General features: G+C 38.4%; 3 protein-coding genes across 7 annotated transcripts; 2 read left to right on the top strand and 1 right to left on the bottom strand.

Moving 5' to 3' along the window:
• Positions 1–5,086: 5,086 nt before the first annotated feature.
• On the top strand, positions 5,087–58,896 carry NWD2 (NACHT and WD repeat domain containing 2). Its single transcript, XM_061993233.1, has 7 exons — positions 5,087–5,237; positions 26,529–26,617; positions 31,403–31,519; positions 51,027–51,230; positions 52,786–52,930; positions 53,223–53,812; positions 54,860–58,896. The coding sequence occupies exons 1-7, from the start codon at positions 5,087–5,089 to the stop codon at positions 58,793–58,795; spliced, it is 5,232 nt and encodes a 1,743-aa protein (XP_061849217.1). The 3' UTR covers positions 58,796–58,896.
• Positions 58,897–66,051: 7,155 nt separating this feature from the next.
• Positions 66,052–108,838, top strand: C3H4orf19 (chromosome 3 C4orf19 homolog). 4 transcript variants are annotated; one of them, XM_061994077.1, is made up of 7 exons: positions 66,052–66,344; positions 84,462–84,511; positions 86,942–87,033; positions 100,319–100,429; positions 104,453–104,532; positions 104,662–104,709; positions 105,713–108,838. In XM_061994077.1, exons 5-7 carry the CDS (start codon positions 104,525–104,527, stop codon positions 106,662–106,664), a joined length of 1,008 nt encoding a protein of 335 aa, XP_061850061.1. In that variant the 5' UTR covers positions 66,052–66,344; positions 84,462–84,511; positions 86,942–87,033; positions 100,319–100,429; positions 104,453–104,524; the 3' UTR covers positions 106,665–108,838. The 4 variants fall into 4 exon arrangements, with proteins under 4 accessions (XP_061850061.1, XP_061850063.1, XP_061850062.1 ...); XM_061994076.1 differs by lacking the exon at positions 104,453–104,532 and having other exon boundaries at positions 66,053–66,344; XM_061994079.1 differs by lacking the exons at positions 100,319–100,429; positions 104,453–104,532.
• Positions 108,839–118,293: 9,455 nt separating this feature from the next.
• Positions 118,294–141,752, bottom strand: RELL1 (RELT like 1). 2 transcript variants are annotated; one of them, XM_061993770.1, is made up of 7 exons: positions 141,585–141,752; positions 131,041–131,283; positions 129,245–129,316; positions 127,944–128,001; positions 125,195–125,434; positions 124,385–124,572; positions 118,294–120,797 (listed from the first exon to the last, which is right to left on the bottom strand). In XM_061993770.1, the coding sequence occupies exons 1-6, from the start codon at positions 141,670–141,672 to the stop codon at positions 124,392–124,394; spliced, it is 882 nt and encodes a 293-aa protein (XP_061849754.1). In that variant the 5' UTR covers positions 141,673–141,752; the 3' UTR covers positions 118,294–120,797; positions 124,385–124,391. The 2 variants fall into 2 exon arrangements, with proteins under 2 accessions (XP_061849754.1, XP_061849755.1); XM_061993771.1 differs by lacking the exon at positions 141,585–141,752 and adding an exon at positions 141,072–141,560.
• Between the last annotated feature and the right edge of the window lie 2,427 nt (positions 141,753–144,179).

The following is a 144,179-nucleotide window of genomic DNA, read 5'->3' as shown; positions in this document are numbered from 1 at the left end:
ACCTATCAACAGCATGGAAAAGACTCATCCCAAAAGCCTAGGCGTGTATGAGTATAAGCAGTGAGAGGGGTGGGGGAAGGAAGGAAGGGAATGAGGGAAGGAGGGAGGGAGGGAGGAAGGAAGGAATGAACGAACGAACGAACAAAATGAAACATACATTTTTAGCATTCAAAACTGGGTGGAAATGGAAGTCTACATCGAGTGTAGTTAACTGAGCCCTGCAACAGCTGTAAAAGGTCCTTATAGGAATCTAGTATCCACGTAAGATTTGCTAAGACATCTCTTATTTCTTGCAATCAGTTTCTTGATACAAATAAAAGTCAGTAAGTCTCAGCAGCCTGTCATTCCTAATTTGTATGCACAATAATAACAAGGGGTTTTTTTAGTGAAGTATGAATTCTGTGAGCTCTCTAGTCTCTGCATATCTGCCCCTGCTCTCCTGCCAATCCAGCCATCACAGTGGAAGTAATAGAGCTCTGTCAAGAAAAAGGAGCAGACAGAGCACAAAGTTTCTACCCCTAGTTTAGGCAGCAGCAAGCTGAAGCAGAGACAAGAACAAACAGACAGGGTGTTCAAACAACAGGACCATGGTCATTGCTCCTGTTGTAAGGAACTTGCTTAGTGGGATAGAATAATGCCTGGAGAATGCACCAAGTCTTTGTTAACAGGCAAAACCAGGTACAGAGCCACAGGGTCTCCTTCTTGCTTAAAATGGGATTTTATTGCCTCCTTTTATCTGTCGCTCTAGGCAACTGCCTGCTTTGCCTGCTCCTAAAACTGGGCCAGCTTGCTAGGGAGCTGCAAAAAAACATTCAGCTTTAAGTTAGTATTCAATTAGATGTAGCTCCACACATGAGTCTTTTAGCTTCTATGTGAAAGGGGAGATGCTGGTCAATTTGCTGACCCTTAAACTTTGATTTTTGTCCTGATCTTAAAACTTTGTCTTCCCGACTCCTGCAAATAGCTACCATTTTGGAAAGAAGACAATAGGAAAGCTGAACATGGAGCCCCTGGCTCTAAACATCTGATGGGTATTTTAAGTACCTAGGTAACACATCAGTGTCTGTATTTTAGTGCAGGGCAAAACACTGTACTTGAAAGACATTAGAAAAAAACAACCAACTCAGCTAATATGACCATGTCGCATACTTGGGTCAGGATTTCTGAAAATGCTAACTACAAACATGCCTTTAACAAGCACTTTTGCACACTCCACAATATATATTAAACTACTGAAGCACACATGAACAAGAACATAAATTCAGCTTGCAGAAAGAAGAAACTTGTCTCTATCGCGTCTCAGAAAGTTGTTTGTAATCCACAAACATGTATCCATGCTGCGTTTAAGCCACACGACTTGGTGCAATTTTTATTTTTCTCCATGGATTTGGATCAGGACTATTGAGCTACTCTGGTGGTTTATTCCTGGCTGGGTGCCAGATGCCCACCAAGTTGTTCTATCACTTCCTTCCTAAACTGGACATGGGAGAGAGAAATATAATAAGTGGTTCGCATGTCGAGATAAGGACGGAGAGATCGCTCAGCAATTAGCATCATGGGCAAAACAGACTCGACTTGGGGAGAAATGAATGGTTTGACATATTAATTAACAACCAAAACAGAGTAGGGAAAATGGGAAATAAAACCAAATTTTAAAACACTTCTAAAACAGCACATTGTCCTAAAGGAAAAAAAATTATGAAATCTGATATTCAACATGAAACAGGAAATTTTTTATATACATCCTATAATGAACACATCCTCTGTATGATTTGTGTTTTGGATTCACATAGCTCTCTGATGTTCTTTTTCTTCTTCTTGAATTAACAAAATAATTATTTTTAATTTAAGAAAAGCTACCAACTAATCTCCACATTGAGTTAACTCAGAGTGCTTTCATATTGATAAAGACTCAAGTAAAGCAATAAATCAGTTTCTCTGTAATCATTTTTTTAACCTCTCCATTTCAGACTCATTGTACTTCATTCCCAGCATTTTATATTCACAGGAGCTGAATCAAAGGATGCTGAGCCTCAAACGCAGATGGATTGAAGCTGGACAGCTGAAGAGATTACCACTCTGAGGCATCTGTCTAGTTCAGCTTTTGCAGAGGTGGCAAGCTACCGTGACAAGAGGCTGAGTCATGCATAAAGGCAATCTAGTTGAGAGATCAAAGTAGTGATATAGATCTGCACACGTTCTGAACAGCATCGTGTGAGCCTGCAAGCTGCATGGGTTACCTGCTTCAGAGGCAAGGCTACTACTGCCACAAGAGCCATAAGAGAGCCAGGCAACAAATGGGCAGAGTTGGAAAGGACAGACCTGGTCCCATGTCATTCAGCCTGGGTTCATGAGACAGTATATTCAGTTAAAAGCTGGTGCTGTTGTCAACACTATCAAAGACAGAATTCTGAACCCGTTCAAATTATGTAAACTCAAGTTTTCAACTTAATAACGATGACTGCCAAAAGTAGTCTTAAAAAGTATAGCATTATGGCTGGCATGGTAAAGGGGTAGATCAATGAGCCTCATCTCCCATTTCTCTTTGAGAAATTTATTGATGACAACACTAAGGCAGCAGTAATGTGAATTGAGAGTCTCTACATCCTTACCAGGAGCTGCCTTCACAAGCAAAATCCTATTTAAGAACTGCCTAGTACTTGATGCTGGAGAAGCAAAGGAAATAGCCCAGATGAGAGTCAGTCCCAGCAAAGTACGTAAGACATAATCCAGCCTACACTATAAATCATTTCCTTCATGCATTCATTAACTGTCTGCAGCCTCAAGGAGCTGCTTTTTAGTTCTGTATTAGAGAAATTACCTGTTTCTGACAAAAGCCAGAAAAAGGCGTGTCTAAGCACATTGGCTATACAAAGGGTAAGTGAAGTGCAGATAAGGCCAATAGTTTTGTAAGCAGTGACACATATGAAGCCTCATTTCCTACAGAATTGCATCCCATGACTGTCAGATTTTTTAACCGAATTATACCAAAGCTTCAGGCTTGTCTGAAACAGAGCATCAGAGAATCCACAGAGAAGAGAAATATGTGTATCTACCATGAGAGGCTTCAAGTGAGATTCCTTATTGGATACCCCTGGATTCTACAGGAATAAGCCTTTTGATTGAAAGAGGGATTTTCCAGTCCCTGGGCATTCAGTTCCCAACAAAGTGGCACAACTTCACTGTCCAGTGCTGACGTTTCAGTCTGAATGGTTGAAGTGTATGTGGTGTATCTTTCCTCTTTGCGGACAAGTGCACTGTGCCCTGCCCAGCTATGTTCCCAGAACTACAGGAATGTTATCTCTTTGAGAATTAGTATCTTAAAATTTTCCTCCCCCTTTCATTTGGTTGAAACTGGCCACCAATTTATGGCGTGCAGAACTAATGAAGCAACAGCAAGCAAATAGCAACAACATTACTCCCTTATAACCACGGGCTACAATTTTGCACACGTCTTATTTCTTTAAGAAATCAGGATTTTTTTAAATAAATAAATAAATCTGTTAAGGAATACTGAAGTAACCCATTTGGCGGTTACCTTCGTCTCCGAAACCGAGCTAGGCTGTTTGCTTTTGCCTACTTTCGTGGTGTTACCTCCTTGGGAGCCAGCCCAGCCACCCCTCCTGTCGACACCGCGCGCCGCAGCTCGTCCGGCAGCAAGCGGGGACCAAAAGAACCAGGGCGGGGAAGGCGGGGTAGAAGACCTCAGCTCATTAATACTGTGTATAAATACACAATGAGGTCCTTTTATATACGTTGTACACAGTCTAGTATATATTCAATGTGTGAAAATACACAAATCAGCTTTTTATCAGATACAGCAGATGAGAGAGCCTACAGAGATACTCCGCAATAAAAACTTCTATCTCCAGCATCCAGTAGCCGCCCCCAAACCCTTGTCGAAGCACACATCTCCCTCCCAAGGAGGTATTCCCACCGTCAATAGACCCGTCAGGCTCACGGAGGCCCCGTGCCCACCCCTCCCCTGCCCCCCAGCCCCTCCTCTCCGCTCCGCCGCCGGCTCCCCGCCTGCCCGCCCCTCCCTGGGAGGTTTCTAAACTCGCCGCCCGCTGGGGACGGGGCCGCCGCACGGCGCCCGCGCCGGACCGGACCAGACCGAACCGCACCGCACCGCACCGGACCCCACTGCACTGCTGCCATCGGGGCCCCGGCGCCGCCTCGCCCGCCCCGGCGCACCGCGGAGCCGCGGCCCGACCCCGCCACCCTCCTGAATATTTCATCGGCCCTGCCCGACGGGATGCCCCGCCACTGACTGCTGCAAAGGGACCGCATCCCGCCGGCTGCTGCTCTCGCTGCTTCCTTCCTGTTTCATTCTTTAAAACGTGGCTTTTCATTTATTCCGATAAATAAATAACTGATTAAAAAAAAACAAAAACGGAAGGAAGAAAGAAAAAGGCAGCAAGAGCATCTCCCTTTTGTATCTGAGCAGGTGGGACTCCTGTGCGGGCGATTACAGAACAGAACACAAGATGCGCTCTGAACTCTGCAGACCCCAAAGGATGCGCCAGCAGCGGCTTTCCTATAAAAATCCGGCCCAGAGGCTGTGAGACGCTCGGAGCAGGGGAACGCGCCGTCAGCCTCGTCGCAGACCTCTCCCCGCTCCGGACGCCGCAAGCCCTCGGGGACGAGGGGGAAACGCGAGAGCCTCGCCAGCCCGACGCGCAGCGGCAGTCCCGGCGCCCGGGCTCCCGCTTGCTCTCCGCCGCAGCCGGGGCCGCGGCCGGGCGGCGCTGCGAGAGGAGGGTGCGGGCAGCCGCCGTCCCGGCGCGCCCGGCATCGCTCCGCTCCGCTGCAAACTTTCTTCCCGCTCCGAGACTGCTGCTGCAGAGCGGCGCGGGGGGCGGCCGCTGCCTCGCCTCTTCGCTGCTCCTGCGCTCCGGCCCCAGCGCCAGCCGCAGCCGCGCCGCCGCCCGGGAGGCAGGTGGCGGCCCCGGGCAGCCGGAGGATCCGCATGGCCGCTGCCGGCGAGCCGGTGGCGAGCGCCGCTGCCGCCGCGGCGGCCCTGGGGCTGCCCTGAGCCGGGGCCCGGCGGCCGCCTGGGAGGATCGCCCTGCATCGCGGCGGGATGTGGCCGGCCGGGGCGGGTGGCAGGCTGCCCTGCCCGCGGGACGCGGCGCTGCGGCGGGCCGCCTTCTCCGGAAACCTCTCGGCGCTGCCGTCCCAGCTGGTGCCGAGCGGCAGGAGCGTCCGTGTCTTCATCAGCGCCAACCCCGAAGGTAACGGCGGCCGCCCCGCAGCTCCCCCTGCCGCCGGCGCCGCTCCCCGGCCCTCCCGCTGACCGCCGCTCCCGGGCGGTGCCGGGCACCCTCGCCCCGGGGCCCGCGGCACGGTCGAGACTGGCTTCTTGTTGCTCCCCCCTCAGCCAGCCCCGAGGGCCAGCACCGCTGCGGGGAGCGGGGCCCGGGGCCGCTCCGCCCCGCCGCCGATCGCCGTGTGGGGCGGTGGGGCGGGGCGGGCAGTATGGGATGCGGGGCGAGGCGGCCGGGATGATGGGATGGGATGGGATGGGATGGGATGGGATGGGATGGGATGGGATGGGATGGGATGGGATGGGATGGGATGGGATGGGGGGGAGAGGCGAGGCGAGGCATGCGGCAGCGCTTTGAGCGGCTAGGAGCCGCGAGCTAGGAGCGGGATTTAGAGGTGCCAATGTCCTCCACTCCTGAAGTTTTATGCCAGAAAATGACACGCCTGAAAGGCACCGGGGCTGTATATGTGCAGGTGTGTGTATGTGTGCATCTCTCTTTTTTGCGATATCGGAGCAGCGGGTCACACGGAGCTCAGGACGTGGAAACGGGCAGCCTTCTACCGAAGGGGAAGCTTTTCCGGGGGGATGTTTTGTGGAGCTCCCCTGGAGAGGCTGCTTCAGTTTCCGATTGCTTTCGTAGCACAGTGAAAGCAGGTCTCCTCTGGCTGAGGCTACAGCAAATGTGATGCTTTGATCTCGGTCATACTCTGCTTCTACGGAAGCATCCACAGAAACCGGCAGTGTTAGCTTGATAAACTCGGGATCTCATACTCGGTATCAGAACTAATTAGGCATCCTGCAGCTTCTTAAAGCCTATTTTTAAAATTACCCTTTGATACGAGAAATTTGCATACATTCAGGAGGTGGCATTCCCACTCCTAAGATTTAAGTTGGTGAAGCCTATTGCCACTTCAAGTACGGAAATAATAAATTAGGCGTTCACACCTGTGACATTTCTTGTCTGTGAAAATGAGCCCACTGTATTCACAATTCTTTTTCACACCATCACCCACCATCTTCCCCCTCACTCCCCCAAACACTTCTAATTCAACAATACTGGCACCTTTTATGTCAACATCAGAGATCTGAAAATCATGCCTGAAATGACAAAATTGTTTGAATTTTGAAGTGAAAATTGTCTTGGCACCAATACTTACGTGTACGAGTATGAGAAATAGCACTCACAAGCAAAAGTGGGCAGAGCACTGCCTTGAAGAATTCCCACACCTCCAGGTCTTCTGAGCTGCTCTCAGCACAAGGAAACTCAGCTCTCACATCCACACGTCTGTTTGTTTAAAAATTATGCCATTCCTTAAGGAAGACATGAAAATGCTGACAGCTTATTGTTGCCATCTAAACAAAGAGATATAAATAATGATAATGGAGGGAGGGGAGTTCATTTGGCTCTGAAAGAAAATTGGTGTGAATTTTTAGAAGATATATTATTCATTAGAAATGGATTTCTGCCAGTGTCGCCTTAACTGTGGAGCTACCGATGCCTCCGTATTTGACGTGAATGGCATTTGTCATCAGCAGAGCTGCATATGTTAGCTACATATTTGCTAAAAATAAACCCCAACCACTAAACTAGTTCCAAAAGTTGGGGTTTGATGCCATATATATCCACTTGCAGGATTTTACCCTTGCGTTGTTATTTCACAATTTCAGCTTTAAAAAGGAAACAAACCACTGAGAGGAAGAAAATAATTCAGACAGTTTAGGATTATTTCTCTTAGCTTCTTCATAGGCTCACTTATTCACAAAGATTAACACGTCTCCTACACAAAATTTTGTCTGCAGCATTGCATCTGCTTTCAGAAATGAGAGTTTGGGACAGAAATCTCAGCGTAGTTACAGATTTTGTGTATGAGCATTTGGAGACCCTAAACAATGAGAAGCAAGCACGACTTTATCAGTGATATCTGTGACACAGAAATATTGCTAACTGCATGTCACCTTAAAAAAAGAATAAAAGTAGTCCACAACAGGATTTAGATACCATCTAGTAAAGTACTGTTTGCTCTTTGAAAAATGCCTAGAAGCATTCACAAAGCAGGAGTTCTGGAAAAAAGGTTAAACTTTTCCAACTTAGTAAACTACTTAGCATATTTAAGCCCCAAGCCTTGATGTGTGTTTGCATGTCCACAGACTGCCTTATTAATTTTCAGCGTACCAGTATAGTTTATACTTGTTCTCCTTAGTGCAGAGCATTTCTGAAAGAGGTGGTAAGGCCCCAGACTCACAGAGGTAGGAGTGAAAACCCTGGCTTGGCTCTGTATCTAGCAAAATCCTGGTACCACAGAAACTCAGGGATTAATCTTGCTGGCAGTCAGAAAAAAACTTTATGTAGAACTTAAAGGATGCAAACTTTAAAGTAGTTTTCTTGAGTTATATTAATTTAATAAGTGTATAGTGGAGAACTCTGGTGAATCAGGGTTTGTTCTCTTCTTTACAAACATGGAGTGTGACTGAATTCTTTTATGGTTTTATTATCCAACTGGGAAAATGATTACTTGCAGAATTCCACAAACAGAAATCCCTAAAAAGAACAAGTGACAGTGAACATGGGTAATAACAACAAAATTGTTTCCTTTTAAAGCTTCTTTTTTTCCAGAAGAAATTTTGAGTGAAACTGTATTTTCCCCTGGTAGTTAACAGTATTGTCTTGGTCAAATTGTTGATATCAATTAATCAATCTTCATTTCACTGAAGATGATTGGATCTTTAAAAACGTTGAAGTTGCTATATTATTTGAATATAAAAAAGTCTTTTTTCTCATTTCATCAGATATAAGAAATCATCTATTTTAATATGTATTTGATTAAGAGAGTTTGAAGATCTTGCTTTAAATGATGTATTGCTTTTCTCAAGATACTGTTATCGCTTCAAGGTGATAAGGAAAGTAAGTTATCTGCGTGATTGTAATAACTGCTTTTACTGTTACATGTTGAAATTTGTGGACTGTAACAGCAATTGATTGACAAATTTCTCTGCTACTCAATAGTGCCTGTGTAGGTGCCTACCATTAACATCCTGTTTATATTAAACACAACAGGGATAAACTTCCATATGGTTCTGTTCTGTAGAGCCATGACATCAGCCCCATATAGATTCAGAACATTCCAGGGACTCCTGTCACTAAAGTTGCAAAGTTTACCATTTCTAGAAATTATGTGGTGATACGAGGTAGCATTGCAAGCCCTGGTTGAAACTGATGCCTTAACTGGAGTAAGGAATTTGTCTTGAAAATTAATCACATGAATTGGAACATACAGTCAAAACTGTGATAATTATTAGTTCTCGTGTCTCTCCTGGCAGTGGGAAAGTTAGCCCTTTGCTGGTTTGACTTAAGGTCTTGTTATTGCTTCCATTATCTAAGATGCAGATAATTTTTTTATACTGAGCTCTGTAAGTTTTGTCTGTGAAGGTGCCTTTCATGTTTGTAATTTAGCAGAGGAAAATTAATGCACTGACGAGGGATATGTATAAAGCCAAATCCTACACACAGGTGGTTCCATTGAAGAGAGGATGACGATACCTTTATATAGCATCTGAGAGCATCCTGACATAGGTGGTTTTAGCCCGTCTTAGCTCAAAGTGTAAATAGGGTTGCATTTAGCACTTCACATGGCAAAGATTTCAGCTGCGTGCTGCTCCCTTTGCTCTGTGCAACACCTCTGCATACTTCCTAACTTCCAACACAGGGTTGCTTCTTCTGTATCTTGACAGTTAGTATTTTTTAGCCATTCAGAACGTTTCTTTTCTGCAAACAGAAACAGTTGTGATGAGGTCATGAACAAGCTTTGTTTTAACAGCCTGGTTTAAGCTTCTCACAGCTTCTGTGCCTCTGGTACCCATTTTTAAAACTGTAAAACCAACTACACATGGAAAACTTAACTAATACCAATTTTGTCACGATGAATAATCTCAAGTATGAAGTCCTATATATACATGTAGGAATGTAAAATGAAGATTTTATTCTGATAGAAGATACTACTGATATTATCACCACTTTCATGCCTCCCCTGTACAAGCATGGTATAGAACCAACCTGTGCAGCAGTAACTTCACCAGCTTCTCCATAGATTGCCTGAGGGAGATTTCCTTATCTTACACTGGTGAATGAATTTGAATTTTCTTGAGTTATTACACAGTTCTTCAACTTACTTTATTTCCATTACCAGGCATCACCCAGAACTTTGTGCTAATTTGGAAAAACACTCAATTCAAAGTGTGCAAATGTTGGATGTACAATTTACATATTTTTTCATGATACATGAAGTAAAAAATCTCGCCTGCAGTTAGTTTTACTGGCTAGAAATGGATTATTTATATAAATAGTAATTGCAGAAACGAGTCTTAGCCATGGTTTTGTTCAGACCTAATGTTGTAGGCTGCTTTGCAGGAATTACATGTATTTTTCTGCATGTTGATATACATGAGAAAGAAAAAAACTGTTATGTGCATTTGTAAATGAGTGCTACTTGAATATGAAGGTAGATAACTCATAACAGATTAAGAATAATGATTCCTTTAATTACAAAGCTATTGCCATATGTGTTAAAAGATATAACTTTGCATTCTTAGCATGTTCCAGGTGTGTGGTATTATTTTTACCTGAAATTTTCATTCCTTTAAGAAAAATATTCTTGAGGAAGACTTAATGTGAGAAAAAAATCAACAGCCAAAATAACGATTATTTATTATGATGATGGTCTTTTTGACCATCCTCAAAATGATGTCCCTACCATATGGTGTCCCTACTTGGATACATTGCCTGAAGATCTTTTTATAAAAGACAATTTTATATAATCTGGGTGGAATTTATTCCTTAGCTAAAGGAAAACACAGATGTTCAAGTGTATGAAATTGCAAGGGAGGTGTTGCGGAGATGTGGAGACAAATAAGTCCAGGACTTTTTTTGTGCTAAATGTTAGTTCTGGTTACCTAACTTTGTACCTATATATGGTTTTACGTGACGCACATCACTGTGATGTTCAAGAGCTACAAAGCAAGCTACACTTGGGGAAGAAAAAAGAAATGCGATAGTTTTAGAGAGAAAGTTGAGTATCTCAGAGCTTGGGAAAGCTACATGGTTCAAGTACCTTAGGTTTGGTATGGGCCTCGAGATTTGAAAAATAAGTCTTATTTCAAAAGCCCTGAGTTCAGGCATACTTACAGTTCATTAGGTTGGAAGGAAGCCTGCCATTTTCAGCATTTGTGCCTCTCGTTTTCCTATTTTGCCACAGACCATTTCTGTCCATGGTGCTGTTGAGCAGAAAGCAAGATCTGACTCCTTGAGACTATATGACCAAGTCTTGATCATGCTCAGAATTTTTTGCAAGGCGGGGCTAATAGATCTCAAGCAGAACCAAACAAGATGATTTTTTGCTGAGCAGATCCTCAAGCCTTTTTTCCTATTAGATCAAACTATCGTTTTGGGCTAGAATGAAGACTGAATTGTATTGAACTTTATTCTGCCAGACAGATAAACTTCAGAAACTGTTGATAAACTGTGTGAAAAGAACTGTTCATGTTCCACTGTTCTTTTTTGTGGGTTTTTTGCTCATGCAGCCTAGGGACTGGGCTAGCAATTTGCTCTGAATATGCAAGTGGAAACATTGAGAACTTTTGGTTATTTTTCAACAAAACTTTTCATTTAAGTACCCAAAAGATAGGACATGCATTTGAGGAACAAGGCTAAGATCAAGAGGTGTGGGTTGTTATGGGGTTCTTTTTAGTAAAACAGCAAGCTATTGCATTTGTTGTTTCTGTTCTTTCTTCTTGATATTTAGAATTACCTGAAACCCAGTCACCTTCCCACTAAGCAGCGTCTGGAATTGCCAGCCCCAAAAGTTTTAATTAGCTATCTACTTAAAACACAGCACTTAAAATTTTTAACCATGTGATCATTCTTTTTTTATTTAAAACAATCTTAAAATTGCATTTTTCTGAACCTTTTAAATAGGGATCTATAGTGTGTATACACACACCTGCCCATGCATAGATAAATTACATACAATAGTATAAACTGTATAAAATGGCATAAATGGATGTATAAAGCTCAAGTCACACTGTCATATACTATTTTCAAACTTGCTGTTATGACATGACCCCTTGTGAGAACTGAGTATTTATGTCCAAAGGGCATCACAAGGCTGTGATTCCAGCATTACTGAAAAACAACCTAGGATTTGTTAAATGTAAAAGCTTTATGGAGTTTAGATTTTTATCCACAAGTAAACTTGTAAACATTCAGGGTTGTATGCAGCTTCACCTTAGGTCTGTGACTGGTTTTCTTAGCATTGAGGAAATAATATTGAAACACGGCAGAATTGACAATTTCTTTTCTTCCTAACTTTGCAAATAGCTTTATTTCTTCAGATGTATTTGCATGCTAGACTCATTCCATATACTGTAGTTATGTATCTATATGTATGTGTGCATATCTATATATGCATGTTTTTATTAAACTAGAAATACAGAGCGGTCAAGATGTGCTCAGGACACTGGAGCATGCCTTGTTCACGTGCAAAGTGACTGTCCTTTCAATGACAAAGAGGAGCTCACAGACCTATACACTTGACACAGTATCTAAGTACAGTGAGGGATAATGAAAAGCTTGTGCAAATCCCATGTGATATTAATTCATCAACTGATATGTTGGATGATGGACAGCAGCAGCATTGAATCAGGTCCTTCTTGGGAATTGTTCCCCCAGCAAGGTGTGAGGCCTAGCTTGAAACAGAAGCAGCACAGCACAGGCAGCATTACAGTGCCTTCCCCATTGACCCAGGGCTGCTGCTTTCCTGCCTGATGAAGGGCAGTGGGATGACCTCTCAGCTGAGCAACAAGCTGCTGTGCTGCACACTAATGAGGATTTCCCAAGGCTCCGTTTCAAGGAGACCAGGTGTATTCTGGGTGGGATTTGTATAATCACCTAAGAACAGTGTAGTACAAAGGGTACGTAACTTGGCATCCGCTCTCTAAGCTTACGCAGTGGAACAGCTCCTTTCAAGAACATTCACATGTGTCCACAGATGTGTAAGCACAGAAGAGAAAATCCCACATTAGACTTTTTTGTTTGGAGAGTTTAAAAATATTTACTATGGAAAGAAAAGTTTAGATCAAGGAATTACTGAACTTCATATTCAAGGTACGAGGGCAGTGCCTGAGCGGCATTTTTTTTCATCTGCTGAAAGAATATTTTGTGAAAAGATACTCTTTCAGGCTGCAATAATAATATATTAGTAATATTTAGCTACCAGTAATTTAAGGTTTTAATATATTCACGGTGGTAAATACAACATAGTCATAGATTAGTTTTGTCTGTGGAATACAGAGAAATCTGGCAGGTTTTAATATAGGCAGTGCTGTTCAAGACAACTGCTTTATCCCCTTACTGGAATTTTAATTAAAGAAGGATATTAATAGCTAGAAATAGAGAACCCAATTTGATCACGGTTGTGCCAGTGCAACTCTAAAATAACTCCACTGGCCTGATGTTACTTTTATTAATTTAGGTTTTGTATCAGAGAAAGGCTTTTACTCACAAAATCTTTAGTCAAAAAGGGAATAGGGCTGAATCACAGGTAGCTGAAAACAAGCAGTGTAAGTAGGTAAAGAAGAGAGAGCCCTGAGTCAGTGCAGAGTGTATTGTGCGTGCTGCTATGTGGGGCAAGGAGACAACATTCCACATACAGCTCTTGTAAGCCACCTCTTCACCACTGTAATTACATGCCTGCCTGTATCTTTGACCTGACCTTAAGCATCCTCCATAAGGATCTGCTATTGTCCATTGTTGGAGACATGACACTGTGCTGGACAGACCTTATGCTTGACCAGCTATAGTCATTCTGGTATAGAATCTGAATTTTGAGAAAAAAAAAAAGGTCACCTTTACAGACTAGATTTATCAGGCTGTTCGAGATACACTTAGTGCCAGCAACTGGATAGACTAGGAAATGGCAGGACATCCACACTTGGACTTAACCCAGAATCATGCTGTCGCTAAGTATCAGTCATTGGGACTGATCAAATAGCTAAACAGATCAGTTTGTCAGAGCCTGACAAATACTCTTGTACAACTCGCTCCTAGTTTTGCTTGGGGTGGCACAGCTGCAGTCTTCAGTCTACTGACATGCCTCTATGGTATGATTAAACACTCACAAATATTTATTAATAGAGTATTTCACACTACTAGAAATTGAATGCCTTCCCAGTTTCACCTTTGCTTTGTAAATCTCCAGCTTTGTCCTTCAGTTACCTAAATCAAGTATTGAGACATGTAGTTATTATAGTGTATGTATGATGTATAGCAATAATATTTGTAACATTATTATTTAGAGTCTCTAATTAGTAACTTTCTACAAAGTGTTAAGATGAAATGAAGGTTAATCACTAAGAGCCCTATCTGGACAGCTTAAGTATCAGAGAGCTCCTCAACTGCAGTGATTGCTATTGGCAGGCATTTCTGAAGCCCAGACCCTTTGAAGTGTTCATATTATTAAAGAGGGTTTGCATTTCTTACAAGCTACAGCACTTTATAAAGGTATAAAACAGTCATTCAGAAGCTCGTGGAAGTTCAAAGTTAAAAATCATTGGCAAAATAAATGCCTTGTACAAGCCCTCCAACCTCTCCTTTTAGCATAGTGGTTTCAATATATATTATGTTTGTTAGTATTGTTTGTGTTGTACAAAATTGATGCCCAACTATGCAGTGTGGGAAGAAGTGACTGGCACTGTAGATTATATTTAACCGAAGCCCTGATGCTGCTTGAGCTTACACTCACTGTTTATTCACAAGTGATCTCACTGACTGGGTTTTATTAGATTAAGAATACTTTTAAATACTGAGAACCATCAAATAACTATGTGGATTTAATACTTTTAGAGAGAGGAGTTATCCATATTTGTAGAGTTAAGCACATCAGCTTTTATAGGTGAGATAAATGAGAAGAAAATGCAATGAGTCAGACCAAAGGAGTCCAGTCCTTCCCCTCTGACCCAGGGAGTTTCAGATGGATGACAAAAGAATACACAATTGGGACAAATTATAAAGATTGGCTCTTTGTGTTTAACAGTCTGTGAGGTCCTTTGCTCCCAGGAGTTTGTCTAGTTGCTTTTACTATTAGTCAATAATCTTGATACTTGTAACCACCTTTCAAAGACTTGAGAGAGGTTACTGCCCAAGAAATGCCTAATCCTGCTAACAGTGAGAATTTTGTAAGAACAAGGCCATGCATATTCAGCCAAAAATCAAAAAGTGGAAGTATCTGTGGAATAGGAGCACCTACCTAAAAGAGCAACTTTCTCCAAAACCATCATTGTAATGATATGTTTTTGTCTATCTGTATATAGAAATAAAGTTTAATTGTGAAGACCTAAGTACCTGAATGACCTTATTTCTGTGGAGTTGTTAAAATGGAGCTATACTAAGAAAAAAATAAGGAAATTACAGTTTCCAGTATTCTAAGGAGCCTAAGGTATGGTGTCTAATCTAAAGGAGTCCAGTTAAGGGTTATTCTATTACCAAGAATTTTCCACACCTACCTAGAGGATCTTGCTTTACTGTCATAATCAAACATAACACAAATAATGTATGACTGCTCTAGAAGTGATTGTCTTAAAATGAAATACAATGTTTTTATTTTTTCACGCCTGCTGTTGTTTAATAAAGGAAATTCTGGAAAAGGAGATGAAAGGAAATATATTTCCTCACTGGATAATAGTCTTGGTGGCTAGATTCATAGTTTGTACTGTTCAGTCAAGACAAAGTTATTTGTTCTGAAGACAATGCCAAGTTTTCTCATTCATTTTCACAGTATAGCTCAGATACTGATCCTGGTTTTAGGAGTGGTTACTAGAAAATGATAAGAAAATTATAAAACCATAATGTAATTTGATAATGGTCTTATTTATATATGTACTGAATTACATTTAATTGTGATGAAGAATTACGCAATGCTCTTGAAGCATGTTATTGAAGCATTCATGTTTTATATGATTCCTCATTTGGTGTATTAAGACACTAGTGAAGTTTGTATGATGATTTAGTTTGAAATGCAAGTTATTTACAACATGGGATTATAAAGAATTAAGCAATCTGTGGTGGGCAAAAGGAGTTCCACAAAGTTAAATGGCATGCCATTTAAACCAAGTATATGTGGCTCTGAAGGAGGTCCAAGGGAGCTGAGACAGTTGTCTCATAAGTTAGTTAGTTATTGTTTTGCAAATCAAAGACCAGGAGGCTGGAAGGGACCTCTTGAGGCCTTTGGATCTGTCCTCCTGCCTGATGGAAGATTAAACATACCTGTGCCATTCCTGGCAGGAGACTGTCTAGCTCTTCATGAGCTGTCTCCAAAGCAGTAAAGAAAATACCTAGGAAAAGAGACTGTGGCATACTGCTGCACTGTCTTCCATTGCATTACCAGTAGTGCAACATACTCAGACACCAGATAAGCTCATTAATCAGTAAAAATGACCAAAGGTTAAAAATCCCCTGAAAATTTCCTTGCTTACAATGAGTTTGAGTAACTTTCACTCATGTCATTATTTGTGAATTTATCAAATCCATTTTCTGCCTTTTCGTTCTTTTACCACGTCAGGAAGCAGATCTATGTATTCACACAAAAATAGATCATATAAAGCAATAAACTCCCACAAAGACTATTTTAGCATGGATATATGTCCTGCAGTGGTCTGCTTGTGTCAGGTGAAGCTTTCCTTCAAATGAGCCATTTGTGAAGTGTCTAGTAGTTCATTTGACAGCTCTTCCTTTGGTGGTTCATTTATGAACAGGAGACTCATTTACAGATTTCCTGTATTTACGTGGTGATTTATTCTCATGTAGGTTTTTCATTATATTGGAGATTAATATAATTCAGACAGATTTGCTTAATCAGTCATTGAGTTAAAAATGTTTTTCAAACGAGAATGGAAGATATAGAGGACACAGGTCATCATTTATTACCCCTTTCTTTAGAAAATAGAGCTAAAAATGCAAATGATCTCCTTACACTCCACCTGTTTTAATTATGAATGTTCTATTTTATACTTTCTATAATCAACCATGTGTAATACTATACAATTGTATTGAGCAGTTTCATTGCTGATATATTGTTCCAGTGTTAATACCACAGTCAGCTCTTCATAGTCATTATGTAAATTCAAAATTGTTTCAAATGAAAGAAATGAGATCCTCCATTGTGGATTCAGTTGTATTTAACTGTGTGTAGGTGAGGAAGGTAAAAGATGATTTGTACAGTTCTTGTCTATTCCGTGGCCAAGGGACAAATAACTTCACAGGCACCAAGAAAGACTGATAGCGTCTGGCAGCACAAGAAATAAAAAAGAAGTCAAGTCCATCCTTTCAGCCAACTCCTATGCTGCTGTTGAAAACCTAGTGTTATAATCTTTATCATCCTTTAAAAGTAATTGAGACTCATTGGGTATGATTATTGTGCAAATAAGAGCAAAGAGTTGTGAGAAGATGGCTAAAGTCATTTTAAAGTACTGATTTAGAAGATAGTAGTTCGGTCACTGATTGATTAAATTGGTATATCTGTTCTGAAAGTTCTTCAAATATTATTTTCTGCATCACTCTTGTGAAAGATATTTGTGAGAAATGGAACTTAATTGTTTCAACAGCACATGCTTCTCAAATGGAGCAAGTGACTAGAACGGGTATTGTCCTTTTTCAATTGCCAACCCCTCAAGATTGTTAAACTGCAAATGTACTATTACCTAATATATAATCAAGCAAATTTGGTTAGCAAGCAGAAGAAATTAATAAAATCTGGAAGAAGAAAGCAACATCTAGTAAAAAACCAGGCATCAGAAAAATATTTTACTGATAAAAACAAATACTTTATAGAATTTATTAAAAATGACCTTTTCAACTGGATTATGTAATCTTCTCTAAAAATAACGCTTAGATGAATCATTCGAATTGGAAAGGGTAAGGGAGAACGGAGGTAAGGTAAGTCATTTTCTTTTACATGTCAATCATTGTTTTCCTCTCAGACGTTACATAATCCATCAAAATGAGCCAGTTTTGTGAATTATTTGGTCATGTTCAATGACTTTTTGCTCAGACCCCAGCTGGAATTCTCAGTTTTAAAAACCATTGTACCACAGTATTGCCTGTAAGAGGTGGTTATGGGTAGGTAGAAGTTGTCTGTTTTTCTATGAAATAGTCCTGTTAAGAAATCAGTTGAGATTCACTTATTTAGGCATGGCGTGGTTAAGTTTCTGGCATCCTTCCCTTACGTAGTCCTGTTGTTCTGGGCTTAATGCCCTCTTGCAGCTGTTCTCCTTTGCTAGGATTGCCATTTAGTTTCTTCATCTTTGATAACTCTTTCTACAGCAGCCAAGAACTATTCTGGCTGTGCAGTAGTGTTATTTAATAATCCTCTCCATTTAGCATCAAGAAAAAAAAAGCCTGTTGCAAAGAAAACTCCTACTTTACTGATGCAGGCTTACTGCACTGATAGCAAGCAGCACCTCTCATGTCTTCTGTGGGTGTCTCTGCACACCCACAAGTGGCAAGTTTGAGACTTTTTCATCTTCTGGCATAAAAGTCTTCACATCTTCCACTTGAAGCCCATAATAGTAAGCTACATTTATCAGTCATGCTTTTCCAGCTGGCCTGACTGACTTTAGCAGTTTTGTAGTGACCTGAACTGTGGTCACGTTCTGCCAAACTTAAGGACAAAGTACAAGCTAAATTAGATTATTTCTTTTTTTTTTTTTTTTCTTACTTGTGAATTTAAACAGAAAGTTTACAGAAAGGAAGGGCAACTTCACCAGGGAGCCAGCAGTGCTTGCAGGGCTGTTCCAGAGCTCTGTTGTGCTGCCAGAAGTAAAGTCACATAAGAGTGTTTATTGGAATTTCCTCCGAACGAGGTGTATTTAATGTATGTAATGGGCCTAAACTGGCCTGTACAGTGAAATATGTCTATGCTTTTATGAGCCTTGCTTTCTCATGGTTTTTTATGGCTTGCCTCTGCTTTATGCCATCTCCAAGACTAAAATGTAATCATTCGTTTGCTCACAGCCCTTGAATCCACAGTTCAGTTAGGAAGCAAAATGTCTGTGGCATTCCATTGCTTTATTGATTGTCACTGCCTCATTACCTTGAGTGTTTTAGTAATGTACCCTGATTGTTTTCTCTTTGGTTCAGTGATATCAGAAAAAAAAAATAGTAAGGCTACTTCAGTACATACAACTTAATTGTTAAAAACATTTTCCAGTGCTCTACGGCTTTTTTCTTGCTTTCTAGGTAATTCCTGAAGTTTTTGAAGTGTTAGTTGACATCTCTAGATGAATTAGTAGGATTTTTGCATGTTGTTACTACAGTGGCTCTTTTTATGTCTTTTGTTAGGCATTTTCGCACAGCTTACCCAGTAGTCCTCTTTAGATTCCACAAGAAGTTTTTCTTTCACGTTACTTTTGACTATAGTTGCAAATTTGTGTCTTTGCAGGCTTCGCTGTTTGCCAGTGCTTAGTTGTAATAAGCTTTTGTGTTCTGCAGAGATAACTTTGAAACTTAATTTCAGTGTCTCTAAATGTGCTGTCTCTTCAGTTTCTCCTGTCACATCATTTAATTATATGACAATTATTGTTTGCAAGGTACCACATTTTCAAGAGCTTTTCCTAGTTTGCTTTATTCAATGAAAGAGTTAGATGTAGTTGAATTCTTCTACTTGTGCAGTTTGTGAAATGAAAAAATCTACCCCTGTTGAGATCCTGCCTTCAACCTGTGATGCTGCTAAAGCTCCCACTGTGCATTGGCACCTGCACGCAGATGCATTTGTATTTGCAGTGTTTGCCACTAAACATAGTCAAAAGATTTGAGGATGCCTGGACACCCAAGCTGCAGTCTAGGTACTATTTGTAGGATTGGGAAAGAATTCCAGGTCAATCTAACTTCTTTTTTCTTCAAGTACTTGCAAATGTAAGGATGCTGTGTTCCTAAAGGGTAACGTGAGCTTAGTTAATGGAATGCATCATGATATAAAATTGTGCTTTAGAGTCCTCACCCGTTCCATACCCACTAGATGTTATTAACAACTATGTAGTGTTTGTTTATGTCTTTATTTATAGATTAAAGGATTTAGTCCAAACTCTGGAAGTTAGTTAGGCATCCAAAGTTATTGGGTTTTGATACCTGCCACAAACCCTGACATTACCAGATCTTTCCATTAACCTCACTCAACCTTTGGATCAGGCTCCAGATTTGTTTCATTTAAGCATCCTGGACACATAATAAAACTCAAACCCCTCAGAAACCAACACTTATTTTTAACTAGGAACACAATTACATCTAAATAACAAAAATTGAATCTTGATATGGTATAGGAACCATATTTCCTTTCTGTCATGTCAGTTCGATACTGATAGGTCCTCTAAACTCTCTACTTTAGCATGAGTCTTGACCCCTTTGATTTTACTAGTTGCCTCATTTTCTTTATGTAGGTAAGTCGACAACTGGGTGTTACTCTGAAGCCAATAGGTGGCACTGGTTAATCATATGAACAGTCAAGATGCAGAGTTTTTATGTCACTGCCACACGTGGCCCCAAATTAAACATTATAATTTTTTTTAATAAATACATATTCGGTATGTGTTGTTTTAAATTTGTCATCTTACAGAACTGACAGTGGGGAACATTTCAGAGAAACAGATTTTAAAACTATCCCTGCTTTTAAACAGGGTGTTGTTTGATTTTAGGCTAAAAAAGACAAGCTAATTGCTGCAGCTAGAAGTTTTAGGGTTATAATTATGCCCTGCATTTTGCATCCTGCCTCAGATAGTTAGGTCTTTTGTATTGAAAATGTGTTTGTTTAAATGTTCTGGTGTAGACCACAAATTTATAGTCACATCCTGTCATTTCTTCACAGTCGAGGAGAGGGAGGTGCCACCAGTGTTGTTATACAGCAGCCTTCTGAGCTGAAGGACCACAACCTAAATCCTCCCTAGTTCAGCAGTCGTGCACGCTTTCGGCACATCTCATGAGAGCTCCCACCATCAGACTGTGTGAGGACACGCAGCTGTGCACATCACAATAACATTGCAGTATTAACTAGTCAGAATTTATTTGGAGGGTTACAGCCATTACAGGATATAGTTTCACTGAGGAATGGCTTTCAGTCTATCCAGTTTTTTATTTGCCCTCTTAGAGTGCCACAAGAAACCTGAAAGTTGTCAGTGTTGCTTGGAAAGAAGTGACCTAGACCAATTTGTTCCAATTCCCAATCTACCTAAAAAGAGTCTTGGGAAGGTTTGGATGCTTATTCTAAGGGTGCTTATTCTAATGCTTTCTACTCACAGAAACCCCGAGGGAAGAAAATGACAACACAGTCTATGGAGTTAATTTTCTAGGAAGGCAAGGGTACCAGGTAGCTCAAGTCATTTTCCCAAGGTTCACACTCATTGCTTGCAAAGTGCTGTGAGATTCTCAGATGAAAGGCTCTATAGAAATGCAAATGACTGATTATTATGGTATTATTTCCAGAGACAAAATTTCCATAATATTTAGGGACATTTGTTACCTACTAGTATTCAAAGCTTTTGGTAGCAGTGGTAATACACAATGCTGTTGTGTGTTATTAGTAAAAAAGGTAGCTTAAAAGGAGTAATTCCATTAAATAGTTGTGTGTGACAAGAGCATACTAGCAGTAAGAGGCTTGGCAGCCACTTCCCTACTTGGTATTTGCTGGCAAGTAATTTTTAACCTTATTTGCATCATATCCTTAGATAATTCAAGTGCAGAAATTCTCACTGCAGTTAATAGACAATGTTTATGAAATATGCACATTTTTTACTATTGCAATGCATTAAAAATAATTCCTATAGTAACCATCTGTCCTACCCTCCATCAAATTGAAGCATTAAGAATGGTAAGTAAGATAGGCAAGTATCTGAGTGACTGTGCGTTCAAGACTAGCTTAGAAATTCCCTCTCCAGGACTTACATAATTGCACAAGAGACTCCAGCCTTACATGTTAATAAACATACCTGTGTGCATTTGTGCAGGAGACTAAGCTAGCAGAGAAGTAGGCTGTGAAAGAGGTGAGGTCAAGATGCCCAACAAGCTTCTGTCTTGACCCACTAGAAACCATGGGAACACCGAGAACAAGAGGTCGATACAGAAATTATTTCATCTGTGCATACAAGGAGCTGCTCTTTCCTGCGTGGTGGGCAGGAAATAAAAACTGACAGCTCCATGACCTCATATGACATTTATTTCTGTAGTGCCTTGAACAGCTGCATGGGCAGCTTTTTACTCTTTCTGCCCTGATTCTTCCAGGTTCAGCTGCCTGCCTCAACCTGTTATGTCAGTCTACAATTTTGCTGCTGTCTCGGGTGAGCTGAGAATGCAGCGTTCCTCTCTTGGTCAAATAGTGGCAGTACAAACACCCTCCTTGGTTGGGATTTTCCCGTGCTGAGGGCCTTACCTTGCATCATGCATGGGTAAGGTACTCATGAGTTACATATCTGTGAACAGACTGTCAACTTGAGTGCTGTTCCTTTGAGGGTGGTCGAGTAGGGCCCACTATCCGCACATTGGCACACTCTGTGTGACACAATAGCAGTATCGGGCTGGGCAACTTCCTTATTCAACTGCACCAAGCCTTGGTTGAATTAGAGTCATGGTATGGCTGCAACCCACATGCATGACACAGCTATTCCCATCCCTGTGGCTGAACTCAGGCCAGTACAACCACTAGCAGGAAGAGAAACTGTTTGGTGAAAGGGCACAATAACTGGTGCCTGAAAATGGGCACTTTGCATCAGTTAACTTCTGCGTTAACTCTTTCTGTTCACTTGCATATACATTCTAAAATGCTCTTCAGTTAGGCTGTTTTCCATAACTTATTTTATCTCAGAAATTAATGTTTGGCAACTGTTTATAAATACACATCATCTGTTTACTAACATAAGAATGGAAGATACACTTTCTCTATTAAAAACAAAATAAGTGACTTTAATAGCAGAACAGCTTGTGTTTGAAGGTCAGACTTTGGCATGGAAATAGTTCATGCTGAGAAGCAGCACCTTTGAGTGCTCTAATGAAAACTGGCAGTGATTTGACTGAGCTACAAGCTGTCAGAAATCACACCTCACACAAAGAGTGATTGCCTGTCATTTGGCAGAAAGGCCAAAAAGGAGTATCTGGCAAATTTAGTGCAGCCCTCAGCATTACACTAGGGATACACAGGGAGAGGGAAGGCTGCAATGGCATCCTCAGTAAGTTCAAAGTGTAGGGATGAGCACAACGACAGGGTTAGGGGCTGGCTTAGGAGGCAGCCATCTGTAAGAGTTAGCACCTGTATGGACCATGTGCATTCAGCAAGTCACTGTCTTGCTCAAGACTGACAGATTTTGGTTTCCTTTAAATACTGGAGAGAAGTTTCAGGTTGGGGGTTTTTAAAGTCTTGTTTATGTTATTGCAGATGTACTTTCATTCCCATGGTTTATTGTGGAATATCACTTAGATTTCAGAGCATCAGAATTAACATTAGGAGGTTTATAAAGCTCATCTCACAGCTACTGTCTCATTTTGGCCGCTAAAAGAATGTCATTTAGCTAAGCCGTTCATCTGTAGCTGCAGCCTGGAAGGTGGAATTTGCCTGTGTGACATTTTTGTTGTTTGGATCTGCCAGCTTCACAGATTTGCTGTCACTGTAAATCAGGTTAGATTTTTATTTAATGAAACCAGCCTATCTGCTATCCATACTAATTACTGTTGTTCATCCTAACTGTTTGCACTTCTGTTTCCTTTAAGTTTCACTACTTGTTACAAATGTATCGTTAATATAAGCACCACACTAAAATTCCAATTACATAAGTGCATTCCATTAGATTTGGAGGTAGGAATGAAAATACAGGATAGGTATGCTGAGTATCTTACTCAGAACACAGTTCTAGTTGAAGGAATGTTTTATCTCTTTCATTTGTAAGGTATTAGAAGTGTAACACACTGGCAGTGTGTAGCTTCATTTTCTGAACAAGACTCTACAAGTTACACTGCAGGGAACAGTTCCATGTTCTGTAACTAGAGTCAGTGGGGTTCTGCAGTGCAAATCCTATGGGCATAAAAGGAAAGCAGCAAAATATGTTTTTATCTGTTGTATACCTTAGACAAAATATTTCACATTTATCATTCAGTCATGTTTCCCTGTAACTTTTACCCTTTTTCAATTTTGTTTTTCTTCTTGCAATTTAGCCTGTTTTAGTTCCCTACTACAACTGTTCTGTCCAATATCACTTTATCATATAAGCAACTGCAAACAGTAACTGTGAAATGTTGCTTCCTTAATAACAAAGCTGTAGTCATTATTAACTGCCATTTATAAAGGCAAGAGTCATTTTGTTTTGGCTCAGTAATAGAAGTACTTCAAATTAATCAAATTACACAGGTAGCTTTTATCACAAAGTACGGCAACACTGTGCAGTACAGTGACTCCAAGCTAAGAGTCCAACTGAGAAGAGTTGCTTTGGAGCCAAAATAATACTGCTGTGTCGGCACAATGCAGCCCTCTGACTAATTAACCTTGTTAGCTGTGTACTACATTCTGCAGGAAAGGTTAGACTTGGAGACTAAAGTATGACCAAAAATTAATGACTGGATCCTAAGGAGACAGCAACTCATCCATCCCTCTATTCATTATGTACTAACTCAGGCAGCTCTGGGCTGAGAGCATTGATTCGTGCAGTCCCATTCTAAGTATTTGTAGGATGCATCTGTATTCATCCAGATCTGGAGTACGCTTTTGGGGAGAATCTCTTGGTTATCTCTATCTGATATACTTTGACTCCTACCATATACCAGTTTTCATGTGTCTGAACTGAGTTCCCTTTGCATAAAAAGCAGGAAGATAACTCAAGGTTCTCATGTAATGGACTCCAAATGTTTGAGGAGCTTGAGCCCAATCCAATGTAAAATCCTCTGAAATACATATGCCATGGACACTGGGTCCTTGGCACCAGCTGCTTTACTGTACAGTTTTGCTCCCAGTAGCTCACACAGTAGCAAAAGTGTTCCCAGGCACTGTGTGAGGGGCCTGGATGACTATGCCAAATCTGCAGTTTTAAGGGACAGGATTACTGCTGGTTGCAAGGGGGACGTGGGACACCATGTAGGCTAACCTCCTTCTTGAAGCACTGGCAACAGTAACCTGGTCAACTGTGAACTTGTTTAGTCAAGTCTTGAAATGCTCCAAGGACAGAGAAGCTTCTTCTGGTGTCCATTCTGAACTTCGTCATCTGATAATATCACAAAGAGCATGGCTCCATCATCTCTGTAAGTGTCTTAGAAGTATTTATAGGCTGCAGTTGGGTCTCCCTTACACTCTGTGCCAGACTAAACAAACCCAGAACCCTCAGACTCCTCTTGTAAGCCATGTGCTCTTGAACCTTGACCACTGCAGTAGCTTCTCCAGTTTTCTTCCCATCCTTCTGATTTGGGGTGCCCAGAGCTGGGCACAGCACTGCTGGTCCAGCCTCTTTAGTGCCAGGGAGAGGAGGGTTATGAATTCTGAGAAGGCAGTGAGGAGAGAGGAAGGGAGGCCACGCTCCTCTGAAGGTAGCCCAGAGCAGGGTCTATCTTATTTGTAGTGTTCAAATTGGATATATAAAAGTGATGTGATTCAGATTTAGTATCTTGCCTCGAGCAGCATGCCCACAGTCAAATGGAAATCTTACAGTGGAGCAAGGACTTGAATAATGCTTCTGGACTGTTGTCTTCAGAACATAGTGTATTTTAAAGCATGAAATGATAAATATATAGTATTGTTGCTATAACCTAGAGAGGATGTTTTATTAAAATTACTAGACCTATGACTTTGTTTGTGAAGGAAGAACTGTGATAATTCAGGTAAATTGGATTAAGCTCACGGCTGTACATTTGAGCCTTTGTGGTATAGCCTTTTTACCTTGGTGAAAATTTTGCAAGAAATATTTCTCTGGAGGTGTTCTGGATTGCTTTCTGTTTATAAAAATAAATTGAAATTATACCACATGTTTGTGTAGTATTTCAAAATTGTATTTAAATTTTAAGAAGGATATCACAAATTCAATGTAATTAATTAAATTATAGATTTCACACTCTCCTAGAATTGTCAAAATACAAATTATTATAAATATCTGAGCATTATTCTATGAACAGACCTCTGACTGAGGTGTATCAGCCGTATCTCTGATAAACAAGATTTGTGTATGTATCTCTGGTTTGCAACAATATGGGGATCATTAAATCAGTTTTAACTTATGGTTTTGTTTCAGTGCAGTTATACAAATACTTCTTTAACTGCAGTAGAAGTTCCCCATCATTCATAAGTTAACGTTTTATTTTTCATCACATGGCACTCAGATCTAGTGGTTTACAACAGTTGTGTTTTATTTTTGAAAATAACTTAGTGGTGGTGTCATCGCTCTGTGTCTTAATTCAGTCAACATCGGTCACGGTCTAGACCTAGCAAAATCCATCACGTATCTGTCTTACTGGGAAAGACATTACCATTTATTATCTCCAGAAGGTTTCATTACCGACTAAATTTACTTCACATTTGACAGTGTGTTTCTTGAGTGATGTGTTTTATGTAAATGCATTCAGATTAACTTGAATAGAGAGAAATTAATAATTAGTGTTGGTGTCATCACCATATTGTACTTTGTTTTCAAAACACATGTTATTTTGCATGGTAAGAATAGTGATGTCAGAACTGTGCATTTACTATGATAGAAGAAAAAACTGAACCATAAATAATGCTATTGACAGATTTCTTCCTTATAAGATACTATTAAGATACTATCAGATTAAAGGTGATGAAGAAATAGTCCTTGATACAATGTAATTAATTCATGTAATTGATTTATTTATAAGTATAGAGATTTCTTTCATTTTTTTTATATCCCTCTGTTTCATAGTGTTCTAATTTGTAAAATTCAGCTTCCAGAAAATTAAAGAGAAGTCACACTGTTAAAGAGACTGGTGAATTACAAAATTAATTGAGCTGCAATGTATCGAGATATTAAGATGTAAACGAAACCTAATGTTGCACATGCAAACACCTCTATGTGTTTGTACAAAGAGTTTGGCCATTAAATCCCAGCGCTTGATTTTCATTAGGTTTGTCTGCATGTATGTGTGTGGTTGTGGGGTGTCCCTTTTTTATGTGATAAATCTGTATCTCTGACTAAGAGAAGAGAGTTTATATGAATATTGTTAATAACATCATTTTCCCCAACACAGATACAATAGCAGAAAGAAGTGCCCTAAGAGAACATGTGTATCCTAAGCTGAGAGAATTCTGCAGGGAGAACTATGGGCTGGAATTTCAGGTAGGTTTTATTGTGTTGAATCTTGTGTTACTTTTTCTTGAAAATTAGAACAGATATTAGAACAGATAACAAATTGGAAAATTGCAAAAATATGTATTTCCTGTGTTAATTGTACTGAATTAATGTACTTAAATTATTTTACAGGTACATTTGAGGTAAATTCTTAATAGATTAAAAACCTATAGTTTAAACAGTTTTTGTTAAATATGGTAAAAGCAGTATGTCAACAGACAACTTCCATGTTAGAAACTTAATGAAATCACATCTATTTCAGGTGTTTAAAGCATTTAAGAAGAAACAATATTAGATCTGAATTACTGTGATGTACTTCTGGAAACCATACTTGAGATAATACAACCTATTTTTAATTTCTTTTAATCATCATTGAAGTATCACCATCTGTATATTCACATAATTGTTAGACCTACTCTAGCTGTGTGTTTGTCTTCCACTGTAATGTGGAAAATAATTTAACCAGGTGAATATTGAAACTGATTACCAAAATGAATTGAATGTGGAACATTTCTATTTGTGTTATTTGCTATGAAATTTGCTTTCTTTAATGTCAGTTGTAAAATTTCCATTGTTTCAACCAGTTTACATTTTCCTTTGCATTATGGAAGACATAGACCCATCCACATCTTTCCTAAGATACAATTGGTAATAAACACAGTTGCGTTTTACTCAAAAGACATGAGTTTGGCATCACAATTAAAGACCCTGGTACTTTTAAGTCAGATATGTCCTAATTCACAGTCCAGTAAAAAGTCATGCAGTAAAGTCCTATATATGGCAGCAGGCCTGAAACTGGCTCTCTGCTAATAGGAACAAATACAGCACGTGATGTTGTAAAAATGGTGTTCAATTTTTCAAAAAATCTGGTTCTACATCCTCAAGCCTTCCTGACATACTAGTACTAATCTCCCATCTTACTGACCCCAAAAACTCAGCTTTCCAGAGTGTATCTTACTTTGAAACAGCCAATGCCTTTTAGGCAACATCCTGTTCCTCTCAATGTGTTATTCTTGATGCACATGCAGCTGGTTTTTAATCAAAATAACAAGTTCTTAAATTAGGATGTTTGGTTTTAATTCCCTGAGTCACAGTGGAGTTGCTGAATCTGCATAGTGGTAAATTCCAGAGTGATTTTTGATTATGGCTGTAAAAGAATTTCATATGAAGGTCCTAGCTCATCAGCTGATTGGGAAGTCCCAGCTGCAGTGGTACATGCAAAGAATAGCAAAAGATAGTTCAATAATATAGCGTTTTTCTCTTGTTATTACCATGTGATATTAATGGAAAATATAAACCCTTTATTTCAGTCATCTTTGAGGAGATATTTTTGTGACAGGAGGGAAATGTCTCTTCCAAGTAGATCATAATCCACTGAATTCTTTGTGAGAAGAAACTTGTCTTTCTTCAAATGGATTGTAATGTAGTCTCTAGGGGAGGAATAATTAAGTTAACTCTAGTTGATATTCATGGAAGCAAGTTATTTCATTATGTAGTTTCAACACCAGGAACATCCCTGTGTGATATGAGTTCTGAGACACATTTCTGAAAACAGCTAGAAAGCTATCACATTTCTGTGGGAGCAAAGTAGGAAAAGCCATACAGAAATTTACAAAGGGAAAGTAATAAAGCTTTTGGAGGAGGCTCTGAGGTAGATTTTATTGAAACTTTTGTTTTACCTTTTCCATTCCTGATACACTGAGTTCTTAAGTTAGCATACAAAATCAAGTATACAGTTTTTAGTGCAATGGTGTGAAGAAAGTATTATGATACACAGATGAATTTATATTTCTATATTTCTGTGTACAGAGCAGAACACATAACTTTTCATCCTGATATGTCATCTTCTGCTAACCAAATAAGAACTATCTTGCGTGTGACCACCACAAAGGCACTAATATAAAGTGTCCTGAGGACACCCTCTTCCTGGTAAATCGTTACCCAAATGAAATGTGTTTGAGTACATTATTTGCTCCAGCTTCCACTAAGTCATCTACCTGCACTGATAAGTGTCTCAGTGATTGCAAAGCATGAGATCTGTCAGGTGTCCTCAAGTTGGTGGGAGCTATTGGGTGTGGAAGCAGAACTGAATGCAATCACCCTGTGAATTTGTTTCCTCAATAGACTTTGTTTTCCATTGAACCAGAAAATATTTCTGAAGAACGGGTATTGGTGAAGAAACAAAGCAAGTAACCTGGATAAAGGACTTCCAAAATGTTTTGTACCTGAAATACAGTCATTTTTTAGGGGAGGACAGAGGGATTAAAGAAAGTAGTTGTAATAGAAAATGTTTAGAGGGCAGCTAACCATAGTTGATTAGCATCATATTCTCTTCTTCCTGGAGCAACAAACTGTTTCAGGTAATTTTGACGGTGTGATATGTGCTAGAAGGAAAGTGGAATTTGGCATGAATGAAACTTTTCAGCACTTTTTTACAGTACTGCGAAGCGATAATGATAAAATTATTTAATTTCCCAAGGGAAAAAAAAAAAAACCCTGTGAAATTTTATCATTGGAAGGACAAAAGCTAAAATAGGCAAAATGGTGAATAAAAAGTCTGTTAGGTGACTAGTGTGGGACTGAACTAGATTAATGTCAGTCCACTGTGTTTAAGTAGCTCCCATACAGAGCACTGGTTTTCATCTCACCTTGGCAGCCTTATTGAAAGTAAAAGTGGGTGTTTGTCACACAGGTTTTCCAAGTACAAATCAAAATGTATTTTAGCATCAGATACAGTTGTCTTCTTGTTCCATTTATATAACTTTGTAAATCCTCTTTATTTTAGCTGGCAGAAAGAATAACTGATAAGCCTCTCATTTTTAATTTCTTGGTACCTTTAGAAATTCGGTGGCTAAAGTATTTCTTCTTGCAGGACAAATTTATAACACGTTAAGATACTATGTGCTAAAATTGTGTTACCAATAAAAATAATCTGTAATGTTTTAACACACAGAAGGCAGCTGCTGAGCCCCTACAATGTCTGATATTCCAGAGAATTTCTTCTTCACACTGAGAGAGACAACACGAGCAGTGAATTAGAACAGAAATTGCTTTTGTTTCAGATGAAATTGAGCAACACAATAAATAAATTGAACCAGTAATTAAAATATTTTCAACTGTATGTTGAGATGCTATAATTTTATGACTGGAATTCTTAACCTCTATCTTATTTCATTCAGGTAATCATACGACTGAATACAATGTGAAGTTAAATAATAAAGTCATAGAGAGAAATAACAGAAAGGAGAGAGGAAGAAAGGAACTCTTTTCTCCTAATCAGACTAAAAGAGAAAAGGACAGAGAAGAAATCAGAGCAAATGAGGGAGACAGGAAGGCTAGTTGAGGTGCAGTTTTGTAAAGCAGAAGCTGCTTGTTCCAGCAAAATTTTGGAACACAGTTTCTGTAAAAAATAAAGATATTAAATGTATTTTCTTCACAGTGTAAGCTAAAACGAATTTTACACATTGGGCTATTTCACTCATCGTTAGTCAGACAGTGTTTGGGAACAGAGTGTCTACTCCAGTAAACACTAACACACATCCCGAACTTTTCTGGCAAAAAGAGCCAATGCGAATCATGGTAGTGAAATTAAACATAGGCATAAATGCTTTTAGGACTAGGTCATAAACCTCGGACGTTTATTGTTACAAAATTTCCCAAGGAGACTAACCACCTGTATACTTGCAAATTTTACATCAACCCATTATTAGTTCTTATGTGAAATCCAGGCTGATACTGTGATCTGTATAGACAACAGCTAGTTTTGTGGTTCAGTTTTTTATGGAAATGGTGGAGTGCTTCCACAGTACAAACAATACGACAGTAAACAATGTTGAAATATATTCATGTGTTGATGTAATCTTGAATATTTTTTTAACTATGCATTTAGGCATTTTTTGTCCAAGGAACTTACGTGATGTTGTTAATTAATGGTAGCTTAAATGAGAGAGTAGTAGTATGTACTATAAGTTTTCTTTTTTAAAAAAAAGCATATGTAAGCTCTTTATTCTTTTAAATTCAATTTCTGACGGTAAGAATTCAGCTTTTTAGTTAAAATATGTAGTGAAATCACACTTCATCATTTAATGTCTTCAAATATGTTTAACATTCGTATTCTAGTTTCTTCCAGGAGTTTGTTTGCAACTAATTAACATCACAAAACGGAGTCTGTAGCTACAGACAAAAGGCTGAACAGGGAGCTGTCTGCCGCTGCAGATCTATACAATCTCCACTTGCAAAGCAACAAAGACCAGTTAACAAAGGAAGTATGATATTACAGAACCCCACATACTCTTTCTTTTGAGCAATGTGCACAGGATGAGTTGATGTCCTATAGATACAAGTGACACAGGGTGTCAAGTCGTGGCCATGACTGTCACCCACAGCAGAACTCCCATTAATTTCCATGAAGCCAGGATTTTATCAATGCATTTGTCATTCTTCTTACCTATCCTTTATATGCGATCCAGTAGCAAGTAAAGGCTACATCAAATCAAGGTCTTGTCATGCTAATCTCTGCACAAAAGTATGAATATGAAATGAGAGACTGTCCCAGGAGGGACTATCTGGTAGGGAAAATAAGAGGCTTGAATTGTCATTTATCTAAGGAAACCCTGTCTGCCAGTCTGTGCAGACTGGATATAGATCTCATTGCCTTTTGCTGCACTGCAGTGCAATGCTTAGTAGTACACCAAAAGTTGATAAAGCTGATTTTAAATGTGACAGGTAGAAAGGCCATATGGTGAAGTAACAGTGTTGCATACTGTTTTCCAGGTCATAGACTTATACTGGGGAGTTGAAGCAGACGAATGGGACAGTCCTGAGCTGCAAAAGACTCGTATGAAGCTGTTAGAAGATTGCTTGAAAAGTTCTGCAGGTCCATGTTTTGTTGTGGGTATAAAAATTATATCTTACTTTACAACAAAAACACAATGTTAGCAATTCTAACGTGCATGATTCAGTAACAAATGTATTCTTCTCTATAAAATAGTTGAAACTCCTCACTGTACTATACTGCATCCAAATGTTTCCCTACACAGCACTGTAGCTTAACAGGGATTGTTCAGGATCAGTGGAGAGGAAAGAAGGATCTTTCATGATCTATCCCTGTAGCAAGATAGATTTAGAAACCACAAGGTGTGATTGTACTTCTGTCACAACAGAAGTCGTTTAGGTAGGTCACCAATAATTAATTCTTGCCACTGCTCTCACATTCACTGGCCTAGAAGAACTTACTTAGCAGCAGCCAAGAACTATCTTCTGTGGTCCGTGTTTTGCTTGTTTGTATTGTATAGACAAGATAAGTTAGGTTGCCAGCTATGAGACCTCTGAGTCTTTGTGGTTTTCCTATTCTCTGCCTTCTCTTTTTCTGGTGCCAGAACAAGCACTAAGTTTAGGATTCTTCAAGAGTCAGTAAAGCTGGCAAAAAAAAGATACATCTTCACTGGATTTTCCTATCAGTCCTAAACGAGAGGCTGAAACACTTGTACATGAATGGTTTATAAAGCTTTACTATAAAGGTCTTTTTCTGTAGATGAATCTGTTGTTTTATATCAAGCTCAACAGTCTTCAAGTATGCCCCACAGCTTTTATAGCTGAAGCCGTATGAATTTATGCAGTCATGCCAAACACGACCTCATGACCTCTCAGGTTCTAATAGCTGAAAAGCACTGGGATAAATGTCTTTTCCCAACTGCTTAGAGACCAGCATATTCTCTTTAATCTGTGAAGAGTAAGGCTGCTCTTTAACTTTCTGGGTAGATCTATATAGACAATTTCTCTAATGAGATTAATTATTCAGTGGTATATACTGCGTACTTAACAGAATCTATTAAAGCATCAAAACAAAAGATAAGATGATTGGGGAAGAATGTGAATTTATTTTGAATATGAAAAGTACTAAGGGCAAGGGAGGCTTCAGTGAAAGTACAAAAACGACTACAATGGATAGGATTTGCTATGATCAAGGACACTTCTCTAAAAGGTTAATATTTCTATTATTTCAAAACACATTAAATTCTTTATCGGCTGTCTTGAGGCCCCATCTTGGTGAGAAATAAATGGGGATGCATGAAAATATAGTTGTAAGAATGTAGAGATATTAGGATAAGTTAAATTAACATGTAGAAAACTCATCATTTGTGTTTGAGAAGACAACCAATATTCTTTTAAAAGAAAGTGCTTGTAGAGACAAAAATAAATATCTTGTCTACATTAGATAATTTCAATTTCATTCCAATGCTGTAGAAGTACCAGAGTATAGAGGGCAAAAGACAAGCTCACTTGGTATCTGTCCATCAGGCTGGATATTTTCAAGAAAACATGCCTAATCCTATTTAAATAATTTTGTCATTTTTGACAAAATTTTTGGTCTATATTTTTCTAAATTCCAAACATCTTGCTATTACATGTCTTTATTGCAAGTTTTCAAGGACTGGTCTGAAAGTAAAAAAAACATTGCTACTGTTTATGAGTAATGTACTACTGATTGTCACAGAATCACAGAATCATTATGGTTGGAAAAGACCTTTAAGATTCTCGAGTCCAACCACTAACCTTAAACTGCCAGGCCCATCACTACACTAAACCATATCCCTCAGCACATCATCTACATGTCGTTTGAAAATCTCCAGGGATGGTGACTCCACCACCTCCCTGGGCAGCCCGTTCCAATGCTCAATAACCCTCTCAGCGAAGAAGTTCTTTCTAACATCTAAACTAACCTCCCTTGGTGCAACTTAAGCCCATTTTCTTGTGTCCTATCATTTATTACTGGGCATAAGAGATCGACCCTCACCTCACGACAACTCCCTACAGGTGGTTGTAAAGAGTGATCATATCTCCCCTCAGCCTCCTCTTCTCCAGGCTAACCATCTCCAGCTCCCTCAGCCGCTCATCATCAGACTTGTTCTCCAGACCCTTCACCAGCTTTGTCGCCCATCTCTGGACAGGCTCCAACAACCTCAGTGTCCTTCTTGTAGTGAGAGGCCCAGAACTTGTCATCTCCATAGCTATTTGTTTATTACAACTGGAAGGGGAGTGGAAGTACTCAATACTCAGACATCAAAGGACACTTGCCACTCTCCTTTTATAGCTTTAGTTTGAACTTATTAACCTGTATTTTGATATTAGATTTGATGGAAAACAAAGTAAAGCATATCTTTGCTATTCTAAATTTTCTTTTCTACAATGTATTTGATAAGAAAATAATTTAGAAGAGGTAGATTTCTCCTCTATACCTAAACGTAGCTAAGTGAACTCTAATTCTTAGACTTGTCATAATGAGCCAGAAAAGAGTCCTGAAGAAACTGTGAGTCCTTGATATTTTTTTTTCCCCCCATGGGATTTAGCAAACTGAAGCCACAGAATCCCACGGTGACACGAGAGATACAAAACACTGCCTGCTGTGAAGGCTGGAGATCGCTTCTCTCCATGCCAAAGATTAGACAGTGAGCAAGCTGTAGCATGTGGTGTTCTGTACTTTTATTACACCCTTACAACCACCTCACTGGCTCTGTTTCATTCACCTACTTGCCTCACTCTGCCATTTAGCTTCAGAGCCCAGAGGAGCAGAGGCCATCCTCAGTTTTTGGCACTTGGAGTACTGAGCCTGGGCTGGGTTTGATGCCGTCATGACTGTTTTGCATAGGACACACTGACCCAGATCTCTGTAGAGAGTTTGGGTAGCTTCTATCTTATGTGGCTAAATTTAGTTTTCTGGGTTTATTTTTCTACTTTTTATCTTTCCTTTGATGAAGAAACAGAATTGGAGCAGAAACACATGGCATATTTCCTGTAGCAACCTCCAGTGTCCTTAGACATGGATGTTCTCAAATCTCTAACACTAAAGAAAATCTCAACATGTACCATTTCTGCATATTTTAGCAGCTCAGAATTTTGAAGCTGTTAAGAACTGCCTGCCTGGTATTGTCACTAAGGAAAGAAATCCAGCCAAATCAGAAATTTCAAACAGAACAAAGCAGTTAGCAAAGAGGTTGCAGGGAGTTAACAACTTTAATATTTATTCCAGGTTTTGCAAGTATAGGCCACAGTAATAGCTCTCCCAATGACTAGACTGGCAAAACCACAGAAATCTCTGTATGAACATTTGGTTTTCATTTTGTTACACCTTAGTGGGAGGGGAGTTATTTCATTTACCAGACTAATTGAAGATGATTCTACTCCAACAAGCATAATGAGTTTTATTTTATAGTAATGTAATTAAAAACTGACTTTAGCACTGCAGGCTTTGGGTGACTTCCCATTGCTTAAGAAAGTTCTGTAAAATGTGCCATTTCCATTCAGTTAGTTTATTTTTTTTCTTTTCAATTACCAATTTTTCAATTCAGAAACAGATCTGGGATCAAATCAGACTATTCAGAATTAACTAATGGATATGGATTGATTTTAGAAAGTGTTTCTTTATGGCACTTTGTGTCTGCATTGTGATATCAGATGGAGAAATAATGAAATTCAGTTCTTAACTTAGCATAGTGCATAAATTGGAAGTCTTAAGCTTTTCTTCAGCTACAAAAGAACAAAATCCAAACAAACATGTCCTCATAAATATAAAGAAGGAAGCAGTTCAGAAAAGGTAATTAATTTCCTGTGACACTTTCTTAGAGAATGTATAATCCTCCTCTTACCTACTACCTGAGCTCTATCAACATTTGATCCAATTGAGGAAGAGGAGAGTCTTTTGGTTTTTTGTTAGATTGGGGGTTTTGTTTGGTTGGGTTTTTTAAGGTATAAAATTAGTGCCTATTATATATGATCACTTAAAAGCTCAGAGCCATTACTGTAGGTAAATACATACCATGATATTTCTGATCTACAGAATAAATTATCAAGATTTATTTGTGAAGGTGAAAGTACTATTTCTGGAGGGGAAAACTTTCCATATAAATTGTATGAGGAAATCATACCGGAATCTACATGAGGAGGGTGATGGAGCACTGGAACAGGCTGCCCAGATGTGTTATTGAGCCTCCTTCTTTGGAGACATTCAAAACCCACCTGGATGAGTTGCTGTGTGACCTACTCTAGGAGGTCCTGCTCTGGCAGAGGGGTTGAACTAGATGATCTTTCATGCTCTCTTCCAACCCTTAAGATTCTGGAATTCTGTCATATTTATTAAATTGCAAGTTCCTTAAATTCTGCATTGTTTTGTGATACCAAAGACAACTTCCATTCAGTGTCTCACTGGAACCTTCACATTATGTTGGGTTGAGTTTCCTAGTAAATTCGTAAGAGATGGCGATACAGACAGGATGGTACAGTGACAATAAAGGTTACATTATCATCCCACAGCTAGTACTGATCATAAGCAGGATTCATCTATTGTGGATCTAGTCTCAACACCTATAAGAACTAGTAGAAGCATATAAGTACCTCAACTAATCTTCAAGTCATCTTCTGGATGACTGTTTCTCCATTAAGAGCAAGGAGACACTAGGGAGTTAGACTGGTGATTTACAAACCCAAGTAGAGTACTTGGTATCAATTAAGGCCTTGAGCTATTTAGGGTGTTGTTAGTCTACAGTGATTAATTGAAGAATAAGTTTACTGTCCTTTTATCTGGGTTCCCTAATACCCCAGTACTAGCCTGCTGCTGATTATGCCTTAGATCAGCTAAGAGAACTGGCAGGCTTCTCTGCACATCTCTTCAACCCTGCAAGTTATAACGCATGGGTGCTCTCTCCCATCTGTGCTGCACCATGCAGTCTCTGCCTGTACTGCTGGTTTTGCATGACTGTGTCCTGAAAAATTGTAAAACCAAAGGGAGAAATGAAAATTAAATCTTTTGTAACCTGTAATGATTTGCTCAATTAGACACGTTCAGGTTTGTACAAACCTAAGAATTTTTCTCCACTTATCATTCAAATCGTGTGGTCCAAAGAATAGAAAAAATATTTTCTACTTATTCTCAACAGTCATTGTGATTTACATTATCCCTCTCAAATTATCAACATCTTGTTGCTAATTTGAGCATTAACAAACTGTTAAAAAAGATCTAACATTATAAAACTGGGATTCCAGTAGGATTTAAAAAGCAGTTTACAACTTTGGTGTGTCCTCAGATCACCCTGAAATTGAGGATGAAATATGGTAAATTGAGGAGTGAATCTTTGGATCTTTTTGTTCCTACGATACAATGCATGCTTTAATTACTCCATGAAGTATGCTGTTTCTTGGTTCTCTTTGCTTGATACAAATGGTTGATCATTAATTCTGAGCGCATTCCAGCTCAGAAATAATCCCAAATTATATTACTCCAGCTCTGCTGAATCTGCTCGACTCCTGTTTCAGTCCTGATGTTACTTTAGTGTTTATTTCCAACATGAAAACCAAATATTTTTCAGGTTCTGAAACACCTAAGTTACATTTTACTCTCCTGGGAAAAATACCAGACTTTTTAAGTCAGGGAAGCTAAAGTCAGTCACACGTGTCTATATTAAAACTTCCAGTTTACAGGGAATGCTAAGCACTCAGTACTCTCTGGGCATTCAGCAGAAATTATGCATGCTTGGTAGATTTCAGAATTTCATTTTTCTAAAGGAAGTAGCTCTATATATAGTTTTTAAGTGATCAAGGAGAAATAGCTGGAACCAGACATGGAACAACAACCCACCTCTCCCAGTAAAGTCTATTCCAATCAATAAATATCCAATCAGAAATTTTCTTAGGGAGCCTTGGTCTTCCTTGACAGCCTCCAGACTAACTGAAAAAGGGAATATATCCCTTTCCATGTTATTTGGCTCTGAACAACAGATACATACACAGAGTGGAATCAAGCACAGGGTGATATTATATGATTAAGCTATTGTGAGTTCCGTGGTCTGCTTTAGGCCTGGGCACACATTTTCCTGCTAATCAGCTCTGATTCTCTAAATCTAAAATCTAGAGTCTAAAAATGCTTACCCATTTTTTAAACATAAGTCAATGAAAATAGCTGCAAGATTCATCAGGCAGCTTTTCCATGGAACATCGAAACTGCATGGTTACATAGTCTTAACATGGCTTGCCTTTTCAGCCTGCAGTCAGAAGACTCTACATATTTTCTGCAAAGTTAGTGTATTTTTTTTTCTTGACATAAAAGAATTTGGAGGGGGCTGCATTCCATAAAGGTTAAGTATTATGTTTAATATAAATGACCATATTAGTGAGAACAAGATTAGCATGAACTCAAATTTCAATCATTCTATGTAATGTTTAGAGGAAGAAATAAGCTGCATGAGATTTATGAGATTTATTTTCTCTTGACCCTCAAGAGTTTTACCAGACCATCTTCTGAGGTAGTATTGTAATTAGATAAATGTAGTGTTCTGCTCTGCAAATGAAACTAGCTCAGAAAGCCAACATCAGGTATTCTGTAGAAGTGAGAGAGAGGAAGAAAAGTCCTGAACCTTGCAACGCTACTTCTGTGTAAAGAAGCAGCGCAGTATTTAGCAGGCAGTTGATAAGTTCAGAGAGAGATTTTAATGCTGTTACTTGCACCTAGTATATATACCTTCCCTTTTCTCATATACAGCATTTTACTTCAGATATCCTTTGGTTCTCCAATAACAGACCCAGAAAGAAATACCTACACCACAAAACAACTACTTCACTTTTCAGCCCAATTATTGTTAAAGCCAGCTAGCAGTAGCAGGGTCTTGTATTTTCAAAGATAATTAGAATGTGTCATTTCACAGCATCCTTTTTCCTTCAATGAAAATTACTAATTTATGGAAGCAAAATAAGAGACGGTATTAATGTTCTTCATAGTGCTACAGGTATGCACCCATAAGTTATTGCCTCTTTTAAAATATTTGCTTTCAGTGCAAGGTGCATTTTTGAGTTACTATTCTGCTAGCATGCAATGTAGCAACTAATTATCATCTATTTCTTTCTTTCATAACTGGAAAACCTCACTGTGATTTTTTATTCTGTTCCACCTTGAAAAAAATGAAGCAGAGAACACTTGCTTAGAATGCTGTGGAGACTGCAATTGTTATAAGTAAATTATGTCTTCTTTTCTTAACTTTTTTGCATAGTATAAAATTACTGCTTGAAACTCTTTAAAAGTAATTTAGAATAGTAGTGCTATTCATGTCTGGAAAAACAGCTCATCACCTCACCACATATTCTTGCAGAACACCACATACTCTTGCTCTGCCTCTCAGTCATGCCATTGCATAGCATAGGCAAGATAGTGGTTTTTTATTGAGAAGTGTCATGACCTGATGTACTTCGCTATATTTTGTTTGTTTCCATGGGGATTTTCTACAGAATTGTTGAACATTGGGCTAATGACTTGACCTATTACCTACAGGCAGTATTCAGTATTTAGTGGTTGTACACTTACCATGAATGTTAAGTCTGATTATCTTTTAGTTAACAATTAGTGTTAGAAAAGTTGGAAAGGTTTCTAAATATAAAGTTTTTTGTTTTGATAAATTCCATTATTGAAGTATGGCAAATAAAAGCTAAGAGGATTTATAAAGGTGACAATTTTCATCTCTCTTACAGATGGGAAACTAATACTGGGTAGTTGTAAAGAACGGTCATTTTTTAAATATGGGAGTTGTGAAAATAGTTTCATGAAAAGCTGAATTTATATTTAATGTAAATTAAATTATTAAGGTTATCATTCTCATTGTAATATTTGGTGATGTCAATTGTCTGTAATTCAGTTGACACTGAATACTTTAAGTAATGCTGTTCTTCCAAAGGGTATAGTTTGTGAAGCCAAGGAAAGCTTTAATCTCTGTTGTCACAGTGCTTGCCTTGGTCTTATTCCTTCAGTTCAGCTCCTTTGAAGAACCTTTCCATGTTTTTTGCTTTCTCTCCTTAATTGTTATTGCAGTTTAGATTGTTAGTTTCTCCTCGAAAAAATTAGTTCCTTTCATCCTGCAACTACGGTGCTGTCCTTTCTAGCCCCCTCCAAATTTATAGTCATTTAGTAAACAGAAAAAAAATGGTTCTTCCCCTCCAAGCATGTGAAAAGTAGGGAATGCATGCAAATCATTTAAGAACATACAGAAGAGAATGATACTTCTACATCAGTCTTAGGTTTACTGGATCATCACACTGCTAACATTGTTGGGACATGAAAATTATACTCTTCGTCTTCTCTAATCTTTTCATCTTTGAAGGACTAGGTTGATCAGAGATAGACTATCTGTTCAGAGACTACCAGCCACCAACTGTCTCAAAAACAAGCCCTAAAACCAGTGCTAGATGGTTTGAAAAAAAGGAATGTCTTGTTACAATTAACACATAAGGATACAAAAATCATAAATAAAAAACATTGAAATCCAGGAATCAATAAAAATAAATAATATAGACCATTCCACATTTACTTGCAAAGTATATTTGATGTTATGTTATACTACTTGCTTTGCATACTGTGAGGAACTAAATTCTGGGTGCTATAGAAAGGTGGCATTATAATCTGCTAGAGCCAATGTCCTCTGTTCTAAAAAAAATGCCTTTGGGCTTTCATTGATTTTACATCCCTGCAAAACATGTTTATTAACAGTGTTTTAGGTACTTCACTACACAATACATACTCATGAGTCACATCAGGCTCATGGTGACTGTATTATTCTATGCAAATTATGAAATCATTTTCTTGACATTTCATTACAAAATTAGGTTTTGATTTGTAGACAAAACTGTTTAGCTCTAATAAGGAGGAAAAAAAAAAGAGCAAAAGTAAATTTGCAGTTAAATGTCATATCATGTTACAACTAGCTTCAGTATTCCTAAAGTTAAGAAGGATGTTATACCGTCAGTGATCTCTGCCTCTGATAATGATCATTAATTGATACTTTCTAATACCTTCAATGCAGCTATGTGTGTTACTGAGAAACACAGTTTAATTATGTAACAGAAAAGCACAAATATATAGGTCTATTTTCAATAAAGAATGTGTACACCTGCTTACAGTAGGAGGTTTTGCCATCCTAAAAACCCTTCTTCAGTTGCTACAGCTTCAGAGGTTGCTACAGACTGGATGCCTCTCTGGCAGTGCTTAAGTGCCTGATTCATCTCTTCTTGACATGCTCAAATTTACCTCTAAGCTCTCGTCTCTTCATTTATCACTTAAATACAATCTCAAAACATTAATTTAGAAACTAAGCAGCCCTTCTGATAAACATCTGTAATATCATATTTCCTAGAAAATAAAGATACAGCCCCTTCTGTTTTGAGAACACATGTTGCAGCAGAAGGCAGCATCCTTTCTTACATATGAAGCATACCAAAGAAGGCAATAGGAATGCAGAAGACTCCTAGATTTTTACTGCAGAGCTTGGTGTCCAGAAGCCAGTGCCCTGTCTTCCCAGGCGACTACACTGATAGATTCAGAGAATCTTCTTCCTTTCTGGCATCCCTAGTTGCTTAGTAAGGCACATTAAACAGCCATAGTAGAAGCTTTTCTCCATTAGCTGTACTTCACCTGTGAGTGAAGAAAGGATTTCAAACCCTTTCACAGTTCCTCCCTGCTTAGATGGGTGTTGTGATTATTTTACAAAGCAAAGAAGGTTACACCACCATACCCTGCTCTAGAAGACAAGATTGCTCTCCTTTCTGTTTCCTGGAAAGTAAAATTTCCCAGTCCCTGTAGGAAGGGTAGTGAATTCCACAGACAGGGTTATTGACTCCAAGCTGGGCTGTGTGCTGAAGTCTTTTATTAAATCTAGCCCTTGCAGTTTGTTTTTCCACCCAGCTTCACTGTTAAAAAAAAGCATTACGGTTCCTGTCAGAGAGTTAACATGAATCTGGACTGCAGTGGGAGTTACCTGAAAGGTCCTGAGCTTTATGTGAAAGGAAAACTGTACATGCCTGTCAAGAATCTCCCACTCAGTTTCAAAAAAAAAAAAGAGCAAAATGAGAATGATACATTTGTTTGAAGAAGAATCAATGAGCAGCTCAAATCTATAGCCAGAGGTAGACAAAATCTTCTCTAGTCCTTCCTCTACCCTGCCTTTATTCACAGACCTCTTTCCTACTTTTATTGTTTTTGACTATTTCTGTCATCTGCGTCCATGCTGAGGGAGATCAAAGACCCATCAATGGCAAACAGTGAAGAAAAAAGCAATAAAGCAAACTAGAATGGTGCTTTGTGATCATATAGAAGACAGGAGGAGTGTGAAGGCAGAGGACCATTGATACTTTCATAGCCAGAAGAAAGGATAGTTCTGATGAAACAAAATGTATTGGGGAAGTAGGTCATGAATTTCTTCTGAGGAAGCACACTCACTCTGTGTGGTGAACTGTTAGCTCCTACCTGCTATGTCCTCAGAAAATGCTCATAATTGAGATATGATCTCCCTACTGCTAGGCAAATGCTTTGAGATTTTAAAATATTGCACTGTGGGTGAAGCTCAGAATGAATTTCAGAGTGAAGTTTGGGGGACTGATTCATTTGCAGCTGAATTCAGCTGCACTCTTTAATTTTCTGAAAGACAGGTTAAGCATCAAGGAACTCCACCATAATTTTCTTCTTACACCTTATATCAGGAACATTACTCACAGCAAAAGACAAGCACTTGCACCTCATCCTTCCAGTCCCAAATCCAGTCAAATTTTCTTGCAAGGTAGTTCAACAGCCCTTTTTTGTGTTTCATATAAATGAAACCAATACTCATCTCAAGCTTCTGAAATACGTATAGCCCCCAAGTGTACTTCTACAGTGCCTCCAGGGGGCAAGGGAAGAGAAATTAGAGCATGTCTCCGTGGAACAATAAACAGCAATACTTCTCAAGCCAAGGAACTTAAATGCATATCCAGGCACGTGGAAAACAATAAATAATCTCTTTCTGAGCACAGAAGTGCCTTTATTATGCCTTCAGTTTTCTATTCACTTCAGTAATTTCAATTGAAAATCTTATTTCTCATTTTATGTTTTGTACAGTCAGCCAAAGTTCTAAAAGTAAATCTATTTACCCATAAGCTTCACCCAAAGGATTGAGGTATGGACACTATTATTATAACCTAGGTATGGAGAAAAATCAAATGAAAATGTTTGATATTACTCTATGGTATCATTTTTCCCTTAAAAACTAAACAGGACAACAATATAAAACAACAGCCTCATCCCTGCTGATACATAAATACACAAGATCTTTTTCACATCGAGAATCAAAATAGAGATGGTTATTTTGCAAGCTATCATTAGCTTCATTTTATAGATAGGCAATCTGAGGCAGTGGCAAAAGCAACAGGAAGTTACCAGTTTCCATACTGAGATGAAGCAAAATTAGAAAGAAGAGTTGGAGCCTGCAGTGGCTCTGATGTTCTGGGTGCTAAGTTGCACTGCCTTGCAGCTGTTGGCAGTAGAAGAAAAATGCTATTCTGAAGGCACTGTGATTTGTACATCCTAGAAATTCGAGATTACAATGTTTTTGGCCTTTTTTTAAAATATTTTTAATTTCAAATAGAAGGTTTATTTGGGAGGCTTACTTCCAAAGCAACATAACTTTTTGTCCTTTGATAACTACCATGGATAGGCAAGAAGAGCAGTCAAATGTCCTTAATTGTAGAATATTCTTTCCGTGTTTGTCCAGAGGTCCTCACACACCTGCATTGCAGCTAGAAGGGAAAAAAAATGAGTAGAGGCAGCTATTTTCAGAATATCTCTTCCACACCAGCTACTCTGGAACTTCAGCTTCGTAAACATTGGTTAAGATGACATGTGTTATTTCAGCTTTCTTCTTTTTGGTTTCAGTTGTTCAGTTCCATTCAGTTTAATGGCTTGGAGTTTGCCCTAACACTTTATGTATATATTCCATTGGGATTTTCAATTAATTCATGTATTTGTTTTTCTTCTTACTGAAATCATTAGTGCATTGAAAAGAAATTTAAGTAAATATATGCTTCTGGTTTCAGTTCAGATGATTCACTGTTGTTTAGCTATTAGCATTTTTGCTTTGAGTTTGAGACAAATTGACTATTGTTCCCTCAAGGAATAAAATAGAATAGTCTTTTCTTTTTGTTTCTGGCAACAAATTCTCAGTTTCGGTTCAAATTATATTTATTTCTCAGAAACAAGGTTCCAGCTAATCCTATTATTTTGGTTTTGGATTCTTTTTTTTAAACCCAAAATATCTTTGCCTGTGCCTGAAAATCTTACATGGTGTAAGTAACTTTCGTGGGATATTGTTACAATAGAGTTACAGTATACTGGCAACAAACCAAAAAGACCTATAGTTGTACTAAAATCCTTTGGGATATTTTAAAAAGGCCCTTTAAAGTTTGTATCCTGACCATTTTTTCCAGATTTTCAAGACATGATTTACCTATGCATTTGATTATGTCAATTAAGCCCACACTTACGTAGGCAAGGTTGGTAAGCACACCTCCATGTTACGAATTCTGTGTCCCTTCCCTGACTGGAATGTGCCACCCAGTTAGGTTCACACATGCAAACACACTGTGTTACCACCTCCAAATTCAGCATGAAAGACAGGACAGAGAATGTAGCCACTACACATTTAAATTAAGATTTGTAAACAATGGAGCATTTCTTGTCATTACGCTGAAGTGATTCTGTCTTCAATTTCTACATATGTATATATCAATTAACGTAAGTTGATGAGTATTAGTATCTGATTATAATAGGTGTGCTTTTGAGACAAAATATTCAGATGAAATTTGAGGTCTTTTAAACTTGGTGTTAAATAGAAATGTCAATCTTTTACTTGTATTTTTTCATTATGTTTTTTTGTCTCTAGAAGTCTAATCTACCGAGGAACATTTTTTTCCTGCTAATAGATGTATTATATTCACAGCAAGCAGTAGAGCAAAAAACACACTTCTCTGAGCAAAATTACTTTGACTGAAATGTTTGACTTTAAAGAGAAAAAAAAGGTTTTTCTTTCATAAGAAAGACCTAACTGCAAGAGGAAGGAAGCCTAAAAGCACAGCCTGAGAAGGCAAGGAGTTAGGTCTCCAACCTCAGGATTCACAGAAAGCAGTGAAGAGCAAGTGGCCACAGGAGAGATTGACTTTCCAAAATCACACAATGGTAGGAATAGGAAGGGACCTCTGGAGGTCATTTAGTCCAAACTCCTGCTAAAGCATGCAAACTGTGGGAAGATAAGGTTCAAGTTCCTGCTCCAAATAATATTCATTTACTTTTACAATGATATGTGATTTCTTGTGGAGGAGCTTTAAAATGCTACTGTACCCCATCTTTCATGCCCAGAAGTCTGATGAGTAGGGTATATACCTGGTGACCACAGGCTTGTCCTGCTTCCAGCTCAGGAAAGGTTTTGAAACAAGCCTCTGGCTTCATGGGTGAGCTCCCTTATTATCCACCTTGCTCTAGATCCTGACGCACTAGCTACAGCCTGTGCCACACCAGTTTTCTGTGGGAGCCTTCCTTGGTGAGGCATGATGTGAACACCAGACACAGTTCCCTTGGGAATGGTAGATGGACCTGTCTGGGACATTTCCCAACCCCTGGCAACAGATGGACATAATGTCCCTAGGGACTTTAAAAGCATTTAAGTCCCTACAGGTTAAGCAGCTGTTGAAGAACCATTTGGTGCATGTCAGTGACACCTGCATGCTGATATTAGGTGCCTGTGGACAACTTTCAGCCCAGAGCATGAAGCATTCACTTCATCTTCAGCAACATGAGATACTCTTTCTCCAAATGGAGCTGTTCTACTTCAATTCAGTGACCTCAGAGTCCTCATGGATCTTGCAAAAAAAAAAAATTGTTTAAGGGATACTTAGATCTAGACACACAGAGGTATGTTACATTAAAAAAATAATTATGGTTAGATTTGTATCTTTCAAAGGTGATTTCTTGAATGCTTATTCTTCAAAAAGCTGACAATCCAGGACTGCTCTGAGAAGAGACAGAGGACTTACGTATTCACTTGAGTGCCACGTGTGGATAAAAGTGAAGAGGTAAAAGTGGTAGAACTGATTCCAAAAAGCCCAGCAAAAAGATTGTTAATTAGATTGTTCACCATCTACAAAACTGTATTTTCAATGAAAATGCAGCTTTCTGTGTTGGGAAAAAAAAAAATATTCATTTTAAGTTGACAAGTGTCTGAAATCACTTCAGAAAACATTAGAAATTTGACTTCTCAAATTACTTGTTTTTCAGATGCTAATATATAATTTTAAAAAAAAATCATTAAACCAATCAGTAATGAATATATCTTGCTGTTATTTGACAGTTTGTTTTTTATCAAGATCACAACTAAATACCGCGTTTGGAATTAAATATATCTAAAATTTCAGCTTGTTCTGTATTAATGTAAGATATGGCATTAATGTTCACAGACATTTTAGGAGTGGTACTGAAGTAATTACATGATATGCTCTATGAATCCATCATATCTCAAGATCAAATCCAAATCTTGTTAGTTTCCTCATTTTGGTCATTATTGTGACTGTGCTTGTAATTGTAATATTTTTCCACAGCAAGAATATTAGAAGGAAAGATATTTCCCTTCTTGATCTAAACAGTAACTTTTTAATCTTCATTTAAACTTCAGCCTCAGGCTCAACAAAGCTAACAAGACTACTGCTGAGGTCGCTCTGTGTTAATTCTAGAAAGTATTGTTAGATACAAACAGTTGCCAATTTTTTCCTACATGTTTATCAGCCTGGTAGCTTTAAACAGTTCAATCCCCTTTAATCTAATGAATCTTTAATTTTTTGTTTTACTATTAAAGGAAAATGATTCATCAGGTGGGAGATTTTGATTCATAAGTCTGCATATAAAACTGTCTCTTGGTACTGAACATTGTGTAAACATTACTGTTCCCTTTAAAAATAATTCCCTGTAATAACCATCAAAATGCCACAATGTTGTTATCACAAATTGAAGTTTTAGGTTATTACTGTAGAGTACTGTGATATTTTTCATAAAGGTCTGAAATTATGGTAATTATTTGCAGACTTAGTATGAACATGAAGATTGTGAGAAATTGTATTTTCCTTCAATTCTGCTGCCTTTTTTTTCTTCATTTTTTTCTATGAGGAAATCTGCTTCTACTTGACCATATAGGGAATATGGAGACGGGTAGATATTGCCAGAGGCTTCTACAAGCCTCTGGTATAGGTGGAGTTCAGACACTGAAGCCCCTGGAGGAAAAGTGCAATTCAGAGGTTCTCACTTAGTCATCTAAAGGTTTGAATGATTTTGTGGTACCCTGATAGACTACATTTGTAATGCCACATATAAATTCTACTGTAATGGCATCAAAAGAGGGGAGGTGGCTATTCACTGGTACCAGCTAGAAGGAAGTACTTCAAGCCTCACCACCTTTCTCAATGTGGGAAGGTGTAGTTTTCACAGGCTATGCATGCAAATGTACCCATCCTAAGTCTGTCATGTAGTTTACAGATTAAGATTGCAGCAAATACATACAGCCTGTTTACAGTTCTTACTCTTTGGAGTCTTTTACTACTGACACATGCATTGTATCTAGAGGAAGGTGTGTTTAGATGAAGAACTATTCCCTAGGAACTTTGGGTGTTTATGGGACATAACCCAGCATTTGAGGGCCAGTACCAGTCTCAGTAGAGAACACCTGCTCTTACTCAGCTTGCTTCCTAGTTCCAGCACTGGGGTGTGCTGTGGCAGTCCTTTACAAACAGAGTGTCAGTTACTTTTGTCCTCTCCAGAAAAGAGAAAAGGAGTTGTGTTTCAGTACTTCAGATAAATGGCCAATGAAACTGGGCTATAGATTAAGGCTACTCTGCAGTTACCAGAAAGCACAGGAATGACTCCATGAAGAGTTTTCTACCATATAAAAATTTTTTACCAGAATATTTTTCAAATGCCTACAGTCAGATACTAATACCAGAACTTCAGCCAGCTCTTGTTGGGGCACTAAGAGGAACATAGCTGTAGTGCAGTGCCTGGAACTGCCCTGCTCTAAATGGCAGACCTGCTGGTTTACAATTTGCTGGTTCTGCTTGTGTAATCAATTCTCTTCTTCATTCCAGTGCTGGGTTTTTTTAAATTCTCTATCTTCTTTCTATTTCTCTTTGTTTACTTGTCAGTTCTACTGCTTTAGAACATCAAAGACACCAACTCACTTAATTGCCTTTCTAAATGTACTTATTCACCAGGTAGGTGCCACAGGTGTCCTCGGAATCTCCGTTCAGCTGCTCCGTAACTTTGCTTTAATTGCAGAAATGCCTATGTTTTGGCTAAAACATGGAGTCCTTGCTCCCTCCATCCATGTGAAGCAGTATTCCTGAGTTAAACACAGGCAAATTTCAGATGTGTGCTCTAAGCCTGGCCAACTCATGGATCTTGTCTGAAGGACTCATACCACAGTCCTTACAATAGTTTTCTGGTAGGCAGTAGGCACAGTTACACAAGACTGGCTAGCACTGTGCTGCCTGCTGTTCCCTGAGCAGTTCTCAGAGAAAAAATTACATGGCAGTGGGGTACTGGCATGGCCTCTGCAGCTTCCTACTCCATTACTTCTACTAGCATGGCCTCTGCAGCAAAATTGTTACAAGGCTTATTTTATTGTTTATTAAGCTTTATGGATGCTCACTGCCACCATCTCAAATAGAGGGCACTCTTCTGTCTGTGTGACACCTCTTCTATGAATGTCTGTTCTTCCCTGAACTTCTGTTAGTCTTCTAGCAAAATATTAGCAATGCCATCTATAGCACCAAGATATACCATGAAAAATCTATGTCCTCTATTGTGTAACATTTGTTTTTTAAAAATGTGAAGGCTTTCAAATAGTATTTGTGTAGGCCTCCATTTGATTTAAAAACTAGTGAGACGGTCATCTGTAGTGATTCTGATCACACCAAAGTTCTTTTTTTATTTTGTTTTGCTCTAGTAGCGAGGAGGATGATCCCTAATACAGGATTATTTACATAATGTCTGTTGCAATGACAGATAAGACACAAGGAAAAAAATATTGGTATTTTCATTTTAAAGTACTGCCTTTTGTTATTTACCTATAGTATGGTGGAGAGAGAACAGTACAAACTGTACCAGAGAAGTAGAAAAGTACACAGAATAATTCCAAAACAAATTTATTTGATTAAATGCAATACATTTAAACCAGACAATTTAATGTTGGCATTTTAGTATTGTTAATGAGGGCCCAACTATTGATCTTTGCATGGTCAACTGTCTACCGAGTCACTCAACTCAGAAAAAGTGTAACCTAATGAATTTCATGTAATAATTGCTATACAAGGTAATTGCAAAATTTGCATAGCAGAGCTCCTCTGGGAGACATTTATGAGATTTCTACATAAATCTGAATGTGCAAAGGCTTGCAATTCAGCATGAGTTATTAACCTTGTTTAAATAGAGAAGGAAAATAATATATTTTGTTCAGGCTCTGCAGCTTCAGATTTCCAAAATTATAGAGCTCTGTGAATAGGTCAGAACAGTAAAAAGTTGGACTTTTTCCCCAGTTATCTCATTATGCAAAGCAACATGGTGCTCTCTCTGAGGGGAGCTACTAGTTGGAATCATCACACAGAAAAAATAAATTCATGTAATAAAAATATTGGATTATTTCATTAAAATTATTATTTAATTCTAGTTACTGAACATATTATTTTTTTTCTCCTGACTCCCTGATGTGCATCCTGAATGAAGCTACTGTGGGATCTGAATGGGCAAGCAGGCAAACCCATCTTTCCCCTAATGCTTCTCTATTGGAGCAGCTTTTTGAATGACTTGAGTGCTGGTTCTTGTCAAAGAGTGAAGCCTCGACTACATGAACTATGGCAATTCCTACATTCTCTCAGTTCTCCGAAGCAGTAGACAGAAACTGACTTGTTCCTGTCCACTAGCCTTTTGTCACTACTACCCTATTGGAGGATGCCAACCACTTGCCATCAGAGCCAGCACTACAGTTCACACAAGCTCTTCCTAATCTGCTCTAGGCAAAATTCAGCCAGGGTAGTTTACACAATGTGAACTGTGATCTGTGCTAACTGAAGTGGCTTTGCCTGAAAGGGGGTTTAGGAAGTGTCCATTTGCACTGCTTTGGCATCTCTGCTGCGAGGCTACAGCATGTGGCATGATGAGCCACCTGAGCACCTTGTGCCAACTCAGCTGACTTCAGAAAAGGCGTCTGCAGTTTCACACACATATAATCGGTGAAGCAGCCTTCATCATCATCATCATCATCATCATCAGTTATTGGTTTTCAGGATTTAGTTACAGCTGGAAAAGTTTTAAAAAGCTTCTCATTATGATGAGTGCTTTAAAAATAATGAATATTTAGATTTATGCTATTTACAAACAAGGTCATTTACATTTTTAGGGTACTACTGTATTTGCATTAGCATTACTTTGCTAAGAGATCTTTTCAGTTCAAATCAAGATGCTGATACTGTTGGTTCTTCTCCACATTAAGTACTCCTCATTAACTCAAAATCTTTACTGACTATGTTTAAATGAGGAAAGAAATGAAAACATCCTACTTTAAAGGAAGTGAGAGTTCTCACTGAATTCGGTGGAACAAAATTTGAATGCAGAATCAAGCTGTTTATTCCAAATTTGAAAAACTGTCAAAAAGAATGCAGGAATGTCCTGCAACTCTTCCGTAATTTTTTTTCTCAAGCCTTTTTTCATGAAATATTTATGGAGCATCACAGCCAATATTTTAATCCTTGGTTTTGAAGGTGAAAAATCTGCGATGCAATTGTAAGAACCAACTTCCACAAACCTTTGCCTATATACCAAATATGTGCATTTAAGAACTCAAATTTCTATTTCTATTTGATCAAAACCGTTTTCCTTTCCCCACTTCATTCAGTAGACAACTGGCAAGGCCAGTCGAGCATTTTCATAACAAGGGAATATGAGACAGCAAATCAGCTTGTGGTTCTGCAACATTGATCCTTGGTATTAGATTGAAGCCACATCTTTAATAATACCAGTGTGAGCTGTACATAACATCGTATGAATTTTCATCAAACAGAACATAAAATCTTCTGTTTCATTACTGTGGAAACTAAGAATAAGGCCAACGGGTTAAGAATCCAGAGATGCCTCCGTATCCGTAGTCCAGAGAAAAGGATTTCCACATTTGCTTTTGCATGTGAGGTTGATGCCAGCCTGTGACTAATGGATGGATCATTACTGTGCCAAGAAAGGGGTTTGAGTATTTTTTAGTTTCTTCTTTCAATGCTATTATATTTTTATTACTAGTTAATATGAAGAAAGACAATGCATCTACTTGAAATGTTACCAAGTTATCATAGTAAGGTGCAGCTCAGTATGCTACTCTCAACAGTAATTCATCTTACACTGTATCTGTGTCCCTCCTAGTAACTTCAGAGTCATTAAACTACTAGCATACAGATTTTTATGAAATTCAGATCCAGAGGAGGAATTTTGTATAACTAAAAAGAAAAAATTAATCCCTACTTTCCTGCAAATACACAGGGCCTGTTGGGAGAGAAATACGGGAACATCCGAATACCAGGGGAAGTTGAGTCAGCAGAATTTGAAATGATCCTGGATGCTGCTGTAGAGGCCAAGCTAGAGACAAGGATTTTGGAAGAGTGGTACTGCAGGGATGAGAATGCAGTGCCACCAGCATATTACCTCAGACCAAAATCTGAAATGCTGAAGAACTACCAGAATACAGTAAGTCATAACCACCTCCTTACAAAACTCCTAACAGTTACAGTGGTGGGCAGTCTTCAGGGCTACACATCTGCTGTCTGTGAATTAGCTTCTACAGCCCTGTCCACACCTGATCAACTGATCCTGTGATGCTCCTTTCCCATACATACATGATGCTCCTTCCCATAGTGAAAGGAGCAGCTGCAAAACACCAAAGAATGCGGTCATGACTCCTGTGTTAATGTGCCCTCTGATAAAAGCTAGAGCAAGGGGACTGTAGTCAGTCATGACCTGTTAGAGATAGCAGGACAATTGTACAGATTTCTTTGCCTTTCTCTGATGTTGGAATAGGGAGAGCTCAGGCTCTCCTGCTTTGGTATTGTGCTTTTGCTAGATTTCAATGAAAGGGATTTGCAGAGGATTTTCCCTCCTATCCCCATACAAGAAAGCTCTAACAGTTAAACAAGTGCTTAACACTGTCTCAAGTCAGATCTCATATTTTGAACTTATTAACTGTATTCTAACAAAATATTTTTGAAAACTGACAATTATTATTTTTAAAGCCGACATTTGTCTTTAATTAATAACAGTAAAAACTCTGTATTACCCAGAGCTCAGTTGTCACCTACATATCCAATATACCCAAGGGCAGATTGCAGTGCACAAAAAATGAAGTCCATAGCAGTCCTTCATTTTGCTAATGTCCATAATATCCCTTTGAATAAAGCTTGGGTTTTTTTGTGATTAAAACTTTGTACCTTTGCTCAAGCTACTGATACACAGGAGTAACTAACAAGTTGTTCATAATTTAAAGCTAACATAGACTGCAATATCATGAACTTACAGAGAATCATAAAAGATACACAGCTTTGAGTGTGTCAAAAATAGAGCTGCTAGGTAGCTTAACCTGGAGGCTGTTCTTTGTCCTGTTACACCCTTCAGGAAAACTGGAGACCCATTAGGCACTTCACCTTCACTAAGCAATGCAGCAGTGACTACCTTGGACAAACCTCCATGTGGCATGTGCAAGGCACCACCTGAAAGGATTAGTGAATTTATATTAGAGACCCTTTCTGATGACAGTAGGATTTCTGTTACCTTAGCAATGAATGAACAAAAGTAATGTCCTGTACTTTTCAAATATAGTAGTTAAAATGAGGTGCTTAACTGCAGATTCCAGGAAACTAATTTTCAGCTTTAAGATCCAAAGTTAAATTACTGTTATTATTACTGCTTTTCATTAAAGGAATTATAATTGTAGCAATATTACTGCTGCTCTATTGACAATATTTCTAAAAGCTATCTTTCTATAAAGGTGTTGTTGGTCTTATTCTTGAAGAACATGGCATTAGATGCCTACAGTAGAGATTCAGAAAATAATTAACTTTCATAATTCTAAACTGGAACACATTGTGATTATCTGCAGTATAAAAAATTTAAGTCTTATTTTATTATTTTTAGTGCATGTGTTTCTCTGTTACCATGGTATTTATGACCTTGAATATTAGAATTTTACTTTCTGAAGTTGTAGATATGTGTATTACAGCTACTGTTTAACTGTGGATGTTTTTAAAAGATGGAATCTACTTCAAACTCGATGAGTGAGAACAAATGGCCAGATATATCAGAAGAGATTAAGAAGATTTTTAAGACTGCTGTGAAATTGCTGTATGAGAATGGAAAAATGAAACACAGCCAAGCAAAGAGATATCTTTCTTCTGGTAAAGTTCAGACTAAATATTTCTATATATTACTTTATTATCTTTTCTATCAGCCTTTCCACAAACATGAAAATGTATTTCTAGTGGCATTTCTCCTATAATTGAAGAGACAAAATAATGTTTGTTGTGCTCGCTTGAAAGCACCCAGAGAGGTTTTCTTTGTGCTTTTTCTGTTTTTTTACAGAAAACATGTGCAATCCTTTAAGAGTCTGCACTCTTGCAGTGGGGGATATTCTTAAACTGTTTATAAAGAAAAGTTAACAGAGACTCTGTGTCCTCTTTTCATTCTCAGCTATTGAAGATGAGCTTGATTTTGCCTTGGGTAAACAAACACCAGCTTTCCTAAAGAAGTGTGTTTGCTACATTCGGAAAATTGCCAACATCGAGCGTTTTGTTAAAATTCCAGAGATGGGAAAATACATGGATGTGATACATACAGCTGGGAAGTTTCTACGAGATCCTGAAGCTCATGAGAAACTCATCAAGCTCAGAGATGAATTCATTCCGACCATCGTCGCATCATCCAATCTGAGAGTGTATACATCTGTCACCCACTGTGACATGAAACTGGGCTACTCCCAGGAAGTGGAGAACCACTACATCGAAGGACTTGGTAAACAATTTTACGAAGACATGATTGATATAATTCAAGCAACAGTGCAGCAGAATTTTGACACCGAAACAGACTTGCTGTACGATGAAGTTCTTCAACACTCATCGCTATGTAAAACGTACTCCACTTTTTATGAATATAGATGTGAAGCATTAAACATAGTTCACAAGTACATTCTACCTAGCAAAACAGGACACATTAACCCTCTTATCATCTATGGAGGACCATGCACAGGGAAGACTCTTTTATTAGCCGAAGTGGCGAAGAAGGTAAATAAATAGCTTACAGCATATGGTGGTGTTACTGTGTAAAGGCCAGCTTAGTTTCCATTCTTCCTTTTGCCAACAGATCTGATATCAATTCTCAATATATAAAATAGCTTTTTTAATCATATTCTGCATATTATCGTACACATATTCAGAAAAATACGTTTCAATAACATGTCTGAATCACATGCTTAGCCAAAAAAAAAAACTTTACCAGAGCTCTTAAAAACCTAATAGCAATCAATACATATTTAAGACTATGTCTTGATCACAAATACATTATGTCTTTCCAAGTCATGGTATCTTATGTTCTCATCAGAAATTATTCTGGAATCAGTCTGATAATGCTTGCTACAAATGTGTCTGTAATAACCTGCAAAAATACCTGTACTGATTTATCTGACATACGCTGTTCAAGTCATTGAGCTGAGTATTACAGGCAGATCAGTGAAACACTTAGTGTAAGATGGGACCAGATGCTGAAGAAGACCAAGCTGGCACCTCTAAGCCTAATTCTCCAGCTGGGAGTCACAACTTTATGTTCCCTGCAGAGTGCTCAGAGAATTTAGCACAGTGGGCTGGGAAACAGCTGCATCAGCCAGAAAGAAATGGAGAAGGGAACAGTAATGTTTAAAGTCCCGAAACTTTCCCACATGTGCCTTCCTAGAGATTCACATTAGTCATGTATATGAAACTGGGATTTGCAACTCAAAATCTCATTTCAGATATAAATACGTAAAATAATCTACCTACTGACTTTCAGAAGTAAGACACAGATTCCAAAAAGAGTACTTTGGGATTCATGTCCCCTTAGATGAAACCTTTTTTTGTGGATCTGAGCCTTAGTGGTTTGAGATATTATCTGTGATAGACAAAGGTGATCATTCAGTGCACATAAATCAAACCTGCTTTGAACTCTGCCAGTGAAAGCATTTCCATTCAACAAATAACATTTTTAAAAGTTTATTTATATAGTTAAGCAATCGCTATTTATAAACTCTTTTGTTGTAGTTCATTTAGATATTAACTAAATTTTGCTCTATATTCTAGGCCTATTCCTGGTTGCAAGAGGAGATGGGACCAGATTCTGACCCTGTGGTAGTTATAAGATTTTTGGGATCCACCGAAACAAGTACGGATCTGAAGAATATACTCCAAAGCATTTGTGAACAATTAGCAGTCAACTATCGTTGCCTCGTACAAAGTTACCCAAAAAAGATTCATGATCTTCGAGACTTGTTCATAAATCTCTTGAATGAGTCTTCATTCCACAGGCCACTGGTGATAATATTCGATGCCCTAGAACAGCTAACAGATAGCGATGATGGTCGGAAGCTCTGGTGGCTTCCCATTCACCTTCCCCGTTCGGTACGGATAATTTTGTCAACACTGCCAAACAAGCATGGGATCCTGCAAAAACTGAGGTGCCTTATCCATGAAGAAAACAACTACATTGAATTGACTGCAAGGGACAAAAAGATGTGTAGCCAAGTTCTGAAACATCAGCTGCTGAGAGTTAAAAGGAAAGTAACATCAGGGCAACAAATCTACGTCAATGAAGCATTCTCCAAGTGTACACTGCCTATGTTTGTGAACTTGACCTTCAGAGAAGTCAGGAACTGGAGATCTCACAAAGATGTGGATGAGTCTTCCCTCTGTGTCACTGTCCATGAAAGCATAGAGCAGTTGTTTTGGTCACTGGAAAACAAGTGTGGATCAAGATTATTGTCAAGAGCACTTGGCTACATCACTATGTCCAAATCTGGCCTGAGTGAAATGGAACTGGAGGATATTTTAGCCCTTGACAATAGTGTTATGTATGAACTGAGTGAGAATGTCAGAGAAAGCAACCCCCTGAGAATTCCATATATATACATTGCAAGGCTTAAGGAGGGCTTACAGGGGTACTTAATAGAGCGACAGGTGAAAAATGTAACACTGCTGCTTTGGGCAAATAGGCACTTGCAACTAATTGCCCAGAAGTTATACCTGCAGAATGAAGAAGACTTGCGTGAAATGCACACAGTTATGGCAGAGTATTTCCTTGGTGTTTGGTCACGTGGACGAAGAAAACCTTTCCACAGCAATGACCAATATCTCAGTGGTTGTCCTGATCATGCCAGTAGAGGCCTGAACGAGGCTGGAAAGCACTCCATGGATCAGACTGCTTTTGACAGGCAGGCACCTGATCAGCCATGGGTCTTTCAGTGTAATCCACTAGAGCCTGATATCTTTTTTATCAATCACAGAAAAATGACAGAGCTTATTCATCATTTGACAAGATGTGGAAAAACAGATGATCTTCTGTACGGAGTCATTATGAACTTCAGCTGGCTGTACACCATGATTAGAATAGGGCAGTTTGATAAAGCGCTTTCAGACATAGAGCTGGCTTACATCTACTCGCAAGAAAAGGAGCTGAAATTTCTGGCTAGTACCCTCCGCAGTATCAAGTTCAAAGTAGTAAAATATCCAGGTTCTCTCTCTGCTGAACTGCAGCAGAGGCTTCTCCCCGTAGTAAGTTCATTACCCAAACTGAGACACCTCCTCTTGGAATGTGACAAGGATGGACCCAAGTACTGCTCCATTGTCCCTTTGCATTCCTCCATGGATGTGACTTATAGTCCCGAGCGCCTGCCGCTGTCTTCCAGCTGCATGCACGTCACTGAGATTTTGCCTACTTTTAATCCCAGCACAATTATTGCTGCTTTAGAAAATGGCTCCATCAGCACCTGGGACGTAGAAACCCGCCAGTTACTAAGACAGATTACAACAGCTCCATCTGTTATCTTAGGGATGAAGCTTGCTAGTGATGAAAAGTATCTTGTAGTGGCTACAACAAAAAACACTCTTTTGATATACGATAACATAAATTCCTGTCTTCTATCTGAGGTGGAAATTAAGGGGTCAAAACACTGTGGAATTGGGGGGGGCTCCAGTTTCATAAATGGATTTACATTGTCAGTGAACCATGCGCTTGCTTGGCTGGAGGCCAGCAAAGATGTAACTGTCATAGATCTGCTTTACGGTTGGCCTCTCTATCACTTCCACTGCTGGTACGAAGTCACCTGCGTACAGTGTTCTCCAGATGGAGTTTATGCGTTCTGTGGACAGTATTTGAACACCACAACCATTTTTCACTTGGGCAGTGGAGAGAAGCTGGCCACCGTGACCTCTGAGTTTTCTAGTGGATTTGTGAAATTCCTCCTCATTCTGGACACAGCCCAAGAAATGGTGATGGTGGACAACGAGGGTAGCCTTTCTGTTTGGAACACGGAGGAAATCGCAAATCCCCAGCTCATAGATGACTTTGACTGCAGGAGAGAAGACAGTGAAGTTGTTAGTATAGAGCTTTCCGAAGACCAAAGTGCAATTTTAATTTGTAAGGCTCTCAGCATTGAACTTCTTGACACTCATGTGTGGAAGGTGGCTGAAAAGTTTAGAGCTAAACACAATGAGCGCTTTATATCTGCCGTGTTGTCCAAAAATGGCAATTGTATAATTGCTTCAATGGAAAATACCTCAGCCATTTTTGTTTGGAGAAGAGATACGGGACAGTGTATGGCAAGCTTACAGGAAATCTCAGGAACTATAGTCAGGCTAATTAAATCAAATCATCATAACATGCTGCTATCCTTATCCACCAGTGGTGTCCTTTCTATTTGGGATATAGACATCATAACTGCTATGTCCAATATTGACAAATCCGGCAAACCTATCCAAAGATTGGTGTTGCCAGCCAGAGGTGAATTAATATACACATTGGATGGATCAGATTCTGTCCATAAGTGGAACTTCAGCACTGGATTTATCGAAGCTGTGTTCAAGCATGAAGGTATTGTTGAAAACTGTGTCCTGACCTCTTCCGGAGAGATAATGGTTACATCGGACAATAAATGCAGTCAGTACGTATGGCACACGGTTAGTGGTGAAAATATCTTTCGCATTAACGGACAAAAAATATCGGAACTAATGATTACTCATAACGATCAATTTGTAGTCTCTCTCTGTGAGCAAAATGCATCCAGGGTTTGGCGACTGGCTACAGGACATAGGGTTTGCAATATTTTAGTTGCCTTACAGAATGCATTTATAACAACTGCAAATACATTCGTAGTCGGAATGGCGAAGAATAAAGTGTTGGCAGTGAGTCTCTGGACGGGCAGTATAACCAAGAAGTTTTGCTGTGATGATGGTGCAAGCATTGTGGATATTAAGCTTGTACCAGACTGCCCAGATATTATAGTGTTTGTAACATCAACTGAAACTGTGAACATCTGGAGCCTCACAGAGGAAGTCATCTGCAGACGTGTACAATTACCTGCAAATTTCTTAAAAACTTTGGAAGACTTTGAAATATCCCCAAATGGGAAGCTGGGTATTATAACCCGTGGCGATGAGAACATAAACGTGCTTGATTTATACAGTGGAAAGCTCCGTGTGGTTCACGCTCCAGGTGTCATCTGGCGGCAGAGGCTGTCTCGTGATGGCCGCTACCTTGTGTACATCTGCTTTCGCAGTGAAGATGATGATGATAATGGTGCAGTCTCTAGCTTAATTGTCATGCGGCTAGCAGATGGTAAAAACATCGGTGCCTGTTCTCTTTATAAAACTCCCACTTTTCTTGCTCTCTCACAGAGACACTTAAACATTATTATTGGATTCGACGACGGAAGTATAGGTACTTACACTGTGGTGGATCGAGTCGACGCTGCACTGAAAATCAAAATTGCCACTTCAAACAGCCGTCAGATTTTCAACAACACGACACAAGTGATTAGGCCAAAATGTCACAATTACAGCTTCAAAGTGACCGCAGACTGCATTTGGAGGGAATCCACGGAAGTATTTGCAAGGGATAGCCCCATCACAGTTACAGAGCCTGAGGTGAGTGAAGCAACGCCAACCAAGAAACACAACTATTGCTATGAGAAAGTGTGCTCAGCCATAGATTGCAGAGGACACGGGTTTGCTCCTGACAACTAAGTAACAGTCTGGACGAGCTTATCTGAATAATAGTACATGTGCATAGGTTTGTCTTCTGAATTCACGTAAAGAGCAGTGCATTTCTTGGTAGACAGATGAAACAGCAGAGGGCAGACCAGCTGGTTTTCCTCAACAAATATTCTTGCATTTTATGTAAACAAAAAAAACAAAGCGAGCATGAAGCAAATGGGCTGCAGGGTTTTTTAAATTTCGGAATACAAGGTTCACCAAGGATCACCTAGGATTTCACCAGGGCCTTGATTAAAAATTTCTAGCAATACTATCAAAATTGTTATGCTATTACAGAAGTTAGGTGACCTTATCTGAAGTTCACAAGCTGTTTTAACTAGAACTAAATTTCCACGTGATTGGTGAGAAGAGCTAGACTACTATTTTATATACACCAAGTCGCCTAGATGGGTCTATAGCTAACAGCCAACTTTATACCCACTTGCAAAAATGTGTTTTTCTGCTTGATGGTGCAATGACAAGATGTCACCTGCCAGCCTGGAACACTTGATACATTCCATCATCATTTTTAAAATATCATCCTTTTTTTTTTATATATATAATTGGGATTAATCTTTGGGTTGAAAGGAGCGGGTGTTTGTTAGCTGTAAACATGTCAACATGTGAGCTAAAAAGTATTTGTTCACCTCAATGAATGGACTGAAAGATTTTAATTTTTTTTTAGTTGCATGCAGGGATTTCAGGTTTCTGTATTGTGATAAAAATTACAAAAACCTAGGTCATAAAAGGAATATAGGGTTTGGGGGTTTATTTTTAGTTTGGAGAATTTTTTCGTCTTCACAGTGTTAGTACAGGTTGTCTTGAAGACTTTTTTTCAAAGAAAAAGGGCATTACAGATGAACAGTTAGACACAGTAATTTCTTTATGTTAAAAGGTTTTTATCCATATTGTTGTAAGAAAGTCTGAAGTATCTCCTATGTCCCCAATGTAATCTTAATAGAAAGTTTTCAGACATGCCATGTATTAATCTTGACTGTTTGCTTTACTATCAATTCTGGTTTTTCCCATGATAAATACAGATCAGATGACCAAACACTCTGGGACTGCTTGTATATGTGCTGAAGTACTCCACTAAAAGCAAAGGCTGTCCAAAGGTTCTTTGCTGATCCAATTTTTAATGAGTTTTTCTTACTTCCACATGCTTACAAGCTTCACTTTCTGCTTTAGAAATGTCCTGAGCCTTTTGTACAGTTTACCAGTTTCAAGGCAGAAATTGTGAAATTCTTTGACCAAGGAAAAAAAAAAAAAACAAAAACAAACCACTGGACAACATCTGAAAGGATAAGAAGATCTTTCCCTTCTTAAAATTTAGCGCAGCTGTGGAAATTTTTTCAAATTATTTAAAACAATTTTATTTTTAAAATCAGAATTCCATGCCAGAAATTTCCGAGAAGTGAATGCTAAGCTAGAACTTATTGTAGTGTGTGAACGTTCGATGTAAAAGCCAATATAGTATATTAAGTGACTTGAATGATTTTTCCTAACTTGTTTGCAACTAATAGATCATATTGAATGTTTTTATGTAAACTTTGTATTGTTGGGAAAACCTACCCAATCAGAGATTTATATTTTCATAAATGTCAAATTTAGTTAAATTTTGTTACAGAGTTGTTAAATTAGAAACCTATTCCAGTCTTCAAACAATATACAGTCTTGTGTATGCATTGTTTGTACTAATAAACTAAGGAAACAGACTTGTGTGTATGCTTTCATGTTAAGCAAATTTCACTGTATCAGAGGGACGCAAGGCATTCATATCTCCTATTAGCCTGTATTTAAATCATTTTTAAGGGCTATATTCATAAGAAAAAAATCCAATGTTTTTCCCACTTCAGTTAACTAAATGAAGCATTCAAAAATCAATGAAATTCACAAAAAAAACCCCACATGCTTAAAGGCAACTTATGATCAGATTGCATACTGCCAGTGTGGAAGTCAACAGAAACAAAGGCTTATGTAACCTACCTAGTGGAAAGCACAGAAAAGACAGGAGCACCCCATCAGAGCTATGGGAAGGGGCTGTGGAATCTACGCCCCCTCAGATCCTGTCCTGAAGGTAAACAACTTCCACCTTCTTTCAAACACTGGGCACGACACACATTTCATCCTTTTAACTCCTCACACATAACCTGCATAATGTTGGATTGTTCCTTCATTATCTTGGAAGAGTAAAATACATCTCCAATCTGTCAGAAGAGATGCTAATTTTGGGTAGTAAAGGAGTGTAACATAGAAACAAAGCAAAACAGAGAAACAGAGAAATATTCTTCCTTTTTGGGAAGCACTACCAGAACCCAGATATTCCCAGCTCAGCTGAATGGCTTATCGTTAGAGTATCCAGCCTTGCTCCTCTTACTTTCTGTCTCAATGAACTTTGGGGTCTTCTGCACAGTGGCACAGCTTCCTGGGGCAGAAGCAAAACAGAGAACTGACCTAAAACTGAGAGACAAAGCTTCATCTTGAGCCAAAGAAGTAATGGTTTTTAGGCCTTGTCAAGTTTGTCAAAGCAATAGACTGACACATGAAAGAAGTGATGCTGTATATAAAATGGCATTAGTGTACTTGTCCTGCTTTGAACCTTAGTCTTTTATGTTCTAACCCAGGACAACAAGAGTGGGGCAGCATTACTATTTTTCTTAATTATGAAACAATGAGACAAACATTAACATGGCTCCCAATCCACTTAAACCCTTCAGCCAAGTATTGTGTTCCTAATCCCACTGAAGGATGTGGTTTAAATCCCGTCCCTCTTCAAAATTTATCTGTGTCTTAATAGAAAAACTATCTCATTCAGCTTTCTATTTCTCAGGGGTCAGACTCCTCACATTGAGTCTAAGCAACAGACATAGGTTTCTCAAAGGCAATAGGCTGCTCAGTGCATAAATATTTGCTAGTACAAGAGGGGAGCATTCCACAGCCCCTCACAGATCTGTCTTCAGTTACATCCATGCAGTGGTACATGAACAAAGTCATCTCTAATAACGAGACACTCAAATGCCAAGTGCTGTTTTATCCCTACATAGGAATACTGCAGTTTATTTTAAGGAGCACTGTTTGCATATCTAGAACAAAGCTTTCATTTATTCTTTATCTAAAGAGCATCAATAAACAGTCTCAGATGGGGTCCATATTTCCTGACACAGAAGATTCTAGGAATAGGCTATAGCTGCAAGAAAGCTTTAAAGAGGAATTAGCCAGAAATTCTTTGGCAGACAAAGGTAAGCCGGAGGTCAGCTAGAAAAAATATTTTTATCAGTCATTTCCTTTGCACCACAGCTGGGGAATGCACAGCCCGTGACTTCATTTCATACAGCCTGTGGCCATTCGACTTTTTCACATTATTTTCAGATAGCATCAAAATGTGAGTTGACATGTAGCCTGGAAAAGGCATTCAGAAAGCATTCAGGTTTCAGTAGTTCCCAACCCTGATTTCTCCATGCTGCGTACTCAAGCCCTGTATGTAAACCTGTGGAAACAGAAGTTTTAGCCATCTAGCAAAGAGAATTTAAAGCAGAAAATGCATCACTAAAATGGTGTTCGTACTTCAGCCTCAGATCAGCTCAAATTCCTGACATTTTGCCCTTTTTTCAAAAACTTCTTCTATGTGTTTGTATGATACATTGTCAAATGGGTCCTTTGAATCATTACTATTAGCAGCAATCCGCATTGTTTTATTTTGCTGATTAAGGATTAAAAAATTTAATTTCATTTTAGAAAATATCTGTTTCAGCATCAATATTAATGTTTGTAATGACTGCAAAAGGACAGAATTCTGAAAGCTAATTGTATTTTTTCCAATTATAAACTCAAAGACATCTCTTACTTTTTCACACGTTAACTTGTACATAACCATGAAATTGATTGTGTAATCCTCCAAATGTGGACTGAGGCTTGTGGATAGTTGTAATTATCAAGGTTTTGTTATTAAGAACCACTGTCGAGCATTTATGCTACAAATATGATCTACTTCAACGTTCTTGTACCCTGTTAAGGATATTAGTTTGTATCTCTTCTTCCTGGAACACCATGCTGCAGGGAGAGTAACGAGCTGCATTTTTTCCTGTGGTTGACCTTTCAAGCCTGGTCACTGAACACCATTCCTTGCATTTTGGAGGTAGTCTATTGGCTTATGTGACATAAAGTAATGTTCTCAGTGTGGGTCTAAATCATACTCTCCATTCTTAGTTTCAATAGGGATGTCAAAGGCTGAAGGAAATATCACAATCCTTCCCAGGGTGGGATGAGGCATTTTATCAATGTGCTTCTCTAGAAGCACGTTTTTCTTCTGAGAAAAAGGGACTTCACTATCAAGGGCCATATAAATTCAGTTGAAAACACAGGCCAATTATAAGAGTGTAAGGAAACGTTCTCCCAAGGTATCTAGTCCAACAGAACATGCTCTTTAAATCACAGGCGGTTCCCAAAGTGACTCAGGAAATCTGTCCCTAGCAAGCTCATCTCCCCGCCTCCACTGCCCTATCATCCCCGACCCATGCTGCTCCTGCTTACCAGGGTGAGTAATGGTCCCATCACAGCTCAGCAAAGCCCCTCATGTGTTCCTGGTTGTGGTATACTCTCCATCTGCAGTACCTGCCCTTTTGGCAGCACATTAACCCCTTCTACGGCATCAGCAGAGAATATATAAAAGCAGATGTAAGGCATGTTTACAGGTTCCCACTGTCACGGCTTTCACCACTCAATACTGTCACACCAGCACGGGTCTTATTATTTATAGAATCATTACAGTTGTAAACGATCTTTAAGATTATTGAGTCCAACCAGTCACCTCACTCAGCCAAACCCATCACTAAATCATATCCCTCAGTACTTGATATATGCATCTTTTGAATATCTCTAGGGATGAAGACTCCACCATCAACCTGAGCAGCCTGTTCCGATGCTTAGTGACTTGCTTAGCATATAATGGAGAGAAATAAAAATCATCTCACTTTCAACCACAGTTCTGATTCCACATATGTACTTAAATTGAAATACACACACTTGGAAGGTGAGAGATGCAGCAAAAATCTGGCACAGATGAAAACAACATTTCAAAAGCAAAAGTATAGTTTGCTGCCATTTGTGTCTATCATTCCATTGCCTGTTAGTAAATTACCAGATGCTCCCCACTGTGATATCATGTTAGCAATAGTACCTGAAGTTACAAAGCTAATCTTTTGGGCTGTAATATTTCAAAGCAAGCTTCTATCTTGGCAGGAACGTTGTATAGAAAACCTCAGTCAAAACAGTTGACTAAGGTAAAAAAATGAGATTAGAGAAAAAATGATTTTTTGCAGGCTGAATGCCTTAACTATCTTTTCTTTGAAAACTATTTTAGCACATACGTGTTTTTAAACAAGGACTATGGATTGGTGAGACAAGTGATCATCCTGCAGGACACATTTGTGAAAACTTGACAAAACTATCAGCTTGAAAAGAGCCCAGCCCTTTGCACATACTTACAGAAAACATAAGGTTTCAGGAACAGTATTAAAGGGGCATAGCTTGTTTGGACTTCAGGGGCTGGGGCAGAACTTAGCTACTAGTGTAGAACTACAGGGTGTGGGTTTGAGAAACTGAAAGAATTAATAGTCTGTGGAACACCAAAATCATAGTAGCCCTGAGAAGGGTGTGACAAGGAAGCAGATATCTGGAGAAAGGAGGAGGCAGCCTCCCTGAGGTCATTTCCAGTGGCCTCCTAGCCTATAGCACAGCTTTTGACTGGGGTATTTCTCAGCCTATTCGTCCATGAGGGTAATGGCAAAATAGCACTGGCTGCAGTGCCGGCCCACAAGGGCTGGCTCCAGCATGGCAGGGCTGTAAACAGTGTCTCTGCAGGTGCTGCGCAGGGGTCTGGGCACAGCATCACACTCCACTGCAGAAGTAGCCCCAAGCTCTTTGCATCTCCCAATTTCCTCGCTGCCTTCAACAACTTGTGGATACCTTAGCTTGACAATTCTTTACTTGCTGACCTGAGAGCTTTTGAGAGAGTGTAGTGAAGGCTTTGTAATATATTACCTGGGTCTCGAAGTTGATTTTCATGTGACCCTAAAAGCCTGCAGGAGAAAAAATGAGAAGGGAAAAAAAAAAAAAAGAAGAATCTGCTAAAGAACCGTTGAGGAGCTCTGCAGCTCACTAGCTCACAGACTAGAAACGATACTTGGCCTTCCAATTCTGACATAGCTCTTTGCTTAAAATAAACCTCTCCAGAGCAGCATTTATGACTGCATTTGCCGGCCTGGGCTGCCATGAGGGCCCGGATCCTGCGGCTCCACAGAGGACGGCTGGGGGCAGGTGGCACAGCTGAGCCCCCGTTCCTGCCCTCACACCCGCCTCTCCCCTCAGAGCACTCCTGAAATGAGCTTGACAGTCTCTGCAGCGTAGACAAGGGAAAGAAAAACAGGGTAAACCCAGCCTGTTGCTGAAGTGGGATTTTAGGCTGGTATTTTGCATAAGAAAGGCAAACAGGACTCTAGCATGTCAGACCCTAAATCCACCATTATTTAAGATGAGAACAGCATAGCTACTCATAGGGCAGCTGAACCTCATAAACGGGTTTCAGGATGCTTAACACCACAAACAAACAAACGAGTTAATAGAACACTTCCAAAGTACTCCCCGATAGGCTCTGCTCACACTGCGGTGGCCCCCTGGCTGTGACACGGGCACTTAGATGATGCAATTTTAGTGCAAATTCTTTCCCAGAGGTTTATTTCTTACAGTTTCCAGGTACATCAATATATGTTAAAGCTTATAGTAGGGAAACACCTGACCCTGCAGCTTGCAGATAGTGCCCAAGCTAAGTGTCTCCTACTGCACAGGCAACACTCTCCTTACTAGATTGTATCAACAGAACATCTTTCACATTACTTTTAGAAACACCACATCTAAACTAAATAGATTCCAGGAAAGTTAGCAACTCTCACAGGTAAATATGATACAATGACAGCAAAAATACCTTAGAGCAAAGTTCCTTCATAGAGGATCACCCAAAACAGTAGGGACAAAACGTTACTGCTAGGCAGAACTACCTGATGTAACAGAGGAGCTTTCTGCCAAATCCCTCCAGCACTGTTTGTGACACGGGGAGCTTTAATTTTAATAATATGAGAATGACATCATTCACACACTGACGGCTCAGACTTTGTTGTGGTCGTTGTAAGCGACTGTCCCAGAGAAGAAGGAATTCTTTGGCATGTGTTCTTCCTCTGCCCTTTTTCTAACCCTAATCAGAACTCAGTGAGTGCTACCAGGTTTTTATCCAGCTTGCAGGTAAAGGGTTACAGATTCTAGGAAGTATTAAATGCAAACTTTAAAGGATTTTATTTTCATCTGCAGTCACATGATGCCTTAATACCCAATGACACTAACTACAGTGGCTCATTAAGAGGTCATGCAAACTCCCAAGCTAAACAAGGCATTCTTACATATTTAACATTCAAATGCAGAAGCTAAGCTAAGCCATGGAAGATTGTAATCGGAAAAAAGCTACACTTCCTGATCCACACAAAAGCTACAGGTAGGAAACCTTCCTTTAAATTTGCAACTGTTGTGCTTTTGAGAGAAAGTGTTTACAAGGTATATTTTGCATTTTTAGCTTTAGAAATAATCTAATAGTTTTATCCTGAAAATATCTGATCTCAGTTGTTCCACCTGTTATAGAGTCAATATTGTTTTTATATACAGTTGGCTCAGTAGAAATACAAACAAAAGAAATTTTTAACACAAATCAGTTTTAAAAATATGTTTTGAAAAAGATTTCTTAGTTATTGAAATAGTTGTATTAGAGTACGTACAGCAAAAGGGGAGCTGATGTCTGTGATGTCTAAAACAAAGGAATTTAAAACTTTTCTGACTTATACCATGAATTTCACATTGTTTCAGTCACTTCAGTGAATGTGTGTTTTAATGGATGTTTTAATCCTCACCAAACTTAGGTGATTTCTGATTTTCCCTCCTTGAACCTGGTGCATTTAAAAAAAAAAAAGAAAAAAGGATTTACAAAAGCAAATGAAAGGCAGATGGGGGAGTATTATGATGCTCCATAAAAGGAAAAAAATTACAAAATAGGGAATAAGAGGAAAGCCAGTTAAGCCCAGTTAACCGACAGTTTAAATTACATTAAAGCATATTTATTTTCACATGGAGTGATAAAGTTTCATTGACAATTGCTGGCAATAGCACAGTACTTTTGAGGGTTTTTTACTTTTGCTGAAGGACTTTTCCAAGGTGCATCATTACCATTTTTATCACAAAGACTTTTAACTCATCAGTATTTCTTTAGGCTTTAATTGTTTTCAGACAGTGTTCTAAATATTCAGCAGGTTAATCCATTTATAGGAATTTAGTTAGAGACTACATTCTATAGAGCTACAGAACCTGTATTTACTAAAAGATCTCTAGTACATCATAAGATTTCCACCCCCTGAAGTTTCACACTGGAAAACAAACCCACTTTTTTTGTTTATTTGTTTATGTAAAAAAAAAAAAAGCAGCAAGCTGCATTTATTGTTTTACTCCTACAATGGTTGTCTGGTGATTGCACGCAAGGTATTTTTCCTCAGTTTACTCTGTAAAATCCATTTCTTTTTCTTCTTCTTATGTAATGCTAGGGGATCCTAAAAAGAAGTGGAGAATAATACTTGTATGACAGTGTTTCAGATAAGCTCTCAGCTTTTCTGGGTTTTTTGGGGGCAGATGGGGGGGGGGGCAGGGGGGAAGTTTTATCATTACCAGTACTTAAAATATATTTGAAACAAATTTAAGCTCCAACAAGCTTGCCAGTAGTGTTTAAAAAAGTGAGTACTGTCTTTCACTTTCAGGATGCTCATCTCAAAATATACTAGGTCTAACACTGAGACGTGCCAGGGCCTTAGTATCGCCTAGTATGTCCAGCCTGATACATCAAAAACTTTTGTAATCAAACTTATTGTGCTCCTAACCTTCCAGCAGAGGAGCTCACAACTGCACTGGTGAGAATACAGTAAGAAGCCACTACACTTTAAAAGAACAGTTCCAAACTTACTGTAGCTGACCTCTGATCTTAAATGATTTACAAAAATCTACTTAGAAACTCTTGCAGATAAGGGGCTTAATGGCTAAGCTAATTTAAAATCTTAAGGAAGTGAGAGGAACACACGATCTCCCGAATAAACAGCCAACCTATTATACATGCTTTCACTGAGGACAAACGTCACACCTGACTCGCTAGGAACAACCTGCCATGGCCAGAAATGTTTGTACAAATTGGGTGTGCCATGGTAAACTAGCTCTTAGTAGCATTAGCTGAATGTTAACTAGGCAAAGTATCTTTGTGGGGTGGAAGGTGAGACACACACTAGAGTTACTCTGTGACCAGAAAGACAAACTGGTCATTAAACAAGAGGGAGCAGTAACTCCTAAAGGAAGGAACACAAATTGGGAATTTGCTATCTAGCTCTCTAGCAGTTCAGTTGTTCTCTACACCCATAATTTTACACTCATTACAGGAATTAGCACAGCTTTAATTATTATTTTCATTTCCAATGACATAATCCAACCCATTCTCTTGCTTTGTCACATCTCAATATAGAGTCAAATGTAGTGTTGCTTCATGGGGAGGACACACAAATCAAACCATCCCTGCTCAGAAAGAAGGGACAAATATTCTTGGATTTTTGAAAACCCACAAAAGACTTTCTCACTTGAATTTTGAGGGAAGTCAAGCAAATATAAAAATCAAAACACTACCAGAAGTCTGGAATAGTTTTCTCTTTACCTCAAAACCAGAAGACAAGCACTGTTCAAAAGCCAATCCAGATATTCTAGAAGACTTGCAAATCTCAGGAAATTTCTACTAGATCTAAGACTAATTCTGAAAATAATCAACCTGATGATTTCTGTGCAGCTCTAGGTAGGTGAGAAGACAGAAAGGAACAAAGAGATGAGAACTGGGGCTTCCTTGAGAAGCCTAGTTGAAAGTGTTCACCATGCAAAGTAAACATTTGAGAGTACTGAGGCCTTCCCTAACCACATGGTTGTTTGTATGTGATCTCAAGGAAACAAACTTACTTGAAGTATGTATTTGCTCTCAGGCTTTACCAAATTAAAGCCAAAGAAAGTCTTTCTTCATGTCTTTCAGGATGCCTTTTGCTATGTTTGCACAGTATCTAGTTAAACATGGCCTCAGCTTTGTCTACATCTCCTGCTGATACTGTTTCACAAAAGACTTGGGGGTGGAGGTGAACTCAACACATGCAACCCACTAGAACATTATGAAATGTAGTCAGGTAATAAATATTTGTTTGGAACTTATAATTCTTCCTTCAGGCCTTGTTGATCTCAAGATTATATATGACCATCTGTCAGCAGAGTATGGCTGTTTATTTCCATAGAACAAAGTTGTTGCAGGGAGCACGTGGCTAATGTAAAGCAGGATGTCGATTCCCCACCCCTCCTTAACCCAGAGCACCTCATTTAGCACCTGATCATGCTAGGGAAAAGTCACGTCAAAACTTCATGTCCAAGCAATGATGCATGAAGATCAATGACTTTTGCTGAGCTACAGAAGAGTGCCAGTAAGCTGGACATACTGCTAACAAGAATAGGCATAAAGCATGATGTCATTTCACTTATTGAAAGTTTGATATTGGAAAGGATAAAATAAATGAGTTTTCAGTAGAAAGGTCAAAACGGATTATTGGAAAGGGGAAAAAAAGGCAGCAATTTTCCTGTGACTTCTCCCCTGAGTCACTTTCACTTAGACATATGGAGGAACTTTAAAATTTTATTAAGAGCCAAGGACATTGTTTGGAAACTAAACATTTAATCACTTACAGCAGGAAGCAGGGGAAAAAAGGCCCAAGTTTTCTCTTTTTTTGAAGTTTTTCTAGCTACAGTTTTTATACTTCCATTTTTTCCCTTTAACCACAGATATTTCCTGCAAAGCCACAGACACGTTCTGGTTAGAAATATATTTCTGGTTGAATATTCTATTATTAATTCACTTTTCCACTTGGGGTAGTGAGGAAAAAGCCTTTTCCTGCTTACTTTTTTTAGTGCTACCAACTGGGCCTGGCTCCACTCTGCACCATTTCTCAACTATTTAAGGTAGTCATGTATTTCTATTGAAGAGCAGTTGCAGTAATTGTCTGATTTTATGCAAACAACATCCAATGCCTTCGTATAGCAGGCAATCTGTTTTTCTGAAAGAGCTGAGTAAGAAGGACAGGGATATCTCATGTCAAGAAGACACCTGCAGCGACTGAAAACCCATTCAATCTGAAGTCCACTCTGGGGATTTTTCGTACTGGATTCAATGGGAACAATAGTAAATCATCATGCTCCCAAGAGAGGCCAGGAGAAAATGGAACAGCCTAATGCAAGTTGTGCCAGCACTACCCAGAACACTGATGCCAGCAGAAGAAACAGCATGGCAACAGTACAGGTGTGCCTGTGCTGGACAGAAGCTTTCCAGACTGTATCAAAATAGATCACTTCTGTCTAATCTGCAGCACTCAGTACAGGTGTGTCTGGATGCTGAGGTACTTTGCTCAGGCAGGTTGGAATTAATAACCTCTTACAATACACTCCAATGCAGAGTCTGAGGACTGTTTTCAGACAAGAGAAGCAGGGATTGTCCCAAATAAACCATATGGAGCCACATTCCCACAGTCCTGAGGATCTATTAGGCTTTGGGCCTGTTCCTCCTCTGACTACCTATTCTCCCCACTGTGTTTCTCACAACGACTGTACTTACTGAGTGGGATGTATTTATTACAGTTACAGTCCTTTGCAACACTGTTTTATCAGCAGTAGATTTGGGAGTGCCCAGTTTATTAAGCACTTGAGCTTTGTGCAACAGTCTAGGATGCAGAAAGCAGCACCTATGTCCTGACACAGGCACTGAACAATTTCCTTCTCTCCCTTCTGGGCCACGTGCTCCCTCCTACAGTTGCACTGGCAGAGCCAGACCCTGGCCGGTGCTCACCATGCCCAAGCACCTCACAGCTCTGCGCTGCAGCCTGGGGCCAGTCTCTGCCCTCCTTTGCCTGTTTGCTCCTCTTGCCCAGCTAGCAAATGCAAACTGCACTTTCTTTCCCTCAAAAATTTGTTCTCAGCTCTTACTCCTCTTACTATGTGCAAGCTTGATAGCGATCGCATTTGCATGATTTTGACACCATAAGTTTCCAGAGAGCTACTCTTCTCCCTTACTTCTGATCAATTCATAGTAAAAGAAGCATAAATCTCAGGTAAATTCATGCTTTTTAAGTAAGCTAGCAGCCTTTTTCACTTAGAGCTCAGTGGAAAACAAGCAGTTACTGTCAGCTGTCAAGGACCTGAATAAAGCTTTGTTAAGGGCCCCTCTGTCTCTATTTTTTGCCTGGGTGTGGCATGGAAAAAACAATATTTACCATCTCAGTAGCTGTGCCCTTTGTGTATTTGTTTTCATATTCCCTTTCCCCATGTGAATTCAGCAGATGTTGCACAGCTTGATATCAACCCTGCATTTCTGTTGTCCAAGTACATGTACATCTCCACTGAACATTAGTAATGAATAGGCAACGTCTGCGCAGCAAAGATACAGATTCAACTGCCAGGCACCATTTCAGAGGCAAATGTGGATGAAGACCAAAAATACCATAAGATGTCATTTGCAATGTAAATGAAAGAAAATCTACAGTCATCATCCCTGAACTGAAGGCCTGCAGAGGCCTGAAAAGCTATAGCCATGTACAGTGTCCAATTTTTGTCCTTAACGTCTCCTTTTAAATTAAAAATAATTTGGGAATATTTTCCATTGCTCTGGATGAATGCACACAGATTGCTAAAAGGATAGTCCATATTTACCTATATACATTAGAAACTAATGCTCCATGCAATTATACAATATATTACCTTCTACAAAAACATTTCCATTCACTTTGTATTTACAAAGAGTATAAATGCATTGATTTGCTAATGTACAGGTGATGAAAAAAACCCAAAGACATTTAAAGAAAACACAGAAAAGCCAAGGACAAACAGTTATATGCTAGCAGAAGACCATCTTGCTGCTTTCTCAGACAACACCAGCACCTAATGTTCACCATACTAACAGCCTTAGCTTTGTTTCATTTCTCTGACATCCTTCCACAATAAAGCAACGTGACTGGACTTTCCTCCTAGAGAGAGCGAGAGAGCACCTATTCAGCTCAGAGCCCATTTTGCATGCGGGGGAAGGCCAGGTTGGAGACGCAAGGAGGTGAACCAGACTTATGGCTCTGTATAGGAGGCAGAATTTTAATGGAAATCTCCCAAACACTTTAAGAGCCAAATGTGCCTCTAGAGACTCATATCCTTTAAAAATCCAACCCAGCATCAAGAATTTTTCTAGTCATGGGGCAATATGTCAGACTGGCCAGTCAATAAATTTCTCACACACACAGAGCAGGTATTTGCTTTATGATAGAGCTACCTGAGAGACACTGTTTACAGACACAGTATAAATTCTTCAGAACAAAGAATTCTGCTGGAAATGTCAGCCCGTTGTTAGCATACACCATTATGGGCAGCTCTACTGCTGAAACATAGTCCAGCAAGTCAGTCTGAACAGTGCAATTTTTGTTGATAATTTTGGTGACTACAGACCATCCTTTTGCACAGGACTGAAAGAAATTAATAAAAGCTGGGGCGGGGGGGGGGGGGGGGGGGGGGGGGGGGGAAGATTACCAGGTTGGCTCAGTGCCAGGAAACACTAAGTCTTCTAAGGCAATGAACACTTTTCTATAGCTTTCAAGTATTGTTCTACTGAGAAACTGAAAAAGGCTGCAAATGCAATCAAGAAAAGCAATTCAATAATATAACAGAAATGTGGCTGTATTTCACTGCTATCTCACCATTACCATATCTTAGCCACATTTGAACCTTTTTAATGCTGCGATCAGTACTTCGGATCTGTCTTGTTCTGAGAAATAATTATTGTAATTATAACATAAAAACTCTTGGCTGTTGTTCATGAAATCGTTGTTTCTAATCACTCCCTTAGCCAGCCATCATCACTCAATGTCTGTGAAGGAAATTGGTTTAAAATAACCAAATGGAAAAGTTCACCCACAATCTAAATAGCTCTAGATTAAATTATCTGTATGCCTTACACATTAATTTAAGTGCTGTATTTAAAAGAAAAGAAAAGCCCTTTGAAGCAAAAAGGAACTCATGTAGGAGAAAAAGCCACATCACATAAAAAGGTCTTCATTAAAGTATAGTACCACAGTCTTTTCTTGGAGGTTTCTGGGTGTGACATTTAGTGTTTTCTGTATTTTCCTGTTTTAAAAAAAGTTTATTATCCATTTTACAGTAACTATGGCCCAAATAACCCTCTGTTTTTCTACTCTGTTGACCATTCTTTATGGGAAATGTTCAGGACTAATGAGGTTAAAAACACATCCTAGTGTGTTTCCCACACTTGATGGGAAGAAGCAGTACTGTGTAGGAACATCTTGAGCAATGAAACCAGGAGGAAAGACAGACACAATTCCCCCTCCTCCCTCCCCGGGGAAAAAAAACCAAAAAAGTGAAAGAAAAAACTTCTGCTGAGGAAAAGATCTTCTTCAGGTGTCCCAAAAAAAGTTATATTATGCATCTGAATTTCATGTTGTGATTCAATTAAAAAGAAACAAGGATAAGAATAATGATTAAAGTGATATAGATGATTTTATGCTTGTTTCCATACAGGACAAATGGATAAGAAAATTTTGAGTTTGTTTCATTTCTTTCATTTTTAAGATAATCAAATTCAAATTTTTGTTTTAAATACACTGACTCATCAGTACCAAGTATATTGTTGTCCAGGCTTTACCTTTACTTCTTCCACTCCATTCTTCTGTATATGCCTTAGCTCAAACACTGTGTTCCAGCAGTGTTTCAGATTCAGTGAATCTGAATCAGACCTGCTAGCAGCCATGAATTTGGACAGGAGGCCAAGTTGTTAATTCATGGTGTTCTCTTTCTGTCTTGCCAGGGAAATATCTGTTTTGGCTGAACAATGAATTTATAGCATGGGCTTTGTGGGTCATACCTACTTCTCTGTGTAGGATTCACTTTGGGCTAGCAGTAACAAACCAAAGGTAGAACTCTTGCAAGCTCAAACAGGTTTCAGTATTTTTTACTTCTGTTTACATTCCAATTTGAAGATCCAGTTGTAAATTGTAATCTTCCCAAAAGATTTTCCAGTCTGCCAGCTACACAAAATACTTTTTCTTTTTTCCCCTGTTTCTACCTAGGTTTCCTTTGAAACAAGGAAATCAGTATTGACTCTTTTCCCTATGAGTTCTGTTCACCTTTCAAGCAGCTAAAGCTTCAGGTTTTCCCCCAAACCTGTTAAGCTGCCACATGTGTTAAAAGGGTTTTGTCACGTGATTTTTAAGTCTGTAAACCATGGATTCCTTAATCTCACAAAATTAGTTTTCATTCTCTGTATCATTCCAGCTTGATGGAAAAAGACAAATCCACAAAACATTGTTTCATAAGGCCAGTATTTGAGATGAGCCCCTGAAGTGTTGCATATTGCAAATCTGTGTTTTGTACTGCTGTAACAGTTGCATTAAATGAGTACTTGTTAGGAGAAAGTAAACCTGACTGAATTTCTCTAAAGTACATTTAGGACAGATAATCCAGCAGTGGTATGCTCTCTGTGCTACAGGGCTTGTATTGTTCAGCATCGTGCCATGAAAGAGCCTAGATTTATGTGTTCTACACTTGACATGAAGTAAAGTCAATCATAGACTAAGATTCCTTTGTTCAGCAAACCAGATTTTTTTTGTGTCCTGTTCAATTCTACTTTATCTCACATTCCTACAGCCTGCAATATTCTTTTGTCTGAAGTCCTCACTGTGCAATGCAGCGCTAGCACAGCAGAACAGCTCACCTAGATACTAGCACAAATTATCTAATCCAAGGACACCTGTTTTCTAGGTTTGGCCTTCTGTTTCTCAATCTGTGCAAGTCTCTATTGTTACCCTGCATAATTTGTACTTTATTCAGGTTAATTTGGTTTTCCTCATCACCATGGCATCCCTGGTAAGGAGCATAATATCTACAAAGAGTAAATAAAGCCCTTTGTGCTCCAGGAGATATGCGAGGTTTCTCAAATAAAGCCCTAGAAACTTTGTGAATGACACTGCATGAGTAAATATACTATTGCCCAAGAAAGCCATGCTCTCCCAGGAAAATATAAAGTTAACTCTGTCAAGCCCTGCAGATTCTGGAATCTGTCATCCTCAAAACTTTCTCACCATACACAGTTTCAGCTTGTTTGACAGAAGGAAAATTAAGCTTAAATTGGCAAATACCCCATTCATTTACGCCAAGAAAATCCCACACAATTTGGAATTAACCAATAGCACAGAAATCCTCTCCCACCTACCACATGGAGCCCAGTCTCCAAAAATCTGCAATCTCTCTTTCAGTTGGTATTTGAAACAAGTCTGCTTGCAGAACTAGCTTCGGTCTCCTTCCATGCCACCTTCCCACACACAGAGATCGTTTGCTACTTTCCTCCCATAGAAAAAAAAAGTTAAAAAAAACCCAAAAAGCCACATCATAAAGCATGGAACAGCCTGACTTCAGAAAATCTTCTCACTGACTGAGCCAATACACTTCCATTCCCCGCCCCCTCTCTTTCTAAAGGATTTCCCCATATAAAGAGCCTGTAGGTGCTTTGCCTCCGAGTTACCTTCAGGTTTTTGCAGTATTTCCTTGTTTGTGTTACAGCAGTATCTACAGGCACCAGAAGAGATAAAGGCCTCATTGCTCTGCCTACCACAGAGACATCTTATAAGACATACCCTATTTAAACATTTATAGGCTACCTAGACGGTTCCAGACTGAGTCCAGATCTCTGGTACCTGCTTACTTTAGGCAGAATAAGGAAGCATTACCTAATCCCACATTGCTTATTAGTAAAGAATACATCATCTCTGAGAAATAAATGCTGTGAGTTTTTAGTTCCTTTGGATTTATGAGGTGCTTAACCACATCTACCTGTAACCTCAAGTGATAGGTAACAACAGGTTATTACACAATGTGTGTTGGCTACTGCCTGATATGTCTTTGACAGCAGTGGGTTCTAGTAACTGCCCTGTGCATGAGATGGGCTCAGAGCTTACCCAGGGCATCAGCGATTCTTCAAGATCAAGGAAAGTCCAGGTTTGTGAACCTTGAAGTGCTTTGGACAATAGCTGTCAAGATGGCTTGCTCAAACAGAGGGTACTTGCCACAAGTATGCTGCTGTCAAGCCCAGTAACACAGATTTTGCAGGGCAAAATCTTACACATAATAGGGACTAATATCCCACACAAATTGCTCTGCCACAATGTGGCACTTCATCACTGCCAGAGCTGTGTCTCATGGACTGCTCCTGTAGCCCACCCACCACTAAGGCATTGGCATAGGCAGGCAGGATCAGCAAGAAAGCCAGAAGGAGGCTGCTGGGTGTTAGTCTGGCGTCTTAATCACAAAGCTGTCCTCCTCAATCATCACTCCACCCAAATCATCCAGCTAATTGCCCTAATATTAATGTTTGCCACCTATTTCCTTCTTCTTAAGTTTTGCCTATGGAGACATCCTATCCCTAAGCCCAAGTTCACAAGTTTCTACATTTCTTTCATGTCTGAAAAAATTTCTGCTATCTGAAAAAGTAATAAATGAAAGGAGGACCTTTCAAAACAGCTTGAGCTAGACAAGCTTTGGTTTTTTTGTGTACAATGTGTTCCTTTCCAGAGGCAACAACAGTAAAGAGTTTCCACTCCCTTCTCCCCACCCATGCTGCAGCAGGGCTGGTGTTTTAAGACAACGTCATAACAGCACGAGCATTGCAAACTAAACAGCAGGCCTGTTTTGCAAGCTCCCCTGTTGGATTCTGACTATTAAATACCACTTGAAAAAAAAGAAGACTCCTTTGTTAGAAGAAGAAAGGAGGAAATCAACAGAGAGCTGCCTCTCTGTCCTCTCCCCTCTGGGAAAAACCTCTCACCTCCATTGCTGGAGGCCACCAGATTTTGCTTAGAGCCAGTGCTCAAAGGTACATCTTCAAAACTCCCTTAGGTCCAGCTGTATTAGGACATTGCAATAGTTTCAGTAGGTGTCAAGGTGTCTGGTTCACAGGCTTTCACCATATGGACTCAGATTAAGCTCTGTCAACAACAGATGCGTCTTTTGGTTCATTGGGAATGTTTGAATTCACCTTTTTTTTTTTCCTTTTGAATATATAAAGCACAGCACAAGGAATAGGTGAGAAAATGGCCATCCCTTGGCAGCAGTTCAGCAGCGCAGAAATTTAGTTGTGACAGAATATTATGCCGCAAGTCACTCATATGTCATTTTTGCTGGAAGAAAGTTTTGCTACAGAGAATAAAAAAAAAACCACATAAGCTTGTTACTTTCAAAGGATTTCAACAGGTAACATGTCAGACAGCATAGTGTGAAAAAGCCTTCATTTTTGTAAAGAACAAAAATATCTTATTCCTTCAGACCCTTTCCTCACCTCATCACAATGTGCCACGTAGAATGAAACTTGATCAGATAGCAAAAGGATTAGAAAAGCACTAGCTACATTTTTAGGCAGATTTGCCAGTCCATCATAGTTGAAGTGAATTTTGGTGTGTCTTTTACAAGAACAAGGCAGGATTTGATAGAATCTAGTAGCTATCTGGTTCTCCATGACCAATTCAACCACTTTCCTGTCACTTCACCATCTTTACCAGCACTGTGATGCAAAACAGGGCAAAAAAAAGCTCAGTTCTTTGGATATCAAAGTAGCAGCCTGACAAGGAGCACAAAGACTAAATCCTGATTTTTTTTCCAGGGGTACAAGAACTTCAAAGCTCTCTCAAATAGGGAGAGACACTCACAAAGATAATTTTATAAAGTTAAGGGGGAAACAATCTTTTCATAGAGAATTTTTAAAAGAAACCACTGATAAAAAAGAGGGTTTTTTCAATTAGAACAAAGCTACATTTTTTGTGGTTTCTGTAAACCAGACTTATCACTCCCCACTCATTGCCACAGGCCACTTAAAAATATATATATACACATTAAATATTAATGTCTCTATATGTCAAAATATTGGGATGTGTCTGGTCAACCACCACAACAAAAGACCTAGAACACTGCAGTGCAAGGGACAGCACAGACACTTACAGGCTCCAGTGTCCCCAGTCCACACTAATGTCTCTGCCATCAGGATCTGAGAAAAACAAAAGACGGGAAAATAGACCTTATTACTGGGAATAATACTCATTTTTAGTTCTCATAGGTCACTTAGGCGCTCAGATGAAGCTCATCCGTAAAAGAAAAGGACTGCATCAATATTGGCTTTGGGATTTGTAATGGAGGCCCAGGATTTTAATTTTAACTGATTTTAACATTAAAAACTAGTTTTTGTCAAAGCTGGGGAACTATGTGATGTGAGAATCAACTCACATGAAGGGTTGCTATCAGTCATATCTAATTACATTGCAGAAAAAGGAAGTCTGCTACAGACTTAAATACACTCTCAGTAACTTCATAACTTTAGTAAACCTCATTCAAGATGTGATACATAGAATTTGTTGGTGTAAAATCAAAAGGAGTAGTGATTAACAACCATTGTGTTGTCTGCTTAAAATCCCAGGAATACAGACAAATCACATCAGTTAAGTTAAACCAACAATCGGAAAATTAATACCTGCATTTGAGACTTTATTTACAGCTGAAGTGATCAAAAATTAAAAACACTGAGGATCTCTGTAACCATTTAAAACTATCCCTTTGGTTTCAATCCTGAATAAGCAGGTTGCAAGGAAATGCCAACACCTGGAAAACCCCAAGGAAGCTAGTCTCACATCAGGGCATTGCAGGGGCATGTCTTGGCACAGGAGATGGGAGACTACAGCCTGAATTATATGCTGCAGTGGCACTACTTCAGCCATAATACCATTGCTCAGGGCTCATGGAAAGACCAATGTTTACTACATACATAGCTCTAAAAAGAAGTGTAGTGTTGCACTGGAATAGTTAAACTGAAGCAATTTTGTGCATAAGAATGATGTGCTGATTTCAAATTGGTTTATCTTGATTACTCTTGTTTCACAACATTGTCATTTTGGTGGGCAAACAAGGCTTCAGTCTTAAGTAGATGTTTAAACTGTCAGTCTCACAGAATTAGTAATTTTAAATTCAGAAATAGGTCACAAGAAAAAAGTAATTTCATTACTCAAAAATAACTTTTCTTTATCTCAAAGGCTTGAAACCTATAACCATCACTCCATAATCTTATCCAAATGTTGACGTCATCAATGCATTTTAAAGCAGCTTTTAATTGAGCAAAATAAAGAAAACAGATGCTGCTGAAGAAATGCCCAGTAAGAGTTTCTATCTCTAGATAAAACTGCTTTAAGTATATAACCAATTCTGCTAACTGTGGGATGCATTCCACATAACTGAGTTTATAGGTATTTAGTGACAGTTTTTTACCACATAATATGTCACTGTGAGCAGTCAACACAAAGTTGATATAAAAAGGTGGGCCTATAACCTTCATTTCTTCTAATTCAAAGAACATCCATACCACATAAATCATACCCAGTAGCATGTGCACTGGGCTGCAACAGCATTCACTTTCCTTCTAAAAAGTTTCATGTGCCCAAACCAAAAAGTTCTTTTTCAGTTTCCTTACCTAAGATGAACATACACACAAGCCACAACCACTGAGGGAACATTTGCTATATTTAAACTCTGTCAATTAGCGGTGGTGTAAGCCAAGTCCCATTCAGGCCATAACACGATCTTAAGGAAGTTGAATTGTATCAGTGTGGAAATCTAAAGAAATAAAAAATTAGGTCAATCTAATTGAATTGCAGTACTTGTCAGAAAAACACCTTTGCTACCCAGTTTTAAGGGGCATTAGAGACCACATTGGTGAAATGTTTCCATTTTCTAAATCTTCATTACTGCCTTCTTTGCTGAGACTTTCAAAATCTTCATCTTTTTTACTGCGTGCTTTGCCCAGAGGACTCACTGCTGATAAATTCTCCAGAGCTTTTATTTGGTTGGAGGATGAAAATATTGCTAACATTAAAGCTAGATCTTGCCAATGGACCAAGAAAAGTTAGCTTCAGCAGGATTTTATTTCTAGTTTAGGCCCTCACACATGTGTTAAGGTTAATCAAAACCACCCAAGTTCCTCACCCAGAGGAGTGACTCTACTGCAGTCTGGTCTTGATCTGTTTTGTGCAGCACGTTTCCTGCACAGAAAACAGAAAGAAAAAAGGGCAGAGCTCTTCGCCTCACTGGTACCAGCTCCAGTCTTGGCTCTCAAGCACTAGGTACTCCAGGAAAGATGCAGAAACCAGGAAGCTGTCAGGCAGACTCTCCTGGACTGCAATCCCCCTCCCTTAGCTGTGACTGTGGTGTCCACATCATAGCTGCAAGTATTTCATAACAAATTACAAAACAAATATATGTGTCTTTTTGAGCATACATTGGTTACATGATTACAGATGTAAGATAAGCTACACAAATGTATGCCAACTATAAAATAAGGGTCCACTCGTTTGTTCCACTCAACATCATACTTCCTAAGCAAAAGGAAATCTGGCTCTACCCTCTCAACAAGAGCCCATTTTCAAAAGGAGGACATAACCTACCAAAAGCAGAAGAAAGATGCGGCAGCCACTGTGCAGTGCCAACTGCAGTAAGCTGGAATAAATAACAAAAGTGATAGAGAAAACCTGCTCTCCAGTCTGTGTTTGCTAGCACTGAGTATTCAAAATGTTGTCTGAAGCACCCCTGTTCCACGTTGGTTCATTCTTTAATTGTCTCGGTATAATATTTGCACGCTTACAAACTATAATGAATAAGTTCTACTCTGAAGTTGGAGCCTTAAAGGTTGCCTATGTTATCCAAATATATAAGTGAACGTTAAGCACATTGGGATTCTTTCAGCCACAGATCTACAAAATTACGATTATTTAAAATTTTGCAATAGAACTGTCATGTTCAACTAATTATAGTTCAGAACATTTTGTTACTATGTCAATTCAAACAGAAATATCATTCCTCAAAGTTTCCTAATTTTCAGAGTCTTCAGCAAAACACATCTCTTACCTCTACTGGCACAATCTTTACTATTAAGCCAGTATATAAGTTAGTTTTTAGTGAAATTGCTAATCTTCTGACAGGATTACAGACATTATGATTCTATGATAATGTGCTTCCTCAGGGATTTTTCTACTTACAGAATCAGTGTGCAGTCTTCTCACTGTCTAAATTACAGTCCGTGATTTAATGTCATGAATTTCCACATCAAAAACATGAATGGAAGGAAATCCCACTTCTACAGGCTCCCCATTGCTTTTAGCTGACAGAAGAGCTTAGGACAGTATGCTACACTTTTCAGAAACTTTCATCATCCTTGTAGCTAAACTAGATGTTGCCTCTGACTGAAAATAGTCAGAGTCTGGGCGATGACCGTGTGTCTCGGAACACCAGTTACAGAGCCAGGTGCTAAGAAAGATAGTTGCAACCCAGATAAAAGCAGGCAGAACTGGCTAATCATATGGATACACTTGCATCAGACAATACATGCCGCATCAGACAGTTTTAAGGAAAAAGGTGGTGGAAAAAGAATTTTACAGTACACACAGTTTCCCTCCCCCTCCACCAGTAAATACATGATTTGTTGCAAGAATAAAGTCATCACAAGCTCCCTGGTAAGTGCAAGTAAGGAAAAGATTTATGGCAGGTCTGCAGAGAGGTGCTGCAAAGAGGAGGAGAGCATCAGGGAAGCCAGCATGAGGTCTGAATTACAGCGCATCCTTGGCTCTGCCCAGTTGTAAGTCACCTCTCACTCTTAGGTGACACTGCAGCACTACAGGCAGGAACTTGAGCCTCACTATTTTTCAGTACAGCACAAAATGCTGAAAACCAGCCTCTCCAGTGCATCCCCATGAAGCTCCTGACACAACCCAGAGACAGGTAGAACAGCTAATAGCGTGGCATAACTTGCAAATAAGGCCTTGCTTCTAATTTGTCAGATGATGCAGCAATCAAGCAATAAAACAGCAGAGTCTAACACTCAAGTACAAGTGAGTCACAGTTCAGCTTCCACCAAGCATAAGGACCAGACAAGAGTCTTCCTCTTAGAGGAAGGCCCATTGCCATGGAGAGAATGTGGTAGAACATGCAGCAATGAAGGCTAAACTGCAATAAATTTCATTTCACGTTAATAAGTGCAGTGAACCCTGGTAAAAAGGAATAGAAAAAATGCAGCTTCTTCCACGTTCCTAACACTGAAAATGGCCTTATCCAGTAACAAGATGAGGCCAACAGCTATGGATGAAGATACACTTTTTCAGCCATCCCTACACAAGATCCCAGAGCATGCAACACAGCCTTTACACAAAGTTGTGCTGATGAAACTAGGCTGATGATCTTTAACATGATAAAATGCTGCTAGGTACGGATTTAATAATACTTTAAGAAATTATTGAAGTCTTTTCATTAAAGCTGTTATATATAGATGAGAAAGCTAAAATATTTATTCTACAGTTAAATGAAAAACTGTTCTTTTATAGCAAACATAAGCACCTAGCACACAAGTCACCCTGTGTCTGGCATTCTTTGTGAACATTTCACGGAAATACTGATGTCAGTGTCTGGACAATACAGCTCTAAGTATTCAAACATTTAAACTTGGAAAAGAAGCAGCATCTTTTGACAGAATTTTGCCGTAAACGTTGTTTTGGCACAAGCATTTCAAAACCAAAGATCATAGATTTTGTCAGGATACAAGCATGACAGGGTAAAGAAGAAGGGTTTGATGATTTTGCCTGATCAAAACATGTAATGGCTTGCACCCTTAACACTCACTCTGAATCTTAAGATCCAGATAAATATTCATAAATGCATCCATCACAGGCCTGGTAATGTTGTACTGAAATTTAGTACAACATTACCTGATTCTTCTTGAATCTCCAGATAGGTCCTGACCAAAAACGCTCTGTAAAAAATAAAAAAACTCCAACAGAACAGCTAGAACTGATACTGTTAGTACAACATCATAGGGTTCAAGAATTCCAGAAGTTTCCAGTACAACATCACAGGGTTCAAGAATTCCAGAAGTTCAAGTTTCCAGAAAGCTCTCACACCTACAGGCAACACAGGGTATATAAAGCAACAATCAACCTTTTTTTTTTTTCCTGGTATTTTCAAGCTTATTTTTCAGTATTTGAATACTGTTTTCCAATTTACTTAAACATTAACTCCACATCTCAGAGACATTAATGCTTACCCAAAAGACCAATCCATATGGAAGAGCTCAAATAATGCCCTGAATAACTCTTTCTTCTGAAAAATAAAAACAATTTAAAAAGCTGCATTTCTCAGTATATATTTTTTCAAAGTCCTCTATCTGTGTAGATGGCAAAATCCTACACTGCATTGTAGACTAAAAGGAAAATTTAGCCATCTATTTATATAACATAAAAGACAGGGAACATTCAATCACATTAAAAAAGTGATCAGTTCAGAATGGAACAAACAAAATCCTTCCTGCAGCATAACTAGCCTGGGCAATTGCCATCTATAAATTTGTTACCAAGGGAAAGAGCATTATGAGATTTCAACGGAAAACAAACTATCAAGCACCAAAACAGTGAACATGTCAAAATCAAATGTAAGTTTTTAAAAACAAGTTAAAACTTTTAGGAGAATGTAGGTCTTCATATTCTGAGACTTAAGCCATGTTTGATGTGATGTAAATGTTGCATAATTCCAGCTCCCTGAGGGGCATTTGCACAACTTATGAGGTATTCGATGCTGACTACAGCACTGAACTGGAGTCTGATCCAGCCTGATGGTTTCTGTGTCTCTTTACACATAATAAGGTAGAGATATGCAGAGATATTCCTGATGATCCATTGCAGCAACAGTTTTAAAAGGAATAAGCTCAGTTGTCTTTTTCCTCCTTTTTTTTCCTCTTTTAAAAAACAAACAAACAAAAACCTGAATGGCAGGACAAATTTTATTTTGTTGTTTCTTTGTTTGTTTTCCCATACTAGAATTAAACAGGCAAAACCTCTTTTTGTTTTCTGCTGGAGTTTTCTGTAGGAGCTGTTATTAATGCCTTTGTCGAGCAGAACTTGGGTGGAACGAAGAAAACAGGAGCTAACCTGCTGCTCCACTGTGGCTCTGATCTCAGTGTCCAAAGGAGGATTTGTTGCAGTCATTGGCTTGCCACCTGCCTGAGGCATTCAGCTGTATCTAGCACAATGATACTGGAAAGCACTCATGAGTAAACACACAATAACATTTGTATGTTTTACAGCATCTGCAAAAGGTGTGGGTAGGGCAATTTCTCTCCTATTTGCTCCAGAGCAAGTCAAACCCATTAATTAAATTCATGCTTCTGTCCTGCTTCAAAAAGAAAATCAGAGTTGATTTATAGTCACTGACAGCTGCAGGAACCAGGAGCTGGTTTTGCTCCCTCCTTCCCTTTAATTAATTTTAAGCACCTAGGCAGGCTGATTTCTCAGATTCTGATCATTTGAAAGGCTCCATGTCTTTAATTTATACAAAGAAGAGGAAACTGTGCAAATAGCAAAACAGAGCAATACACCAGTATGTTCTTCTTTTCTAGGTTCTTTAAACAAGTGACAGACTGCTAGCATTTTGGACTGAAGTCTGGAGGTAAGCAATCAGAACACATTTAACATCCAAGCTAAGAACAGGAAATTTAGAGAAGTGGAAAATTTTGCATGCAGAACTTTCACCCTAGGCTTCTGGGACATTTTTACTAATAAAGAACTATACAAACACAGACAGCATATATTGACACTGCATCACCTGCACAGCAGAGCCATATGCTGCTGCTGCAGACAGTGCCAATAAAGATCAAAGCTTCCCATGCATTAAAGAGCTAAACCTGGGTGTTATATGTTTCATACCATGTTGGAGATCTATATTGACCTCTACAGAGTGGAAGGTTGGGCCACATGAACTCTAGAGCTCCCTTTCAATTGATCATTTTATGGTTCTGTACAGCACTTCATAAAACACAAATCTATTTTGTTGTGATTCATAGTCCAGCCAGCAGAAAACCTACTAGGAACAAGGATCCTACCATCTAAAGCAGTTCACAATCACTAGCTGCCAGGAAGAAATACAAAGTAGTCCGCATGGTCTACAGAAGTGGTGGAACAAACAGAACATAAAAAAATCTCTCTTTCTGACAGTGAAGTAAAGCAGCCTCACTAAAAGAGGACTATAGCCAAGAACCTGTACTTAGACACAAATGGGCCTACAACAAACAGTTATGTATTTGTGTCTTGTATGGATTTGAATATATCACACTGTATTTGAATATATCGCTATCCAATACATCAGTAGTTTAAGGCATTCTCAATTTATGGCAAAATGAGCACAACTCAACTCACACAGGTGGTAACCAGAAGTTCTCCTCATGCACCCAGGAACTGGTACAGCCACAGAGCTCTTCCAGCAGATTGCTGCCTCTTGAAAACAGGATTAAGATCTCTCCATTTGTCAGCTTGTTTTTACTACACAGGATATAATCTGTGCCATTTCAGTTGCTGATCAGGTTCTCCAGTCGGGGAGATTGGTCAAATGTTGAAGAATTGTTAAACAGCATTCACTTAAATGTTAACCTGAGATACCATGTACCAGTTATCTTCTTATGTTCTTTATGTTAGTGACAAGTTCAACATTTACAAAGAGCATAATGACAAGTTCCCAAAACTAGTGTATTGATAAATATATTAAAATTATACAAAAATTTTTTTATCAAAGAAAGATTGATAGAATGTGAGTATATTCCCTAAGTACCATTCATTAAGAAAATTGACTTTTAATTTCTCTTCCTCCTCAATTACCTCAGTAAACCAAGACAGATAGTCACCTACATTTTCACTTCTCCCCATCCCTGTAGAGCCTAAGGGAGAATCATGCAGTTGAAAGATTTTTTCTTCAGTCCAAATGTTCACAGAAAAAAATTAGGGTTTTCAAATTCAGCTTTGATTTCACAGAACTTCTCCCTTTCATGACCTTGCAACAGAATCTTCAAGGCTTTGTTTCCACTTCTAGCAAAGTCAATCATAGTCTTACTATCAACATGCAGTGGGCCTACATTTTATACAGTATCCCTCATACAAAACACATCTTAGTCTACCTTACACAAAGACCATATTAATAAAACCAATATGTAAACAATTATAGTGAAGCACCTGGGCAGAAACACAAAGAATACATTGAAATCAGAGATTTTTTCCACTGAAATTTGAATGAAGATGAAGAGTTGAACTGATCGAAAAGACCTTAAAAAAGCTACTGGACAATGGAGTTTGCAGCAGAGAAAGTATTCGAGTTATAAAGTACATTAAAGTACATGTTGTGAAGGGTTAAGGCTATTAGGGAAGGGAAGGAAACTGTGGAGGGATACAAAGCTCAAAATGAAATAAAACCAATGTTGATAGCTAAAAATTTCCCGAAATTGTTTGGGGTAGCAATACTTCTGATCAACAAAGGAATACAAGTAATATCTACAACCAACTGATCTTTAAATCAGCCTGGCAGACCAAGTCATGCATTCTGGAAAGAAGGGATTAAATCTTGTATTGTTTGAGTAAAACATATATTAGTTCACTTTTATCCTTAGGGTTAGGGAGGCTCTTATGAAAATTGTTGGTCCATTTCACACAATATCGCACAACAACAAAACTGTGTATGCTGCTTGAAAACTTCAGGGTGGAAGCTCTTAATAGAGCAGGGCAATAAATATATTGGAGCAACAACTGCCTAGTCTGCACATTCTGAGCAGAGAAAAGTACAACTTCCAAAAACAAAAAGTCAGAAGGGGATTAAACAACAGCACTAGAAGGTAAATATGGAGATAACTGCTCAGCATCCAAAAGGTTAAGTTTGTCCAGCACAAAACAAATTCAGGATCTGAAGCGTAATCATGACCTATGCCAAAGCAGGCTTAGGATATTGCATTTAGATTTTGACTATATGACTTGGAGACAGAATGTTTTTCAGCACCTAATGAAATGTAATATGCAAATAGGAGCTTCTGAGGCCCTAATTATTTTGTTTAAATTCCAGGTTATTTTGGAATGTGAAAACTACTTGCTGCTTGGATCCATGACAACCATGTAGATAACCATTCATTGCCTTTAATGATCTACACCAACATGGTAGGCCATATTCTAAAAATTTGGTCTCAGGTCACTTGTAGGTGTGTTGTGCAATAAATTGGGGTGACTGGGTGTTCTGTCTCAAAAAGAATAATACAAAAAGTATTAAACAACGTAAGGAAGCACGCTGTGGCAACATTCCTTGAATTAGGAACACTGTTTTACACATCAGACAAATATTAAGTTTCCCAGAATATCTCAAAAGGGATGTTGCTATGTAAAGATGATGGTAAAAAGGATATTTAATTAAAGTTGTCTGAGCATAGTTTGCAGGACTAAATGATGTTACCAACTATCACCACGCAGAAGAGGAAAAAGCTCTGTATACAATGTAAATGAGATATTTTTAACTTGAGTACAAATATAGAATGGCTTATGCCCAATCCTCTCTTACATAGAGAAAATGAACGATTTGTTCAATTGAAAGCCAGCTTCTACACATTTATTTCTTGAATATCCAGCATTTGAGACAGAGTTTTCAGCATTCTTTTTAACATTATAGGCAAAGAGTTTGACTAATATATTGCTTTTCCTTAGAGAAAAAACATTCTACTTTTGGGTCAAAAGCCACTCACATGCATCAGACAGAAATTTACAGTGAAATCAGTTATCATTTGACATGATATAATAGGTAAGCTTACAACTTATCAACAGCTATGACTCCATCAGCTCTCCATTTTTGCATTTTCAGTTTAAATCTCCAGTAAATGCTAAGAATATATTTCCTGGAAGATTTTAACAAACAAACCTTAATTATAAATTAAAAAAACATATAGCTTACCTACTACTTCAAAATTTGTTAAAACACACCAAAGCAATTCACGGGAGATAAGAATGCATTGTAAAATTTAGTTAAGCAGGCTACATCTTTCGTATTTGTTAAACAAAATCTGCGTCCTTTCAACATGGCAAAAGAGGCCATGGATTTTATTTTTCATTTTACTTTCACTGCACACATTAACGTTTAGGTCATGGCTTACACAAAACAAATAAGGACATCAAGACAGAATTACACTCTGAGTAAGATTAATAAGAGACTGAAACAAAAATTAAATCGAAGAATGTACTTGGTAATTAATAACAACAGCTACATCAAATAAGAATAGATTTAAGGTAAAAAGAGGCACAAGATGACCCCAGTAAAAGGTGGCATAAAAATAGGAATACATAGTGACTCATTCTTCATAAGCTTCATTATTTACTCCACTGAAAGTACTGATGGCACCTTTAATGATGCACAGAAACATTCTCAGCCCCTTGTAACAGTATAACAAGATTGAATAGAGCTATAAATCTCCAAAGTGCTGCACAGACATTAAGCTCCAAGAAGGATATGAAATGGCAGTGTACAAAACAAGCGACTTGCCGTAAGGCAACAGAGCAACACGTGAATGAAAGGTTCCCAGGTTCTCCTTAGCAACAAGGCACATCAGATTTCTGAGCCACTTCAATTTGCATGTAGTTTTCAGTCATATTTCAGATTTTTAATAGAAAACCTTCTGAATATCACCTCTGGGTCAGACACTATTCATTGTTGTCATCTTGACTCTGTAGTTGAAAAGCAACTGTCAAACTACCTACACAGCCAAGGATACTTTCAAACTTGAAAGCTAGCAGTGACATTTTTTGAGAAATTTTCAGAGTTTACCCATAAATTCTGAAAAAAAAATGATAACTGCAAGAAACATGTCTGCAAAAACAGCAACAGCAATGGCCATCCAATTGCCTTGTACTATCCCTCCTCAACCCTGTTACCCTTGGGTGCTGAGTTCATTAATTAAATAGCTTGGCTTAGGATTCTAGGAGAGTTCTGCTGCAAGACATCTCAAAGCCAGAGAAAACCCCTCTCCTACAAAAAAGCCTTGTGGGTTTCAAGTCTGGTGCAAGTACAACTTTATCTGGATTTGTGACATGTAAGCCGCACCGAGATTTTCTTTTTTAAGTTAATGTCACACAAGCAGAGAGATGCTGAGAATGAAAGCAAGCACATGGCTCCAATTCTAAAATCCACAGCAAACTATATTGCCTATTTTGCAAAAATGAACTTGAATTAGTGATTCATACTCATTACAGGTTTGTGTGCACACAGATATCCATACGGGCATATGTTCACACTCCACTAACTACCAGAAATACAGAAAATATTAATATTTTTAAAGGAGAAACAGCATTTGCATTGTTTCATTCTAATTCTGTCATGTCATAAATTTATCTATCTCTCTGCAAACTTTTAATAGTAAACATTTTACTGAATTTTCCACTTAGCCTGGAGCACACATATCTGAAATAAAAATAGCTTTACTGACACCTGGACTATTACAGGCAGAGGCATTTCTTAAGTTTAAAAGTTTGTTAAAATCTAAGGAGAAAGTTCTGACAAACATACAGTAAAGGTAAAGTGTTAGCTGATACTATAAGAAAAGGCAGCAAAGAAAAAAAAGAGAAATCCCATAATACTGCATATTTGAAAGTTTTCTAATGTTATTGCTGCTGTGTAAAGTATAAACACTTCACATGAGTTCTAATCCACTGTTGCAGGCAAGCTCATGCTCACTTTAAGCAGGTTAGCATTCCAGTTCAGCTCAAGGGGATGAGCATACTACTCAAGTGATTTGTTTGATCATTGTCTAAATTAAAAATTCACAATGGCATAAAGAAGAGCTTGTTGCATTTCCGCATTGTTTGCAGCAGACAGCTGGCATCTCAGAGCATCTTTCTTACTTGTCCAGGCACATGAAGAAATCACTTGCAAAGCATTGTTTTACTATTGCAGGATCAAGGCATTTAAACCAAACCTTTCAAGCAGTCGATGGAGTAAAATCTGAAAGGTAGGATTGTGGATATTTTTGGTCTCCTTGTGCAGGTTTAAAACTCACTGGCCATCCACTATTATACCCAGTACTTCAGCACTTCATAATAGAGAACATTACTGGATTATTTTTCTTTGTGGTACTCCATTGTATTTTCTAATGATGATGTTTTGCTGCTACAAGCACTGGTGACACAACAGGTTCTCAACTGTGCTTCTTTCCAAATACTAGTATTTCTGATGTAACAAATAAAAGTTTGCCAGTTTCTACTCTGAAGTTTAGAAAAATAATCTATAAAGAAGAAATGCAGGAATGCAAAGTTGACTTATTCTAAGTCAGTTAACATAGGTGGAAAATGACAGGAGAAAATGTGGAAATACAGGCCAATGGTATGGAAAAAACAAGCTAAGGCAAGGGAACAAAGAAAGAGGAGGATTTGGGGAAGGGAAACAAATTGGAAAATATTAAGATTGATTTGGTTGGAGAGGGAGAGCACACTGACTTCTAGCAGTTCTCTTAGAAAGAGCTGCAGGTTATTCCATCAAATGGCCAAATGCAATATCCTGACAATTTCAAGAAAGCTCCTTGATCCTTCTGTTGTTTGGGGTTTTTTTTACAGAAAAGAATTGTTGACTCATGCTAACTACTTATGGCTTTATCCAATTTTCTTTGTAATAAGAGAAGCTGATGTTCTCAGCAGTATACCATCATCACCACAATACTTGCCACTAGCAGTATTTTGTATTACATAAACAAACCAGAAGCATTTGAAATATTCAGGGCAAGACAATTTTTGGGGATAAAAAGTTGTAATAACACAGCTGAAATCACATACTCTACCTGGCCTTAATCCTGCCAAAATACATAAACACAAAGAACTCCAATAACTATTTAAAGATATCTCCATAGATATCCAAGCTTACTTTTAGAATATTGCTCTCAAGTAAAAATGCATGGTGTGCTTAAAGGATAAAGGCCTGCTAAACTCCAGTAGTGTTTCTTCATGCCCACTTCCAAAAACTCATCGAGGTGGGGATGGAGGGAAGAAACAAAGAAGCATTGAGCCCATGCACAAAGTTGATGGATAAACAAAAAGGAAAATTGTCAATGAACTACAATGCCAAAATTACGTAATTTAACCCTTTTAGTGTGTTAACAATTCATTGCTGTTTGCATAGGTTTTACTTCCTTATTTTAACCCACAAGAATTTCATTGCTTCTAAAACATGACATCTTCAACTTTTTTCCTTTCCCATCTTTTTATAGTCACAAACTTTTTCTCAGATCACTGAAAGATTTAAAGTCTTTCAAAGAGCATTTCTTAAAGGTTATGCTATCTATAGCCCTTCAAAATGTTACAGAAGGCCAATAAATTGTTTCTGGAATTTCATTGCTACACAAAACTCATGTGCAAATCCAAGAGGCAACATCTTCCAGCAGATGAAGGACCAACAAAAAGCTTGATGTCATAGTATGTGTGCTGCTATGCTGCAAGCTAGTGGCAGCTATGTGACAGTGTACACAGCACAGATACATAACATAGCTGAAAACCAGTTTGACTTCTTAAGTTTTTCCTCACAGATTAAATCCTGTGGCAGTAGGCTGCAGCCTTAATGCTCACTGTATGATATTTTCATTTTCCTCATGTCCCAAATAGAATTTCTCATCGATGTCAACGTCCATAAAACTGATACAATAAACATGAAACTATTTCATGAGGCTACAAAAATGGCCTTTACATGTATTCATGTTCTATATATAAATGTATATATTCAAGTTAAGAAACCATCCATATCTAGAAAATACTTCTATATTTAAGCAGGCTCATAGTCTTCAGCTGATTCTGCAAATGGAAGTCTACGGAAAAGTGACTTCTGAGTAAGAAGACAGAAAACAAGCAACTCCACAACCAGTTTTGCTGACATACGATATTCAAGTCAAAGGATTTGCTTGCTTTCCTGTCAGTATTGGGAAAAAAAAAAAAAAAACACAAAACTTAAAAAAAAAATAAGAAAGAAAAATCTCAAACTGTGCAGTTTCTGGCTAATTCAGACCCAGGGTAATAAACATTCTGAAAGGCAAATTGTCTTCATTTGCATTCTCCTGGTCAGCTTTGGTGAGAGTGCAGGAAACTAAGGCCACACCAGAGACAGCAGAGAATCTGCTTTGTATTCACATTGCCATGTGAATCCTGCATTGCTACAGGATCTTGGGGACTGCAATACCAGTTCAAACCAGTGACCTGAGTGACCAGTGATAATTGATATTCAGGTCATTACTTCAGCATGAAGTAGCACTCAACTGAAGTCCCACATGGGTATTGAGATCCCCCAGCTATGCCTTTTTAGGCACTTTAATTCATCAGTTTGCTAAGCAGCACCTCACACAGCCAGAAAGGAATATAGAAAAGTAAATCTGCCAAGGGCTGGATGCAACTGCAGACCTTGACATATTTTCTTCAAATGCATCTTTCTGACCTCAGCATCTGCCCTTCCTCAAAGTCAGCTAAAATTTCCATCTGATCTTTCACCAGGGACAGCTACATCTTTCAACTACTGCTATCTTTAACAGATACCTTTGACCTCTCAGCAACTGTTGAATTTTCTCAGTCCTCAAAATTTACCAAAGCAGATCAAGCAGCATGTTTCTGTCCTCTCTCTCTCCTCTTTAAGACCTGAATTTATTGAGTTCTGTAAAGTTATTAAGTCCTTTTTCTTTACCACATCTTTCATCTGAAGTTTGAAGTCTCACTTGTTCAGATACCTCTGTACACAGAACTAGAACCACCCATAAGGGAATTATCACAAGACCTTTAGATTTTCTCATTTCCTTGGTATTCTAAAGATAAGTCTGAGAGGTCTACTGGCTAGGAAAAAAAAAAAAAAAAGAAAAATAATCAGATTTTTAATTATATAGAATATTTATGCCAGGAGAAATGGTTCAACAATTGAAAAAAAAACCCCTCAAAAACAAGCATAAAGAGCAACAACATACATATAAACCCCTCAGTGATTCCAGGGAAATAGACTAGTCACAAAACAGTCAATGGAAAAACTCAAAAACTTTTTTTGAAGTAAACTGAAATGTCTCCATCGATGTCCATGTATGCTTGTTCCTCATGGATGTACCCAGTGGAAAAGGCTCATAGTCTTCAGGATGCTCAGACCAGGCCACTGAAAAGGGTTGAAATTATCAATGATCACTGAGGCAGGATAGAGCAGTTCAAACTGAGGTTACATCCCGCAGGTAATATGATGCAACTTCTTTATAAGCTACCTAATATTGTAAAATAAACACCAAAAAAATGGAACTTGAACATTTACAGCTTACATCAATTGCCATGCACTTGCTTTTTCAGCCAAAGAAGTTCTCTGTATGATATGGTCCTAACATTCCCTTGAGAAGTCCCTGAGGCATAAAAGCAATGACCCTTTGAAATCCATAACCAGGACTTCATTTGCTGTGTTTCCAAAGCTTTAGAGGAAAAAATGAGACAATTTTACCAATAGTAAGAGAAAACTGCTTGGACTGCCATGTATCTCTTCACGTTTAAGAGCTTTTTATGTATCTATATATAGATGCGTAAGACATCCAAGAAGAGGTACATTTCTAAATAACTAATGAAACCTACTTGTATATAGAAATAAAACCTTACAACCTAACTTGCCATGCCATCTCTTTATCACAAAGATTATGGCATAAAAATGACAAGCCACTTCCACTAGCTGAATCCAAGTTGTCCTGCAAGACTGGACAAATGAGGCAAGTAAGTCACGTTTTTCTTTTGAAAAGAATCACTGAATGACACACACGAAGCTTCCACTGTCCTCAGGGAGGAAAGTTACAAATCAGCTGCTAATGCTCAGTTTCTACCCACAACACTGCTCTGTCAGCAGGACCCAGATTCTCTGCAATGTAATGCCTAGCTAACAGAAAAAGAAGCTATCCATGTGGACAATCTGTCCTCAGACCTTATTCAAGCTTCCATTTCAGGAAGCACAGGCCAACCTATTATATATCACATAGATGTATATCATCCAGTCAGGACAGAACCTTTTAATTCAGGGAAATAGGTCATTTTTAAATGATTTCTTATTCCAGCTCCATTATTAATTACGTTCACACTAATACTTTTAGCATCCTGGTAGCATTTTGGTGGATTTTAAGCGCTCAAGCCTCCAAGTGAAATTCACTGCACTTTCAAGAACTTCACAAACACCACATTTCCACCCAGGTATCTAGCTAACTAAAGCTGTTTTAATGGATGTACCAGAGCTCCTACCACCTTGACCAGTCTTAGCAAAATATCTCCTGCCAAACTCATCTGGAAATTCTAAATAAGCAGACTATTTGTATTAGAATTCAGGAAAGGCTGTCCAGTAACAGCCATGATAGAAATGAGAGTATGAGCTAAGAGCAAGGATTTATAATCAAATATCCACATTCATCTATGCTGGGAGGAAGAAGACACTTCATCTGCATACTGAGCCCAATGTGCTGAGGGCTTATGAATCTCCTGCCGTAAGGCAAGATTATACTAAATTTCCTGTGGTCTGAAACCACATGGCATTGCTGGGTCTCCAGCAGGTGCATTAAGGTGCATTAAGCCCACATCTCACAGACTCAACCTAAAACACAGGAGCCACAGCAACTCACAGTCAAAACCACAGAGGAGGCAATGATACCTTTAGATAGTATTAGAAGGGTTAAGAGAATTCCCTCATAAATAAGGAGCCCTAGTTCAGTTTGACCCTCAGCCTCAAAGGCATGTCTCACAGCTATCCAACTCACATCCTTGATGGCATGCTGTGAAGAAGGCTGCTGAATCCTGCTAGTGGAAAGAGAGCTATTCCAGGCAAAGTGTAAGCAAAAGATCCTGTAAATTGCAGCCCTGTGGCAGCCCTCAGTCTCTGATTCTAGAAGTGTTTCTGTGGTAAGTGTTTTTAAAAAGACATTTGGCACAACCAAGGTTTTTCAGACCAAGGCCTGGAACCTATGAATCCATTCCTCAAAGTGCAAAGTCAGACAAGACTACAAAGAGACACATTCAAAAGAGAGAGAAGATTTCAGATATGGTTCCCCTTTGTTACATAAAATTTGGCTATAACTATTTTGAGGCTCCAGCTGTGCTCCCAAACACAGATCCTCACTTGAGCCTAGCCTAACACAATTACAGAATCATTTATAGTTTCCCTGCTGATTGCTTCTTTCACACGTACATGACCATCTGCTTATCATACCCATTTTTTGCCTTGTCACACATTTAAACCATGCATCCCTCAGAGAGGAGCGCCTTTCTATGTTTGCCTCAGCACAATATGTCCCTAAACATGAGTTTAGGTTTAGACCTCACCAGAGTACAAGCTATTATATTTTATGGGATTCACGATTTTAAAAGACAGGAAATATAAACTTCAGTAACTTAAAGACCAGACAGTGATGTAAATTTGGAAAGACCAGATGTAGGGCGTAAGCTTGGCTGAAAAGGAAGTGAGTGTTTTTATGCCACAAACTTTATTTGTTTTTCCTTTGAACAAACTGGCTAATGATTGTGAGAGTTTTACCCTTTGCCCTACTCTTCCTTTTAATCATAAAAAAATAAACCTAACATTTTGTATAGTAAATAATGAGGATAGGGAAAAGTTCTGTGACCTAGTGCTGTGAGTGATGAGGAACTAGTCAGAGAGAATGCATTTCCTTTTGAGTATCTTACAAACATTTAAAATCAATTGCAAAGAGCATAACAGGAAAACAGGAAACGTGAAGATCACCTCCAAGTTGTAGCCCATGTGCCCTCTAGGGCACTCTCTTGCAGTAATAAGGGTCTCACAAAAGGTCCACCTTCCCTGTGAGCTGGCCTTACCTTCTCAGAGGTGTTTATAAAACAGTCTACAGCTACCAGAGAGGTTACTAAGTGAAAGAAATAGTACACAAACGTCTTGAAAATAAAAATATTGGCAGAGTGGAAATAGGAAATCTATGATGAGAATAAAACACAAGACTTCATATACTGACTAATATCATCAGGAAGCTCCTAGGAGTAAGTGGAAGGTCTGGCTGACCTTACCAGTTTGGCAAGAAGGATATTTTGAGAGGAAACTAGCAGGACTTAACATAGCTATGCTTATTATTACATTTTTTTGGAAGATCAACTTAGGCAATAACCAGCAGTTACAACTCAAAACACCTTCTGTAAAGCTGACAGCATCTACTTTTCATTACCTTCCACCAGCACACCTGCAAACAAGTGCAAACAAGTGCAGGTGTGCTCAGGCTACGCTGGCAACATTCAAGCTTCCCTGCCTTGAGACCTGACCACATCTTCGTTTGTTACAAAACAACTGCATGAAAAAGCAAGGTGAAGGGGCAAGATGAGAGCAGAAATACCATTAGGATCTGATAAAAATACAGCTACATGTCTGGGGAGAGAGCAGCTGTAATGCAGTTTCTCACATAACTCAGATGCTCCCTCTGCCAGCTGAAGTATCTACATTGGCATGTAACAACTGGCAGGTATTACCATTGCCGAATATACCCATACACTATCTTGGTAGTGCAACTACAGATGTGAAAGATACTTAGCATGTATTTTTCTAATATCATCAGAATCAGGCTAAATCTGACATATTTTTCCACTCTTTTAAGTGAGAACACAAATGTAAGTATCCTGAATGCCAGAGTTGCATCTTGTCAGCTTGTATCTGCACATCCGCACTGGCAGGATGCTTTCCTCCAGTGTTGAGAAATGCCATAGGACACACCCACAATTAGAGGACATAATTGACTCCTGCACAGCAGATACACCTCTCAGCTAGAAGACTTCACTCTCTCTTGGAAGCTGTTCATGTATAATCCAAAGATATAATATGCAGTTTGTTCTACTTCATGTATGTAGTAATTAGCAATTGTTGACAGATAATGTTGTGATCCTGGGACAAAGAGCACAGTAAGTGCAAATTTTTGTCAATTATTTTTCCTGTAAACTTCCAAGATAAATGCTTAATACATGCATATATTCTCAGATATTGCTACACAGTTAGAGCATCATAATGTTTCTCCCACATGTTATTTGGTGAGTAGGCCATGGTTTAGTGATTAGCTGATGCTGTACTGATGGTTCATTGGTCAAGCATAGTGATCATTATTTGGGTGCTTTATATTAAGCCACTTTGCTCTGCAATCTCCTGAAAAGTGTAGGATTCACCTAATTAGAAACACCTCTTTTTCAGTATCACTTGCTTTGCTTTTGCCCTTACTATGACCACTCACATACCTTTGTTGTTTAAGGATTCTGTTATCCCGTGATGTATTACCTTGCTGAAGAAATACCATCTTATATCAGAACCACCTCCTTGGTAACAAAAGAACTACTAGAATACAAAGCATCAAAATTTATGAAGATATACCTGAATCAGTCCTATAAATTCCCAAATAACAAGCAACACATGCTTCTGATGCATGAGAACTTCCAGTTTTTAATACCTGCCCTAGCTAAAGCCACTTTTCTCCTTTGGAAAAAACTGTAAGTCTAAATCAGTTTCAAGGTTTTGTTGGGAAGAAGCATAAATTATAACCTACACATAAAACCAGCCCCACACTTCACACCTTGGATAGCATACAGAATATACCAAATTCTTCCCTCATTAAAACAAAGAGCCATTGTCTCTATATAATGCTAGTGTGTAATATCATCTAGAGATTTGATATTTCAGTCACAAAACCACAAAAAGAATCAGGCCGATGCCTTGAACAATGTACAACCTCCGGGCTCGATTTGGCCTGGTCGGGGAGAAAAAAAAGGAAAGAATCATCTTCTGGGTCAACTTCTCTTCACATTTAGCTGTACTAGAGACACATACAAACTATTTAGTGGGCAAGTAAGGCCTCAGTGGAGAAGTGGCTGGCGAACCTGTGCAGCTTCCCAGCTTTGTTTATAAAGCAAATAAAAAGACAGCAAGCAACACTAACCTTGGCTATAACCTTGTGCTGGCAGGATAGCATAAGGCTCTTTCTGTCAGACACTCTAACACTCCTTATTCCCAAATACAAAGTCTGCCTCCCACAAAACAGGAAAGTAAACCAAGCTGCACCAGGAAAAGCACTTGCACAGTTCCCTTTTCTTTCAGAGCAATGCAGACAGCAGGGGCTGCGCTATGATTCAAAGTCAATCTGCAGGTCATACTCCATCAGCAGAATGGCATAGACAAGTATCTGTTTAGGACTGGACTACAAAACAGTTGAAGCACAGAAATGACACTTCAAATAAAGTGTGAACAAAGAGACTGAAGTAAATTCAGCTACAGAAAAACAGACAGACAATAACAGACCACGAAGTTGAGATCTGCTGCCTATAAGGGAGCATATTATGATCAGCTTAGCTCATTTATTTTAGATTCTATGACAATTCAGCTGTTCCATGAAGCACTTGTAAAATAAATTTCCAGATTAAGATTCAGTCAGGAAAAATGAAAGCCGATAAATTTCAATCCAGTTTTAAGCACTGGTCTCAATGCAGAGTTACAGTCAGAATTATTGTCATACCGTTGCCTCTAACAAGTACGCCAAGACAAGAGTTACCAAATACTCTAGACACTCGATGAAAAGATCAGGTAATTTGTTTCAAAACACATTTACTTATCAGCAGTGGTAGTCTCCACAGAGCATTATAGAATTGGATTGGAAGGGATCTTGAAGGGTCATCTAGTCGACTCTCACTGCCCCTCTCAACAAACAAGAACATCTTCACCTGGATCAGATTGCCAGACAATTCTGGGCCCAGGATGTCGGTGTGGGGCTTTCTGCATTCTCTGTTCAGAGGTCCTCTGGACTCAGAGTAGTGACTAAGGTCAAGGGGAAAAAAAAAAAATCAAACCAAAAAACAAACAAAACCACACAGTATTTGAAGAATTTTCTGTATTTTAAGCAAAGTGAGATCATTCTTACAGATTATATTAATCTAATAGTAGTGATTAGACTGCACAGCAAGCGGCTAACAAAGTTATGTCACTGTTCTTTCTTCTTATATCTTTTCCCTGTTATCCTCCTAACGCAGGCTGTTGATTTTTTCTACTGTATGTTTACTAGTTTTCTAAATTTCTAAACATAAATCTCAGTCCTACCATCTGTCCCACTATCTATTTGTGCTTCTTTTATTTTATCTGTTATCCAGACTGATTGTTCCTCTGCCTCCACGCCTCAGTAACACATGGCACTTCCCTCCTCCAATCTAAACACATTTGACCCTTTCTCAGACCTTGGCACATGCTGAGGACAGCCTCTGTAATCTTCCGAGGTGTGAATGCCTACTCAGCACAGAAAGCAAACTGCATCTCCCATTAGGAGAAGCTTGACAAGTGCTAGAGCTATCTAAGGTTATTTCCACTCTAAATTCTTTATATTCCCTCTGTACATATTTCTCTGCAAACACTTTTTCCCACATTTCCATCTGTGAATATGTCTGCTAGCTGGTTAGCATTTGGTATCTAGATGAGACCTCGCTAGCAAAAAAAAATTCCCGTAACTAAATTGTGTTTGTGTTAGTAGTGAGGCAGCTAGGCTTCACTTTCATGAGTGAGGGTTTCTGTCCATTTCAAAGAGACTGTTAGCTCTAGCCAGCACCTTGAAAATGGCCAGCTTTCTCAGAGGAGTGCAGAGCACAGCAGACTGATGGGGAAGACACCTGCAGTGTCTAGTCTGAAAGGTACCTCTACTGGAAAAATTTATCAGAAAGAGGTGCCCCAGGCCCCTGGGAGACACATCATTCAGACTGAGTAGCCCAAATAATACACACGTAGTAACACCCCCCCCCCCCACCCCCCCCCCCCGAAAATCTAGGCCAGGAAAGGAGGGAAGAGAGAGAAAAGCCAAAGAAACAGCAAAAGCTCATAAAGAATCAGGGTGTGGGGGAGAAAAAGACAAAATAAACAACAACAAAAAAAATCTAACTGGCTTGAAAAGACTGATTCAGACCAAAAGTCACTAAGCCAGAGTCTGACAGTTTGAGGTCCACTAGAAAAGCTATTTTAACATGCCCTCCCTTCAGCTTTCTGCCTCTGCTCCTGGGGGAGGTTTAAGAAATACGGGGTTTTTTTTAATTTAAAAAGAAGAAAAAACACACAATGCACAAAAATAACATTTGCCTTTGTTTCTAAACTGTCAAGACTATCAAGAAAGGTTGTCAATTTTTATTTCTCAAAAAAATTTATCTTTCCCTTTCTATGTCATTATCTTTTGTTTGCCTTTTTTATTCATAACACGGATCCAGTTGAAATAGACAACAGAAGATATGTTATTACATAATTTTAAATCAGATTCATTGTGTTTCCCAAATTTGATAAAGCAAAGAAAACTTCTCAAAGCACACAGTGACTTGAAATGCAAGGTTACATTTTTGGAGTCAGACACTATTCTTGTTACTCTCAGCAAGATCTCACATTTTAAGAGAAGTCCTGTTTCTTCCTTTTTGTTTTTTTCAGATGCCACCACAAAGATGTTTAACAACCTCTCATTATCTCAGCATTTGTTTTACTGATGAGATTGATGCTCTGCTCTCCTCAAATTAAGTTCAATTACTGCCTCCTTCCACAGTAAGATTTTTTCCAATGGACTTTAAAATAGTTGCTCTTCTGTATCTTTTTCCTATAAAGGAGGGAAAAACCTCTTTCATAACATGAGGTCTTCCTTCTGTCTATGTGAACACTTCTTTAATAAATTGCAAGGACATTATATCTAGACTACCTATTGCATGGTCAACTAAAGGTCTGCTAGTGTGGCTGGGGGGAAAACACTCAGTTTAACTCCTTCCACTTCTTCCACTGAAGGAAAGCATCATAACTAACTGAAGCAAGCACTGTCATTGAACGTGCAAACCACAAACCTGTCCTGCTCTTTCATGCTGCAAGAATCTGATTTTGTAGAAAGTGTTGCAAGCTCAAAGACACTTTATTAGATTCAGCAGCTACTCAAAGCTGGAATGTGAACATTGAAAATTTAGCAGAGTAGAAAAAACAAAAAATCATTCCTTCATTCTTTTCACCTGAACAGCTTCATCACATTCCTGTAAATGCTCCCAGTGTTCCAGTGCATGTCAAAAAGAAAAATATAAGTATCTGTACATACCATTTTAGTAGAGTGTTGATGCTAAACAATGTGTTAGTGTTCAGGACTAAGCAACTGCATAATAAACAGTGATAGAAATTTACACATCTTCAGGAATTTCATGATTGAGAAAGAATGATGTCTAGGATTAATGGTAGTTTGATCTGAGTTCTGAGGATCTAAATGTTAAGGCCAAGAATTTTACTGCCACTTTAGACAGGCAGTCATTTTGCAGAGACAACTAACCCCAAATGTGTTCTGCAAGACAGCGTTCCACGTCGTGTCATGTTCATCTGAAATTACCTAATCAATTTACCATCACAGAATGTCTAACAGCATGTCTTATAAAAATGCAAGAAAAAGTCTGAACATAAAAGAATGTAACGTTTCTAAACTCAGCATCAGATAACATTTCATTATCCATTGCTTGAACTCTCTAACCCTTTCTTTGTTGCAAGTCTGTTGCATGTGCTTAATTAAAACCGCTCCAGACAGGAGCTTATTAATACTACTTATCTGTTAAGGGAACTACCAGCATCACACAATACACAGGTCTTTCAAGCAAGGAACCTAAAACAAGATAAGTATCATTAAAGCATGCCTTTGCATGCTGTAAAAGCAATTTGTTCCTCAGAATTATTTTCCAACTTGACTTGAAAGATTAATACGGAAGAAAGTGGCGGGAGAAAAAAAAAAAAGCAAACCAGTGTTCAAACAGTGACATTGTAAAACCATATTCCTATGTCAGGGATGTGAAATAATTTATAAGATTAACATAAAAAACAAAGTACTTTCCATATGCAATAGTTTATTCACACCAGAGGACAGTTCCAGTTGTAATTCAGTGGAAAAGCTGAGTAGCTGCAGAGAGAATTCAAACACTAATTGTAATTAAAAAAAAAAAACCACAAACCAACCAGTGCATCCTATGAAAACAACAACAGTAATTTCCATTTCTAATTGCCATCTGTGATGATCCCCAGCATCTTTACAACAGAATAAAGGGCAGCAATTAGCACTTTCCAATGGTTAAAACCTATGAGCAAGATTTTGTGCTTTAAAAATTATAAAAAGTTAAAATAAAAGGATATAAATAAATTTTTCAGATAGAAGTTTAGACAGAAGCAACGTTACCTGAAGTGCCCACAGCCAGAAGTAGCTACCAGAAGTAGCATCTGTTCTCATAACTGGTCTACATACGAACTGCGACTGGTTTTACCAAACCTATAAACTTTAAAGCCCAGTCAAAGGCTGTGTAGGCATTTGAGTGGGCTCACATGGCAATAGTCAGCATTTGAGGTCATCAGGATTTAGCAGAACTGAAGTAGTATTTGCATATGGCAAAATTATTAACAGCAAGCATGAGTGGTGGTAAGTCCATATAGACAGAGTCTTAAGATAAGCCAGGATACCTTTCCCATGATCAGAGATCACACTGTGACTTATCTAACACATGGTAACCTACCAGCCACTGAGACCTGAAAGTTAAGTATATATCAACAGCTGGTCAACTTTATGCAGTTTTTTGTTCTTTCGTTTTATAAGAAGGTTTAAGCTAAAACTAAAGATGTCAGTCAAACCTAAACAAGTATCCGCATAGGGCTTACCTCAACTCAATTAGCTTCAAATCAGTCTTCCCCTAAAGAAGAGCTACAGCTAATTCAGCTTTTAACGTGATCAATGCAAATTATATTAAGAATTCTTCTTTGGCTGGAAGAGATGGCTACATGAGTCAGCTCAAATAAACCTACTCAAACCCGTTGAAACACCTGTGTACTGTAGAGCAACTGCAGATAAGGAGAGTCAGTACACATGACCACCTCACCAGATACTGCATCCTCTTCAGATGAAAAAACCTGTTGAAGCCCTGCTATGATCTTGTTGAGGAGTGGGGGGTGACAACACACAGCATGAGATCATCAGAGATGTGGAAGGGAGAGTGCATTTAAGGAAGAGAGAGAAGCAGCACTAAGACAGAGGAAGCAGTTGGCCAACAAGCTATCCCAACAGGCACTGAGCTACAGCAAGCTGGCCACTCCTCAGAGAAGTTTCTGCTCCTGAACACTTCACACGCAGACAAAACCAAAAAGTCATAGGTAGTAACAGGCATACCTAGCCAAAAACCAGCTGAATGACTGTAGGCCCTTAGAGGCTTCAGTAATGAGGGGCTTGAAATTGGGCATTTTGTTTGGTACTAACAGCAGATTTTAGAGGGGAAAAAAGTGAGACAGTAAACCCATACAACAGAGTTCTGATTGTAATTTCTGCTAGCATAACCAGTGGTGTGCAGTTCAGGCTATGCCTGGTAAGAATAAATCAATACTATTTTCCTCAGGTGTTCTGTGAGTAAATGACTCTAGAAAATACCTTGACCTTGCATCATCAATTTTTGTTTTATAGAAAGTGAGCTGCTGTCCTTAGGCAATGGCAAAATTATGTGAGGTTCTAGGATACCAAGAGAAAAAGAAGGAGCCTGAATAACAAAGGACAAAATATATTAACAATCTCTCGACTTGATCAGCTTGAAATAAAATAGCCCCAATCTACAAAAAATAATGGGTTTTTCTAGGATTTTTCAATATTTAGATCTATGTCTTCAGTTTCAGAATATAAAAGTTCTCAAGTGTCCAAATGAGCAAACTATTTCTTCCTATAATAGAAGAATTTGGCATGTAATAGATAGCACCTCCCTGGGTCAAGCAATGACACATATACACAAAAAGCTTGCAATACACATAGATTTAGCAAAATGTAAACACTTTGCTAGTTCTAGTCAAACTCTGAAGAACTTACCATAGTAAAATGCAGGTGCAACACTCTATATACAATAAAGTGCCAATCCCAGCAATATGTCTGTGTCTAAGACAGTTCTACAGTAATGTCACTGCAGTGCTCAGTAGCTGTCACAGAGTCAGCTGACTGGGGATAGGAGTTAGTAGCAAAGAATAAATCTGTGGTTCTCCACATCTTGAGAGCTCTTAATTTGTGGTTCCCACACCTCATCTAAGAAGGATGTGGAAAGTAAAAAGACTCAGGGAAGCACCCCAGGGACAATCTATTTACATGAAAATCTCATTGTGGGTAACACTTAAAAAGATGAGGGTTCTTCAGACTGCATCTCAGAATTGAAGGGGTAGTACAGGACCTGTACTATAGTGACAATAGGGCATGGTGGTCATCATCTGTTCTAATAGAAGAACTTCGCAGTTACCAAATACTGCTAATAAGAACCAGGTTCAACTCAAACAAAAGCAAATGTTTCTTCACACATGCAAGGCTGGGCTGTGAATGAAACTCCCAGGAAACGGGTACTATAGACACTAGCAGTTTACTGGAATTCAGAAAGCAACTGGACAAATTCATCAATAGCTGCCAAATAAGATGAAGATAATTTAAAAAACATCTAAAAATACCAATTGTTCTGACTTAAAAGTGTCCAAGTCATAAAAATTGCTTAGAAATTATTCTGGGAGAACAGTACCATGTTTAAGAGCTCTTAAATTCTTCCCCAGATTTTTCATCAACTAAAGGACACTGTCATTGCAAGACAGCAACCCAGAAAGACCTCGAATTGCACTGCATCCATGCTTGTGTAGGCATCTTTCTTTTTAACAAATAAAACCCTTCTAAACATGAGCACCATTTAGAGGTGCCCATACATTAATTCCATAATGCTTCACTCACTTCCCCTCTCCCTTGCCTTCCCTCTCTCTCTTTTCAGATTAAAGGAAATCCAGATGGGGTGCAAGTGCTGCAAAATGATACGAAGGTACAACAAAACAGGAGTTGTTTAGACTGAATAAAATAAATGCATTAAGGAATATGTCTCTGCTCCACTACAACTGTTGCTTAAATTAAGCCTACTTACAAGGTTGAAGCTTCCCCAAAGTTTACAGTATCTTTAAACTTATGCCAGAGCACAGGCATACTGTTTTCCTGGGAATGTCCTCTTGATTTACTGTAATTGAAGTCCATTTCTATAGTTCCTATCCCACAGAAAAATCGTGTGTACACCGATTTTGTCATATTCTTCCTCCCTCCTAAGCAATGAACTACTCATCCTTGTTTCCATCATGGCCTTTAAAAGAGTTAGCTGTGGGAACAATTCTGACATTAAAGTCTCCCTGGAGACGAAGACTAGCAGTTTTAGAAAGACAACACCTCAGCCCCATTTGACAGTTACTCCTTCCCCTGGCCACATCTCTAGAACAGGTAAGGAGGCAGGAAAGAAAACCAGTGCCATGAGAGAAAGAGAAGAAATAAAGAGGGAGGCTCTGGAAGAAATAAGTCAAGGAATATACAGAGCGAGAAGAAAAATTAAAAAAAGAAAAAGGAGAGGACAAAAAGAAAAGGATAAAAGATAAAACTTGAAAGGATGTACACCAAGCAAAAAAGGGGGATATTTTAGCAACTACATGAGGATAAATTCATTAACAACCTACGTGGTGACCATTCATTGGCTAATCAGCCCCCAGAAGAAAATAAATATAAAACTAAAAACATGCAACAACCATTACAAGGTTCTCTTGACATCCTCCTTATGCTTCAGGTCAGTCTCACTACAGGAGTTAATTATGGTCAGTCCTGTGAGATAGCAGCCTATGGCACACAGTTCAGCATTTCCATTCAGTTTAGCTTACTCATAGGACTCCAAGTAAAGTTTAATGATACCAGTTTCTCAAAATCTCCAGTCTAGAAATTAAGTTTAATCTTTTTTCTAATTATATTAACAACATAATTAACATTTCCTCTACTAATTTGCATTACTCCAGCTACATTTTTGATCCAGAAGAAATACAATCACCGGGATGCATTCATGAAGTAAGCATCAATAAATACAATGAGCAAGGCAGCAATAAATCCAAATCCAAAGAGAACAGTGAAATTCAAGAACATAAAAATGAACTCCAGAAGGATGAACTAAATAGAACAGAAAATAAAAGTCAGGTAAATAGCACAACAGAAACTCTCTGGAACCACAGAGGCAATGATTTGCACGAGGATGGTCTTGGGAAGAGTGTTGCAAAGCTTGGTGTTGCGGTCAATGGCGGCAACTCCTGTGCTGGAGTGTACTCCACACTCAATCCCGACACAAATCCAGTGAAAGAAGCCAGTGAACAAGGAATCTCCAGGCAGTCAGAGACTTCTTCAGCAAGCAATAGAGACTTTTGTAACAGATCATATAGGTCTGGCCAAGAACTTGACCTAGAGGCAGTCAGTCAGAGGAAGTCAGTCTACAATGAACCAAACAGTATTCCAGATGTAGAGTCCCAGTCTGCAGAAGACAGGACCTTTCTGAAAGAAACTGCTCTACTAGAGACACAAAACAATACCATACAACTGCCAGATATTGATTATCCCCAAAATGGCAATCAAACCAGAAACTACATTGGAAAAGACTGCTTTTCAATCAATTGTGCACATTCAGACCAAAACACTGGGCCTTCAGCAATACAAGACCAGGACCTTTGTGTAACCCTGCCTTTGCCTATGAAGGAAAGTGGTATTGAACCCTTTAAAACTGAGTCTACAAGTTTGAATGAGGGTATTACTAGTGATATCACTGCCGTGGCTGTTACCAAAGTAGCAGAGGTACTCACACACTCCAACCATAAAGACATCAATGGAGAAATTGAAGAGGAAGATGCTGAAGTTGCAGAAGCTCTGGCTGCACTGGAAGCTGCAACGGCAGGGGAAGACCTGGAAGATGACGATGAGGACTAGATGATGAATATTTCTAATACACTGGGTAAGATCAAGATTTTATTTCTGGATCTATATGAACACATGTACAGCACGTGTGGACAGCTGCTATGAGCAGCATATACAAAAGGAGTTGGGACTAAACCTCTGTCCCTTCAACTGTCTTATACAATCTTAATTCCTACAGTCTGAGGTACAGAAGTGCTCCCTTGGCTAACAGTGATACTAACACTCTGTGGAGCCAACCAAGATGGCAAAGCATCATTTTTTCCACACAGGATATTCTGCTGTACACCCACCTCACCCGGACACATGCAAGCACTTCCTTTGGTTCTGACTTTCAAGAGAGTCAGTACACACTGCATGTTCCAGATTTAGAAAGCTTCCACTATTTAAAACAGAACAGTAAAAGCCATGCAGTTAGAAACCACAAATTCTCATCATGTTAACATAAAAAAAAAAAGGAAAAAAACCTGCCCCAAAGTTCTATGATCTAATGAAGTATGGAATAAAGAAAGCAGCTTGGCTTGCACTTCACTGCAGTTACACTTGTTACAGATTATGCCTAAATGTGCAGCTGGCATTAGGATTATGACCCTACCTCCTCTCTTACACCTCCCCTGGACTTTGATACTCCAAGTGATCTGCTTCAGCTCATCAAAACAACAGAAGCCTAGTCAAATCCAAGAGAGTGGATAACTTTCTATTGGCTTATGTGAGCTGCAGTAGATCACCTAAGAATTGCACACACACCAGAGGTGCTGGAGAGGGATCAAAACTCAGTCCTACCAGTTTGGATAGATCAAAACTGTTGCAAAACTACAGCCTAAGACCTCTCAACTCTTCTGAAGTTCCAAACACGTCATTTGTCTTAACAAATACAGTTTGCAAACGTGTTGTGTCTCTGATATCCCCAGCAAGATATGTTTTGTTAATATACAGTGAGAGCCCGTGTGGGCTTCTCCCACATACAGCCTTCTCCCTCATTAAGGCTTCACTTCAGTCCATAAACTTACAGCAGTAACGAGATCAAGCTTCACAGTTTAGGCAACAGGTCTGAAAATACCAGGTGCATTCCTGGAGTGCTGACCCTTCCTCCATTCTTCACACTAGTATGGTAACCTTTTTTGGTGGGAGGGGTACAAGGAGGGAAGAAAAAGGAGATAGAGACCAACTTGGTGCTGCCAATGCACCAGAAGTTGGATCCTGACCACTGAAATAGAAAACACGTGACATTTTATATTGAAATTTTGTGTTTTCCGAGTTTGTTATAAACTCTTAATAAATTTTTTTAATCATGTAAAAGTTACAGTGGCTTTTGTGCTTTATGCATATTCTGATTGTATAAGAGTTACATAAAAGTTACACTAATCTCCTATCTCTCACTAAATACATGAAAAGCATCATCTATTTCTTTGAAACTGGATATGCTAAATCCTAGTGTAATCATTAACACACATAAGGATCAGAATATTAAGAGGTGGTTTTTGAGTAATGTGTAGATATTTACTTCTGTTTAAATGCAGAGTCCCTCTTCTCGGAACACTGGGAGATCAAATCAAGATTTCAATGTCTCAAAACATTAATGACACCCCTAGTAGCAATTAAAAGTCTCAGCTTCAAGAGAACTGTATTCAGCTACAGATGAGTAGAGAGTATAAATCACAGCGAGCCTTCATCTTGCTCCCCAAGAATGAAAATATACTAGAGAAGAGCACCCTGGACACTCCAAACCAGGCATGTCTTCTACAGGCACAATTGTGGACCACAAGACTTAAATCCTCTGCAACAAATCAGCTGGGCCACAAACATAGCATTTCTTGTGGCCCGGACCACATACAGCATTTCTTGTGGCCCAAGTTTTCATTGTCTTAAATATAAGAAAGGTAAAAAACCCCAGTGTAAAGAAATTCTGTTCACTGCATTGGAAATAACTGGTCAAGGCTTAAGAAGGTGAGGCATATGTACACCTCAAATCTGCAGGATATGGAAAGCTCTCAAAATACACCTATGAGGTATTGCCAACATTCGGACTTCTTAGCCACTATCTAAAATGCCCTGTGCAGTTTCATGGGCCATTTCATTGGTTTCATTTTTTGAGGGGGTGGTTGTTCAGGTTTTTTTATTAGAAACATGGAGTTTATTTCCCTTCAGCTCTACCATGCCCCATCTGTTTGTAAATGAGCCATTTCTCAGACTGCAGTACACTTTTCACAATAAATGCAAAAAAAATTTTTTCTTCCGAAATAATTTTTAAACACCACACACAATTTCACTCAAACGTCAGCTTTTAAATACTTATGTAGGAACCAGTTCTTGCTCAGTTCCCTCAGACACTGATGCAAGGAAACTCAAACGCTGCCAGTTTGAACAACCCATTTTGCTAAGACAATTGTGAAAGTAAAATTTAGTATCTTGAGGAAAAAAAAGTCAGTGTATTTTAACATCTTTCAAAAACTACACAGCTGAAAAGTGCACACCTTTTCCTCTTTAGTCCAGATGTCTTAACTTCAGATACCAGTCAATTACATTTCCTACATTCAGAGGGCTCACTTATAGAATCATAGAATGGTAGGGGTTGGAAGGGACTTTTAGAGATCATGTAGCCCAACCCCCCTGCAGATGCAGATGTGACCTAGATCAGGTCACATAGGAACACGTCCAGGCGGGTCTTGAAGACCTCCAAGGAAGGAGACTCCACAATCCCTCTGGGCAGCCTGTTCCACTGCTCCCTCACTCTCACGGTGAAATAGTTTTTTCTTATATTTAAATGGAACTTTTTGTGCTCCAGTTTCATCCTATTACCCCTTGTCCTGTTGCTAGATACAACAGAAGCAAAGCATAAATATTTTAGTTTTCCTTTGATACAAAAGGTATGAATGAGGGAGTTGATTGACCAGTATCTATTTTTTTTTATGCTTCTATATTTGATGTAATTCTATACGAGTGTGAAGACAAATGTACCAATAAAGAACAGGCAATCAGATGGGAAAATACTACAAGAGCTGGTCCTTCTATGAAAGATTCTGCATCTTGGAAGCTGATGTTTTACTTGTTATTCTCCAAGACAAATAACATAGCTTAAAAGGGAGATTGCAATCTTTCCATATATAAGCAAAGAGCTATTGAGTAAATTTAGCACCTACTCATTTAGCATTAGATCACCACTTGCTTATGAAGAACATTTCAGACTACCACTGAGGTTCCAGATATGACAAGAGGTGTGGATGACAGCCTAGTCCACCCAACTCAAAGAAGTTAATTATGGGGAAGGGGCTTTTTTAATGGAACAATAGAATCACCTGAAATTTGATATGGCTGAATTCTCCAGTTTAGCAAACAAAATCCTAACAAGAAAGCAGGAACCCAGAAATACCTGGAATTTATTTGCATGGATTTTTTTTTTTTTTTCCCTTTTAAATAACAAAGGCAATCGACTGGGTAAATGTTGCTATGGAGACTCTCCATCAAAGATGGAAACCTAGAAATAGAAAGTCTATAATTTTCTAAAAGATACTTAAAATTTGATTGCTTTAAAGTAATCTAAAAATGTAATTTGTATCATTATTTAAATCATTAAACAAGAAACACTGACTTACAGTAAGTCTTGCCCTTGTGCTGAATTAGTTTCAATTTCCTAAATGTGATTTAATTTTCCAACAGATTCATTCTTGCTGATGTATCACATTTTGCTAAAGGAGAATAGAATATCTCAACATTTATTAAGGCCTGCATATATGGTGTTTCAGACATTTATTCAAATGCCTATATTGTACATTTTAGTTACACTGAAACAATGAATCTTAATAGATTATTTATCTTGAATTGTAATATCTGTCCTTGTATGCAGCTGGAAACTCTAAATTGCACAAGAACATAACCTCAAAATTAAATCTATTAGAACTTCTTCAACATGCTGAATACACAAGAAAGTCATCCTACATTAAAAATGCTTCATTTTTAAAGGAAGTTTTATCAAGATAATTGTTTCAGACATCGTGTCATTCTAGGTTGCAGAATACCAACATCGTACAATGTTTAAGAGTAATCGTTAGAAGTAGATTCAGACCTTTTCACTGTTTTTTCCAACACGAGCTCCCCTTGGCAAAGACAGATTTTTAAAATTTTTTTTCCCTTCATCACAATGAAATCAAAACAAACTCCTCAGCAACCTCCTCGGCCAGGTTCTCCAAATTTTATGCATTCACATACACAGCTAGAGACCCCAGTCTCGCTTAGCATCTTAGGGAGGTTTGTCTTTAAACTTTCCTTCATTTTGAACCTTAACAATCATTTTCAAAGCCTCTGATTGGGCAATCCTTGATTTGCACTAGTTGGATAAACAGAAAACAGGAAACACTGCCTGCACCTACAAATGATCCTACTACTAACTGAACAATTCTGCTAACTCTGTACGACATGCTTTAGGACTTTTGCCATTTCTAACAATAAACTGTTGAAATTTTAGAAGCTAAATGTGCATCCTGGATTCCATAAAAGATTGAAATAGTTTATAGCAATTTTATGCCTTCACATAAGCAGCCCCAACCTTTAAATTTTTTTATTGAAAAAAACAGTTTTGTTGACATGGTTTAATTCAATTTCACAGCAGAACTTGAATAAAGACTCTCCCACTGCCCACTTCTTCCTCCTTTAGTTAGGGAAAAGCAATATTCTCTTGTACATCTTAATTCAGAGAACAGGATTCTCTCAATGAAGCAGAGAAGAAAATGGCCATCTCAATTTTGGTTTTAATCCAATGTTTAAGTATAGATCTCAAGCAGTCATCTCACAAGCATCATGAACAAAACTATGGAGGTTACACCATTCCCTGCACTCAGTCTTGAAATTGTAGATTAAACAGGACTTAACAGGTTTTTGCTCTACTTCATAATTCAATTACTGTACATTCCATCTGGAAAACACTTTATTCTGTAGAGAAACAGAAAACAAACAAGTTTGTCAGGAAATATACCACTCCGGTATTATGTCAGGTTGTACATGACTTCAGCACGGAACCAATCCCACAATAAAACCATGTCACATGAAGGCTGCAGTTTCATTTGTTTGCTCATTGAATTCCCTTCTATTTACTCTGAGATAGAGATTAACTTCATTTTTATGAGGATCTAGAAACAGGACGGAGCAAAGCAATACCTTCACCTAGTGACCTTAACCTCAAGCATGGCCAGATTTTCATCAATCTGTGATCACATGTGCTGTCTCCTGCTCTTAACACTTGGAGTCGTACCCAATGATAGCAAGTAACTTACCTTTCCTTCCTTTTGCATAAATCTAGGTAACTGATAAAGGCAAGATGACTGCAAAGCAAAATGAATGTATGAGTGAGATGAAAACACTGCTTAAGTATTGCAGAAACAGTGCAGGGATCTGGCCAAGAATGAAGGTTGTTTCCATCTTGAATCTCAATGTTGGTATCTAAAAAAACAAACTTGTATTTTCCTTTAGTTCTCATTTGAAAACCTCTTCTAGAACCAAGATCTTACAGACAATGAACTTACAGACATTCCTCAGATTATTTTTTCTGATGACTGTATGGAAAAACTAAGATCTCTGCTGTCATGGTTTCAGCCCAGCTAGTAACAACCAAACCACAAAGCTGCTCACTTGTTCCTCCCCACCTGGGTAAGGTGGGTGGAGAACTGGAAAAAAAAGGTAAAATCTCTTGTGTTAGAGAATTAAATACAGTATTATGAAGAGAGGAAAAAAAATCAGCCGTTAACAAATGGTAAAGAAAGTGAGCGAGGCCTAATGTAACTGCTGACTGCCCAGAACCAACACTCACAGTCCCAACAGAACAGCCACAGTTCCCACACCCCAGCCAGCTCCTCTCTATATCCCGAGCATGACAGCAGCATGGTGTGGATTAGGCTCGTCACAGCCCTCACGATGTCTGGTGAAAACTAAGCCCATTCCAACCAAACCCAGGACACACACAAATCTCCGTATTTCTAATACAATAACTGTTATATGAAGAGACTTGGCTGTGGTCAAAAGTGGTGCAAGTTTCTCCAGAACTGAGGAAATACTACAGACTTTTAACCCCCAAAATCTGAGTTAGGGAGATAAAAGTGACACAGGAGTTAATCTAACATGTATACAGCATATTTTGCAGAACAACGCCTCTCATTTTGGTTATTGTTAGCTTTTAATTATTAATCTCCTGTTTATGCAGACTTGCATATGAACACTCATCCCATTAGCATCTGCAAAAAACAACTGTACTAAAGATCTAACATTAATCAAAAATCAAGACAAATTATCAAAAGCCCTAGAAAATAATACACGTACTCCACCCTGAGCAGGAATTACTTTTCCAGAGTCACACATGAGTGTTAATCACTGCCCGACACACACCGCTATTGTTTTGCCCTACACCACACAGATCCTGTTCTTCCTCTAGGCTTTGATTAAAAATTTGGCTTAGGGAGACATTTACATTGCTCCTTTTAATCTCTGTGGCATCTACTTACAGGCCTCGGACAAGGCCCAGCTCTGCCCCAGCCCCATCAACCTCTTCCCTTTCCTCTCCTGGGGGACACAGGAGACCTGGCCACTCATCCCCAGGGCAGAGCAACACTTTTGTGGAGAACTAGTGAGGCATCTCAGATCTCTGATTAACCAGAGCTTCTCAAATTTTATTTTTTATTTTTATACTTACACACACTAAAAGTTTTGACTGATCAATAAAAGCTTCAATAGCTCCCTCTGCTGACAGTATATACCTATTTCAACTGTTCTGTACAATACCTGGTGGCAGCAGAGAGAGAATCACATTCCCGTCTCTCTAAGCATAAACGTGTGTGTATCTGTGTACACACACAGAGCTACATAGAATCCTTGACAATTAAGCCCTGGGAAATACTTTGGGTATTGTTATTTAACACTCTCCTAAGATTTCTGCTTTTTAAGAATTATTTTGACTGTAAATCAAAATAATGAAGGCCAGCAGTTGAATACTATTTTCAAAAGACCGAATTTTCCCGTTATCTTACTCAATATAAACATCAGACCATATTACCTGAGTATCTAAGCTGGACATACAGTGAAACCCATGGAGAAATGGATAATTTTTTTTTACAGTTAACAGACAATAATTGGTCTCAAACAGCTGCTCCTTTACTATTAGTACTATTTTTCAGTCTTCCTCCCATCTTCAAAGTCTGCCTCCTATCCATACCTGCCCTTCTGCCACCAGGTATCAGATAGGTTAGTGTTTCACAGTGGCAAAAATGCTGTTCTGCTGCATGCTGACAACTACGAAAAACTGACCAAAGCAAACGCTCTCTATTCCCCATGACCACCATTTCAACATCACTGACACAACCACACAGTACAAGGGTGAATGCTTCCCTGCTGCAACACTTAACTCTGCAGCCCAGAAGAAACAAGATTGAGGTTACTAACTGAAAATAGTCCAGGAAATGACAGCTAACAATGGAAGCAGAGAGCAGAAAAAAACAATAATTAGAGGGTTTACACATTCAAAACTGAGGGGTTACACTGACAGAAAAATACATTTGCCTTCGTACAAAGATGGCTAAGCTGTAGCTAAACTTGATGCCATTTGTGTTTGTGCACAGATAGCACTAATACAAAATCACAGAATCATTCAATTGACCTTTAAGACCATCAAATCTGACCACTCAATCTAACACCACCAAGCCCACCACAAAATCATGTCCCTCAGCACCTCATCTACATGTCTTTTAAGTATCTCCAGGGATGGTGACTATCACCTCCCTGGGCAGCCAGTGCCTAACAACCCTCTCAGTGAAAAAGTTCTTCCTAATGCAACTTGAACCCATTTTCTCTTGTCCTGTCATTCATTACTTGGGAAAAGAGATCAGCTCCCATCCTGCTACAAGCTCCTTTCAGGTAGCTGTAAGAGTGATCATGTCTCCCCTCAGCCTCCTCTTCTCCAGGCTAAACAACCCCAGGTCCCTCAGCCACCCATCAGACTTGTTCTCCAAACCTTTCGCTAGCTTCATTGTCCAGCTTTGGACATGCTCCAGCACTTCAATGTCTTTCTTGTAGTGACAGGCCCAAAATTGAACACAGTACTTGAGGTGGAGCCTCACCAGCCACAAGTACAAGGGCACAATCCCTTCTTTGGTCCTGATGGTCATACTATTTCTGACAAAAGCCAGGATGCCATTGGCCTTCTTGGCCACCTGGGCACACTGCTGGCTCATGTTCAGACAGCTCTTGATTAACACCCCAAGTCCTTGACTGCTGGGGTCAGATCCAAGAACAAGATCCAACACTGAGGCCTGGGGAACACCACTTGGAAACCAGCCACCAACTGGATTTAACTCCATTCACCAACACTCTCTGGGCCCAGCCATCCAAGCTTTGTGCAGCTAGTTTCTCCAGGAGAATGCTCTGGGAGACAGTGTCAAAAATACAATTTAAGAAAAAGATTTTCAGTTAAGACACAACTGGCCAACTCTACAAAGACTTTTAAACTGACTAGGACAAAGCAAGTCTAACTGCACGTTCAGAAACAGGTGGCTAAGCACTACACACAAAATGGGCTCTGGACTAAGGACTATCCATGTCACAGTTGACCTGATACGTCTTCTTACCTCTACTAGCAAAATATGCCACTAATCTGCTCATACCCTGCCATCACAGATAATTCAGTGGTTGCTTCCTTGATCAGCACAGACCATTTTCAGACCTTGCCAGCACATCATCTCACAGGCTTTTGCCATCTTCACGCTTCCAGCGCTACAGGCCCGGTATCTCTTCTACCTTTTTTTCCTCTGAGAGTTAGAGAAGCAGAGTCCTACTTTCCCTAACAGCTGTTTCATTTTCCTCATTCCTCTCACTCTTACATATTTTAGTATTTTCACCTCACCAGATGCTCTTAACCTACCATGAACACAGTTCCAAGGTTGATTAGGTGCCTCACAGTTGTGTGCTGTGTGATAGTTCAGAAATCTGCCAGCCTTGCCACAGGTGGTACAGAGGGAAGATGAATAGTGCATCCAGAGCAAGAAATACAATCAAATTAAGGCAAGAGTAATTAGACTTGCAGCACCTTATTGCACACATCTACAACTGGAAAAAAAAAGAAAAAAAAATAGAAAACAAGATAAATGGAAATTGCATCTAGCATCTGCCAGTACTTTGGGCCTAACTGCAAACTTTCCTCAAACAAAATTCTTAAATATAGGACTTCACAAAACATAGAAAAGAATCTAAATGCATCTTTATCTGGCCAAGTCTTACATGTTCTTCATTAATATTAGATAGGCAAGACTTAACCACTGTTGTCTTGGTTTTTCATTAGCAGTAGTATTACAAACTTACCAGAGCAAAGGAAAGAATAAGCCTGAAGCGCACAGAAACCCTGGCTTAATAGCTACACATTGATTTGCACCTGAAACTGCATCTAGAGCACAGGTGGGAGTACTTAACATCTGTTCAACATTCAGGAAACTTAATTCCTGAGGAGAGAGTCTCATATCCCAACTCAGTAGGCACTTTCAGCATAACCAAACCCGAACATATTACGTATTCTCCTCTCATCTACAGATCAACATCTCCTAAAAAGGCACTTTTTAACCCACATCATTTGGTAAGAGCATGCAGTAAGGACAAACCCAATTCATTTGTAGGAAAGAAAATAAAATGACCAAACAACAACAACAAAAAAAAAACCTGACACCCTTTTCTCCTGTCTTTTCCATCATGCCTTTAGAGCCCATCTCTCCCCTTCCATGTCTCTTCAACAAACAGCCACATGCCTGCAGCAGGCCCAAGAAAGCCTCCCATTCCCAGATATATACATACATGCTTCAGGAGTACTGGAGCCTGGGTTTATTTCTGCAGAAAGTGCACACATCCAGCTGCCCAGAGGGGTTGTGGAGTCTCCGTCCTCGGAGGTCTTCAAGATCTGCCTGGACATGTTCCTATGCGACCTGATCTAGGTGAACCTGCTTCTGCAGGGGGGTTGGACTAGATGACCTCTGAAAGTCCCTTCCAACTCCTACCATTCTATGATTCTATCCATCCACATACTAGGAGTACACAAAAAGCATTTGTACTGTAGCTTTTTTTCTTTTTTTAAATCAAGAAAGTGGGCTGAAACAACATTCTTTCCACAAATGACACACAAAACACTTAGGAGTACATGGGAACACACACAGCACCAACTTTGTCTAGGTTTCTGTATCTGTGAAAAATGAGACAGTTTAGAAAGAAAATGGCAATGAACTACCAAGTACACTATGGCATGATTTTCAATGGAGATTGTTTATAAAGATTCAGAAGTAAGTGTAATGCTTTAATTCTTACCATGTTTGAAAAATGTATCAAGTGTGTGATCTGTGCTCTTTACAAGTAAAATTAGATTTTATTACTGGTAAAAGTAGTTCAGTTATCTGTACTGCTACAAGCAGCATGAGATGGGATCCTGAATTTTGGCATAATACTCTACTAAAAACTAAAATGTCTGCATTGGAGAAAAATAAGTATTATTCGTGACAAAGTTTCCACCTGGAAATAATTCTCCACATTTTTGCAAATTTCTCTACATCAGTCCAGTTATAACAGAGTTTCTCAAACTTTAATACAGCAATGTCCTTTTATTTCCATATAGGCACATATTCAATAAAAACTATGTATTACACAATTACAATCTTCTATCCTTATCCCTTCTGGCATCAAAGTTTATTGATTAGTTACATTTGCATTTCATTTTAATTTCAATATAAATCTGAAATTGTTACTAAAAGCATTAAAAAGTCAATGAAAAGAGAGCAGGGGGGAAACACTAAGCGAACAAGTAGTAGTATGATACATTACTCTCAGGTTGTTTTGTAATGTAGAAGGAAAAAAGGGACAAAAAAAACCCCTGAAAACGAATTAGAACGTGTGTTCAGTTTCCAGAAGCTTCACTATCTGCAGTGTCTCAATTCTCTTTAAAAATTAGTGCCTGAGGGATATTTTTTTTTTAAACCTGAAAATTCATATACAGACTTCAAAACAGATCTTGTATGATTCAGCTAGGAACACTGAAATGAAGAGCAAAAACTAGCAAACAAGATGGTATACTGATAATTGTATCTCAGCTAGCCAAAACAACATCCTTTGAGCATCTTTCACACTACCCATATAGCAAAACTAATTTTTAATGCCATTTACAGATTGCAGTTATCTATGAGAACATACTGCAACCAATTAAGCATTGTAGTACCACAGAAGGATACAGGCTGAGAGGAAACAACTGGAAAGATCTTCCTGTCATTTGTAATTTTTCATTCTGTATCTTACAAAAACAATGAGAATAAAGTGCTGCATTTTTTTTTTTAAATCTCAATGTCAAATACAATAAAAAGTTAAACACCTTGATACTTCAAAGGTAAATGGTCTTGAATTAGATTGCAGCTTGGATTAAAGCATCAATTTTCTCCTTTCTGATGTAAAATGAAGTAAAATTTGCAATCGTCCTTTCTCAAGAAAATAAAACTGCTCTAAAGTACATCACACAAAAACCTAACAGTCTCACTACCCTCATACACAAAAGGTTAAAAAGGAAATAGATTGCATTACACATTAAGACTGTGCAAAGGTTAAATTTCACACAACGGATGCAGGCTGAAGGAAGTCATAAGCAAGCTGAAGAATAGGTATGTTTTATTTACTGCTTAATAGTACAAAAGTTGGATAAAAAACAATTTGTTAAAAACACAGGCAAATTTAATAAAGGCTGATTAATATGGCGATATCCATACCATTACAAAACAGCGGAGTGTAGTGTTAAATGCAATGAAACAGGCAGTTTCTACATCCTCTTACTGAAGTAGTAATGCACAAGTTCAATTGTTGCACATGAGGTCTTACAATACCTTATATAAGTACTTGGTACAGGCAAACAATGTTTTACATAACCAATACATTTTAATTTCTTTTATTTTACATATTTCCATTAGAATCAAAATAGAAAGTACTTTTAAATTAAGTAAAAAAATACCTATTTCTGTTTAAACTTCATTCCACGATTTTGGCAAGTTTGCTTGCAGTACTAACCCACCATGTATCAAAACACAGTATTATCAATATAAACACCCTTTTTTTTAATTTAAAAAAAAAAAAGGCTTTTGCAACAGTCTGTAACTGTGTCTCCTTTCTGAAAATTATTTAAGTGCTTGGTTTTGCCCAATAGTCCCTTTTTCAAGTAGTATTTTACACTCATAGTTCTCAATTTCTTGGAAAAGAAAAGCTAACTACTACCACTAATACTAATTAAACTCCTTTAAAAACATTAAGTCTCCATATAAATGATCAAGTGAAACTTGAAGGAGAAAAAAAAAAAAATAGTGTATGCTAAATGTATACCTGTAAGGTGAGCTTGGTTTTTATGTCATACTTAAAGAGATTTCAAAAGCCAGGTTTAAATTAATGGGAGCAGAGATGCTAAACACTGACTTTGCACTTCTGTCCAAACAGTTACTTCGGGTTCTTGAGGATAGACAATTACCTCTGAAAATATCAATTTTAAAAGGAACAATAAATCATTTCTTCTTTTTAAAGCTTTCGTATTTGGGGGTTTTTTTGGCAAATACAGCATCAGTGAAAAGTATATATATCCAGTCTTGATATAAGTAGAAGGAAGATCATCAGCAGAATATACTTTTAGCAACAGCGAAATAAATTTGATGTTTCCCCAACAAGACGTGGGAGTCTCTAATACCTAAGCAAGAAGATTAATTTCTTTGTACAAATTGATTGTTAACACTGCAACAAACGATGAAGAAATCAGATTCTCAGATATGAAGTAGAAACACAGTTTAAAGCACTTGAAGTATCAATGTAGAAGAAATCAATTCCAAAACAAACACTTGTTTTCACTGAGTTCATAAATCAGATTAAGTTACTTTCATAGTTCTCAGAATACAGTGCAATCTCCACTACAAGGCATTACATTAGAGCTTATACTCTTAGGCACTTGGAACAAATGTTATTTTTTCAGTTTCTATTACAGCAACATTTACTTGAGTATTGCAAAGATTTCCCTCCCAAAAACAAATAACAGGTCAAAGCAGAGACCATAAACAGATACAAAGAATTAACATCACAAAACCATCACTTGGTATTTTTAGCAGTAAGTCACATTTAAAATATTATGGGAGTGACAGTGGCTTAAGATTTTGCTGCCAAGGAAAACAGCTACCCTCAGTCCAATAAAGCCACTCTGAAGTACTTAAGTATCTACTCCATAAATTTTTAATGCAAAATATTCCATAATCTTATCTAATGGTTGAAATATGTTCCCTTAGCTTAATAAGGAACCTGTGGGTAAAAACAAAAAAATAAAAGAAAGGCAAAACTGTTAGGTATTCTTCAACTACAAGTGAGTAGTTACAAGAAAACAGGAGAACAAGAGGCCTTGAGGAAGACACCTTCCCAAGAGCTCCCCCAACTGCGTAGAAAAAGATGCTCTTTAGCCTTTGTTAAGTAGTATGGGGGAAAGGTAAGGTAAGGGGAAGACAATTTAACATCTGTATATAGCTGAACCACTCTGTATTGCAAAATGCCCTTCACAGAGTCCAAGGGCTTATGTACTAAAGGCACAGATACAGATTTTGGCTGACATAATTATGTCCTTGTATGTTTTGCTTGGCTACTAGCAGTTAGATTAAAAGAGTATTTTCACTTTCCAAAGGCTGGCTTTTATCTTCAGCAAATACTTATCAATTTTGGAGGGGACGAACAGAAGAGCAAAATCCAGATGGGCCAGAAGAATAAAAACAGTTTATCTACAAAGTAATCATATTACTTGTAATATTGAGCTCATTAAAAATGCTTACATAGGAAAAAAAAAATATTACTTGATAAGGCTTTTTTACCTTTCCCATTCAAAAACTTGCATGTATTATTTCTTTCCAAGATGAAGCCCAACATTTGGTAGAAGTCCATACAGCTCAACAGCATTTGAGTGTCTACATCTTAATAATTTTACTGGTGAAAAACCATGAAGTGTTTAACCTTGCACAAATGCCATCACAGAACTTGTAAAATGCTACAGTGCCATAAATACACTTCCTTAAATAGTATGCATCTCTTGGGAGTTTTCAGTTTTCTCCAAAGTGCTATCAGACAAGTTTCTTCTAAAAGTTCCACCTGCAAGAAAAATAAAACATTTCTAAAAATAAACCTAAATAGCAAAATTAGTTTTAGGATGAACACATCAATAAAAAAGTTAGCAGAAGTTCTGAAATGGAAAAAAGAAATCATAATGATAAAATCTTAGAATGGTTTGGGTTGGAAGGAACCTTAAAGGTCATTTAGTTCCAATCCCCTTGCCACAGGCAGAGATAATTGCATGAAGGGTTGCAAGTTTAACATGTGAAATCCTGACGGAAAAGAACTAAAAGTTCAGTTGGTACTCATGGAAAGGATGACCAAACTGACAAACCATATCAGTGCAAAGCACGCGCAACCCTGAAAATGGATACTGGAAATGGGAAACATTGCATGGCTTCAGCACACCAATACCTTCAGCTTTTTTTTTTACCGAGGGGCTTACAATGGATGCACTAAAGCTCAGCTCAATATTTTTACTGTTTATCTACTACTTTTTCTTGTGTCCCTGGGCGTATTTTAAAAGAACTTAACTGATAAAATGGAGCCTGTGGAGAACATGGACCTTGGAGACACGGAGAAGACATGCTACAACTTCAAATGATGTAGCCAGGAAACTAGGATAGCTGAAATTGTCACTGTAGAGGCCACATCAAAAAAAAAGCCAAACTAAGAACGTGACAGTTTGAGAGGGAGAAAAAAAAACCCAAAAACAAACCAAAAACCTGAACTTCAGAGTAGTGGTGAACAATCAGCAACATTATGTCATTCACGTTCTGCCTAACTCAGGAATTCCAGCTCATTCGTGAACTGTCAGTAACAGTTAAACAGTTACTGTCAGTAACAGTTAAAATGAGGTCACAAAACATAAATCTGCTGCCTCCAAATGCTGGAACGAACTTTTTCTGGCAGCAATTAAGTACACATTTGTGACTGCCTTCCTACTCTGCATCTGAAGGTCTCAGACAAATATTTCAAAACTATATGCTTTTTATCATAGATTTATTGGCTGAAGGCACAGAAGTCTAAAATGCTGCTTATCAGTTCCGTTTTAGTAAATTAAGCTAAAATAATTTATTACAAGTCTGAAATAAGTAACTTAAGTAAAGGTCTAACTATTACCTGTTTACCTGTGAACAGCTTTTCATGGCAGTGGACAAAACCTGATCTAGAATCATGCTAGGGAATAGTATCCAATTCTTGCAAGCAAGGAAGATCTGTTTATTTTTTTGTGGTGCACATCAAACAGACCTGGCTAGTTTCCCAGATGACTTACAAAATAGTTCTGTTGAACTGGAGAGACCTTTACAAAATATTCCCTGGAGATATTTCTCTGCTATTAGTAGATCTGTTTCAGAAAATGCAATACTTCAGTCCTAAGGGAGGTTCCACAATAAAAAGCTTCCCTAGATGGACATCTACTTTTTTTATAGCTATCTCTCTAGAGAATAGCTTATTTTTAGATTAAAGTAGGATTTAAATGGTTTAAATTTAGAAAACAACTTTTAGGTAATTACAGGGAATAACTTATTTAGGAGAAGAAAGAACAAATTAGAGAGCAAACTGGACTACAAAACAGTTTTAGACTGGTGTAAAAAGATTTTTCTTTTTTAAAATTAGGGTCCACTGGAATTAATGTTATTTTGATGTGTGTTTTTCCTCTCTATTTCTGATGTTTAAAGAGAAGATATCTACATTGTCTTTAAGCAAAAATCTTATTACAGTCTGATCATGCTACCATTTAAGATACAGAAATGGAAAATAAGTAGTCACAAGAGTAACAAAACAATTAGCTGAGCAAGAAAATGGCAGTGTAGCAAATGAGGAAGAGGTTCTCTCCTATTGCATTTAGCTAAGATTGATTTCTAAAAAGCAAAGAAAGGAACAAGAAACACACCACCAAAAAAACCCTGAACACTGGGACATAATTCTGAATGAGAAAATTGGAGTAAAGTTTGTCTTTCATCAACATCTGTAGATCCTTCACAGATTACAGAGCAACGAGACAGCAGCCACTAGAAAGATTTGCCAAAATTTGCCACAGAACAAAAAGCAAAATAAAAAACAACAATCATGCTTTTAGTCTAACATCTACCTTCAAAGCAGGTGGCCTTATTTATAGTGACTTTGACAAGCATTTGTTGTCCAGTCTGGTCTTACAAATGTCCAGCAATAAAGATATGACAGCTTATTCCAACTTGTTAATTCTTGAAACTTGAGCTCCACCTCCTTGATTACCTTACTATTTACATTCTCACTCACTGAGCAAACAGAACATTCATTACAGACTTCATTACCCTCCATAGCCTTTTAACCATTTGGAAGCATACCACACCTCCAAGTCTTTCTTCCTCTACAGTAATGGTTCCAAAAAAAGTGTGTACAATTTCATGACGAGGCACAGTGTTTCCAGACAAATACACTCTGCTTGGTTCACAGTCATACATGTGTTGACAGTAAAGACTGCAAGTATCCCATTGCACACCAGCTCTCTATTTCATCTTCCTTTTTACATTGATACAATTAGTGAATGTTTTCTTCATGAATAAACAATAGACACAAAGGCCACATTTTGCACCTTCGATCTTTCAAAATTTAACCTCAAGACATTTGAGAGGTTTTGAGTCTCGTTACATTTTTAAGCATATCCAATTTCCACTTGTGTGTTTCTCTCATATTTCACATTACTGAGAGTTGGAATCTGGACTGAGCTGACACAACATTACATTATCCTCTCTCTCAGGATACAGAGTTTGGCACTGTGCACTTCGTTCACTTTCTTCAAACCTGGTGCCTTTACTTTGGCATCACCTTTCTTTCCCAAGGGTCAAGCTCTGTATTTCCAAAGACATTTATATAAAATCATCTTTCCCCTTTAGATTTGCATCAGTGTGTCATCCGTTAGAGGCAAACCATATTAACTTATAGAGGTTTATTTTCCCTGACATTCTTAACTTAAAAAAAAAAGTAGTTCAGCTGCATTCCAAAACCATGTTGAACATGTTTTTGACATGCTTAATGAAGCATCTCAAACAATTCACTGAAGTTGGACTCAAAAGAAAACCCCAACCTTCTGGCTTAGTAACCTACCATAAACCCCTGCAATATGAGCACTTTCATGTGTCTCTGTTCTTTTTAGCCAAAGCTCCACTGATCTATTAGAGAAGTATCTTTTAAGCAGTCACCTTATAAAAGCACACTGTACAGGGCTGCAAACATAAAGAAGCACTGTTGTTATTCCAGTGGTGCAGTTTTCAGCAGCATTTGTTTCTTTTGGGTAATAAGCACATTATCACTGAATCATAATTTATTTCCAAAAATGAATATATAGATGTTTCATTTCCTGGGCCAGTGATGCCACTTCTACCTAGCAGGTTTTATTTCAACATCTACTCTAACTACTAAGTCTAAATAAACAATTAGATAAGAATTTGGTGGATAATGATAAATTGATAAAGGCTAAATTAACTAAGTGGTCAAATAAAATTTTATCAGACTCCTGCAGAAATTTTTGAAATTGTAAGATGAGTTTTCATGCAGAACTGATACATTTCCAACTTAATTTCTCTTTCCTGATTACTTTCAGTTATCTAACAACATCGCAGTGAGTTCCCAATGTTTGATACCTGCAGTTTACTCCGAGCTTCTTCTCTCTTGCATCTCCTGTTTCAAAGGCACAGCAGGTCCTTCACTCGCTTCCCCTTTTGCAGGTGTGGCAGGCATCTCCCCATTGATGCTCTCCACACCAGCCACAGACATTAAGCTTTTCCGATCTTTGGAATTTGATTTGTGCTCCACTTTTGTGACTCTAAATCTGAGGTAAGCAAGAGAAAGAGTCAGTTGTCTCTCCCCTGAGATAGCTAGATTGTCCTCAGTGCCCTATGTATGGACAGGTCCCATGAACTAGACATCAAGAGCTTCACTTCAGAGGAATCTTTCTTCCTGTTACCTACAGGTACTTTTAATGCTCGTTACTGTTGAACCATATTTTGTCAGAGAATCATGTTCTAAAGAAGAATCCACAGATATAATACTACTTCTTAGAACAGTAATTTTCTGAGACAATGACATGAGATAGGAATTCAATACAATTAAATAAAATGAAGGTACTTCTATAGTTTACACTTACTTTGAGAAATATCAACTCAGAAAGAGAAGGATTTATTAGTGTGTAATCCTTACTTCCTTTTAGCAAGTATAAACAGAGCAATAGCTTTGGATTTATACCCATAGCAAATCCCCATCTGTTTACATAGTTCTAAAAAAAATAAAATGAAAAGTACATTTACTTCTACCAGGAAAAACTTCAGTCTAATAGCAATAGAGTTACAAAAAACAGTCAATGATGCTATAGTAGAATCCATGTATACCTGATCCAATATAAGCCAAAGTAGTGTCCCTAGGAAAAGTATAGAATAAAATGACCCAAGACTTACCTTCCCACAGAAAGGACTGTAACTTCTCCAAGACGACTTCTTCTATGCTCTTTAGATTTGTGAGCTGGCTTTATAAGGTGCCATCGTTTGTGGCTACAACGAGTACAAACATCCTTTTCTACTACTCCTCCAACGGTATGGAAGTGATGGCCTTTGCAGCTGTGTTTAAATGGAACAACACCAGGTGACAAAGGAGATCCTGGACTCGTTGGACTCCCAGGAGAGGCAGGACATAAAGGGCTGTAGGAAAAAGTATAAAGGAAATTCAATGTTTACTTCAAAAGAAAAAAAAGAAAAGGATAAAATATAGTCTTTAGTTACTTCTAGATAACAGCTACTTTTTCCAAGGACTGCTTATTCATGAGGATGTGTGGTTTAGGATTCCCTCCAATACATTTTTGCAGTTAAAATAATTTCCATAAATGAATTCAGCTGCAGTCATGTGGTTAGATGAACTATAAAAAAAAAAATCCTTTCCTTTTGTATATCAGGCTAAACTAGAAGAGAATAGGTTACATGAACTTATACTGATGGAAGACATCTAATTAGCTGATTATAGTCACATCTGGAGAACTACAGAAAATATTTCAGAATTGCTACAGTAGCTTTAAGAACTCACAGAAGAACAGCACAGTCCCACAAATATTGCAAAGAAGCAAAATTGTCTACCATGAAAATGAATTAACAGATCATTCAGCTTATGCATCAGAAAAACAGGGGGCTAAGTATCTAGAAAGAAAAAAACAGTACAAACACCAAAAGGCTTTTTTAAAGAATATCTAATCAAATCAATCTAATTTTCTTCTAAAACAGAAAAGCTAGATAGATAGATAACACAGATAGAAAGTAAAAGATGTACTTTCTTTTACTTCAGCGTCAATTTTGACACTGTCTTGCAACACGTTCTCCTAAAGCAAGCTAGACCTCAGTGCACTAAAGGCGGAATTACCATAGCAGAATGTAGCACACCTTGTTTGAAATAAACAACCACCAGAAAGTACCTTACAATGGATCTGTAAAGACACATTAAATGTAGTTATTCTGATGGTGATTACATTCAGTATTTTAAATAGTTACTTGGGTAATGGAATAGAATAGCTAAAGCACACAAACTGTATCACCCGTAACTGTAGAGGATGAGAAATTAGGATGATCAGAGAAGAGCATGTGTGTTAAAGACACATTCACATATATATAACTCTTAGTCAAAAACATAGGATGTATTGAAGACAATACAAATTTCAGTGCTTTAGCAGAAAATCTTGCAAGCCTAGATGAATTAGCAACAAGCCAGATGATCACCCTTTTCTGAAAAAGAAAGTTAAGATCACAAGATGGATATGAATCATTAAGATGTTGTTGCTTAAAAAGGACAAATTTCACAGTGGAAATATCAGGAGTATAACCTGTGAACCTAAAGTTACACTATTCAGTATTAATCATGCCTCAGCTGATTGTTCCATCCAGTTTTAGAAATGTTATTTCAAGAAAAATACTAACAAACTGAAGAGGCTCCAAAGGAGAACAGAAAGAACAAATTAATGAAGTAAAATATGCCATAAAAGACTAGAGTTACTTATATGCTTATTTTCAAAGCAAAAAATATTGATAGGAGATATTTAATGGTCTTCAAGTAAGTAAGAGTATGCTATTAAGGGAAATAAAATCTGTTCAGCATCTAAAGCAAAGACAGGAACTAATGGCTTTAAGTGGTGGAAGTGCAGATTCTACTTAGCCATTACTAATCCTATTGTTAGGAAGCATTTCATAGCGCACCAAAGAAAGAAATAGAGTGAATTTGCACTGGAGTTACTAAAGCTTCAGGAGCATATCAGAAATATCATCAGTCAGTCACTGAGTGTTTCCCTTTTTATGTTTTAATTCACCACCACGGAAGCATTAGTCTAGAACTCCCAAACACCACATACGCTCACACAAAAAATATTGAATTTAAGTTCAAACAAATGTTTCTGCTGCACCACAAAAGTTTAAAAATACTTCCTATACTTGAGAATTAAGTTCATTTTTTCCCCATCAATAACCAAGCCTCTCGCCACTAAAATATGTGATAAAACAGTTCCATACTCAACTATGTTTTCCTAAAACTACACACTCCAACTTTTATTATTGTCATAGTACACTGGAACCATCATTAGCCTTGAATATAAACACATGGTTACATGTGAAGAGTATTTTTGAGTAGCACACATGTAAGAACTTTTACATAAATGATGCATCTGCAACTCAGGCTGAACTACTTTCTCTACATAATAGGTGTGCAGTGAAAAAAGAGGTATGTCAGACAATGTATATTACCACCATTATAAAGAAAAAAGTAAACCAGAAGGAGCCACAGAAAAATATGTCTATTTTAAGTTAGTATCCACACAAATGAAACAAGTGCTGCTTCTGCTTTTTCAAGTGAGAGTAGCTTTGGACTAAGACAACTTGTAAATAACTACACCCTAACGTACAGAAGTATTTGCAGCCTTGTACATCTTCAGCTCAAAAAACAATAAATCTGTATCAGACACCTAGAACACATAACCAGAAGAGACAGTTACTAACCGACAGTATACATTAAAATTTAGTGATTCAGACACACCACAAGGAAACCAAAGTTTTATCCTCTTATCTGGTAACTCAAGGAAAAGATGTAGCCTTAAAAGTGCTCAGCAAATAAAATCCTTTGATAGGGTATGTTTTTTAGTTGCATCAGGGAACATGCATTAAGAAAATGGGTAATTACCTTTCAGGTTCAAAGACACTGCTATCTGCTACCATGGCCTTTAACACATCAGCATTTGCTGCAATGAGAATAAATAGAACTCTTCAAAAGTGTTCAGCTCTAACTTTAGAAAAAAAAAAACAAACAGAGAAATTGAAGGTTCTCAAAGAAATTTCATCTAAAAGAAAGATGACTGCATTGCGTATCTCCAAAAAGGCATGAAAAAATTATGAAAAAAGGTTCATATAATGCAATGGTATTTTCATAATCTATTAAAATGAAAGTTCATATAGCACTGAAAGCTCTGTCCCAAGACAAGCCATTGGCACAACACTCCCAAACAATATCCCTGCCAATTTCAAACATCCATTTGACCACAGAGTATCAGCACCTCGCATATATCAAGCAACTTCAGATTAAAAATGATAGTTAAAAGTCAGCCCTACAAAATTTCTTTATCAGCCAAGAACTACCAGTTGTTCACATATTCTAAAAAATACATAGGGTACCTAATCCCAACCTCAAGATAAAATACACAAGCTCAAAGTCCTAACAGTTAAGAAAAAAAAAACACACAAAACCACAAAACCAAACAAAAACAACCCCGCCAAAAAACACCACAAACAAACCCCAAAACACAATTTTTCCAGAGGATTGGTCTTCATTCAGAAATAACTCAAAGCCAGTTTAACGCTTAGGAGGACTTTGATTTATGTAAATGTAAAACTAAAAAGCTAAAGGTTCACATACTATAAAAATATCTCCCAAGTGTTTCTTCTACTGGGTAAATAGGTTGCAAACTAATCAAGCATTTCATGGGCTGCTTAAACATGATTTCCTCCTTCTGTCCTGTCCTCCTCTTTATCCTTTGTCCAAAATTCAACAGTGATACTAGTCTACCCTATTGTCTGTTATGCACAAACCTTTACTCAGACAACAGCTTGAAGAATCATTTCAAGACAAAAGGTTTAATCTAGTAAAAACAAATCTCATATACTTTAAACACTAAGAAAACAACTTTGAGGTTTCACTTCACAAACCAAAGAATGGGAAAAAAAAACCCCAGACATCCAAACAGTTAAAATGGCAAGAAATGTATGAGTCAAACTTATTATACAAAATAATTTTCAGGTAAGCAAAAAACCTCTCCTATCTTGTTTGAAGTTACTGCCTTCTGAAGGCAAATCTCTAAGAGTTAAGCATGTATAAAATGGTTATTACATAAAAACACATTGACATATCATACTTGAGAAGATCTGAAAAAATATTTCTTTTAGAATACCATTATAGAAGTTCAGGATTTCAATATTGCAACATCATACCTTCATTTTTCATAATGTAGTTAACAATTTGTCCCACAGTGTCGCTATTCTCATGTATAGTTTCATTCATTTCTGTGCAATGAAATAAATACATTGTCAATATCTTAGACTTCCAAATCAAGAACTGAGCTATTTTACATCAAAAGAAAAACAAAAATCTATGCCAAAACAAAATAAAACACGTACTAGAAGAAGTTACATTAAAAACATGACAAGATCTATTATCAATTGAGGGAAGCCTTAGAAAAGACCTTTCAGTCCTTATTCATGAAAAAATACAACACAAGGCTGTGGAATCTATGCATCGTCTCAACATACTCATCTAAAACTTAAACTCAGTATTTTCGCAATTATACTTAAAATTCCTTCTCTAGCTAGCAGGAAGGAGAACGCGAGAGCAATGTTTCTAATCCAAACAATAGGGAGGAAAAACAAGCACACAAAATCATTAAACTCGATACTCATTGCTTTACAATAGGTATTATTAGCTTCTAGTATATCAGGGATGCAATTTAAGCTTTTCACCACATCTCTGAGAACATAACATTTGATTTTTTCAATAAATTCTGACATGACTACAGGAGGAAGGGACAAGACTGTATCTCATGACCATACTTTAGACTTCTGGCATTTATTGAACTTATTAACAATACTGGAAGCTTCCCCAGAGTGACCTCAGAAAACAGATAAGGGTCAAGGAGAGAAACAGAAAAATGAAGCATTACAGCTCTGTCCTTCTCTAATAATTACAGGATTCCAAAGAAAAAAAAATAGATCATAATATTGAGTCAAGTTTGATAGAGGCAAATTAAAGGTTACCAACTCAGTTCTCATGCTTCACCTTGATCCTAATACCTGCAACTTTGCAATTTAACTTAGACATAGCCGCTTCTCTAAACCAAGACCTAGAAATTGTTCCCCTTTCATAACCCCTCATCTTGCTGTTACCACTCAGGTGAACTAACAGACTACATAATCCCACTCACTGCATACATGCCCCAGGCAGTAACTGCTCAAGAACATACTAATACATCATTACTGCACCACATGGCTCTATCTTTACCACAGAGCTACTGTAATTTCCACTTAAATTAGAATTCACAAGTGACTTTGCCCTTGTGTTTACTTAGCCAAGTGCTATACTGCGTTACTACAGCCCTTCCCAAGTGACAACAATATTTACTTGTTTGTGGGTTTGGGTTTTTTTCAAGAGTATATTGGAATAAGGAACAACAAAACAAGGGCACAAATGAGCAACAGAATAAAAACAAAGATAACTTCAAGAAAAAATTGTAAGCAGCACACATTACATAAATCATAATGTAGATAGTCAGTCCAAAGGCTCAGTTTTATGAGCAGGGAGATGAGACTGACAGCACAACAGAAAGAAAATACAATTGCTAAACATAAACCTTAGATTTTAGGCTTTAAATGGCAGCTGTTTGTTGCTCTTCAGATAGAATTATGTATAACAATACTTCATTCCTAACAGCATGTGAAATGCAGAAAAGTGATCTGGTGACTCTGATTGCAGTGTACAGTTACAAACAAATATAATGGATACTTTGATCTCTCAGTAAGCTCTTAATGGATGTTAGAGGACTTGGATGGGAAGTTAGAACACTCCTAGTTTTGACTGCCAAAGATCAAAACCCAACAGGTATAGTGGTAATAAAAATATTTTTCTTAATATTACTTTGATGTCAAATGTAGACAGAGAAATTACAAGCATCTCACAATAAATTATTCCATCGTAGTTCCAGCATACAGAAATAGGAAATTGTTCGACTTGTTACCTATTTTTTCATCAGATATTTTTTCATCTTCTACTTCTTCAGCCTCTGTTGTACAACGATATCCTTTTTTCTTAAGGATATGACAGATGAGGATCCCCAAGAGACCCATGATGAAGAAAACAGGAACCAGTGCAAAGGCAATATATTCTAGGTGTTCAGCCTTGCCATCATTGCCATCAGTTTTAGTTGTCATAGTTGTCTGTAAGACATAGCTTGACACAATCTGGAGAATCTCTCCATTACCTATGTAAACAAATAAACACAGTTATTACTATACAATGTAAATCACTTCCAAGGATTTAGAAAGTTACAAACATAACCAATCCCTGTGATGTCAAAGCAATGTACTTTCTGTGAGGACCTGAACGAACAACACATACTCTACTGTTTCAGAACTCATGTCTGTAACAGTAAATATTCCCTCTTCATAAAATGATTACCATACATCTGACATACAAAAACCCCATATGACATATCTTCACTATAGTAGTGAAGAATGAACAATATTCTAATCTGACAGGTTTGTAATCAACAAGGACTCACATATTTCCCAGAAGAACATTGCTACCATTGCTCCGTGTTCCCATCAGTGAGGAAAATGCCATACCATTCTTCCAGTTCTAAGTTTATGCAAAATTGCTACCACATGGATCGTTCCCCACTACGAGGGTAAGTAAAGCATTTAGTATTAACCTTTACAAAGAAAGAGTATCAAATGTGGAAAAAATAGCCTTGCATTTTTCTTAACAGTGGGATTTCACAGCACAAATGAAAGAATCCTTTACTCATCCGCATAAGGTGGGCTCATTCTTCCCAAGACTTGGAAGCCATTTTGCCTTTAATCTCCAAACAGGATGAGAAAGAAACTTTTCTTTTTGTTTGCAAAGAATTTAAGTTGCAGCATAGGCATATGTCTATAGCTACATAAAAGCACTTTTGTTTTGATTGAGTTCTGAATTTAATAGATGTCTATTTCATGTTACAGACTGTGGCTTTGAACTACCAGAGGCATAGAATATTTACAATAGAAAAGACCTCTGAAGTTCATCAGTCCAAAGGTTGCTAAAGATAGCTCTGATTATATCAGGTTGCTCAGGTACACTTCATCTGAAGGATGAACACTCCACAACATTTCTGGGCAACCTGTTCCAGTATTTCCCCACTTACATGGCCAATATACACCAATAAATTTACATCTCAGTACCTCCTCATATAGGAAATATAGAAGTATGAAAGTTCAACTGTTCAACTTAATCTGAAAATACATGTTCAAATTCTCAAAATTCCTCTGATCCTCTAGACTTTATAAACACTTCCCAATCTATATACTAAACACTTCAATATTATTCTTCCAACATGCAAACTATTCCTGCATTTCTACCCTCTATTCTTCTGCTCAGCTGAAGACATTTATTCAGCTGAAAATATTTTTTTTAAGTAGGAAAGAATAAAAAAAATAAACACTATTTCAAGATATTTTCCATCTACTTGTATCAAAATGGACATGGTAATTCACAATCATTCCATTAGTCAAGCTGGTTGAAGGAGTAAAAACTCATGAGAACAATTTACATGGCAGTGACACTTTCACAACAGGAATGTCTAAAACAATCAAATCTCTCTCTTTAAAAAAGAACTTTAAAATATGGAAGCCTCCAGAAAATTGCCAAAAGATCATTATTACACAAACACCTCTACTGCATTGTCTGTATAACTAAGTTATTTTTTAAAAATACCTGTAAGGTGACAGAGAGCTAAGAAAATATTTTTAAAGCTGCAGTTAGGTGTTTACCTTTGTTTTCTTTATATCAAAACACTAAGCCTTTTATTTTTCAAGTAATTCTGAATTTTTCAGGACAGTTTTGAATTGTCAGTTTAGTAGTAATACACAAGACTTGCTCAAAGTGCAAAAACACTAGTTGAAATAAGAATTGGCAAAACACTCAATGGAAAAAAAAAAGATGTGTTAAGTACCTGTAGTGGTTTTACCTGGGCCAGGTTTTTGGTAGCAAGGGGAACTACACAGGTGGCTTCTTTAAACAAATATCTGCTAGATGCATCCCCTATAGCTGACAGGGCTAGAGACAGTCAATTCTAAGATGGACCCCACAGATGACCCAGGCCTGGTCAATTGGTGACTGAAGTAATGCCTCCATGAATAATGTGTTTGCAAAGGATAAAAAGTTGCTACACAGTTACAGAACTGCAGCAGCAACAGGGAGTGAGAATGTGAAAACATCTCTGCAGACACCAAGGTCAGTGGAGAAGGAGGGGGATGAGTTGCTTAGGCCCTGGAAGAAAGACTACTCTGTGACCTGTGCAGACCATGGTGAGGCAGCTGTGCCCCTGCAGCCCATGGAGGCTGCTCTATCAAGAAGCTGAGTAAGCTGAAATGAGAGAGCAAGCAACCACGTGCAAGAATACATTTAGATCAAGCTTTCCTGACGTAATTGTAGTAACAGAGACCCATAGTCTCAGAGTATGCTCCAAAGATAAGGACAGGAGGATTAATTACATGTAAATAAAGGATCATACTCTACTTTTATAAAAAATAATCAACTTGAAACCATCAGTTTGACACATCCACTGAAAACATACATGTAATTAAAAAAAAAAAAGCTTATTCACAAAGATGCATACAGCCAATAGAAGAGAACAATTATCCACAGAACATGGGAAAACTGATCCCAAATAAAATGTCCATAGCAAACAAGAACAAAAAAAAAAAAAAAAACCCAAAAAACCAGAAACCTGAGTCCATCTTAAGTTCACAAGTAACCCCAGCAGAGCTACACTGCACTTTCAGAAGGACAGATAATTGTCAAGAAATCACAAAATACCATTCCCAACCTCCAAAAAAAGCAAACCATCAGAAACTACTCAGGTTGAGATCGCCAGTCTACTTACTATTAAAGCATTTACAAGTGATATATATTAAGAACCATGACTTAAGTTCCTTTGATTTCTGTTTCTTTTTCTACCTACAGAATCAGTTTTATGATTAATTTTAGTACTTCTGCTTGTAGACTGACACCTGAAAAAACAATGAGAAAACTTTGCAGGATACAAGCTAATCTGCAGTCAAAAAGTGATGACAATCTAGACATTATCAAAGGATACAAGCAATCTACACAATAAAAAAAACATGTCAGAACTGTGCCTACACTGGAACTTTTTTCCTGACAGAAGGATGTTAAAAAAAAAATCATTTATCAATTTCATACTCTATGGAATAGATTAATCCCATCAATTGGACTGAGATTTTAAAAGCTTTTAAATGAGGCAAGAATTTTATTTTGCATTTAAAAATCCATTAAAAAACTCCACAATACCAGCCTGTGTAGATAAGCCAACATGAATTTCCTTCAGTTGTCCTTAGACACCTAAAAAATGAATTCTCCCATTAAAACTCAACAACATACACATATCTTTGAGGGTATTTTTCCCATTATTAGTAAAAAATTAAATTATATTTCTATATGAATTCATAATTTATACCAAATCCATAAACTGCTTAACAACATTTATGTTTAGAGAGTATAAACAAACCAGAAAAAACAAAAGCAAACTAAAAACATCCCAGAAGAAATTTATTAGCTGGATAGTATACTTGGCATGGTGTAAACTTTTAAGCAGAATAAAGTACTTAGCCTTCATTAGCAAATACTACACAGCAAGAAGCCTGCCCTCAAAAACATCAGCAGTTAAGAATATGTGAAATCAGGGCTTACTTAGCTAATGACCAATATATTTTACATCCCAAGTCATCGCTAAATCACTCATCCCATGTTCTCATTCCTCAGAAGTATATTATGCTTATTAACAGATTGTTGATAGTCTACTCATGGTGTATAATGTTGCTTCACAATGTTTTTTAGTCAGAAGTTCAGGCCATAGAAATCTTCCTCAACTCAAGCCAATTCATATAGAAATTTGCTTTACTGTTTGGCTGTCATGGCATTTTTATATATCAGTCACTGTATACCACTCCACACATCAAAATTACTTGCTGATGTGATCTAAATAAAAATATTTAGGAGCAATGCTCAACATGACTGAAGTGATGCTTAAACTGTAGATCACAGATTGCATTAACAGTACTAATTCTTGTTTGCTTAAAAATGAATATATGTTAGGTACGGAATATTGTCTGCCCTAACTTAATCTGTACCTAAGTAGTGAAATACAAGGACAGTCAATCTCAGATAAGTATTTTGCACTGGTTCTAATCATAGAATGGTGAAGAGTTGGAAGGGACCTTTAGAGATCATCTAGTCCAACTCCCAGGCTAAAGCAGATCCATCTAGATTAGGTCACACAGGAATATATCCAGGCAGCTTTTGAAAATCTCCAGAGAAGACTTCACACCCTCCCTGGGCAGCCTGTGCCAGTGCTCCCTTACTCTCCCAGTCAAATAGTTTTTCTTTATGTTTAAATGGAACTTCTTGTGTTCCAGATTCTTTCCATTACCCCTTGTCCTGTTCACAAGATACAACAGAAAAAAAAGTGATGACCCAATCTGCCTACATCCACCACTTAGATATTTGTAAATATTAATGAGACCCCCCACAGTCTCATCTAGACTAAACAGTCCCAGGTCCCATAGCCTTTCCTCGCAAGGAAGATGCTCCAGTCCCCCAGTCATCTTGCTGGCCCCATGCTGGAATCATTACTATTCTGACGCAAAGACAGTGTTCTTCCATCTCAGCAGTGGCTAAAAGAAAATACTACCTTTATGAAAAAGAACGGGGGAGGGGGAAAAAAGCACCTTAACAAAAAAAGGTATTTCATCCTTCATTAGATTGCAATTTTTACATGGCCTCAACACATATATTAACATTCTAGTTAAACACTGTATTCCTTCCATGTTAGTAAGTAAAACAATGTTTGACTACAAAAATATTCCAAGACTACAATGAATGGAAGGATGTGTTAAGAATTAATCTGGATGAGATCATGTAAAGATATTGCTCTATAACAAACTTTCTTTTGCCTTAAGGTTTTATAAACTTACAGAAAAGAGAGATAGATGCACCTTAGAAAGGTCATCTCACTGACAAAAAGCAGGATTAACTGTACCTAGACAACTACCTGTCAAGCAAGGATAAAAACCCTGCAAAAGTAATGGCTTGTCCTGCACACCTATTTTCTTTCTAACTGCAAATCAGAACAATTCTTTCTTTAATATCTACTACCACAATATCAGATTCTGCTTGTGTCGAGTTACAGAATCACTCTCTCCTTAGTTTTAGCTGCCATGTACTTGGAAAGATTACATACTTGGCAGGATCACTAGAATCTCCCCAATACAAGCCCCAGTTATCCTAAAGCTTTGCCTTTACTATTAATCTAAATAGACAATTCTCAAACTTTTCTTAAAGAACACAAGAAATCTCTAGAAATATTTAATATTGCTCAGAGAACTCAGATTCTTCAAAAGAAATCCTTTTCCAAAAAGGATCAAAACTGTTCAGTTGCTTGTACAAGCAACAGTGTTTATATAAGCAATATAAGACAAAAAAATTTAAGAACACATTATATTATAATTCTCCTGTACTAGACTTAAGTATAATCTACATCTAGCTGCTTCAAGCACATGACAGTTATTTTTGTGTTGTTTAATTTACAGAAAGCAGCTCATAAACAAGGATATAATCTTCTCTCGGCTCCATGATAAAGAATCCTATTTGATCACTCTGGATTTTGACCATTACATGAGAACCTTGTTAACATTTTTTTCTAGGAATCTACCTGCTAAAAATAAGTACATACATATTCACTATCTTCTCCATAAAGTTCAAGGAGTTGCATGATTTTATTTCCTGCTTTCAGGCACAAATATGACATGTAGCTTTCATTCTGAAACAAACCATTGTTGGCTTTCATGGTTACTAATAAAGAATTAAAATAATTTAATAAAATTAAATATGATCAATGTGCAAGCTATTTAAGTGCAAGACAAATTTTCAGCTGTGGCATAAGATCTGCTTAACATCTCAGCTAAACACAGCTGGAAAACATGTCTCAGCTGTAGCATCAGCTTACGCATTTCTCCCTCTCCTTACCATTAATGTACCTATTGGTGGAAAAAGAGCAATCGCTTCAGGTTCAAAATAGTGTAGACAGAATATAGTTTGCTTGGGTGTTTTTTTCACTCTTTTGGGGGTTTGTTTTTGTTCCCTTCCTACCCAGAAACCTACACACTGTTTAAAGGGCATACTGCTTAAACTGGCAACGCCAGAAAAAAGAATGGTCAGGCAGCTGTGACCTCAGTTCGCTCTACAAGGAAAAGGTACATGAAGATCATATCTAGTGCTTCATCCTCCCCTGTCTCTATGATAGGAAGTAAACTTTCAACTGTATTGAACTATAATGACATTTCCTACCTCCAGGCCTAACATGTAAGGTGGATGGATGCACACTTTGACTTGAAACATTCTTTTTAACTTCTAGTTATAAAAAAATATTTTCATGTTATACACCATTAAATTTAGGTACAAAAATTAACTTGTTTATTAGATTTCCTAAATACATACTAAATATCTCACAGTCTAATTTAACTTTTCAGATTTTCAATTCAAATGCTTAGTAGTGAATTTGTGTAGAATTCTGATGGTAATTACATACTGATTTAGTATAGGTTTTTAGTTATCTTAACAACAGTAAATTAAGACAGAACAGCTTTTTGCGACTCCAAATCACATATACGTCTTAAGAGATAACTGATTTAAATAGTTCTTACCTATTCTGGCCCCTGCAGTCAAACTGCTTTTGCATTAACTAAGCAGATGAAATAACAAGCAATTTCAATCATAAGTCACTGTCCAAAAGAGGTATACATAAAGATACTCAGGAAATGTTTGGGTTTCCCTGCCTTACTAAAGGTAGTAGCTACAGCAGAAGCCACGCAAACTAGAAAAGGCAGCAACTAATGGGTTAAAAGAAGTTTATTTTCTAGAGGAAAAATCTTCTTAAGTGAAGAAAATCTATTGACCACCATTTGCTTCATCTATTGTTTTAGGAAATTGTACTTCAGGGAATATGCATAAACCAACTAACAAAGGAAAAACATCTATCATCAAAGAGGAACCTTCAACAAGTTTGTGAATTCCACTTAACTTCTCGCTTCCTTGTAGTAATCAGAACCTACAGCCAGAAGTGAAATAAGCAGGAAGTCTGATGAGAGAAAGGAAGCCACATGATGAAAGAACACAGTGACAACTAGTAATGGTACTGCCAATTGCCTTAGAGGTTAATTAAGCAAGGTTGTTTAAGTTTTACTGTGAAGAACAGACCTCAAAACCTTTCTTGGTTTTCTGAAAAGCAGTATCTCCAAGTGATCAGAAGGATCAACCATGCTTCCTTCAAGCTCATTCTAACTGCATCTGCTTTGAGAACACTGACAAGATGCATGCACAAAGTCACAGAGATGACTTACCTGAACATAATACCTCACACCACCCTGACTATCCAGCCGGGTATTCAGAACCCTAGAACTGCACGTCTTTCACTGTCCCTCAAACTGGAGCCTACTAGAAGTCCTTAAATTAAAGACCAAGTCTTTGGCTCACTGAAGCCAAAGAAAAATTGTGACTGGAGACAAATTTTGCAGTACATCTGGAAAGAGAGCTTTCTACTCTGAATTCTGAGAGAGAAGTCTCCACTGTGATGAATCCTTTCCCAACCTCTGTTTATTTCTGAAATACATGTCCCAGCAATACTTTCAGTACCTTACCTGCAAAAATCTTTTAGGCAGGCTTCCCTGTAAGCCTGAGGGTGGGGTGGAGATTCAGACAAGAGATATCTCCTATGTAAGGATATGTCCTATTAACAGCAACAAGCTATAGCTAAAAGCATTACTGTATAATGTGCATAAACCCTCAACAATTTTATATTACAATTTCTACAAACTCAGAGCCTGTAGGAATAAAAAAGGAAGACTATACCTAATATATCATCTTGTCAGTCACCTAGTCAGCCCCAAAAAAAAAAAAAAAACACCACATCACCAAGGCATCTAAGATTATTAACAATTCCACAGGAAAAATAATTAAGAGAAGAATACTTAGAGCAATTATGTCCTGTTGAGAAAGGGGAAAAAATGCAGTATGAAGGGCAATAACTAAGATTGAGTCCATTCCTTGTGTGTGACACTATGCAGTTGATAATGCTGCAGAAATACAGACAAAAATATCACGTTTCTGTTTGCCTGTGTCAAAATCACAGTTTTTATAGTATCATTGCTTTGGTCACTACTTGCATAGCATATAGCTTCTACTGCAAAAATACACAGAACTTATCCATTGCATTTGGGTCAGCAAATTTTCCCACAAATTTCAATTTTCTAATAAAACATGCAGTTACCACATGCATTTAATAAAGCACACTTCAGCAGTCTGGCTGTTAAAAAAGAACCAAAATTCTTCACAGACACATCATATAGCTAAAAGTATTCCAAACCACAGGTAAATTTATAAGCACAACCAGCATTAAATCAAAACACTACCAAAAACAACATGTAAATGCACTGATGCAAACTAACACTCACACTAGTTTAGAGGAGTCAAAAATATCAGTTTTAACCAAAAACAGTATATTTCCTGTGTGAAGATACAGCAGATAAATTGACAGAAAGTATTTGGCAAACTCAGAAGGAGAAAAAGTCCTATTGTTTCACAGCTTTCGCATTTCCTGCTTAACTTGCCAGCTTTAGTTCTCAGAAGCACAGTACTACTCATTTAGATACAGTAAATTACTGTTATAGCTGTTAAATCTTACAAATGTACATGGCATATTAACAGCCCCCCTAGTGTAAGTGCCTTCAAGCTTGATAAAGCAATGCTGTATAGAAACATTCATAAACAGTACAAGCCTTTGTATACACATCCTTTGGTTTACTACAACTTCTGTTTACACTCTTCAAGATATCAGTAGTAAGTAAACTGGATAGTAATCTCACCATGCAGAAAGATGCAGTAAAGTGTTACAAGAACAGTCAAAAGGAAAATCTATTTTTTACCTGTTAAAAAAATATTATAACTGGAGGAAGGGTGAGAAAAAGCTTATAATGATGGAGAAGAAAAACACACAATTCCTCTGCTCCTCTTACCTCTGTATACAAAACCTGAAGTAAGTAAGAATTAGGGCCTTGGAGAGCATCAATTACCAGGCAACACAAGCTAGACATTCAAAACGCTTAACCTCTTTCAGTGAAATCGATGAGCTAGTAAAAAAATCTAAAACGCACAAAAAAGAAGTGTGATATTGCTAGTACCTTTAGCACTGTTTTACTGTCGCCAGTTGTGCCTAGTGGTACTTGTTTCCGCTCTCACCAAGAGCGGGATGGAGTGGATGACAAGTCCTCCATTCCAAGAGCAACCTGTTACTTTCAGAAAACAAAGTTTTCTATAATCCTTTCCGCCAAGCTGTAAGTATTACACCAAGTAATACTTACAGATGTACAAAAGTAAGCACAGAATGTCTAGAAACATTTTATGCCTCATTTTATGTTTAATAAGCATGCTCATGCTAACCATTCCCACCAAGCACAAGTTTACAAACAAGCCAGCACACTCCTATCAGTTAGATACTACCCAAAAGTAACAGAGCTGATCAAGTTGAAATTTACACCAGGTGAAAAATCGCACAACAGTCTAAACACTGACGTTTAAGAAGGATAGACAATACACAAAAAAGCACTTCAGACAACACAGGCAGCAAAACCAGTTTAACTTTGAGACTATCGGTACCATAATATTTGGGGTTAGATATAAACAAAGAAAATGTCATTTTAAACTAACTTCCTCTTCAGAGATCATAAGGGTTACAATCAACTGAATCTCAAAAGCTAAACGCTAAGACAAGCTTAACCTCAAAACAGACAGTAAAGTAGAAACTACTCTCTGGAGCATTTCTACTTTGTGAGCCATCGATTCCAGCTTGAAGTGAAATCTACTACGGAGGAGTTGCCAGGCTCCAGTTCGCAACACTCATCGGGTTTTTTTCTTCTTTACCACGACTCATAGCCATACCTGACTAACAGTTCGAGGCCGGGGTTGCCACTTTATGAAGCGTTTTACGTCTGAAACCACTGTCACGGGGAACGCGGACAGCACGGTTTCTGCCAGCCCCCGCTCCCGCCCCGAGTGCCCCCGCCCGCGCTCCACCGTCAGGCGGGGGAAACTTCGGCCGGTGCGAGCGTGTCCTTCCCCTTCGCTCCCCGCAGGATGCCCGTGGGCCAGGGTGGAGAAGAAGCGGGGCAGCCGCGCGGGGACTCAAGCGTCTCTGAGTCACCCACTTCGGTCCCGCGGCGGCGGAGGGGAGGACTCCCAGAGGAGAAGCAGCGGGGTCTGCCAAGGCACTTGAACGGTAGGAGAGGCCAACGGAGCCCTGCAACTCGCACTCCCCGCTGAGGACACAGCCGGCGGCGGGAACCCGCAGAGAGGCTCAGGGGCCGCCGACGGGAAGGGAGGATGTCCCGGCTTGAAGCTTCCTCTCCGACAAGTTCCCCCCCGAAACCAACGACCGAGGCCGCAGCGACCCACCAAGAGCGGAGCGGTTGCCGAGCCAGGCAATTGTCGGGCCCAGCGAGGGACCAGCCGGCGGAATCCCACTCGTCGCCGTCGGAGCCATACCCGCGCTGGCGCTGCCTTCGCTTCGGCAGCCGCGCGGCCGCCGCCCGGCCCGGTCCAGCCCACTAGGCGGCAGAGCCCGCCCTGCCCTCACGGCGCCTGCGCGGAGCTGCCGGCGCGGGATTGCGCCGCGCTGTAGCGCGCCGGATTGTTCCACCCTCAGTTAAGGCGGGCCGCGGCTCTGCCGGGGACGGTAGTGGGTAGGCTAGTTGTCTCTGCTCGGAGAAACAGCCAGGCACAGGCTGCCCTGGACAGGCCTTAGGAAAGGTGGGAGCTGTTTCTGAGGGAGGGTTTCCGAGGACATCTGGGACGCAAGCCCACCCTCGTGGGGTTGCCCGGGGCCTCTCATCGAGGTAACTTTATTTCCCTTGAGGCCAGTGCGTTTCAGCTGTGGCCAGAGGATGCTTATCTGCTACTGTTGTGCTGGTGGCCGTGCTCACCCTGCCGGTGACCCTATGGTTGCTTTGTGCTAGGCTTCCTCCTCCGCATCCCAGAGGTTGCTGTTGGTTGCTACAAATGTGCTGAGGCTCGTAGGTATGAGGGCAGTGCAGCGCAGCGCAACATGCATCTCCCGAGGGGCAGCAGGGCCTTCTACCACAGCTGGAGTATTCGCACTGGGACTAGCAAGTTCTCAAACTGAATGTGAAGTTGCATTAACTGTCCCTTAGCACATCGCTCACATCCTGTTGCCTCTTCTCAGCCACGAGGCCTCAATTCACAAGTTACTCCTTAACACTTCAAAGCTAAACTCTAGTTTAGGTTTATACTCTACTGATAAACAAACTCCCATACTTAGACTTCATCCCATTTTGTATTTCAGCATCTTCAGCTGGACTTTCCTGCTACCGTGGCATGAAACGTAAGTTCTAATTCTTGTATCAAGGCAGAGGCAGTTATAGTTTCCCTATAGTTGCAAAAACATTATTATAATCTAAATAATTTAATTACTTGCTGTTACTCATTTTAAATACCTAAGCAAAAAACACCATTCATTTAAGGAACAATATTGCCATAATTACAAAGGCAGATACATTCTTGACTTATTTTCTCATCTGGTACCAATGATATGTGCAGGAATATCCTTATCAGCTACTGATGAGAGCTATCCACAGCTAGATTCTGTACATCAGACTGCCACCTTGTTTGGCACAATCAGTCCAACTGATGTCTCTTCCCCCCCACCTTTCCCCAGTCTTCTGGTAAAGAAAATATGCAAAATTATATCTGCAAAAGTAGTACAGCAGTACTAAATACTGTGCGTTGGAAGCAACCAAGCTCTATTTATGGTACAAATTGTAGCCACTATTTTTTAGAATATTTTTTTTTTTAGAAATATGTGCAAAAAGATGTAGATAATTTAGTATTGGAGATAAATACATTGACAAGCAAAAAGTTAAAAAGCTGTCTTTCATTATTTTGGGTACAAGGGAAAAGAGCTTTTCCAGAGCAGTACTTTCTGAGTCTAGTGGCAGAGCACTATTGATTGTTTAGATATTCGTTCACATTTCCATTTCGAGCATCTATTACTACCATTATTCTACAGCTCATTAGCAAGTCAAAGTCGATTCCTAGTGGGAGCAAATTGTGAAAAACTTTAGTTAAGTTTTATTGTTATTTGCTCATCAGCAGCATCCAAAAAGAAAAGGCAGTACAGCAATCCTGAGAAGAGATGACATAAGCCATCAAGATCAGTTATGACAGAGATAATAAAAACAAATTGTTAAAGCCTAATAAAACTACAACCCTAGAGCTACAGAATAGAATATGTAAGAATAAAGATGGATTGCTGGGGTTTTTTTTCTGTTGTTGGCAAATTTAACCTGTGTGTCAAATGCCCAGCCTGAAGGAGTTCAGAAATTTAATGAATATAATGGTTAGATCTGGAAATGCCTCTTTCAGTCAAGTAGATAAATAAGAACATAAAATCTCCTATTTCTTCTTATTTGAAAAATTGATGGGGAACTTAAGTATTTATTAACAAAACTGACAAGGATTGAGCAGAACAGTCCTTTCCAACAAGAAGAGGAAGTCAAGCAGCAGGAGATAGGGTTCTTTGCACCTAGGAAAACTTTCTTCCTCTACTGGTCACTTGAGTTGCCTCTGCTCTGTCTCTTTAAATTTCAATTTATTCTTTTTTTGAGGGTGTGGTTCTGTGTGAACTGCGTCTGGTGTTGTAAGGGAGACAGACTCAGAGGGAAGGGGAATCCTTCTCTCTTTGGATAAGTGTAGCACTGCAGTTCCCAACTCAGAGGTGACTGCAAAATTCAGTGGGCTTTCTGAACCAAAGCTGACTTCATGAAAGAAGCTCTCCAGAGGCAGCCTTTCTTTCAAATTCTCCCTCTGACTTCAGAAAGATTGTACGTGTTTTATTTTGTTTTTAAGAACAATTAGACAACTAACCTGGTTTTACAACACAGCCCACAAGCAGTGAATCAGCATAATTTCTGAGGCGGTAACTTCCCACCCTTCTTCACCTGCTGGAAGAAACAGCCCTCGGGCAGAGGTGAA

This window comes from Colius striatus, chromosome 3 (assembly GCF_028858725.1).
Source record: "Colius striatus isolate bColStr4 chromosome 3, bColStr4.1.hap1, whole genome shotgun sequence".
Lineage (NCBI taxonomy): Eukaryota > Metazoa > Chordata > Aves > Coliiformes > Coliidae > Colius > Colius striatus.
The sequence above is the reverse complement of the archived record's forward strand: the minus strand, read 5'-3'. Positions and strand labels throughout refer to the sequence as shown.

Bases quoted from the DNA above. Each gene is read 5' to 3' on its own strand.
- C3H4orf19 (XM_061994076.1), top strand. From the start codon at position 100,374: ATGAGATTGATGCTCTGCTCTCCTCAAATTAAGTTCAATTACTGCCTC. The intron at 100,430-104,661 runs GTAAGATTTTTT...CTCTCTTTTCAG, and splicing joins AATTACTGCCTCCTTCCACA to ATTAAAGGAAATCCAGATGG. The intron at 104,710-105,712 runs GTACAACAAAAC...GCATTACTCCAG, and splicing joins TGCTGCAAAATGATACGAAG to CTACATTTTTGATCCAGAAG.
- RELL1 (XM_061993770.1), bottom strand. From the start codon at position 141,672: ATGGCTCCGACGGCGACGAGTGGGATTCCGCCGGCTGGTCCCTCGCTG. The intron at 131,284-141,584 runs GTGGGTCGCTGC...TTGTTTACATAG, and splicing joins CGGCAACCGCTCCGCTCTTG to GTAATGGAGAGATTCTCCAG. The intron at 124,573-125,194 runs GTAAGTCTTGGG...TGCTTACCTCAG, and splicing joins ACAGTCCTTTCTGTGGGAAG to ATTTAGAGTCACAAAAGTGG.
- NWD2 (XM_061993233.1), top strand. From the start codon at position 5,087: ATGTGGCCGGCCGGGGCGGGTGGCAGGCTGCCCTGCCCGCGGGACGCG. The intron at 5,238-26,528 runs GTAACGGCGGCC...TCCCCAACACAG, and splicing joins CATCAGCGCCAACCCCGAAG to ATACAATAGCAGAAAGAAGT. The intron at 52,931-53,222 runs GTAAAGTTCAGA...TTTCATTCTCAG, and splicing joins AAAGAGATATCTTTCTTCTG to CTATTGAAGATGAGCTTGAT.